Source organism: Crotalus tigris, unplaced genomic scaffold (assembly GCF_016545835.1).
Source record: "Crotalus tigris isolate CLP2741 ecotype Arizona unplaced genomic scaffold, ASM1654583v1 scf7180000017611.44802233496:7321179, whole genome shotgun sequence".
Taxonomy (NCBI): domain Eukaryota; kingdom Metazoa; phylum Chordata; class Lepidosauria; order Squamata; family Viperidae; genus Crotalus; species Crotalus tigris.
The window spans coordinates 3569897-3714075 of NW_024096511.1; the positions used below are offsets into that span (position 1 = coordinate 3569897).

General features: G+C 37.8%; 3 protein-coding genes and 1 long non-coding RNA gene across 12 annotated transcripts in view; 2 read left to right on the forward strand and 2 right to left on the reverse strand.

Annotated features, from left to right (window-relative positions):
- Positions 1-11428: 11428 nt before the first annotated feature.
- On the reverse strand, positions 11429-16563 carry LOC120298671. The gene is made up of 4 exons (XR_005554168.1): positions 16172-16563; positions 13605-13718; positions 12456-12463; positions 11429-12154 (listed from the first exon to the last, which is right to left on the reverse strand). It is a non-coding gene; the product is annotated as an uncharacterized LOC120298671 (long non-coding RNA).
- Positions 16564-32947: 16384 nt separating this feature from the next.
- AKAP7 (A-kinase anchoring protein 7) lies at positions 32948-103055 on the reverse strand. 8 transcript variants are annotated; one of them, XM_039324281.1, is made up of 9 exons: positions 101855-103055; positions 96797-96934; positions 93987-94132; positions 87144-87280; positions 80616-80776; positions 68524-68633; positions 58098-58245; positions 47122-47405; positions 32948-33237 (listed from the first exon to the last, which is right to left on the reverse strand). In XM_039324281.1, the coding sequence occupies exons 1-9, from the start codon at positions 102129-102131 to the stop codon at positions 33214-33216; spliced, it is 1425 nt and encodes a 474-aa protein (XP_039180215.1). In that variant the 5' UTR covers positions 102132-103055; the 3' UTR covers positions 32948-33213. The 8 variants fall into 8 exon arrangements, with proteins under 8 accessions (XP_039180215.1, XP_039180230.1, XP_039180239.1 ...); XM_039324305.1 differs by lacking the exon at positions 47122-47405 and adding an exon at positions 38492-38519 and having other exon boundaries at positions 33082-33237; positions 101855-103048; XM_039324312.1 differs by lacking the exons at positions 32948-33237; positions 47122-47405 and adding exons at positions 34009-34138; positions 38492-38519 and having other exon boundaries at positions 101855-103048.
- Positions 58255-68517, forward strand: MSH5 (mutS homolog 5). Its single transcript, XM_039324261.1, has 2 exons — positions 58255-62827; positions 63879-68517. The coding sequence occupies exon 2, from the start codon at positions 63908-63910 to the stop codon at positions 66350-66352; it is 2445 nt and encodes an 814-aa protein (XP_039180195.1). The 5' UTR covers positions 58255-62827; positions 63879-63907; the 3' UTR covers positions 66353-68517.
- Positions 103056-126386: 23331 nt separating the features above from the next.
- The window catches only part of EPB41L2 (erythrocyte membrane protein band 4.1 like 2), an 89467-nt gene continuing 71674 nt past the window's right edge, over positions 126387-144179 (forward strand). Inside the window, exon 1 of one of the 2 annotated variants that reach the window (XM_039324340.1) lies at positions 126387-126523. The gene's annotated coding sequence lies outside the window, so the exon portion shown is untranslated. Of the gene's footprint in view, positions 126524-126795; positions 126817-144179 lie in introns of those variants that run through there. The other variant, XM_039324348.1, reaches the window with a different exon arrangement.

The window sequence follows — 144179 nt, forward strand, 5'->3', positions numbered from 1 at the left end:
CAAGAAGAAACAGCCTCTTTTTAAAACAGCTAACAGGAGAGATTCAGATGCAATATATTTAAATCATACAGCATATTCCTTTCCCACATTATTATATGGAAACCCAAAAGAGAAAGGACCCTGGTCCTTGTTAGCTCCTCATTGTTCTCCATATTTCCTTGCTTCAGGGAAGCACATGGGCTGGGCTGAGAGAATGTGATGCTTTTCCCCATTCCACTACAAACATTTGGAGAGGAAAACTGAATTCCTTTTATAAGGCAGCACACATTTTAAAAACCATTCAATCAATGTACATCAGATTTCAGTGAAGCACAGCCCTCCTCTGCTATTCATTAAATCAGGCTTTTTGATTTCAAGCTCTTTGTACACATATGACAAAAAACAAGCCAGTTCATTAAACTTGGTGCAACTCTTAAAGCATTCATTTTGTTTTTAATCTAGACTCATGAGGAAGTCTGGAAAAAAAAGGTACTGTAATGAATAGCAGGTAGGCCCAAAGCATTCTTCCAAATGTTATTTTCATTTATTCTTTTATTCTCTTGAATAAATATATTCTAGAATATTCTCTGTGCTTAGGGACCATGCATAAACTGATTGTAGTGGCCATCAGATAACAAGAAAGTATTAAAGCACTGGATGTGAAAAAGAGGTGACAAACAGATCTGGGTGAAAAAACATAAAGTCCTCATTGGGGGATAGAAACAGTTAACGGATATCATGAAGAAGCAGCATGTACATTTTTCCTGTTCTTGGCAGCCATTGAAATCGAGCATCCTTGTTTACTTGTTTTTGCTTGTTGTTCAGGCTAGGCAAACTTTGCATGCAAATGTTAAGAGTTGTTCTGGGAGATTTTCACTGCTTTTTAATGAGCAATTAGCATTAAATAAGAGGAAATCATGAACTAAAGTCTTAGTCTGGATAGGCTAAAATCAAGGAGGTAGAATACATTAGTTCTTTAAGGCCACTTTGTATAGGAAAAAGCAATTGTTGCAGACAAACATTTCTACTTAAAACAAAAAACAAAACTACAGCTGGCTTTGAAAAAGGAACTTGTGAGGATTTAGAGACTAAATGCAAGAATTGATGTTTTTGTTTTCCTCAGTGTAGGGACTGATCAAAAGCCTCTCCATGTAGAATATATTCAGCTTCTGATGAAACTGTCAAATATATTGGAATTTTTAATGATGGATATCGGAAAAGTATTATTTATGTATGACTAAGATTTCTGTGCTGCTCCATTACAGACGGGCTCTGAATGCCTTAGAAGAACTGGAGATCCATTAAAATCAAGAGACAAAATCAATACTATATATATAAAAAAGGCACCATTCATTGGGAAGGCACAAATTAACATCTCTTCCTGGAGGCCTTATCAAATGGGCTGTTTTATACCCCCCCACACACCCAAAAGAAATAAGTGAAGAGGAAGGAATCTGGGTGTGGGAGAAGCTATTTCAGAAGGGTGAAGGTGGGGCACCTTTAGATATCTCAGTTTTGGGGCCAATACAGATGACACTCCCCTGATGACCTTCAACAAGACTTTTTCTCCCCAATCTCTCTGGAGAGGCAGATTCATTCTGGAACACATGAAGTGCAGTTTTGTTTAATCTAGGGGTTTCTCAAACTCTGAGACACTACAGTTCCTTAAAGTAATTAATTAATTTATATAACACCCAATAAAATTAATTCATTCATTGGGATTATGGCTGAACAAGAACTAAATGTATCACTTAATTACACTTTGTTTTTATATCTCAAATAAAACAGTTGTACACAGCCAACATATCTGGAGAGCAAAAATCCAGAGAACTGCAAAGACACCACAAAGAAACATTCTGTAACATACATGGCAAATTCAAGAATACAATCAGGATGGTGATTCAAAGAAACCTTGAGTCTCTTTGTTAAGAAAAGAAGATGGAAAACTTATTTGAGGAAAGAAGATGAAAAACCTAGGAGAAAATAGTAATGGCCCAACTCTAAGCTTGGCTAAGCTAAGACAAACATTTTATTGAGAGTCTTCTTCCTTCCCACAACTTTTAAATAGCTCTCAGGTCGCAGTTTAGAAACCTCTAGTTTCAACTATTTTCTTCTTAGATCAGCCAACGGGACAAGGTTAAGTTTTGGGCAAGAGTCAGTTCCATCCTCTTTAGCCGTTATATGAAGTGGCTGAATTGAAGGGACGTGGACTCCCATAACAGCAGGAAAACTCCAGGTCCCCCACCCACCCATTTGTGCTGTATTTGCAATTTGCAGCCAAAGGACTTTATTTAACAGCCATGGTGGCACAGTGGTTAAAGTGCAGTATTGCAGGCTAATTCTGCTGACTGCCAGCAGTTCAATTCTCACCGATTCCAGGTTAACTTAGTCTTCCATCCTTCCAGGATCGGTAAAATGAGGACCAGCGATATATAAGTCCAAGTACTAATGCTATCCACAAAACCTTAAATATAACTTATCAGAGCCCGTGGTAATTCTTAATGCAACGGAGAAAGAACACTATGAAATTGGCAGGAAATAATCACATTATACTTTTTATACTTTTTAATTTGATTCCATGAAATGAAATAAAATGCAATTTTACCATGGCTCCATCCCCTCTTTCATATCTAGCCTCAACTATTTCCAGAGTGCAACTTAGCAGGCTACCTACAGCCTCAGGCCAAAAAAGTTGCAAACTTCTACCATAATTTAAGAAATAAAAGACCCTCAAACCAAGTGCTAACAATAAGAACAAAACAAAATAAAGCACAGGCCTTGTGTCTGGTCCATGAAACACTTTTTCAAACATAGATACACCAGCTATAAAAACATACAAGCCATTATCCTATGTGCATTTGTTGAGCTTGTTAACTAAACTGAACCTAGCCCAATTTTTTTTCCTCCAATAAAAATTCCTAGGATGTAATTTTAGCAAACTGTTTTTGCTTGGCAAACCTGCTTGGAAGTACAAGAACAAAGGAACTGGAGTCCATGTAGGGTTTTTTATATAGCAAAGATCCCAGTATATTTTCAAGGTCTGCCAACATCATCTCAGTGTACCCTTCTAAAAAGGAAACCTGATTATGTGAACAATAATGTGTTTACCTTCTCTGAGTATCTAATTAAAAATAAGCTTTGCCAGTTTTAAGGATTTACTTCTTTGCTTGCCCTGTGCCAAGGCAAACAAACTTTACTATATCGAAGGATCTACAGACAGCAACCAAGCTTATTGTGCAATTCTGCTTGGGTTGCAAGTACCAGAGAAAGCTTATTCACACACATACACACTCAAAATTAAATCTCATTAATGGGTCTTCTTCTGGGTGAGTGACTATACAAGTGCAAAAGAGTCATTTCCCTTACTTAAGAAAGAAGGGAGCAAGAAATATGCAAAACTAAATTCGTTATATTAAGCAGGATCTTCCTTTTTGATCAAGAAACAGAAAGACTGAATTACGGGAATGCACACTATACAGCTATATATAAAGAAAGCAAGTTATATTATAAAAACAAATGCAGTTATATAAAGAAATCAAAATACGTTAAGAAAACAATACAAAGAAAGCAAATGCAATTGTTTTAAAAAGAAATGGAGTGGGACACATTCTGAATGTTTGTCCAAAAATGTAGCAAGTTGGAAGTTGGATAGGGTATAAATCTAACAACAATAACAACAAAAGATACATTTGTCAAGGAACAATTTGTTTTAGATCTGCATATAAAACTGGAAAAGAAGGACATTTCTCAACATAGGCTTTATCATGCCATTAACCTGCCTCCTTAAAATATTACAAGGCAAGCTAATATGGTAACCTTCTATTGCAATTCTCTTCTTATTGCTTCAAGAGGAAAAGATGGGGTAGCTATGAGATATTTTTGGATTTATAACCGTAAAAGCATGTTCAATTTCCCTTGCACATGACCCAAGCTTCATAGCAATTACACTTTTCAGAATTCCCAGTTAGTATGGCCAGATTTAGGAATTAAGGGAGCTGGAGTCCCAACAGATATGAAGAATATCGGATGGAGATGGCTTCTATAGAATGCAATATATGATACCGTAGCTTAGCATGGAGACAGAAGCTTTTCACGATCACATTTTCCTCTGAATGTCTTCCAAGCTTTTATAAATGTAGAACCTGAAGGAAATAAGCAATTACCATATAAATATTAATAGGTGATCTCCATGATAATATTAGTTAATATTCTAGCTTTAATATATCTGAACTAAATGGAAAACACTAAAACAGTATTTCAGAAACTTGGCAAGCTTAAGATGTGTGGACCAACTCTCACCATTCGCCAGTCAGCATTTTAAAGTTGCCAAGTTTGAGAAATTCTGCCCTAAAGGCAGCTATTGTCTCCCTGGAGTTTTCCTCAAACTCACTTCACAAAAGATCAAACAGTGTATTCCGATATTCTCTGTGACTTCAGAATACAGGTAGTCCTTGACTTACAACATTTCATTTAGCGACCGATCAAAGTTATGTCATTGAGAAAAGTGACTTATGACCATTTTTCACACGTATGACCGCTGCAGCATCCCCATGGTCATGTGATTTACATTTGCATGCTTGACAATTGACTCACTCTTATGACGATTGCAGTATCCAGAGTCATGTGATCCCCTTTTGCAACCTTTTGATAAGTAAAGTCAATGGGGAAACCAGATTCACTTAATAACCGTGTTACTAATTTAAGGACTGCAGTGAATCACTTAACACGTGTGTTGAGAAAAGTTGTAAAATGGGGCAAAACTCATTTCACAAATTTCTTACTTAGCAACCTACATTTAGGGCTCAGTTGTGGTTGTAAATTGAGGACTACCTGACCAGTAAAATCTGGTCTCAGTTTTTATATTCTCCTGATCTTCCCTTTCAGTAGGCTGAATTTCAACAGTCAAGGTATTTTGCAAACAAAAATGGGCCACATGAAGATTTTCTTGTGATGTTATCATGACCCTTCACAGAGACAGAGCAACACTTGTTTATCTATTTTATTTTGTTTGGCCTACTAGAATGTTTTATCCTATTCAAGTCTAGTGCAACTGCCTTTACAATTACATGTTAAAGAAGTCTAATACCAGACGAAGAAATCTAACCATTAACTCCAGACCTCTGCATTATATGGTTTCAGCACACTTTTAAAAACATACCGGAAATGTTACTGTACGATTAAAGCAATTTTTTCATTTCACTTTTACAAATAAGTGAAATCTTGTGACAGACCAAGATCCCTTAAAATGTATCCTCATGTTCCTCTGACCTTGGATGAATGTGCCCTGCTGACAATTTTGAAAGGCACATTTTAAAATCCTGTTTTTAAACAGCTTTTCCTTCTTCTCTTGCCATTAATTTTCTCATAGACACAGGGTTGATTTCTTTGTGCCCCATGTGATTGATGGGGCATGTCAGGACCTGGGATCAGCTAGTTACAGACTGATGCAGGCCCGCTTCCTCTGGCCACTCTTCGCCACCCTTCTGGAAACCTAGCAAGCAGATCAATATTTAATGACTAATTGCTCAATTAGCAGAGGATTAAACAAATTGTTCAAACCATTTGCCTAGATTCATCCGCAGTGTCTCACTCACCACACATTAAGGAGAGTGAGAGGCCTTTGTTTATCCCACTAGCACACTCTGACAGAAAAAACAAAGCTAGGAGATTCCATCAATTTTCCCCTTAATTTATCCTGTATTGAAGTAATAAGGGCAGCACTCAATCACTGTCTCATTACTGGGACAGAATTAGATTAGGGTATCAAAATTTATGCCAACATTTTTTTTTTTTTTTTTGTCAATTCAAGGTCTAGAGAGCCCACAGTCCATTGGCCTCATGTGGCCCTGGGTAGCTCCACAAGATCATACATTTTTAAGATTATTATGTGATTTTAGCAATATTAGCATACATTAGCTATATTATAAATTTTATATGCAACTCAAGACAATTCAGTTTGGCCCAGGCAAGCTAAAAGATTGGGCACCTCGGGTCTAGAGGACAGAAAGTTAGAATGGCTATGAGAAAGAGCCCCAGATCAATTATTGTTTACAAATGCTACTGGATTCAGCTATTTTTGTGTGTGTGGAAGATGTGTTAAAATAAAGTGAAATCTAATTGGTATAACTCATACAGCTCAACCCCATGCATTTTTAACTTGGAAATAAACCCATTAAAACATAATGGCTGGTTTAAATCAAACCAAGAAATCACATCTTAGTACTATATATGAGCTAACATTTTCTCATAAAACCTGTAGAAAAGGAAAAATTTCACTAGAAGTACAAAAAGAGCCCAATCTGCCATCTGTTTTCTTCTTTCTTGAATATTCTTGGTCAAACTCTAAATGTGGTCTAATAGCCAGAAATACAGATTCTGTCATTAATAATGAGAATGGAACAGAGAGAGAGAGAGAGAGAGAGAGAGAATAGGACTGAAATTAAACTATTTTTGAATAGCACCTTCTAATTCAATTCAATTCCAATTTCGCCCAACAGTGAGAATGAAATCAGACTTTGTGATATTGATGTTGTTGTTGTTTGCCATCTCATTCCACATCTTTAATTCTTAAATCATTTCTGAAAGTTATTATACTATTTGCTTTTCCTCCTATAAAACCCAGTTTAATTGATCCATCCAGCTTTCTGAATGTGAAGTGACACACATTTCTAACTCATTGACAACTAACTCCTTGGTTATCTAAGGACCCTGGATCTTTGTATCAGTTCAAAATGAGTTCTAGACCTTGTTCTTATATTAGTTAAATTAATCCCTGGCTAAATTGCTCCATTGTCCTCTATATTTTGAGGCCAATAGGAATAAAGACAATTGCAGGTTATTAATTTCAAGCTCATTTCAGAGACAGGAGTATGGAAACAATGGTGGAAGCTCTCATTGTGTCTGAAAAGTCTACCAAGTATTTCTTAAGCTAGCTATGAACATTTCTTTGCATTCCAAAACTTCCTGTTGCAAAGAATTTGGCATGTTTGAGTATTTTTTTTAACATTTTAGTGGGGATATTTACATTGCCAGGGAGCCAGAACTTAAAGAAAAGTGTTTTTCACTGTGCTACTGAAGTAAATACTGAATTCTAACCAATCATTAGTAAAATCTTTGTTATGGGATATTTGTATATCTCTATGTCCTTGATCACTTTATTTCAAGCAGAAATCATCCGGTGAAATCTTTTTCCATCTCCAGGCTGGAGAAAAGTTTCATGTATTGACCATTCCTCACTTATCTGATATTCACACTATGAGTACTACATTTTATGTAACCAAAACAACACCATAGACACATATACACATGAAGTATACCTTTGGGCAAATGCCAACATTTGTATTTATTTTTTTATTCTATTTTTAACTTTATATTATATTATTTTACTGAAAGGGCCAGTTTCTAGTGAGTTCTAGTCCTGCCTTAGGAATAAAAGCTGTCTGGGTGACTCTGAGTCAGTCACATTCTCTGCGCCCAATTCACTTCACAGGATTGTTGCTGTGGAGAAAAGAGAAGGAAGAAGGAATGCTAAATATTTTACTGCTTTGAGTTGTATATATAGAGTAAGGCATAATAAAATCTAAAAAAAAAAACCTGCCCCCTCAAACTGTCTAATGGGAATAATTCCAGAATGTTCAAAGACTTTAGGATCAGCAATAGAAAGGAAGGAATATCTGGAAACAGGGAACAGTTAGCTGGCATCTTAATTAGTAACACCCTTCACTAATGTGGACATTCTTGATACCACCATAGTGATGCCTGGGTGATGTTACAAAATATTCATGTTGGTATACTACTCATCATCTATGTCCACAAACCTGGGTCATGGAGGCTTGATAATAGTGTTCAAAGTCTTGCAAGAGATGGTTTTATAATTACTGTCATCTCCTCATTTGTCTTGCTTCACTGCAGAGTGTGTCTGATTTGCACTGCATTTGCTTAGTTTTTCAGTCAGCTTGTCACATAGCCTTTTGACGATTATAATTGACAGGAAGTGTCTGGCTCAAAGTGACCCCAATTGGGAACCATGTCTAAGGAAGATCTACTTCCTGGGTCTCTCTACTTCTTTTCAGATATTGTAACCACTACACCATTCTGGTTCACTAAATGATTTTATGATACTATCTAATCTTTTTAATAGTCATCCAAATGGTTCATTTGACAATTTTCTAGATAGTCTGTTCCTATGCTTGGTTTTTCCTGTGCTTAGGAGTTCTGCTATATTTTTACCACTTCTGTCTTTTTAATAACAGTTATAAATGAAAATGTGAAGCTTTTCCTGCTGGCAGAAGCTAATCAAAGTATTACTGTATTAGTTATCCTTCAAAGAACCGAGGGGGGAATGTGACAACTCAGCACTGAAAGGCAGAAATTGGAAATTCTTATCAAGCAAGCTTCAAGTTATACTGATAGAGAAAAGGCATAAAAATAAACTGAATGGCGGGAAGACCCAATAGCAGGGATAGCAAGGGTGTTAGTGTAGGATTGTTGGGTACGGCAGCATCTTGCAATGACCAGCAGGAGTCCACTATCAGTTATAGACAATCTGGATTTATCTGCAACTTTAGCTCAGTTTACTTCAAACTGGGTGAAATTGCTAAAAATAGTTATTGTAAGTTTGATATAGCAAGTGATTGATTGATTATGTGCATTACATTGGTGCTAACTATGGGTGACCACATGGATTTTTTCTAGGATTACTTGTCCCGGTCTTGACCTTCAGTCTTCCAATGTTGTCCCTATCACAACTATAATTGAGTCTCTCTACTTTGTTGCTGGTCATCCTTTTTGGTGATTGATACAGATTACAAATGAGGCCTTTGATGTTCAGCTCTCCAAAGGTAATTTGGACTATAGAGAGCATTTTATGAGGGGTCTTGGTGCTCTCTGAGCTTGCTTGTTTTCTTGCAGACATTTCATTACCCTAACTAGGTAACATCATCAGAGCATGTTATGGGTGCAATTACAAAATTGCTACAATGAGAAATTTGCCTATTGACAATATGGGTACCCTGGCAGACATGGCTCATTGCAGAAATGGCTTCCTTCTTAATTTTTTTCATTTGAACTATTAGTACGCAGTGAGGGGAAAAGAGGTTGGCTTGGACTCTTCCTCACATAGTTGTAACTCTGTGAGAGAAACACAATTCATTAGGATTTAATATTTATCTTCATGTAACAAGGGGGAGAAAGCATCATTTGTATTGGCCTAAAACAAGTTACAAGACAACAATAAATTCCTTACAAAGAAGATAGATTAGCGTGGCAGACTATTTGCTTCCTGCCATAAGTGTTTTAATACTTCAATTAACACACTGTTCTTTGAGATTGTCAGTGGTTGGTCTTTGATTTGGCAATGTCACTAAGCTCCATCATTTATGTGCACTGTGCTCTAAGGGTAGCTTATCCAAAGCATGAATGATTATCTCAGTCTCTTTTTTGAGTGCTGAAAGAGGGAGTGCTATGAGCACCCTGCCACATGTTATCTTTATCAAGCTATGAAATCTACTGCCTTTAGGACCGTTGTAATTCTTCTTGCTTGCCAACAGAACAGAGGGGGTGAGGTTTGAGAGAGTTCAGGGTCTACAGGTGTCTCTTATCACCGTGAGAGCTGAGAGCCATTGAGGAGTTGTTTTGGCAAACATGAGGTATGTTTGCCAGTGTTATGAGGTACTTCTTATAACAATTATCAGAAGTATTGGACAATGTGACTGAACTGTCAGAGAGGGGAGGGAGGTTTTACTCTTTTAATTATCTGCTTCCCACCATTTCCTCAGAGCTAGCTTTAATTCAATTATCCTGGTTCAATAAAAGTTTACATTAATGAAAGCAATGACTCTGGTATTTTGCTTGATTGGGCTATTTCAGCCGGGACTTGTCAATCTTCTGGATTACTAGATCTATTTCCATTCCACATTTCAAATAGCAAACTTTCAGGACTATAGGATGGGGTAGGATGAAGATGCACTTTCTGTAGTCCCAACCCCTATTGGCCGCCTTTCATTTTCTCCATTTGCAATGAACAACAATCAATAAACATCAGAAAATTCGCTTTGGAAATAATGACTTCCTGCAATTGTCATTGAATTTCACTTCCTAATCATGCTCTTATGGCTTTTGTTCCAACACATTGCTTGAATCATTCAGAGCTCTTACCATTATTCTATAATTAGAAAGTTCTGGGTGAGTTTGTAATGAAAACAACCCATTGTTTTGAATCCAGGTACATGGGATGGAATACATCCAAAGAAAAATCAAGTTCTTTGAGTGATCTACTACGGATTATATTTTCTCATGGCTTCTTTATTTTATTCCCAGTACTCCAGGATGAGTAGTTTTGGAACACCTGAAAGGAAAACTTAAAGGGACATATGAAATCGTCTCGAACTGAGCAAGTGGTGTATTTTCCTTTATTTACAGATTTCAGAAAAAAGAATACAGAAGGTTGATTTATATCAAATTAAAGATTCAATATGTTTAAGTAAGCATTATTTTCTCTGGATGAGAACAGGAACTTAATCTTTTAGGAAATGGACATTCCCTGCTCTATGTAGGAATTAAAGTTATTGAAATTGGAGCCATTTATATGCAGGCAGGCATGGACATTTTTTTCACAACACAACCGGAAAACAGTCCAACCTAGTGCTTTCTAGGTGATTGCAATACAACTATTAGTAACTTAATTGTGACTATCGGTAGCGGGAAAGGAAGGGAAATTTAGCCTCACATAACTGGAAGACCTTTGCCATTTTCTCTGAGTCTGCCAGAGGATAGGAAAAAGGACAGGGACTTTCCAAATATGCACACATAGTTCAGCTCTGTTTATTCTCTGTTCTTTTGTATGTTGTATATTTACAGCTAGAAGGCAGATCTCCCTTCTCCAGGGATTTTAATCAACCATTAAACATCCCTTTCGCAATATCTACATGAGCCTGACTTTTGGCCCATAAGAGAAAAAACTTTAATTTTGAAATGACTGCATTGTTCCAAATCTGTCAGGACAACTCCCCTACCAGATTGAGAAGGGGATGTTTGAACTTCACTCTGCTGTGCATTGATCTAGTATCATATTGACTTAAGCTAGGTGACAGTGTATGCTCACTTGGCATGCTATTAATCAAGCACTGAGGATCTTGCTCCCTCTGCATGGGTTTTTGGCATAGATAAAGCTCTTTTCTGCAGCAAACAGGAACTTCAGTATTGTACCTACTTGTGTTTTATTGTAAATAGAGCACATAATTTTATTGTAAATAGAGCCATTATGACAAAGACTAAAGATACCATACAGATATAAAAGGAACTGTGTGGATTGTTCGTAAAGGGTGTGGCGCACAGCAAAAGAATTACTTCTTAAAGTGGCTTTCTCCAGCCTAGTATATTGGACTGTTAGAAGAAAGTCCTGGGTTCAAAACCAGACCAAGTCATCCAAAGAACACACAGGGCAAGCCACTTGGAACAGAAGCAAAGTTTATTTGAGAAGTACAGCAATCCAAGTTTGCAACGAAATTACAGTTGTCAAGTGATTACCTTTATACATTTCCTCTGTCCTGGTCAGACTCTCTCTATTCAGAAACAAAGCCCACCCTGAAGAAATTATTGGAAACTGCAATTAACTGGATGGCCCAAAGAGGGCATCTGGTGGGGACTTTGTGGGGTTTTTCCACTCATTTACTATATCAACTGGCTTCCAGCTTAATTAACATTGAGGCTGGGGGTGGCAGTCACTCAGTGGAAGGGATCTTTTTATTAATAGACGTGATATCTGTTATGTACCCGAATGGGCTGCAATCTTTGGCCAACCTCAACCACTTTGTATGTGTAAAGGAGGGGATTTATAAAGGTTTTGACTGAGTTACTAGTGTCTGCCAACTTCCTAACAGTTTCATCCAAAGGGTCAGACTTGGCTGATAGCTCAGGAAGTTCTTTGTTTTGTGACCTGGAGTTTCCTGGGGTCAGATATGGCCAAGATTAGTGTGTGGTCTGGCTAGAAGGTATCATGGACACTTTTACTTTCTTACGGTACAATTCCATACATTCTAACATGACTATGATTTATGTTTATTTCTGCTAAGGAAGAAGAGGGTTTGTCTAATACAGCTTGAAGAAGTCACTGGAAAAAGATCCGGAGAGGCCTCTTAAAGAGATTCACATCAGTATGGGACTTGCTCTATTTTCTCTGTATATCAAATTGATAAAAGAAGGGGGGAAAAGCTAAATTAGGGAATTTTCAGAACAATCTACTTCATATAAATTTTAATTAAACATATACATACAACTCACATGGAAGATTCCATCCAGCGTGGATATCCCGGGAAAGAATGTTAAGACTCAAAACAAAAAACTTATGCAAGATCCTAAGTACAAGCCATTTCGGAGTCATAAATCCAAAACACAGATTCAAATTGTTGTTTAGGATTTCAACAGGTGTCCATTTCAACAAAGACAAACCGGTAAGATCAGAAGACAACAACACTTACCTAAACACCTAAAGGGTAAGAAAGATAGGAGCTAAATCTCTAAAATCAATTTATACATTTATTTTTTGTTGTACACTCTCCTTAAAAATACCTATTGATGTCTGCAACATTTTACTTCTATGTTTTATCCAAATATTTAGATCCCTTTTTTTCAAGGCAGATGTCTTCACAATAAAGCTTGCATATGGTTAAACTGGTATATACTGTAAGCTAATTAAAGAATACAGCACCCAATAATTTTATGAGAAACACAACAAAAATAATTTAGAGTCTGAGTACACAGAGAGGAGTTAATCTCCAGTGAGCTTTTAAACTGCCTATAATAACAGAGGGACAAAAAAGACACCAGGGAATACTGCCTTCAAAATTGAGAGTGTTGGTTATAATAGAGAGTTCCCCAACTTTTCTGGCTTTGTGGCCCTGTGGGGGAGGGAGAGGGCATGGTTCCACATGAGCAGTGGGGAAGCGCGTGCGCTTGCCTGCTGCTCATGCAAGTTGGGATGTGTGCATGCACTGATCCCCCCCCCCGCTTCCGCAGCCCGGTTCCAAATGGCTCAAGGCCCATTAGTGTGCCACGGTCTGGGGCTTGGGGACCCCTGCTTTAATATAACAATACAGGCAGTACTTGACTTATGACAAATGAGCTCAAAATTTCTGTTGCTAAGTGGACGGTTGTCAAGTGTGTTTGCCCCATTTTATGATCTTGCCACAGTTGTTAAACAAATCACTACAGCTGTTAAGTTAATATCACGGTTGTTAAGAATCTTGGTGTCTAGTATAAGTATATATACTCTCTCTCCCTCTCTCTCTCTCTCTCTCTCTCTCTCTCTCTCTGTGTGTGTGTGTGTGTGTGTGTGTGTGTGTGTGGGTGTGTGCGTATACGTATCAAAGCTAAGCATACTTTGGACAAGATTCATGAGCTCTGAAGTTCTTTTCATTCATTTTCAAAACCTACACAATATAGTATTTCTTCCTTTACCAACCATATCACCACCTACTTTGTATTCCGGTGATGTCTTATTTAGACAGTTCTAAATACCTTCATTAATGCTACACAGTATGGTAAAAACATTAAGCCTGCCCTCCTATTGCCAACCCTTTGATAAAAATTCCCAGGAGTCCTCTTTAGTAAGCGACAAAATGACTTACCTGCTGATTTCTGCAGAGCATCCTTCTGCTAATGGAACAAAAGCAGTCTTTCTTTCTTGCCCAGTTGCACCAGGTGATTCCAAACTCATTTTGAATTTCACATATGACTCATTCCTGATTGCAATATGTTGAACAGAAAATAATAGGCAGGTTCAGTATTTAATGAAAGTTGTAATATATCAGGAAATTATTCAAGGTCTACACAGTTAGCTGATATTGCTCTCTGATAGACTTGATGCTATATATAGAAAGTAAATGGCAACAGAAGGTGCTGTGAACCAGTGAGCCATGCCACGCTGTAAAATACTTGAGTGTCAGTTAAAAAAAAAATGCTGTGTGCTTCCAGGCTGAAAGCCCCTGGCCTACAATGATATTGAACAGAATGCAAGCCAGCAAAAGCCAGCATATGTTTGAGTTCATGAAGCATGATTTTGACAAATAATTGATTTAATACATTTTGCAAAGAGCACAGCTTAAAGACCTTTATTTATTAACATCCAAAAAAGTGTGTATTCATATTTAATGAAATTGCTTGAGAGATGTCACAAAGAGGACCTAAATAGTTAATACATTCAGCACATATATGGAAATGATCATTGAAGTATTAATAGATCAATAGCATTCTACTATGCCTCTGTTCCATCACTTCTTTTGCTCTCCTGTTAAAGGTTGTGGGGTTTTCTTTTTTCTTTTTTAATGTCTCTTTTCTCTGTTCCTCTTCTGATATTTTAATTGAAATTAAGGAATCTATAAATATTTTATTTTCCTTTATCCATTGTGTTTAGCAATCCCTGGGCTTCATGATCAATGTCTGCCTTCATGTTTTTGTAGTGATGTTGTGGGAAGTCAGCCCTCCCCCCAGAGAAGGAAATATTAAAAGTGCAGAATATATTTCCCTAAAGGATTTTAAAAGCAGAAACCAACCCTTCCCCCAGGTCTCTCTGTCCCAAGCAGAAACCAAGTCTGCAGAAAGACTTTGCTCAGGAAACTGGGATTAGGAAGAAAGAACTCTAGAATCCACAATTCCTCACATCAAAAATTCCAACAGTCATCAGCCCCAGCCTCAGGGAAGTAGGATATGACCTTTGGGACATACTAGGATTAACCCACCACCATCAGAATACCAGAAAGGCACACTCAGACTCAGGGCAAAGTTCATGCCACAGGAACAACTCCAAACAAAAGGCTCCAGAGGGTATAAAAACTCATTCCCTACATGTGCTCTCTCTCTTTCTGCCAGAGCCTTCTTCCTGCCTGGCTCTCCTCTTCAGTAAACTGCAACTTTCTTTCTAAAGCAGTCACCATGTTGTTTATCCCCGGCTTGGATGAATCATGATGAAGACTTTTCCTTCAACATGTTTTACATCTCAAGCTATCATTCCTTCAATTTGCTGTCTGTCTCCACTGATCACTTCTAGTCTTACAGGAGTCTTAACAAAAGTTTGCAAACTACATTTTATTTTATCTACTTAAATGTAGTCTTTAATCTTTTATTCAATACCCTTTTATTCAATCCTTTTGTACTAACTTTAATGGTTAAAGTATTACCCAGAAAGTATTATTCAATACCTATTTTATTCAGTCCTCTTATCCTTGTACTAACTTGAATTAAGCATTATCTGTGCTTCTTTATAGCCATCTATTAGAAAGAAAAATCATTTTTCTTTGTGTATGTTCTGTGCTAATCATGACAATTGTTATTTTCAAATTGATCAAAAGCATTGCCACAACCTGAACATAAGTGACAAAGGGGCATGTTATGGATATGAACATTTTGAAATGTTTGTATTTGGGTTTGGTTGAGCATATCAACATTCAGCAAACACATATTGCATTTTACACTAATTCCTAAGCCAGAGTTTCTAGCCAAGATGACAACTATGATGCAGAGTAGGAAAAGTTGTTTAATACATGTGTAACTATTTGAAAAGCCAGAAAAGGTTTCTGCTGTCTCTGCACAACTTAGGCAAGAAGCCCACTCAGCTACTAAAACCATCATTCAAGGCAGTTGCTCCACAAATGATGGACTAAATCAATCTTTTCTAACACCTTCCAGATGTGTGGGCTTCAATGTCCAGAATTTGCAGTCAACATGGCTGTTGCTGAAAAAGCAAAGAATCGAAGAACAGAATTGGAAGAGATCTTGGAGGTTTTCTAGTCCAACCCCAGCACAAGCAGGAGACCCTATACTATTTTGAATGAATCGCAAACCATTCCACTGATTAATTGTTATCACTGCCAGGAAATAACTCCTTAGTTCTAGGTTGGTTCTTTTCTTGATTAGTTTCCATCCATTGCTTCTTGACCTGCCTGGTACTTTGGAAAATAGGTTGACCTCCTCTTCTTTGTGGTAGCCCCTCAAATATTGGAACACTGCTATCATGTCACTCTTAGTCCTTCTTTTTGCTAGACTAGACATACCCAATTCCTGTAGCTGTTCTTCACATTTTAGCTTTCATCCCCCTAATTATCTTTGTTGCTCTTCTCTGCATTCTTTCCAAAATCTCAACATCTTTTTTATACTGTGGTGACCAAAACTGAATGCAGTAGTCCAAGTGTGATCTTACCAATTCCAAGTGGGATCAAGTGAGGTCTACGTATCTGAAGGGCTCTTGTTCATGGACACTCTTTCTGAACTTGGGACTGGCTGGCTGATTGGCAATTGGAGAAGTGGTCATTACATGCATCCTGAGGACACCTAGCTGGAGGAAGTTTGTATATACAAATGATCTCCAAGACAACTTCCCATAGTTCCAAGTTTCACTATCCAGAACAGCTCAGTTTGAAATAACATAAGGAATTTTATTACACCCCAGCTGATCAACTTACAAGCAGCAAAACATTGTAACTGGACAATTGGCTCTATATCAGTGATTCTCAACCTTTCTAATGCTGTGACCCCATAATACAGTTTCCCATGTTGTGGTGACCCCCAAGTGGGTGTGGCCACCAATAAGAGGGAGTAGGACAGCTAGGGAAAAGGGAAAAAATGGCGGACAGCATGGTTTGGTGACCCCCGTGAAATGGTCATTCGACCCCAAATGGGGTCCCGACCCACAGGTTGAGAACCACTGCTCTATATAATACACTTTTGCTTGTGTATTCAATAATTGAAGGCCAAATATGTGCCTGAAATTTTCTGAACAGCAATAATCTGAATTTTGAAATAGTGGTACCATGACAACCACAGTGTTGCCTTTCATGCTATCATGTGTTGCTGTATATGTTGTTAACAAAAGCATTTCAGAATAGTAATTCCAAAATTGTGCCTCAAAAAGCCATGCACACAATTTTAAATGAGGTAATTGTAGTTGGAGGCAGAAATAAATGACTAAAAACATCTGTGATTCCAAAATACTCATCTAGAGGAAGGATGCTTGACTGCAGCATCTGTTGTAGGATTCCAGTTTTGCTTTGGCTTCCTTCTGCTGGGCTGAGTCACTCTGCTGCCTGAATCCATACCAATTATTTGATTGGGTCTATCATTATCTGTGCAGAGATGTCATAGCAGGGTGCACTTTCAGATGAGGCCAACTTCTGCTTTGGGGTGGAGTGCCTCCTTTCAGCCTGAAGATTGTTCCAGATAAATGACCATCTATTTGGAGGGAGGATAAATATTCTGTACCTCAGTAGTAGGTCATTGCTTCCTGCAGAAAGTTCATGATTCAGTCAAGTTCAGAGAAATTTGAAACAGGATATTGAGAGATCTGCAGTCACTATAGAGAATACTGAGCTATTAACCCTGATTCAGTATATGATACTACACCTTCCTTTCTTCACACAATGCAGAATTCTTAACTTTTGCTATTAAAAACAAACAAAGGCATGGTTTACATGAGTGTTTAACTATGTTCCATTAAATAGTAAGTGTTGACTTGCACAATATATTAGGCCTTGCTTTAATATAAGTCTTAGTGAATAAATTATGAGCAGATCCTTGCTTTTTGATAGGCCCATTGTCTAGTATGGGTCATTTCCCCTTTTATGAATGTGGGAACAGACAACATTGTCTTTCTGTCCTTCCCAGAACATTGCAGATGCATCCCATTCCTGAAATTAGCTTAAGAAACAATTGGACAAACGATTTACTACATTTGACTGGGTTCACCCAATGTATCAAGCCAATAAATATGATTAATAACCACAAAGACTGCATTTGTGGTTCCATAGCAAATGAACACAAAGACAAACCATAAGAGCCATATTGTGTGAAGTGGGTCTAAAAGTGCCATGAATTTTGATCTTGCGTATTAAAACCAAACACAAAGCTGGCACTCTGCCAATCTGAGTGGCAAAAGAGTATACACAAATGTTCCCTAAAAAAAAAAAAAAGAAACATGAAATAGCCCTACTCACATTCCTTTTCATTATGGAGGGGGAAAGCTCCACATCCTGGTTCTTTCATCTGGAGGTGGAAATCAGCATTAGGAATGGGATGCAAATGCAGACTTTTTACTAAGAGGAGGTGGAGGAAGGAATACATAGATATCCAGGCCAAATTAGGTTTGCCCTAAAAGTAAATATTTTCTGTTCTTATCATGTGCTTCCACTTGCAATGCTGAAAAAGAACACAATTAATATTAATTTTGGTGAAACACTGTCATACAACTAGAGGAGATTCTCCAAAGACATGTGCAATAAAATGTCTTGTCCTTACAAGTTGTAAAATTCCTGGTCCTGATTTTATATTCCTTCTCTTGGATGAATCTGCTGAATGCATGAAATAACTAACTTTTAAATTCAACAACCTCCGTTAGGCAGCTTCAGGTCTCTTGAGGTATGACATTTACACCTCCTCTTATTCCTCATGAAGCTCAACTAGGATGCAGCCAAAATCACAACATTTTTCCCATTTTTAACATTAGAGCTCTATAATGCTTCCAGTTGGCTATTTTGTTACTTTGCTTTAGGAAATTCTTGCTTCATCTATCTCTCTTCTATAGTTTAAGCTCCACTATCTAGATCAGTGGTTCTCAACCTTTTTAATGCCGCGATCCCCAACCGGTCGTAAGTCGAGGACTACTCAACTGGTGCAGCACTGTTTGCAGAATGGGACTTTTGGCGGGCTCAGCAGGGCAGAGACAGCCTGGACAATTCCTATTGGCTTTTGAAAGCCAATAGAATTAGACTCTATTCAAGAGAGTCTATTCTATTGGCTTTCAAAAGCCAATAGAATAAAAGGGAGTAGCACAGCTAAGGAAAAGGGGAAAAAAATGGCGGACTGCGTTGTTTGGCGACCCCCGTGAAATGGTCGTTCGATCCCAAATGGGGTCCCTACCCACAGGTTGAGAACCACTGATCTAGATCCCTGAAGCAATCTTATCAATAAACTGATCTTAATCCTTTGAGTCAATCTCACGATCTGTTTTTTTTTTTTAAATGTTTGCTTTCCTTGCTTAGGTGAACAATCACATCTACACAAAATGGGTAGATAAATAAATAGCCTGCACTAAACTCATGCCTCACTTTGGGCTCTCCTTCATGGCCATGGAAACATGTGATCCTCTCAATCTTCCATCAGAAGGAAAGTACATTGTCTAAAAAGCTTGGTCCTTTACCACTGTTCAGGGACAAACTGGCTAGTATTGCTCCCCAGAATACACATTAGGGCAATTATTTAGGTGATTCAATCATTTAGGGCAATGATTGGTACATTCCTGGCTCTCCTTCCCCACCATCTCCTACATTTGGGGAAAACAACAGCTACTTGTTGTTCTGAACACGTAGGTGTCTGTGGCAAGGGATATGATTTGACATTCAAGCTGTCATTTTTATTTTCTAGGTATTTTGACTTTTTTCTTCCTCTGGAGAAGACTCTGATGCTGGGAAAGATGGAAAGAAAGAGAATGACCCAGCAGCAAGATGGATGGATTGAGTTACAGGGGTGATGAGTGCATTGATGCATGCCCTGGAAGACCAGGTTAGGGACAGTTCAGCATGGAGAAAAGATATGTATGTGGCCACTAAGAGTCATCAATAACTTGATAACATGTACTCAGTCAATGTTGTCTTTCTTATTCCCTGCCTACTTATGGGAGAAAGCACACCTAGCAGGGAGGGGACCACAGGTTTCTTTATGGAAGGGGCTGAAATTTATGGAATAATATTTAAAAAGTTCATGGCAGTCCCAATGTGATTTTGTTTCAAAAAAAAAAAATGATTTCAAGCAGTAATGGGATTCAAATATGTGAACAACCAGTTCTCTGTGTGGATGACACTTCCGGAAGTCCATTCTGGGCCTGGGCAACAAAAAATTAGCTACTGGTTCTGCCAAACTGGTGTGAACTGGATGAATCCCATCACTGATTTCAAGGCCTGCCACATGAATCCTCTGGAGCAGTGGTTCTCAACCTGTGGGTCGGGACCCCATTTGGGGTCAAAAGACCATTTCATGGGGGTCCTCCGCCATTTTTTCCCCCTTTTCCTTAGCTGTGCTACTCCCTTTTATTCTATTGGCTTTTGAAAGCCAATAGAATAGACTCTCTTGAATAGTGTCTAATTCTATTGGCTTTCCAAAGCCAATAGGAATTGTCCAAGCTGCCCTGCTGAGCCTGCCAAAAGTCCCATTCTGCAAACGGTGCTGCACCAGTTGAGTAGTCCTCGACTTACAACCGGTTGAGTAGTCCTCGACTTACGACCGGTTGGGGGTCGCGGCATTAAAAAGGTTGAGAACCACTGCTCTGGAGCCTTTCTATTCTCTTCTTAGGACTCAAATAAGTTATGGGCAAAGAGAAGAAGAGATTCTGAGGTACCCCAAGGAGAATCCCATCATCATAGTTCTCTATAGTGCCTCTCCTCTCCCAAATCCAGTCAAAGGTATTCCAGGAAGATGCATTTTTGACTCACTCTCAGGGGAATAATTCTGATTTCTCTGGTTTGCCAGTTTTGAATCCAAGCATAATAACTGAAGGCTATAGAACACAAGGACTCCTATAGCTGACGCTTCTCCTGAACTCTCACACTATCTGGTTTGGCTTTCTCCCAGTCCACAATATGGTAACCTTCATGCCTCAGCACTTACTGGATGTTTGGTAAAAACCTTCTCACTTGCTCTGCTCCCATTTGGCAAAACCTTGCTGTGCCCCAGATCTGTTGTCTTTGCTCACAATAGTGGTCAGATTGCTGCCCTAGCTGATGTTGGATTGCATGTCAGCTCCGCCCGGGGAGCTTCTATCTAGGTCAAGCTTAGGATTTTCAGTTGTTTCCCAGGTATTCACTGGGAATATACATTCATCATAAAATATATGATCTGTGCCCCAGAGTTGGTTCTCCCAGAATTTCCAGATTTCAGCACATCCCAGCTTTCTGATTGCTTCAAATAGTTTGGATAGTATGGTTTCAAATTCACACACGCATACAGCTGCTTAGTGAGAATACCATTTTACTTAAGGCTCAGCAGACAAGGAATGGAACATAAACCCAAGCAGTTTCTGAAAAAGGAAGCTAGCCTGGATAATTTCAACAGGAACATCAAGAAGAGAAATCAAAATCCAGTCCAAAGTTCAAAGAGCCAATCCATATCTAACAGCTAATCTGAAGGTCAGAGTTTCAGGGTTTACAAGCAGAATTCACAGGAACAACCAGGGCTTTTTTTCTCATAGAACGCCCAGAACGGAGTTCCGGCACCTTTTTTGGATGGAACCTTGTAGGGTAGGCAAGGCGGGGTTGTATGACGTGTGTGAGTTCTGGCACTTTTTTTTTTTTTTTTTTTAGAAAAAAAGCACTGGGAACAACACATAATAATAATAATCAGATTATTGTTTCCAGTAGAGAAGCACAGGACAGGGGATTGCCTGTTAAATCAGGCTGCAGCCAGCAATCTTCAATTGAGACAATTAACCTCTTGCTTGGCAAGGAGCTTCATGTTGCATCTGTTGTACTTGCTGCTCTACTGAGTCTGAGGGCTTAGAGGTCTATCTCTGATCTGATTGTTCTAGCTGTTCTGAGGGTGTCTGTGTTTGATCAGCTTTAGATGGTTTCTAGCTTGGGTTTTCTTGAAACTGACATTCTACTGGTTCAGACGGAGAAGCTTCTTCAGAGTCAGAATCAGAGTCTGAACCCTGGGCCATGACAGTTGGAACCATTTCAGTGATGAATTTCTTAGGATTATTTGCCAATGGGAAATTAATCTCCTGTAAGTCCTGTCTTTGGTCTTCCATGAGGTTGACATACCTCCCACCCACTACCGAAAAAGTGTTAGGTTTTCCAAGTGGGGTACCAAGTTCCTTTGGTAGCCATAGCAAAAATAGCTATAAAAGTACAGAGGACAATGACCAGATAGTAGTGGTTCCCCAAGCACACCACCCCAGCCAATTGTAACTAATTCACTGACTGCCAAAACATTTCTGAAGACTGTGTATATTAAAAAAAACCAGGCCTCATCATGGTTGCCATCTTGATTTCCCTGCCCCCCCCCAAGCCCCTGGCAGATATCCCTGATAGCGTCTGTCACTGCAGCAAACAGACCATGTGGAGGAGCCTTCTGATGCCATATCATCATTTACAGCTTTCAACTAGAAATATATGTGTCTTGATGCCCGGAAGCCCTCCCATCATTCCAATGTAACAGGTATTTTTCAAAATGGCAAATGCACATATTTTGGGAAGGGACTTATTGTTTTACTACTTTCCATGTCAAGCAGGAGTGAGTGGATTTTTGTTATTACATGAGTTGCACCAGCTCCGAGTGGGATTTTTACACTCTAAATGGAAGGTGTAAAAATCAGTACACTGCAGTTGGCTTAAGTGAAGACAATTTTTAAGATATTTTATTGGGAAACCTTACTCTGTTCAATGCTTCCAAGATACTGTAAATGTGTATAGGCTAAATGGTACAAACCGTCTTGAATAAAAACTTACCTGAAGTAAAAACATTTTGGTATCCAGACTAGGAATATAATCAATTTTCTTATTATCTGGTTCAGAAGTCATGTTTAATCTTCTGGTAATATTATTACAAATCCCATGATGTTCTCCTTAGAAGAAAATACTATGTGAGGAAGTACATAAGTATCTGTGTCTGTGTTTGAAACCAGCTGCTTTAAAGGTTTTGTCTAATCCTAAAGTCCACTGTGAAACTTTTGTCAGTTTGTACACGTATCTAAATATTTTTTAAAAAAACAAGTGGTAAGGAGGAAATCTGATCTTATGCTTGATTTTCATAGAGTTGGACAACTGTAAATAAAATTGCACCTATTTTATTTTTAAAACGGGACCTTGGACTTTTTACGCTTGCGGAATGGGCTTCCCAGATAAACACAGATGCTATGTGTGACCTTTCTAAGCTTGCAAGGATAACAATATATGATACTCAATCATGCTCTAAGAATAGCAGTAAAGTCAGGGATCTATTAATGAGTGACACTGAGCACTTTTGGTATGGGTATGGACAAAACTGTACTGAGCTAGTAGCTCAGAAAATAAAGGAATGTTGGTGAAGACTTATCTAAGTGACATATGGCTGGTGTGACTAGAAAATCTTCAGGAGTAAAGGTGATAAAGCACATGTAAGAGGTATCATTAGCAAGTACAGGAGACAAAAAAGGGTTGGGTAATAAACTTAAAATATTCTAGAAAAACTTCCATGCAACTGGCTCTTGATAAAGAGGGAATAGTTCAATTTTCTATCCCATGGAAGGGAATGCAAGTGCTTGTAATTAAACCTGAATAAGGCAAGGTATGAGGTAAGAACTGGGATGGTGGCGTTCTAATAGCAAAATTAACTGCAAGGAAGGTGAAGTGTTTTGCTCCTAAAATAGAAAACAGCAACATAAAAAACTGTTTCTAATAAAATAAAGCCCACAACCCCTCACCACCACACATCTTGAATTCAAAGTACTTCGCCACACAGAAAACAAACTATCAGGGCGAGCGTGCCACTTTCTTTTCTAATACTTTTATTCACTATAGGTATAAAATACTGTACAGAGATTACCTGATGACAAAAAGCCCACCTTACATCTTTAAATAAGTTGGACAACATAATTAACATTTGCTTCATCTAATAATCGTTTTTGGGATCACGATCATGACTCTATCAGATACACAAGCAACAGCTCTGTTTTTTTCTAACTCTGCAAGCAAGAGTGAAAGGTCATAAAGGTTTTATTCCTGTTGTTCACAAAACACACGTTTATTTTTCCATGATAACTACTGAGTACCCAGACAGAGGCATCATCCTACACGAATGTTTACCTAGAAATATTAAGGTGAAAATAATCTGTGGTCCTGAATTCCAGTAGGAAGCCCAGCTGTGAGGACTCTTAGATTTCTACTGTTCCTGTAGTTGGACAATACTCTTCTGTTCTTGGAGTAGTTTTGCAAAAATGGATTGTTTATAAGGTCAACAAAGATATATTCACCAACACAAAGTTCAAACTAAACCAAGAATCTCTTTAACTATAGGTCTCTAGTAGCTTAGTAAACTAAGAAGTCCACAGCTTGCTGGTATAGCACATGCTTTGATGGAGAAAGTTCATCCATGAAAGCTGCCATTTGATTTATTTGAGAAGTGTAATGAGATTGATGATGGAAAGGTCTCGTTGATATGAAGTATTGAAAAAAGGCAGTTGATGTCAGTATCAAGTTACAATACAGTAGTGATTGATATATGAGGTGGCACCTTGTTAAAAATTTGTATGAAGATGGAAAATGCTGTTATAATTCTCTTGTACAAAGGAAAGAGGAACAAATGACCATACTCAAGTTATCTTACTTTGGTCACATTATGAAAAGATTTAGCACTCTGGAGAAATCTCTTGATACTGAGAAAGGTGAAAGAGAATTGGATGACCAGCACCAGCTGGAGTAACTCAGTTATAGTAGCAATGGATGCACTGTTTGAAGACCTGAAAGACCAGGTTAAGCACAGCTTGTCATAGAGAAAATCTGCATGTTCACTAAAAGTTGACTCCAACTTAATGGCACATACTGTAATCAAATAAATATAAAGCGAAAGCTAATAATAAATACAAAAAGTACAGATTGATTAGTTTGTAAAGTACATTGGGAAAGTATATTCTATCCAATAGAGGATACGAAATAACAATTAGTACAGTTTGGGAAATTAAACATTTTTATACTGGGAAGGGATGTGCAATTCAAATTGTTACTGGTAGACAAATGCATTAATGTGAGAAAGTTGTAATTTAGAGAAAGTGGCAAAATATTTTGACTAACTCAAAATTGGTTGTGAAATTCATTAAGAATGGTATATAATGGGAGCAAAAGCATGTACAAGAATAAAATGGTTAGTGAATAATTCAATACTAACTGGAAATAAGGGTGCATCACATATTTTTCCTATGAAATATATTTAAGAATAAACACATAAAATACCTGCGATGTTCAAAGTGGGTTAGAGGCATAAATGTGTAGACATGCAGGTGGAGATGACACATCAAAGTATATATTTAATCGTATGGTGCAATAAAGAGCCTGAAAGATCAAGGTTTGATAAGGAAAATTGAGAGAATGCTTATAAACTACACATCAATGGTGAAAAATTAGATAACTTTGTGTATCTTTGTAAAATGTTTATTAAAGATGGAATAGATGGAAAGGACTTAATTGTAAATGCTGATAGAAAAATAATGACAGAATGTAGTACTAATATTTGTCAAAGGAAATTAAAATTGCAATAGCTTACTTACATGGAAGTAAAATTTGGGGTTGGCAGAAAAAAGCAAAAGTTGACATGCAGTGGGAACGGGTTACATAAGAAATGTGATGATAAAACAAGAAGAGATTGGGTCAAGAATGAGTGGACTGAATCTAAGAGTGAATAGCCAATTTGAAAGAAACTTACTAAGGCTGGATCATATATAGAGTATGAATAAAGACTGACTCACAAATAAATACAGTATATGAGGGGTCCTTGATGCTGAGCTTGTTTGTTTTCTTGCAGATGTTTCATTATTCAAACTAGGTAATGTCATCACTGCTAGTAAGGAGTGCTATTTGTGGCTAATTTATATTCTAGTGCAAGGGTCCCCAACCCCCAGTCCATGGACCAGTACCAGTCCATGGCATGCCAGCAACTGGGCCACACAAACAAGCGAAGCTCCATTTGCAGGATGCAGGCAGCACACAAAACCATACACTCTCCGGTCCATGGAAAAACCTTTCTCCACAAAACTGGTCCCTGGTGCCCAAAAGGTTGGGGACCTCTGTTCTAGTGGCTTGCCTGCCAGTGTTGATGAAGGTAATAATAATAATGATAAAGTTGGAAGGGACCTTCGAGGTCATCTAGTCCTGCTCAGGCAGGAAACCCTATACCATTTCGGACAAATGGCTGTCCAGTTTCTTCTTAAAAACTTCCAGTGTTGGCGCATTTACCGCTTCTGGAGGCAAGCTGTTCCACTGATTAATTGTTCTCACTGTCAGGAAGTTTCTCCTTAGTTCTAGGTTGCTTCTCTCTTTGGTTAGTTTCCACCTGTTGCTTCTTGTCCTGCCTTCAGGTGCTTTGGAAAATTGCTTGACTCCCTCTTCTTTGTAGCAGCCCCTGAGATATTGGAACACAGCTATCATGTCCCCCCTCGTCCTTCTCTTCATTAAACTAGACATACCCAATTCCAGCAACCGTTCCTTATGTTTTAGCCTCCAGTCCCCTAATCATCTTTGTTGCTCTTCTCTGTACTCTTTCTAGAGTCTCAACATCTTTTTTACATCGTGGTGACCAAAAATGGATGCAGTATTCCAAGTGTGGCCTTACCAAGGCATTGTAAAGTAGTATTAATACTTCACGTGATCTTGATTCTATCCCTCTGTTAATGCAGCCTAGCACTGTGTTGGCTTTTTTGGCAGCTGCAGCACACTGCTGGCTCATATTTAAATGATTGTCCACTAGGATTCCAAGATCACTCTCACAATTACTACTATTGAGCAAGGTACCTCCTATACTAAACCTGTACATTTGGTTATTCTTGCCTAAATGTAGAACCTTACTTTTTTCACCATTGAATTTCATTTTGTTAGATAGCGCCCAGTGTTCCAGTCTGTCCAGATCCTCCTGTATCCTAAGCCTGTCTTCTGGAGTGTTGGCTATTCCTGCCAGCTTGGTGTCATCTGCAAATTTGATGAGTTCCCCATCTATCCCCTCATCCAGATCATTGATGAAGATGTTGAAGAGCACTGGGCCCAGAACAGAGCCCTGGTTTTAGATATTCTTTGATTGCTGTTTACTGTTTCCTTCTTTGACAATTTCTTGATTGGGGTATTGTTTACTTGATTGTTGGTCTGATGTTAATCTTTGAGTTAATCTATGCTGATCTGGGTGCTGTTTGCTGGAGGAAAGGTGGCTTGGGTCTTTTTGTTCCTTTTTGGGCTGGCTGGTTGTCTCTTTTGCAAAGTCATATATATACAGTATGATTGTAGAGTCAATGGATTAAGAGGAAAACAAAAAAATGAAAATGTCATAGCTAGAAAGTTGATGACAACCTCAAAAAGAAATATAAACTTTTATGAATTAGCAGCATATACTGTACTTGTGAAACAAGTTTGGTTTGCTAGAACATATGGAGAAGTTAATGAATATTTTTGGTGTAAACTAGATTTAGTTACATTTCTTTTTTTCATCTTTTGCATTTAATATTGTTGATCATTGCTTCTCATTCTTTGGTTCCTCTACCATCCATAACGTTGTGTTAAAAGAAAAATCTTCATCAGGGTCCAGTTCAAGCCGGGAATAAACAAAATGGAGAATGCTTTAGAAAGAAAGTTGTAGTTTACTGAAGAAAAGAGCCAGACAGAAAGGTGGCCCTGGGAAAGCTGACAGCATGTTGCTGGGAGTGGTTGGTTTTTATACCTTCTTGGGCTTTTGTGTTTGGAGTTCCTGTTCCCGTGGCAGGAACCTGAGGTTTTGAGTGTGTCCTTTTTGGTATTGGTGGGCTAATCCTATTATGTCCCAAAGGTCATATCCTGCTTCTCTGTGGCTGTGGCTTACTTCCTGTATTGGATTTTTTGGGTGAGGGTTTGCTGGTTCTAATTCTATCACTCTGCTACTGTTAGCTGCCAGTTTTGCTGCAGGAGATTGCAAAATATTCTGTCTTGAATGGGCTTCTGCCTGGTGGTATTTGTTCATGAATGGGGCTGAATGGGATTATCAAATCTGCATTTCTAAAAGATAGTTTCCTGAGTTTCTACTTGGAGCTATTAAGAAAAACTGCCTTTAAGATCCTTTGGGGTAATATATTCTGCCTTTTTAATATTCCCCAAAATATTTCTTTTTCTGGGGGGAGGGTGCTGTCCTCCTATAGTTGGTTACCATACTTGCAAAGCAATAGCATGTTGTGTACACACAGGTTGAATATTAACCTGAGCAATTTTAACAATATCTCAAGAGACCAGAAACTATTGCAGGCAGAAATGCATTTAATTATGTTTTTCAAACATTCATATGTGAATTGAATTGGAAAGTAAAAATAGAAACCTTTAATATATAACTTTAGACTGAAAATAAACAAATTACATTAGAACACCCTTTTCACTAATGATTTGTGGGAAGGGGGGATGGGTAGGTAGATGTATTCAGAGATTTTTTTAAAGTCTTCTATATGCAGTTTGACAAGGAAAAAAAGCAATGGATCAACCATTTGAGCCAGTTAATAGAATCACATACATACTACATGGAATAAAATTATAGCTGAATGCCCTGAAATTAAAAGCTTTAAGTGTAATATTAGATCCATTTTCCAAGTATTTTAACTTTTTAAATTTTAGCTTAATTTTTACAGAGATGAACAATTTGTAATTATGATTTTCAAGTATTAACATTACATACATAATATGTATCAATATGCTCTCCAAATATTCAGAATGTTAGCAAAGACATGTAATAGTTGCTTTATTTAATCAAAGCACTAATGGAACATATAAAAAATGTATAAGAGGAACATTTGAGTTCATTATTCATGTAATAGTCTGCTTTCTTCATTGCAGTTACTTTTTAGTAATATTTTTTTTTCTTCTAAATCCTCAACAGACTTCTATTATTGTTTGGATATGAAAGTACATTTTAGCCTCTGCAGAATCAGTTTCCCTGTTGCACAAATGTTCTCATTAGGAAGACATTTAACATGGGAAGAATATAAATGAGATTTGTTTTTTATATTTTGATCAAAAGAATAGTGGAGCCAAACTACCACACTATTAGGTCTTCCACAGAAATTAGATGACCAAATTGCTTTTTTAACAAGCCCTGTTGTAAACACTGACACTTCATGAAACATTCATGTTTGAATGACACACTGCCTTTTAGAAATCAAAGGAAAATTTGATGGAAAGATTCATCTGTATATGACACTAAGTCTTTAGATTTTTCCCATGTTTTCTAATGCTACAAACCCAACTCTAATTCAACTGAAGCTCTTATTCTTAATCCAATATCTGTATGTATCTACTCAAGCATATCTGAACACAGGTAAAAATAAAATATTACAGTTTTAGGTTCTCTGATCAGTTTGGCCTATTATACTTGTTATGATAGCAATGTAATCAACATAGGTTATTATAGTTAAATTGGCCCAGAATCAGATTTATCAAACAGGATTTATATAAGAATAACACTGGCATGCATGGGGAAACCCCATGTGCCAATAAAAACAGAATACACAATAAAGTGTGTTTGTATTAATGTTGTAAGCACGCTCAACGTTGGATTGAACAATTTGTGGAAATGACTAGCAATTAAGAATGCTTCCAGACTAGGTTTTTTCTTTCTTTTAATAAAGCCTATTTGTCTCCTTCACAAAAACGGCAAGTGGAATCCAGTACTGCCAACATGAAAGAAGACAACATTCTTGATTAAGAAAGGGAACCTAGGATCACTGAACAATATATTCTGATTGACAGCATAGGACCCTCCCCGTCTAACAGCATCCCCACCTGCAAAGGAAGCTTCCAAGGAAAAAACTGCTTTTCTGGCTAAATACATGCTGCCTAGTTAGTACATTCCTAGTATTTCCCTTCAGTGTAAAGAGGTTGCCCACAGGTAGTCCTCAACTTACAATAGGTCATTTAGTGACCATTCAAAGTTACTGAAAAAAAGTGACTTATGACCATTTTTCACACTTAACATTTAAGCATCCTCATGGTCACGTAATCAAAATTCAGACGCTTGGCAACTGACTCATTTTTATGATGGTTACAATGTCCCGGGCTCGTGTGATCACCTTTTGTGACCTTTCAATAAGCAGTCAATTGGAAAGCCAGATTCACATTTACCCGTGTTTCCTCCAAAATAAGATAGGGTCTTATTTTTTGGAAGCCTCCAAGAGACACCAGGTCTTATTTTTAGTGAATATCTTACTCACCTCTGACACTGACAGCCCCGCCCAGCGGGCCCACTTCTTCTGGGGCCGAAGGAGCAACTTCATTCTGCAGCTGCATTCCGGCCTGCATTTTGCAGTCAGGTCTTTCCAAAAGGCCTGTGCAACCGAATACCAACCTATGGGTTGAATCCATAGCTTGGTCCTTGGCTGCAGAGGCCTTGCAGAACCGAGGTACAGATTGAATCCATAGTTTGGTTCTTAGCTGCACAGACCTTCTGGAAAGGCCTGTGACTGAGAAATGCAGGCCTAGCTGCAGAAGACACCTCAGAAGAAGTGGGCCAGTGAGGAGAGGCCTGGCTGCAAAGTAAGTGGGTGCGAGGCACATGGGGCAGATCCACACCCTTACCCCTGCCCTAGCTTGATTTTTAAGTTTGTGCCTTGCTCCAAAACTAGGGCTTATTTTTGGGTAGGGCTTATATTAGGCCCACCCCCAAAAATCCAGCTAGGGCTTATTTTCGGGGTAGGCCTTAGTTTTGGGGAAACATGGTAATTACAACTGCAGTGATTCACTTAATAACTGTGGCAAGAAAAGTCGTAAAATGGGGCAAAATTCACTTAACAAATGTCTCACTCAGCAACCTAAATTTTTGGTTCAGTTGTGGTTGCAAGTCAAGGACTACCTTTATTCAACTGGGTCAGACCATCACATATAGAATGTTGCAAACAAACATGCCAGGAAGGAGGCGTTTGTTATACGCCCTGTTTTTAGTGGCATGCAAATCAAGTCAAATCTTTATTACGGTCAAAGACAAGCATAATTACTGGCATGCAAGAAAAGCAGCATGCCAAGAATGTATACATTGATCTTCCTGCCTAGCAGGCTGTCCAGAGTACAGTTCAAATGGAGAAGATGGCTTTGCTTCTTTTCTTTGTACAAAGCAGTGATAGCAAACAAGGATTTGGAAGGGGAGAAGTATGTGCACTATAGACAGAAGGCATTATGAAAAGCCTCTCAATGGCACTCAACTGGCAGACTGATGGAGTGTTACTCGTATACATTGTCATGGATTCTGCTACGTTGTGATTAAGTGGAGTAACTCAAATTCTCTGGGAAGAAAGAGGACAGGGCTAACAATGAAATGAGGTAGTTGGCATTCGTTCTGGTGAGCTGTGTTCTCAAGCCTGTGAAATAAAGCATTTATTATTCATGTGTTTACATTTTGGCTTTAGTTGTTATTTATGGCATCTAGATAAAACACACAAAACTTTTATTCTAGCAACCAAGCTTATTTGTCCAGGCATTTTACCCCTGGGATCGTGTGAGCATAGCAAAGATCCTTTCTAATGACATGTCAAGCAGGTTTTTTTAAAAACCTATTTAAAACCTTGGCTTTGGAAATAGGGAAAACATCACACTTATAAAATGTATTTTACATTGTACAAAGTAATTAGATGAAAAAGTCACTGTTTTCAAAATGTATAAGCTTATCCTTTCTTACAAATGCTGTTTCTTATTGGTTCCTGCGTATCTCACAAGATTGGACAAGATTGCAGCTGAAAGAAATGCAGGGCAGCACATCTTCGTAAACATGCTAAAGAATTATCTATCATTATTTTTAATTTTCCCCTATTACTATGTACCCAGGTGAAGCTTACCTTCCTAAACTTCCCTGATAATGCTAAAATCCTATCTGCATCAGTGCCTGTATGCACAACACTCGTTTTTCCTTTTAGTGGTCAATCGGCATGATGGATTAGGATCTCTCTCTGGACTTACTGTCCCAGAATTTTATGTGAAGCCATAAAGACAGCATTCTCTTCAGACCATTCATTCAATGGTATATCTGTTCAGTTTCTGGATTATTGATTTCCTGGAGATGTAAATGCTGCACAGATTCCATATAAACTTTAGCAGCAGCAGCAGCAGCAGCCCTAAGTTCAATTAATTTAAGTATGAAATGTTTCTCTATAAATGGATTTGGAAGAAGCAACAACCAGCATCCAGCAAACTGAATTTAAAGACAGAGTAAGAGCAAGAATATTAAAAGAATCATTAAGGCATTTGAAGAGATCAACTTCCTTCTTTCATCCTTTGCCTGCAAGAGGTAGAAGACAGAGACAAGCCTACCACACACTTTTTATGTATCTATTGGAAGCACAAACCCGCATTCAGAAAATGCACTTTGTATACACATTAATACGATGTGCCTTACCCACCCTGGCCCACACTTTTAGCCCTTTTCAAATTTCAGAAATGATATTTACAAAAGCTATTTAATTTTTCCCCGGTTTTTTAAAATTACTATACTCGTAACAAGTGATTAAATAAATGACTCGCTGCAACTTTACAATAAATATTAAAACATTTTAAACCATCTTGTTTTGCATGTAAACAATAGCAAAAATTGTATGTCAGAATCTGTACACAAGATTTAAAATCCTGATATGTTAAAAAAATAAGCAGTCCAAAACCAAAATATCACCATAAATAGATAAAAGACAGGATAATACAAAACAATCTCTTAAGTGGTACCATTTAAACCCACTTAACAGAACCTTGTTATAAAGTTTACAGCCATAGAAATAATCCACTGTATTATCTATTATAGAATAAACATGGGCTAAGACAGAGGATATGATCTCGTCAATATGATAAATATTGAGTAAGAAAAAGGGAAAAAAAGGTAATGAGATGACAGTGCATGCAATTCCACTCCAAACAATACCTGTCCTTAAATCAGTTTTTGGTTTATACTAAATGATACACTCTAAGCAATGAAAGTCTGCATCTAAGTTTTGTCCACTGACATCCCCATGCCACAGTAATAAAATGCACAGGGTGAGATTAATCGTATCACAAATCATGATTTCTCTCAGTCAATTCTACAGCATTATACTGTATTTTCAGGTACTGATAAATATTGGTAGCATTAAAGTCCATTATGTATTGTATCTATTTACAGTACATAATTTCCTCACCCCTCACCAAATAGGATGGATCTTAGAAAATAATCCTATGTCTTATGCAATCCATTTTCCCTATCACTTTCAATTATTTGGACACAGGTATGTCTCTTCCCCTAAAAAAAAAAAAAAAAGAAGTACAAACCAGGTAGGTAAGTGATCTTCGCTAAAAATTAATCTGTATAATTTGCAGTTAAAAATTAAGACACTAAAGAAGTAAGATCAGTGACATTTTCAGAGATGCTGTCAACTAAGCTGTCCTTGTTCAAGCAGTTCCTTGTATATTTTCATCCGAATTGATGGTGTGGATAAAAGTTCTCTTATCTGGTTCACTTTGGTCAACAGGGGCAACAATTCTCTATGCAAAGCTTCCTTTACTAGAGCTGTTTCAGGGCTCTTCCCTAAAGGAAAAAAGAATAACAACACGTTTGTATACAATTAATATGATTCAAATATTATGGAACAAATTACCAAACATATGCCATTGTGTGGAACATACATAATTTTGCTTCAATGCATTTTTTTTTACTGTGAAGAGTAATGTTAATCAGAGAAAAATACAATTTTTGTGTGAAAATTATACTTTAAAATGAAGCATGATATGAGATTTAATATCCAGTTACATTCTGTTTGGCAATAGTAATTGTGGTTTATATTAAGATTTTAGTACTGATTGCTCTTCTTCTCCAACAAAACACTTTATTTAGTTGTGCTGAACAAAATCCATGGTACTGTTTCTTTGGCCATTCCTTTTGCTTCCAGGCGGTACACAAAGGAAAGCAACGGAGAAATAACTCTGTAGTCAAGAACACAAGAAAGATGACACTTGTTTTTTTGGGGGGGGAGTCACATCTCTCTGTCCATCTTGTCCTTTCCTCTCTTTGTCTTATCTTCTTTCCCAGAGTTCAGTAGTTTTTTTTATAATTATTTTCAGTAGCATTGGCATTTGTCTCTTGTAAAGCTCTGTGTTCTCAGTTCAGAAAGGATATCTGATAGCAAACCATAACCATCATTCCAGTGAGGACAATTCTGAAGAGTAGGGAGCAGAGACATGGATGTTGGTGGTACAGCCCTCCCTTTTTGGCCTCCGAAACAGTCATTTTCTAATGTCATTCTCGCTTTCTTTGCTATTTCCAATGGCCACCTCCTCAGTTTTCACTGGGGTCCCACAATCATTTTGTATGTTTTTGTTCTGAGTTTCTTCTAAATACTGCTGTACCGCCTTGAGGACTGCAGTCTCCACCAGCTTTTTGCTGAGGCTCAGCAATTCTGCATCATCTGGCTCTGCCCCCTTTTTGTCACCTGTACACCACAATAGACAAAAATCAGTAAACCTAAGCAGGGAAATCTGCATGCAAATATACACTTCTAGGGAAAAGCTCCTCAGACACGCAGGATATACATTCATCAGGGTGTTCTTGCTTTCTTTGGTTCCAAAGCCAAATCTCAGTGATCATATAAAGCAGAAATTGGAGCAAGGCAAGTATTTTCCTTGGAATCACTGCAATTCCGCAAATATTGTGAGATGTCAGTTTTCGTTCTGGTGAGGAATCTTTCCTCACCCACCTACTGCCCCTGGGTTCAAGCTACCCACTGCTCTCTACCCACAGATATTCAAGTTCCTGAAGCCGAACTCTTCCTTTTCTTCTCCCTTCTCCCTTTGTCCAACCAACATGCAATCATGGTCTTAGTACTGGGAAAAACATCTGAACAAGTAATGACTTGCTATTCTGTCACCTTCATAACACAGAGAGCGTTTAAATGCAAATAACATGCTAGATATCATCATCATCAACATGCTAGAAAGCCACTGAAAGATTGCAGTGCCTGTTTTGAATATAGCTTCCCATTGTTGCTATCACTCAAATTCTTTTGAAAAGTGCACATGAATCTATTTAAAGGGATGTATGGAAAACATGGTGCTGGCAATTTATTTTGTGGAGTAGCGGGGAGGGGTATTTGTTAAATGGTGGTAGCTCTGGGGACAGAACACAGACTGAGTGACATACTCTTATTGGTTAGCTGAAAGAGAAGTGCTAAGTCCTGATTAACTCATAGTATTCTTGGTTTTCTAAGGTTAGTAAAAATATATAGTACGTCAGTCTGAAACTGCTTTGCAAGGAACTAGGAAATGGAAATGCTGCCAGTGTGGAAGTGCTTTTTTTCTTTTTTAATGAAAATGTAATATGCCCTAGCTGCTTAATCATACACTTTTCTACCAAAGTGTAATTTATAAATATACAACTCTATTGAATGCAGTTGATTTATATTTTTCTATGAAACTAGTACTATTGCTAAGCTTTCAGTTTTTAAAAAGTAAAACTGCTTTTTTGCTCCTAATCAACTTACCGTAAATGCCGGCGTATAAGACGACTTCCGCGAGTGCTGAAATCGGCGCCAAAGACGGGGGTCGTCTTATACGCCGAGTCGTCTTATACGCCGGAAATACTGGTAGTTTCCAGCATATAAGATGACTTTCTAGGAATGCGGCCCGGCTATAAAGACGGGGGTCGTCTTATACGCCGGGTCGCCTTGCACGCTGGCATTTACGGTACTAATAATGGACTGAAAATGTCACTTGCATCTAGAAATAGTGAGCAGGGACAGGAACATTGATTCTTTTATTTTATTTGTTTGGTTTCTATAGTTGCCCATTTTAATAATGACATCTATGCCCCCCTTCTCTGTTCACCTAGCATTAACTTAGTTCAGGAGTTTTAAGAAGTAAATGGATGTCTTAACCACTCTGCCTGGTTAATGCACATTCAAGGAGGAAAATAAGGCTCCATATATTTGTTCCATTGTTCTGGCAAACTTTAAGAATAATTAAAGAATACTGGCAGGCCAAACACAGTGAGCCATGGTTTTCCTATCCCTACTTTAGCCATAGTTTTTGTCTTGGACCATAGTTTTCATATCCCTACTTTAGGTTATCCTTGAGCCATAGTTTTCATACCCTTACTTTAGGTTACTCAAATTTAGAACCTTTTAAATCCTTCATGAAAATGAGTAAACTCTGAAATATTCACCTGCTTTTAATCGTTTAAAAATAGAGAAATAGGGCACATTCTATTCTTCTTGCCCTGCATTAGAAAGATCTTTTAATCAAATGATACGAGAAACAGTGGAAAGTCTTGGAAGTTGTAATAATAGCTAGGAAACTTTCACTGAGTTGTTTTTATGACATTGCTTTTATGAATGGCCTTGAATGCTGTATAAATCATAAACAGACCAAACAATTCAAAGACTTCAGTCGAAGCAAGTTATTTTCCACCTTGAAGGAACTCTGTTCCTCTTCTGTTTTATCAAGTCATATTTAGCATTTCCAATACAGCTACAAGCTTTTATCTATTGTCTGTAAAAAAAAAAACCCCTTTCTAGCATTCATGGACACACTTATATAAAACACATGCCAAGGGGCTTCTTCCCCTCCTGGAGTCTGTGTAACAAATGTTCCATCTAATTGGGCAGTTTGTTTTCTAAGGTGACCAAACAGATGCCTACGGGAATCCCATAATCATAGCCTAATAAAGAAAGCTACCTCACTTTTTTTTCTTTTTCCTCACCCTAGATTCTGAAATAAAGCATAGAGTTATTGTTATTCTGTCAGCTCTCACATATATTAAGATATATTATCTGTGATTTGTTTGATCCTTTCTTTAAGCAATCAGGAACCATTGCAACATATTTTGACAAAACATACAGTATATTCACCACCGTTGCGTTCCATATATAATCACACAATATATTTTATTTCCAAACTCTTCAACCCAATGGGATTTAAATTATTCATGGTAACTTAAAGTGTACTAACTTCAGCGGGTCCTACTCTGATTAAGTTTTGATAATTGTTCATCGTTCTGCCTCTTGTCCTTTGGGATAAAAATCATGACCTTTCATGGGGCATCAATTCAGATACATAGAGTATTAATATTCCCTTAAGCATTGTGAAAGTTTTTTTAGTCTGTCATAGGACTTAGATCCTAATTATTCTTTTCTGAATCTATACCAACATGTCTAATATTCTCAAAAGTGTCTGAGTTAGGTTAGCCTTTCTTCTCTATTTTCCAATATTTATATGCAGAGGATTAAGTAACTTCCATAGGATAACACTTCATTCTGCAACTGAAGAAAGGAAAGAAGGTAGATAAGCTTTCAAGAGTGATAAACTTTATTAATTTATCTGCTCTTCTGATTAAAGTCAAGAAACAAAGAAAGCGCTGATGCCGGTGGGCCGTTCAGGGGCTGGGCGGCGCTACCACCGGCGGGATGCTCAGGGCGGTGCTAGAGCCAGTGGGACGCTCAGTGCACAATTCAGAACATGTGGAATAGCTTCCAAAATATCCCACTTAAAAGAGGAATCAACATAACAATGTGTCGTGCAAATGCTACACAATAGTTACATAATTAATTTAAATATCATGTATTTTTCATGCTACTATACTTTAAGTAGCTTGTGGAGTCTGTCGGCATTGAGCCCCTGGTTATCAGAGCCCAGATGAAATAGGTGGGATGTATCATCAGAATGGATGACCAATGATGAACCAGTTGCTCTACGGTGAACCAGAGTCTGGGAAGAGACCTTGAGGTTGGCTATGCAACTGCTACAAAGATGTTGTGAAAGAAACCCTGCATCATTGTGATATCCAACCAAGGGGACTAGAAGCTGCAAATGCTGCTGGAACCTGTTGGTCAGCCCTATGCTATGAAGTCTCCAAGACAGGCATTACCAAAAACTTATAGAAAACCATGAGCAGCATCACAAAATAATACCCATGATTAGTATAACTGTGCTTCCAGATTGGTATTGTAGAGCCACCTCCATGTCTACCAATGAAATGCCCAGTATGTCTTCCTCAAACCTGAAGACCTATCAGAACTATAAATGTATTTTTCATGCTACTGTACTTTAAGTAGCATATATTATAATATTAAATGGTTCTGTTGTCTTTTCCCCCTCATCTTCCTTTAACTTGTATTATACAAATTCTAGGCTTTATTTTAAAGCACATGTAATAAGCTTAGGATACTAATTTCTTTTGTGATGTAAGAAAACTAGTATCATAATAAGCTCCAGATTCCAGCTGATTTAAAGAAGACAGGATCACCCAATTCCAAATTGTGCTATGCTATTTCTGCCACTGAAAATCAACTTCCATTAGAAGTGGCAAATTGCATAGTTGCTATAATGTGGTATTCATGTTCAAATCAGCCAGGATTGTAAAGATGCAGAACTCTTCTTTCACATGCATCTTCTCTCGCACACATGCCTGGTGATAGGCCTGAACTGAGGATAAACATAATGGAGAATCAGCTCTTATAAAAAGTAAAGCTAGCCTCATGTCAAATTCAATCTGCTGATGGCATCATTCAATTTTCTTGGCAAAATTACAGAAGTTCTTTATTGTTATTTTCCTCTAGGATGTCTTTTAATTTCTCAAATTAGCCTTCAGCCCTGGAATTCCCATCCAAGTACTACCGGTAGTCAGAGCCAGTCCTGTTTAATCATCCAGAATCCACAAGCATTCCTTTGTCTCTTTATACTGTCTTTCTATTCATATTTCATCTTCCTATTAGCCTGTTAATGCTGGGGATATTTGTTCCTGCAAACTTGTCTTAAACCAGACACAATGGAAATATATTTGATTTTCTAACCTCTTGGCTTCTGCCTCCAGGAGGGTATCTGTGAAAATAAAGCAATTTGGCATTTTGACTTAAATAGCTCATCTATGCCATCAATAGTTTCACCTGCACACTCTTTATTTTGCTTCTTCTATGTTATCAACTGCAATTTTCAGTCTTGGGTTCCTGACTGAGATATGTCCACACTAATTTCCCAATACTGTATTGATCCAGTCCACAGGTCGGCAACCTGCGGCTCCGGAGCTGCATGCGGCTCTTTGAGCCTTCCCCTATGGCTCCCAGCCTCCTCTGCCTTTGCAGAGAGAGACAGAGACAGAGAGAGGCAATTGCGCTTCCCTGCTTCTCTCTCTCTCTCTCTCTCTCTCTCTCTCTCTCTCTGTGTGTTTTTGTGTGTGTGTATGTGTAAAAGAGAGTGCACTCACAGTGTTCTCCGAGGAGCTGAAAAGCTTATTGGGCGGGGCTCCTCCCTTTGCTGCGTCTCTGCAGGAAGCAGGAAGGGCAGGAGAGAGCTAGCTAGCCCAGCTAGGCTGACTCAGGAATTCTGGGAGTTGAAGTCCATGAGTCATAAAAGAGACGAGGTTGCCTACCCCTGAGCTTGTTGGACAACAGCTTGAAGCTTGCCAGGTGAGCAGCAGATAGGAGGGGGGGAGAAAGAGAGGGAGGGAGGGAGAGAGAGGGGGGGAAAGAGAAAAAGAAAGAGAGTGGGGGAAGAGGAATGGCAGACCAAGAGCAGATAGAGAGGGAGGGAGGGAGAGAGACTCACAGAGAGAGACCCTTTTGACATCTAAAATGAAGATAACACTGCATATATCCTTTTTTTACCTATGTGTGTATGTAATTTTATTCTCTTAAAGCATTCTCTTGGTGATCATTGTTTTAATAGTATGGATATTCCCAAGAGTCATATTTTTACTTTTATTTTTAATGTGTGTGTGTGTGTGTATACACACACACACACACACACACACACACACACCCCTATAATAAAGGTAAAAAAGGATATATGCAGTGTTATCTTCATTTTAGATATCAAAAGGGTTTTGCGACTCCCGGTGTTTTGTTTTTGGTGGGAAACGAGTCCAAGTGGCTCTTTGAGTGTTTTGGGTTGCCTACCCCTGATCTAGTCTACAAACTAATGTTATTGGGATGTGTAATTTCAAACTCTGGATTAAAGCTTATGCAACTAAGCATGCTTTTTCTTTCTGGCTGAGTACTTTCCTATATTTAAGATTTATTCTTCTGAATTGGGGGGGGGGAGCATCCATGTTGCCCTGCATTCTTAACCCAAAAAATATCTCAATATAACCAAACTCGTTGCCCTATTAGGTAAAAATTCAAAAATTTAGAAATAGATCTGCAAGCATATTTTGAAGAATAAATATTGTATTATAATTATGCCATATGGTCTACATGATAGCTTCCCTTTCCTATGTGGCAGATCAAACTTTATAAGAAACTTCATATTATATTATGATGTCAGAAACATGTAGTCACACTGATTCAGTTAAATTCAGAATTCATGAAAACCACTAACATTTCTCTTAAAATATTTCTGCCCCACCCCCTCCCAAAAAAACCCCAACCAAGACATTTGGAGAAAGAGTATACCAAAAAAATGTTTAGCAGTCAAAGAGATTAACAAAGTGCAGGTACTTTGAAAATTGGCACGTCAATAATTGTAGATTTTAAAAAATAACAATTTCCATAAAATAAGGAAGAAAGACTAATATTTGAAAATGGACCATAATGAAATGGACCAGATATTTGCATTTACCTAGTTATCATCTACATTTCTATATATCTTTCTCTGGCCAAACTTCACCAGAATCCTGATTTATTAGCCTTTCATTTCATTTGTTCCATGACTTTCTAGCATAATAACAATATTTCTTTGGGACACAATGTTTCATCCTACCTCTCTTACCTGATGTCAAGATTTTGCCAGTTATAATTAAAAGTTACTTAGAATCAGGAATTAAGCACTGAAGTAATTAAATCATAGGTCACAGCTAAAGTACAATAGTAATATTACTGGTCAGCTAATATGATATTCTTATAACAGTTTATTTGGAAATTCCACTGAATGGAAAGAGTATGTGTATATAGTAGCTACAGAGTTTATCATTAAGACTAACTATAGAAAAAACAGAAATGGAATGTAAAATAAAGCAAAAATGCAACATTAAAAGCGGTTTCCCTAAATATTCCCTATTAAAATTAAAATAAAGACATGACAGGTATCTCAATTAGTTTTCTGACAGGAAGTCTGACAACACACAATGTTTGAATGTTGCTATATAAACTATTCTAAAACATGCAATTAAAATGAACATTCCATTGAAACGATTATTATAAAATAAGTTAATAAAATTTATCTGTGGCAGTGCCTTTTCTGTAATCTGAATAAAACTAAAATCATGCCTTGCACCTACTCAGAGAAGACTCTCTTTGAAGAGGTGCAGTGCATTACAACAAAAATACTAGAGAATCTTTTCCCTATTTTTAAGTACAACAGTAACAAATCATCTGTCTTTTTGGTCCTCCATGTCTGTTACATTTTGCTAGTAAGTACTGCCTTCAATTGAAATCAGATTTAGCATGTCAACACTGCCCTATCGGATAGGGTACATCTGATAAGTTAAACAAATACACACCCTAATGTTAAGTCATATTTCACTGTATGTACTAACAGAATAATCATCCATAATTCAGAGTTACAGATATAAAATTTGTTTCCCTGCCTAAGAAATTTAATACAGTTTTATATATATAAACATACAGATACATATTCAGTTTCTACTTATCTGCATTCCTTTGAACCATAATCTATAATTTAAAGTGTAGGTGAAAACGACTCACGCCCCCAATGCATATAGGAGGATCTTTTTTTTTCTTAGCAGTAAACTACATTCTGAAATAGCTGCACCCAGTATTGGCATTGCACAAAACAATCAGACTTACTGATTTTTTTCTCCTCTCTTCCAAAAGGATAACAGCACAGCTGGCCCATGATATTTACTGTTTTCTTTTCTTCCTTGTTCTCTCAGTGTGCACCACCCCAAACTGTAAACTGGATGTTGCTCTTGATTCTGAAGGCAAACTGTTCATTCTACTCAGAGGAACACAAAAAGGCACACACACATACTGAGGGGAGGGAAAGAGAAAGCAGCGAGTTCTCTGCTGTAAAGAATGAGAAAGGCTCCACCTCTTTGTCTTCGGCACTGATAGGTGTAGAGAAGAGAAAGTATTCCTACCATCTGGAGGGGTTTACAGTGACACTATTTTACACATACACACACACACACACACACACACACACACACACACACACACACGGATGCTTCACACATTTCACCATTTCTTTGCACAGGGATTTAGAATGTCAAAATAAAGTACTTTGTCACCATCAAGGATTGGCTATATATTAATAGCTAGTTTGCAAATATTTTTTAAATCTTAAGAGTTGGGACAATGTTACAGGCAGAGTTTTCTTCTCAGATTTTTTTTTCTCTTGTCCTTCCTATGCCTCAAAAGCTGTACTACTTGCAGAAATATAAGAGATGCAATATTTTCCATCACTTTATCTCAATTTTAAAACAACAACAATCCTACATCACCTAAAACTTATGAAGATGCAGGATTGCAACCAAAGACGGATGACATCTTTATTTAAAGTATATACCTTTCCCCCCAATTATTAAGGTTGGGGACAATACAGTGGCACCTCAGTACTTGTTCTTTATTGGTTCCGGGAGGTGGGATGAGTATTAAAAAGGATGAGTACCAAACAAACCATGTGACCTTTTGTTTCGACCGGGAAGGACCTCCTATCTATCCTTTTTCCTATCTCAGTGACCTTCCCAGCACGGCCAACTTCCTGTCCGCCCCTCTGCGGCTTCCTTTTGCAGCCATCTTCCCAGCAAGGCCATCTTCCTGTCCACCCCTGTGGCTGTCCCCCACTTCCTTTTGCAGCATGTCAAATACCAAACAAACAATGAGTACTGGGACAACATTTTCACATCCAAATGCACTAAGTACCAAATTCCACGAGTTTTGAAGCAATTGAGTACCAAAGTACCACTGTATTAAATCTTCCTCTAAACTTCAACTAATACTGCATTGTTGATAATGCTTGGTTCTGCTTATGTGATTAATTATAGACAAAAAAAACATTAAAAGTGAGAAAATGTCTAACAGGAGATGGGATGTGCCCTGAAGTAGTGCTTTATAGGCAGAAGCAGCCACCAACACTGAAATAATGAGGGCAAAAGTTGAAAAGCCACTATTGTCTGATCTTGTCCTAGCAGAACTTCAGTCATTCTGAAAATTGTTTTGATGATTTTATTTGGGGGAGGGACTGGCTGATCTCAACATATGGGACTCTCGAGTCTGTACCACAACCATTGCTTAGTTTTCACCACATGCCGTGCTGACTGAGTCTAATTTAACTTTGCAGCCCCAAATTCCAACAAAAGCAATAACTTCCCATCACTATCAGAACAATAATTAATATTTCACTGCAATCTTACAAAGAGCCGGCATATTCATACTCCACTCAGTATCAAGGATGCAACAGTATTAAGTGTCTGGGGGTACAGATAACTAACAATCTGAATTGGTCTCTCCACACATCATCCTTAGTGAAGCGTGCAAACCAGCATCTGCATTTCCTGCGTCGGATGAGGAGAGCACATCTCTCTCCTTCTGTCCTGGCCACTTTTTACAAAGGCACAATTGAGAGCATTTTAACAAACTGCATCACTGTCTGGTTTGGTGGCAGCAGTGCCTCAGATAGAAAGTCCATACAGAGAACGATAAGGACAGCCAAGAAGATCATAGGAAGCTCGCTCCCTGGTATTCAGGCTGCTTCTTCTAAGCGCTCTGTGCTTAGAACTCAAAGCATTGTTAGAGACCCCACACACCCACTGTAAGGTCTGTTTCTGTTGCTCCCCTCTGGGAGGAGGTTTCGAAGTATTTCTAGCAGGACTACCCGATTCTGTAATAGCTATGCCATCCCTCTGGTAAACTTGCAAGATTCGTTTCTCTCACCATACACATGTATACGTTAACCCAAACTAAACTGTTGTTTCTCTGTGTCATATAAAATATGTGGGTATATGCATAATTCTGTATTTATTTATTTATTTTTGTCATATTTATGTAGTGTATATTGGAGGTGGTGACCCTTTGAGAGCTGTATGCAACGAAATTTCATTTTAATGTATGGCAATTAGAATACATTCAAAAGTTATTATTCTATTCTAAAAAAACCCTCTAGCATTCCCCTTATGAATTACATTAAAACAATTGTAAGGTAATTGCTAAAGTCATAATCCAATGGGCATAATGTGATGGTACAACTGATACTTGGTTCTCTTAATCTTTAACAGTGAAGGAAATTCGAAGAAAAAAAATAACTGCTTACAAGATAACAGGTATGTAATAAACCTCTAACCTATTCTTTCTGTGTCTTTACCAACCACTATCCACTTACTAGAAGAATTTCTTCTTTGCAGTATCATCCACAAACAAAAACAGAGGAGTATTATTTTTAAATGTTGAATCACAACTGTTCTTTAAAACAATGTGAACAGAACACCCTGTCCTGAGAACACTGAGAACTGTTCCAAGATCATTTGGTATCTTATCAGGGACAGAAGTCAGAAGGTTCTTTCATAAAAAATACTAGTGTGATACTTTTCAGGCAAATATTATATGGTACTTATAAATTATTCTGATATTGCAAGATGGACTATAAAACTCTATCATGCATATGAACAGCTTCATCTACATTTTGTAATAAAGCCTGCTTAAGCAAAAACTGTCAGCCTGTCAAATCACATGTGGAAAAAAAAAGCACATGACCCATATTCTAAAGAACAAATGAATTAAACATGACTACTTAACACACATCTACAGGGCATAAGTAAAAGCCTGTCATTAAAGCAAAAGAAAATACGTCTGGTGGGAACTACTTACATTTTACTCTTTTTCAGGGGACTAAGGCCCTATTTATTTAAAAAGGAAACTAACTCGGAAAAACGCTAGAAGTGTATTTTTTTGTTTCATTTTAAAACTGTGTAGTGAAGATAAGTATTAACAAATAGCTGATTTCTAAGGATATCAAATGAGATATGTCCAAATAATTTCAGCATGAAGAAAAATATGGGTTTAAAATTCTCACACTGAATTTAATAAAACTTTACTATGAACTTTGTCAGTGCTGCAAAATGATGGAATATACAATCAGGTTTCGATAAATCTGCTCATTTTAATTTCACTTTAATACAACATTGTATTCTATAGTTACCCTTCTATATCTATATTTATTTACAATTTAAAAAAAAATCTGCATAAAAATTCATAAGCATACCTTTTCTCAAATGCATACTTCCTGAATAAAATGATAGTTTGTCCATCATCTTTCAAAATATACCATTTTGTATATTTTTTTGTAAAGTACACAGATTTATACTCAGTTTTGATTGAAGAACAGCATCACAGAACTCAGAAAGATGCAAAAACATATAAATGCATTTCTGCATACAAATTTATTGAAGAAATACTATTTAGAAATGTTATGCTTTATTTTATTTTTTAATTATTATTTTATTATTGATTTTTTTACAATAACAATCCCTAGTGCTTAGCAAACAGCGTGTTGTCTGGGTTCATATATTTAAAAACAATAATAATTAATTTCTATAATTAATCAATATGTTAGTCAATGATATATTTCCTTGATCTTCTCCCAGTAATATTCTCATTTTGTCTGCATTAAACAAATATAATTCTTAATATTTTCAATACATACAAGGTTGACTATAAACATTTTTCTAGTAATTGTACAACTAACAGTAACATCAACATCAATATAACATCTTTTTTTAATCAGCTTATATTTCAATTGTATTTATGAAAATCATCTTATTAAATCATTATGTGTCCTGTTTTCAAGATTCTTTTAAGCTTAATTTCCCTACTGTATTCAAGCCACTCTTATCAGTCACAATTTTCTCAAAATTAATTATTTTTAAATATCCAAACTTTTCATTCACATACACCATCCCAATATTTTTACATTTCATGTATTATAAAAAGTATTATACTATTTATATATCTTATCCCTCTTACTATAGGGCCCCTTTATATCTAAGCTTTATCTATTCTTTTAACTGTATTCAAACAAGTGTTTAATCATATAGTACTCCATCTGATAAGTTGGATCAAGTCACTTAAATCTGACTCTAGCCTTCTTCTTTTGCCAGGTTGCTTTCCAATTCAGTATGTTCAGTTTGCCAGGGGATTTTTCCTGTATTTTTGTAGATGTTGTTGTCTCCCAAACTTTAATGATTTTCCTGACAGGTCTTTAATCCATTTTGTTAGATCTTTTTTCTTGTCCTCAAGTTTGTTTTGAAGTCCTGGAAGATAAACATCTTTTTTATTTCCTTTGTTGTAGTAAAATCTTGCAGTTTTCTTTTGTTTGAATTAAGTTGTAGTTCTCTTCATTTGTAGCTTCCATATTTAAATCACTTTCCTCTGGTTTGCGTTCTATTATCTGATTTGTTTGTTCGTTCTTTATCACCATTTTCTGAGGTTTTTTAATTGCAAGTTTAAGTTATAGATATGTTCCTTTATGTCATCAAAGTTGTTTTTAATCTCCTCATGATTTGAAACAATTATCATTTGAATCTGTCGCAGCATTGCATATATTTTCTCCTGAAATGTGTTTGCTTTGTCTTGAGTCATTACTCCTGCAGATCTCTGATGTTCCAAGCTGAGGTCTTCAGGAGGGAATATTAGGTGTGGTTTCCTGTCACTTTTAGATAGATGTACAACATCCATTTTGTCTCCCCCCTCCAGATAGTTTTTCACCGGTACCATAGTCTCTTTGATTAGCTTTGTCAAACCAGCCACTTAAAATCCAAACAACCGAAACTTATGTAGTTCTTATCTTTATATATGGTTTTTTTTAGTCCAATACATTTGCAATTATCAAAGCACCACTGAAAGCAGTATTTTATAACAATTCTTCTATTCAGGTGTCTTACAATTATTAGCCAGCCAAGATTTCAGTCCAGAATGTTTAGCCACCTAAAAGCTTTCCAGTAACTTCTCCCCTAGAAGATTAGACAAAAGTCAGGTTTTTCTTTTTCTGCAGATAGTTTTTAAACAAATATAGTTTTCACTCTGTAGTATATTTTCTTTCCTTTGTTCTCAGCTGTTTTCTGTTTATTTAGAAGTCACTGAAGTTCAACGGAACAAATTATTCTCTATTTCTGGGCGTTTTGCCAATTTCAAATCAATGCAGCTATAGTTTTATGCTCTAATTCTCCACTAGATGCAGGAGCTATTCATTTTCCAACTTTTAAAGTGAAAATTATTTTCTTATAATTTCATCAATATTGTTTCAGATGTGAAATTTTAACAGTTTTCATGGTTTTCAGATTTATCCAGACTGTAATATTATTCACCTCATTTCACTATATTTCTGTTCCCCATAAAAATTTAATCCACCGCTTCCGTCTATGGGAGGGTGGGAGTGTAGTCCCCTCCTCATTTTCAGAGGACTTTTTTGCTTCTTGGGGATGTTTTCCAGAGAATCAAATACAAAATAGGAGAGAGAAGATTGAATTTCTCACCCAGTTCCAAGCACACTGTTCACCGTTGTTCTGGTTAGTGTCCTTGGACTTCAGCTGCTGGTAGCTTGGGCTGATCACCAAGGTATGGCCAACTGTCAGGTTTTGGAAAGCTTCCCCTGGATCGAGTGGATCGGCCGCCATCATTCCGCAATCATCAGGTGCCCCTCCTTCTTCATCGCTTCTCCGGGGTGACTTTAGACCCATTTTAGGGTCCCAGGCAGGGTAAAACCAGCCAAGGTGTGCAGAGCTCTGCGATCCCACGGCCGCATCGCTACGATGCAAGACTGGAAGTCGTAGGAATGTTATGCTTTAAAAGACCAGCCAAACAAATTTCTCCCCATCCCCATTAACACATCACATAGGTTTCCTAAACTCACTGAGCAAGTTTAAGCAAGACATTCTGTCTCCAATTCAGTCCCCAATTTGCATTATGAAGATAAGCTGTGGCTCCCACAATGCTCTAAAAGCCCTTCTGAACAGCATCCTTGAAATCATTTTAATGTAGTAGTTTCTTTTTGTTTTAAGTTTATTTGTTCTTGTTCTTAAATAGATATCAATCATAAAATAAAATTAAAATTTATGGCTATCTTTTCTGTTATCATCTTCCTTACTTTTGTACTGCAGATTTAGCAAAGGAAGGGCCAAGTGAAAAAAAAACTCATTCTATATGTAAATAGTTGAATGCTAATTCACTCTCAGAAAACAAACAAACAAATAAAGAAGAAGATGAAAGTTTAGAGCCAGAAAGATGAGGGAACCAAGATACTTTGTTGTTGTTGTTCAGATTCATATGGAATGTGAAGACCATTGTGGTTACACTATTCTGGACCTAAACTAGCTGCTATGAACATTAACATTTTTTTACAGTTCTGTGATTTTCTACATTAACCAAGATTTCGTTGCTTTATAGATACCACTGATTCTCACAAAGTGCACAAAACCTATTAAGAGTTCAAATTTCCTGTTAGGAATGTTCATTTCCTTATGTATTTAGTTCATGAAAACTATAGAGACATTTTAAAAAAGAAATCATCCATTTGTATAGTATTTTTACATGAACACAAATGTACATCACCAATTCTTTAACAAAAAAAAGATAGATCTGAAATTTCAAAAAATGCTTTAATCTTCATACATGAATATGTTTGTATATCCCCACATAGAGGAAAAGAATGACCTCCTTTTTTTCACCCCATTAAATTATTAGTTGCTAAACAATAATTTTCTTAATAAACCAAGATGGGTGACTTCATGCTATAACCTGAGCCATATTCCATAGCTTATATATCACAGTGATTTTGTTCAGATACTTTATTAAGATAAACCCAAACAACATATGATGCTAACAGTATAAGATATCAATCCAATGGAGAACTCTCTTTTATAGTCTTCTGTTAATTATGGTAATTAGGATCAGAATTTCCACTGATAGGTGATGTGGACCTAACATAGAAATGTGGACCTAGCAGTAGCAGTCTTGGAAGTCCTTATTACTATCATTAAATGAGGTATGTGGGTTATTAACAGAACCTCTTCACAACTTTCTGTTGACTTCCAATAACCAAAGTCAATGTGGTAGCCAGCAGGAAGTTGCAAGTCTCTGGTGATTTGCAAACAGGCTGGTAGACAGGTAACTGGCTGCTACATGGGTGCACAGGGATGTGTGAGGGGCAGGGGGGCACAAGCACAGCAGGGCTTGGGATGGCTGCTGCAGGTTGCAAGAGGTATGCAAGGGTGCACAAGGGATGGGGAATGCCATAAGTATCACAGGGCTTGAAGTTGCTGTTGCAGGGTGCAAATGGGATGAGTACAGCAGGAGCACAGTGGCGCCTGGGTGGCTGCTGCTAGATGTGGGGAACTTACCAGAACAATTTTCGACTTTCCTTACTGGCCTCCCCATTGACTTTGCTTGTGGGAAGCTGGTAGGGAAGGCTGCAAATAGGAGTCATGTGACTGTGGAATGCTGTAAACATTGTTAAATGCAAATGGTTGCCAAGTGCTCAGATTATGATCATGTGACTGGCCAGTTGCTGGGACAATTGGAACTTCAAAGACCAGTCATAGGTACTACTCATTTAGCACCATTGTAACTTTGAATGGTTGCTAAAGGACTGGTAATGAATTGAGGACTAGCTATATATTTCAACATGGAAGGCATATCTATAAGACAAAGATTTAAAAATTCCATTAAAAAGATTACAATATATTTATTTCAGATTCAGAACTGGAGTTCCTTGACTTCCTTAAGAGTAGATTTAGTCTTGGGAACTCTTCAGACAGCAGAAGGCCATCGTGAAGATTTCTTTGTAAAAAGTTCAGTTTTTATGAAATTACTTGGTATTCCTGAAAAACTCCTTTGCCTCCTTTGCACAATGCACAAAGAACTATATGATAGTAAAAGTCACAATGCCTGAATTGTACCAAATGCCAAATCGTCAATATAGGGCTCTATCCAGGAGTGTTTACAGGGTTAACAGCATTAAAGCAGCAGGCAAAACTGACACCTGAAGCCTTGCCTCTATTACCATGGGGTGGGGGGGAGCAATTAGATTACTCCAACAGTGTCCACCATTTTGAACCAGCTAACACTGCCAGTGGATATCCCAAATGGTACTATGTTCTATAACAAAGAATTTGATTCCTTGAACTATAAAGCAGATTTATTTATTTATTTGTATCCCATCTTTATTATTATTTTTAGAATTAACTCAAGACAGTGAACACATCCAACACACCATTCTTCTCCTATTTTCCCAGTAACAACCCTGTAAGGTGGGCTAAGAGTGACTTGCTCAAGGTCATGGCTAAAGCGAGACTAAAACTCACAGTCTCTTGCTTTCTAGCCTGGTTGCTCTAACCACTAGATAAAACTGGCTCTGAGATCTTAAAACAATACTTTAATGTCCATTTAAAAAATCAGGCTAAAGAAATCCGTCTTATTTGAAAACTCCTTCTGCCCTTTCTGATAGAAGTAAATTAAACCTCCTTATTATGGTTTCTCAACAATGTAAACTGTCTTTCTCAAAGAGTTTAACTGTATCGAATAATATATTTTGGAGATTAATCCTCTAAAAAGCAGAAAGAGGCCCCAAATCTTCTCATTTTTCACTGTAGGATGGCATTTTCTAATATTAACGTTTGTTCCAAATAAAAGCAATTCAACCCAGCAAACTATGACCAATAAATCTATTTATAACTCTTTATAGGTTCCTCAACAATAACACAGCAATCCTAAAATATTTTCAGAATTGGGCCAGAGTGCTTGAACAAATCAAAACAGATATTTTTAGAGCATTAGCTCACAGCTTGAATGATATACCAATGCTGCTAAAACAAAATCTTTTATGGAGACATTAGCTAAAGCAGGCAAACTTCAAAGAAAGCTTTATCTTAATACTTTGAGATAAGATCATTCCACGGTGGCACATCATCATTAATCTTTTGTAAGTTTTAACCAAATACCCTAACATGTTTTAATAGATTAGCCTTGTTGCCATTTATTTATTCTGAAAATTAAGCTTTTAATTCCTCCATCATTCAGTTCTTCCCATTTTCAAACTACAGTATTGAATATACAAACCCATGATTTACAAGACATTATTATTTTAAATAAAAGATACGATATTTGAATGAATAATCTGTTCCCTGTAAATGGAGTTTTAAATTAAGTATTTACTTTATATTAAAAATCAAAGGGGAAAACATCTAATCAAATGAAAATTAAATTATTTGCTGACTCTGAAGTATACTGCTAAAATTATGGTTTTTTCAAGTTGTATTACTACATCAATATAAAACTGATACAAAACACTGAATAATAAATTATTTCACTGTTTAGTAACATCTTAGGGTTTGAATTATTATAGAGCCAATAAATTTGCAAGATGTAGTTAATATTACCAATTATCTCAAAGCACAGCTAAAACTAATTAATTAGTTATTGCCTACAGTCCTTTCTATCACTAAATTCATGATATGCATCATATTATTTGATAAGTATGCCTGCTGTGCATATAGATAAAATTGGACTTCTTAACATCTAATTTCTTAACATAAATATTTTTATTTTTAATTTCAGATAATTATGAGACCACTGCATAAAACATTTGGTTTTGTGTTCTTTTGCATTTTTTTCAAAACCTTACTGCAATCTTCTGGTTTACAAATCAATATAAAAGACCTTTGATCTAAAATGTATTAGCAGTTGCTAGTTACACAATTACAGTATACATATTGGACCTAAAGAGATCCCAAGATTCAGTATTGTAATTTAAACATTCTAGTAAAAAGAAGACCCTTATACTGCAAATTCCGCTTTTGGTTATTCTCAACCTCAGGTTTTTTCAACCATATTAAAATGTTGATTACTTGAGGAACCACCACATGTCTCCCATAACATCTGCCCAGTCAATTCAATTCTGCATTCTTTTATATGTTTTAGTTTGCACAGATGGCTTATCATAGGAGGTACATTTGTTTTTTGGTTAAAAATCTGAGATTGACCTTTATGTGGATGGGCTTATATGTGAGTATACTGTATACATGATATATGGTTACTTTAGAGAAGTTTTGTCATATGTCTTCACAGATAAGCCCATCCATGAATAAAATGAACCCAATTTCAGGGGTGTATTTTGCCACCTAAAATTCTTGGCTTTTCTGCAAGTTTACATAGTGCACAAGACCTGAAATGTAGAGAAATGCAAGTTGTTGTTTTTTTAAGAAATAGTTGTATGATTAGTCACAGGTACAGAGTGGTTTATATTAGTAGGAAGAAATAGCTTTGAAAACAAAAGCTATGGCTATTTTCCTGTAAACCTTTTTTCCTATCATGGATGAAATAAAATTGTAGTCTTACAGGAGTACTGAGTAACCACAAAGAATTAACAGCCAAATACTTGTAAATGGAATTTCATCTCCCAAATATTCCATGAAGCAGCAAACAAGACAAGATTGTCCCCTAAACATAAAGCCTCTAATAAAAGAAGGTACCACAAAATAATAGAAAGTCAAGAATCACATTAACAAAAATCAGTCCAAAAATTCTAGAAAATAGGGAACACAAAGGAAATGTAAACATGGACTTTCCTTTTAGTCTGCTTTTTTTAAAAAAATTAAATATTATTAAACCCTAAATACCCATAAAATATACTGAATTGGCATTTTTAAATGATAACAGCTGCTAGGATTCTCTGTGTCTCTCATTAGAAATTGTGAACAATTTCTTTTGTTGAAGAATGGCAAGTTATGGAAGTTTTTCTCAATGTCAAACTTGATACATGAGAAACATATCTGATATAGCAGTAATGGCAAACCTTTTAGAGACCGAGTGCTCAAACCGCAACCCAAAATCCACTTATTTATCGCAAAGTGCCAGGACCGCATCAGCATTGTGGTGCCCTCTGGGGGGTAGGAGGCGCCTCTGAGTGCCACCTCTGGCATGCAAAAACTGGGGGTGCAAAAATGGACCACCATGCTACAAGGCGCAAAAACGGCTGCTGCGGTACCGCAGGGTACAGATACAAGGCGCTGCACCACCCAAGAATGGGGAAGGGCTAGTGAGTAGGCACTAGCCCCACCCCATTTGCATTGCGTGCATGCTTGTGGCCCCATGTGCGCATGCACACATGTAAAATACTTCCCTCTCCCTTTTCTTCCAGTCCACCAATCGACAATGGTTGGTGACCTCTCCTTTACCACCTCTACTCGAGCTTGCTAGTCGGCCGCTTCACCTCCTTTGTGCTGGGCGGGACACCTGCTCCGGGCGGCAGTGATGGCCTGATAGGCCTGCTGCTGGTGGCGGTGGCATGCGTGCCAACAGAGAGGGCTCTGAGTGCCATCTTTGGCACTCATGCCATAGGTTCGCCGCCACTGTGATATAGAGTCCAAACAGAAAACTATTTAATAATAATAATAACAACTTTATTGTCACTTTGAAAGTACACCAATCGGCATACATCAAAATGAAATTTCGTTGCATACAGCTCTCAAAGGATCACCACATTCATACCACATTCAAAATTTTGGTTATCCTTAACATAAGGCTAGTAAGACTTAATTACATTATGGTTTGCTAAATTTGCCAAATTTCCTATACATAAATTACAGCAATTTCTTAAGACTATTGTTGTTGTTGTTAATTACGAAGTCGTGTCCGACCCATCCCGACCCCATGGACAACATTCCTCCAGGTCTTCCTGTCCTCTACCATCTTCTGGAGTCCATTTAAATTCACACCTACTGCTTCAGTGACTCCATCCAGCCATACTATCAATGCTGCTAACATCAGATGTTTTTGCTTTGACAACAGTTGGAGATGCAACCATTTTCTTCTTATGTTTTACTTTTAGAGTTAGAGTTAGATGATGCTGGAGGGAAGAATGTGCATGAGAGTTCAGCTAGACATAACAATACTCGACCTAGTGTGTGACCCTCTTATTGAAATAAGAGATGATAAGAATTGGCGGGCTGGAGATCTGGAGGGAAAGCCTGCATTTCAAACTAATTGGAGAATGTGATTTATGACTGTTAATTGAGGAGGGAATTATGTTTTGATACTATATGCTCAGGGGAGGGGAATCCAGTTTTTGGCTTCAACTATGTTAGTGCCGATGCTATGCTTTTCAAATAAAGATTGTTTAAGGTAAATAATGCCTTGAAGTTCTTTGAAGAGTTTCATCTGTCGGAACCATGACAGTTACAGTTAACAGTTATTAATTACTGCATAATCCAATGTTAATATTGACTTTAGTATTAACTAAACTTTCAATGGGGCATGATAGCTCAACAGTTAAAGACTCTGAGCTTGACAGCTGGAGAACTGACAGCCCAAGTTCAAGATCTAAGCTCTGCGCAACAGGATGAGCTCCCATTACTTGTCTCAGCTCCTGCACAACTAGCAGTTGCAAATGCAAGTAGATTAATTGGTACAATTTCAGTGGGAAGGTAACAATGTTCCATGTGCCTTTGGTTATAGTCATGCTAGTTACATGACCAAGGAAATTGTCTTCAGACAATGCTGGCTCCCTCGGCCAAGAAACGGAGATAAGCACCGAGCTCTAGAGTTGGACACAACTGACAGGGAAACCTTTACTTTTAAACTTTCAATTACTATAGTATTGCAGTATGCATATTTATTTAAATATATTTTGGAACCCTCTTAGCTAATTTTCTGATGTTTATAAGCCTTCCATTTTATCTACTTCGATATTTTTTTACTGTGCCTTTAAAATTAATACATTAATAAATCAGAGAAAGCAGGGGAGAATATTTCCAAAAGGGGCTTAACATCATTTCATCTGTAAAACACTATATTTGTGCTAGAGTGGAACACGAAGTGCTTAAGGTAGCTGGAATAGGTGCTTCAGGTATACAATGAAATCTTGATTTAAGGCAGGGGTAGGCAACCTTGGCTTTTATGACTCGTAGACTTCAACTCCCAGAATTCCTGAGGCAGCATGGCTGGCTCAGGAATTTTGGGAGTTGAAGTCCACGAGTCATAAAAGGTTGCCTACCCTGGGGATCACATTTCACAGACGATGGGTCCGCATTAGCTTACTATACTTGGTAATCTGCCTGCATAACATGGTCAAACCCTTTCAAGATTCCCCACTTTTGGGTGCTGCTGAAGAGTTTCCAAGCACTTTGTCAAGACTTTTGATTGAGAATAAATGCATTTCATACTTTCTGAAGCTGGATCCAGCAAATTAAGTTTGTCCATCAAACTAGAGTCTATAGATTTCCTCTGCAAAAAGGTTTTAAATTTTGTACCTAACTAGTTCCTCTTTGACATTCCCATTTGCTCAGTACAAGGCTGAAGTTACAAGGAACCGGCTCTATTTCTGTACAAATCTTAGCTCTGAAGTTTAAAGGAAGAGGGTGAAATAAAAGGCCAACTCAATGTTGCTTCTCTATATTGTGATATAAGAACATCTGCCCTTGCAGGCTGGGTAAACCATCTTTTGACAGTGAAAGAATCAGCTATGCTCCCCTATGAGAATGCCCCCCCCCCAAAAATCTTTAGAAACAAAGATTTAGTGCTCTGGAAAAATGCTGACCTATTTTTTAAAGCATGGATTTAGGTGTTTTTTTTTTAAAAAAAAGCTGTTATATATAGAGAAACTGGAAAAGAAAGACAAATTCTGCCATATGTATATTGTGAACTGATATGACCGGGTGTATGACCGGTTTCTGGAATTGAGTATGTCTAGTCTAGTCTAAAGAAGAGATGGATGAGGGGGACATGATAGCAGTGTTCCAATATCTCAGGGGCTACCACAAAGAAGAGGGAGTCTAGCTATTCTCCAAAGCACCTGAAGGCAGGACAAGAAGCAACGGATGGAAACTAATCAAGGAGAGAAGCAACCTAGAACTAAGGAGAAACTTCCTGACAGTTAGAACAATTAACCAGTGGAACAACCTGCCTCCAGAAGCTGTGAATGCTCCAACACTGGAAGTTTTTAAGAAGAGACTGGACAGCCATTTGTCTGAAATGGTATAGGGTTTCCTGCCTGAGCAGGGGGTTGGACTAGATGACCTCCAAGATCCCTTCCAACTTTATTATTATTATTATTATTATTATTATTATTATTATTATTATTATTATTATATTATTACTACTACTACTACTACTACAGCTTTTCTGCTGCTTCTGCTGAAAAGTTTTACATGGATTTGATTTTTTACTATTTTATTTCTTTTATGTTTCTCAGGACTCTTGCAAGAATGCTATTGCCTTGACAAAACAATGCTCTTGGCCATAGTTGTTTGTGTAATGCACCATGGTTACTTCTTATCCTCACTGTACAGTAGAACGTCACCTTTTAGTCCATTCTGTTTGTTCCAGCTTTGGAAGTGTTCCATATTAGAGTGATGACAGTTCTTATAGGCAGGCCACTCACAATTGCATGATTTCAGAAATCTCCTCTGGTACACGTGTTTTCCATAGCTCTTCCCTGGATTCTTCCAGTCATGAAATCAACTGGATCCCTTGCTCACTCATTGCCAGTACAGCCACTTTCCTGCAGTGCTCTTTGGAGATGGTATTTGTTTATAATAAATAATTTCCATCTATTTTACTTGATGTCCCTTTTAGGAGCCTGCCATTTGTTAATTGAGCAATTTGACAGATAGCTAAACTTTTTATTGTAAGCCCTCACACAAACTTTCCCACTCTATATTAGGGACAGTGATTGGTAGATGTTTTTCTACCAGCAAGAGTCACTTTCTGGAAGGGGGAAGCAAAGCAAAGGGAATCTATCAGTCCCTTTCTTTATGTGGCCTGCAGTAAATAAATAATAGCACCATTTGCTGACATTGTTACTGTAGCAGAATAGGATTCTACAGAATAGAAGAGGCCATTCTTTTGCTGGCTCAAGGACAGGTGTGAGAAGCTGTGAGAAACAGCCCTATTTCTATTTCATTTCCATCAACTTGATTGCGTTAGAAGCAGATAAGCGATTCCAAATATATCTTTTAGCTTTCCCTCTCTAATCGTGACAGAGAAAGCAATTTTAATGTGCAAGTAAAGATCTAATTTATCAGTCTGTGAAGTAGGCAGCTTTTCAAAATGAAAACACTACCTTGATAACTGGGTACTGGAACTGTCAATCAAAGAATGATTAACATATGGCTCCACATTTCTCTTTAAATTCTAGAGGGAAGTGAGGGGAAGAAAGAGGGATTTGGTGGACACATAGGTAGGACAGGTCTGAGAAGTCTGTAGCCTGAACCCAAGGAAAGTCTCCTATTATTATTGTGAACAGATAAAAGTGAAATACCTGACATATTCTTAAGAAGGGCATTTTCTTAGAGCAGGGGCGTCAAACTGCCAACCTGCGGGCTGGTTGCATCATACGGAGACCGCGCCCACCCAGCTCCGGCAATGCAAAAAAAGTCACGATACGTCACGACATGTCACGTGATGCGGCGAGCAAGATTTGAATTGTTAGATTCCATGGCTAAATATCGGTGCTTCTATCACCTGCCATATCATGAGAAATGCCTCAGTTATTGAAGATATTCTCATGGGTTTTTTTTTTTTTTTTACTGTCAACAGTATGTATCTCTTAGATTTACATATTTAACATCCCTCCTTGGAAAGACGGCCCACTGGGATCTGAATTGCAGACTGTCCTATATTTGCCTGGGCTTTAAGTTACACATTGCAGGCAGAACTGTTAAGTTTATAGTTAAGGCAGCTAAGTTAAAAACCCATTATATTGAACAGATCATGGTATCTTGTAAAGGTAATATATTTATCTGAATGCTGATTCTTTGTATTTACCACGTATATATTTTATTACTGTATTTTCTTTGGTACATTTTACCCTAGAATTAGATCTTGTATTTTATTTTATGATATAATCATAAAACTAATCAATTAATAAACTACCACTACCACTTTGAACAGATATTTATTGTTATATATTTTGTAGAACAATTAGGAGTCAACTTGCTATGAAAGTAAAGAGAGGTAAAACTAAATTATAAACTTAAAGGGAAAGCTTTTACAATTCTTTTTATAGAAGAATTGTTTTATTGTTTTACTTCAAAGCATGTTACCTTTTATACACATATAAGTATATACAAATGCAAATATGGATACATAAGAATGCACACATTATAAGCCTTAAAAAAATTCTAAATCAGGAAAGTATTTGGTGGTGATAGCAAAACCAATAGATGCTATAATGATCTCCCCAGATTATTGAAATTATGCTTTAATGCTAAAGCGCCAAAACAAAAAACACAAAAAATGAGGGCATCTACTACAATCAAAGTTTGCCACACAGCCACTTTTCTAAGAGCATTGCTTGAAGACAGGGCAATGCTATGTAAAAAAGCTTCAAAGTCTTATGACAGGCCTAGTGCTTGCATTCTTAAAGTTATATTCATTTGCAAAATTCTATAAAGAAATCAGCACATATATTCTCCATTATTAGATACCATAGAAAATATTAAATATATTTTCTTACCCACTACAATTGAGGATTCGCAATGATAGTAGCCATTAGGTTGCTTTTTTTTCAACATTGAGCAAAGATCCAGACGGTTCATAGGTTCATCTCCAAAATAATGACTTTTGAAATCAGCAAACATGCTTGGATCAATTCTTTTCACTCCCTTGTAATATCAAAGAAAAAGCAGTCAGAAGAAGAGAAAGTGAACATCATACAATGTGTATATATAAAACATTTCATAGAATAATCTAAAAATTTGAATCATTGTGTAGTACTAGTTTAGATCTAATTCAGTTTTAAAATAAAGTTGATTATTTCCTAACTAAAGACCTAATTTAGAAAACTAGTTACTAGAGCTGTATGAATATATTAAGCATTACATTTCACTACTATAGCTTAACCAATAAGATTAGCATCTTCTTATAGTAGCCTTCTGCCTGTCAAAGAAAAAGATCAACATTGCAGACTGAAACCCGCTATTGATTGCAAACACAATCTCTCATTATGTATATATACTCTGTTCATTAGTACAATTCTTTTAATTGTTAAACAATATAATTAGCAACTGTGGTTAACACGAGACTCAGAGCTGATCTCTGGAAGCTCCAGGCTTTGCTGTTATATTCTCAGCTGTTCCTGGCAGTTCAGCTCTATCATTCAGACAATGGCAAAAGTGACAGGATGCAGTATGGCTTCGTATTGTTTGAACTCTTCCTCTGGGTAGTTGTGCAGATCGAGCTATGCAGGCAGTAAATCCTTAGCTCTCTACCTATAGTCTACTGCTCTCTTGTAATGAACAATCAGTGCCAAAAGATTTGCAAATAAGGATTCCAATCAACTCTCCACCCCTCCAATAAAATAAACAAGAATTGGTGCCCAAGTTTGGGTTACTTTTTTCCTAATTCTTTACCTTTGTGTCATTTTTATGCATTTCTATGATGGAAATTAGCTCAATATTTTTGTTATTTCTTCTGCAATCTGATTTGAGGATATTTTCCGTAGAACTTACATATTTTTTTAATACATACATGCCAACACACACACACACACACACACACTTCAGGATGATGAGACGTGCACCTGCTTGCCCTGCCCACAAAGCACAGAATTTTGAAGCTGGCAAATCTGCCACTTTACTCTTTTCTCTTCTTTTCCTCAGGACTGTTAATAAAAAATATGGATAACAAAATACTTTTTTATTCTTCTCTTTTATCTCAATTTTCCCCTTTTCTCAGTTGTTTCCCTGTGTTTATTTCTGAATAGAAGCCCTTTGAGGTTTTCCAATATGGCATTTTGGATAGGATTCCAAAAATGTGTTAAGGATTGCAGAGAATTGTAAACTCAGCTCTTGGCCCCAGCTATTTAAAATAGTTGTCTTTCCAAGATCAAGCAGATGGCTTTCGTAACAGCTATACAATCTTGAGAAAAGGTGTGACCACTTTTACAAATTGCAGGCAGGTGCTGTACTCATGTTCTCATATACTTTATGTAACTGAATCTGAACACAACTTTTACAATCTACTGTAATTTTTTAAAAAAAAATAATTATGAAAATTACTGTCATTTGTGATAGGGAGGGACTTCTGCTATTCTATGTGAAAGTATCATATAAGTGAACAGAATAACAACCAACTGCATAACAGTAAATGTTACAATATCAATCTGTCATCTAGTACCTAAAGAAAGTATTGATTTAATAATTTGAAATGATTTCCTACTAAGCGATATAACATGTAGTCTCCTTCAAAATACAGGCATATCATATATGTAAATTGTATATAATATTTAAAATAAAATAGGCAGAAAAAAGAGTTATGATCAGCTTTAAATTTAGTTCACTCAAGGCACAAATGACCAGACTCAAAGTATCATATTTGGGGACATTACCTGGTTCTTTAGAAAAGTTTATTAGGTTGTGAAATATGATAGGAAAGAGAAGAGGAGGACAAGGTGCATGAACTCAATTATAACAGCAATGGGTGCAAGAAGAAGAACCAAAAAATCAGGTTAGGGGTATCTATCTATATATGGATGCTAAGAATCAAAACTGACTGAATAGCACAAAATCATCAATCATCATCTTTTTTTGCTTAAAGTTATCTATAAATAACTGTTGTTATAGCTTTTTTTTCTCCTAGCAATTATTTATTTTGAATAAAATTTCTTGCACAAGAAACAAGCAACACTCTCAAAAAACAATAAGAAGACATTAGAGATCTAATAGTAACTACTGTATGATAGATAGTTCTGTTTTAATTAATGCCTGAAATGTGGCTGACATCTAGTGGTGCATCATGTATGCTGCATATGAGCTGCTTCTTGATATCCCTAGCTCCTTTTAGTTCCATAGCAAGTATTTTTTAATCAATAATTATGGACAGAGGCTACTTTATCACCCGCACTATCACTACAATACATTGTAATAGCATACTACAATATTTGCATTCCATCAACTGACCAAGGGATTCAAATGAATGAAAAACAGGAGACAAACTAATCTTTCTAATGAGGTGATCCTTTGTGCTCTCCGAGTTTGGTTGTTTTCTTGCAGACGTTTCATTACCCAAACTAGGTAATATCATCAGTGCACTGAAATGTCTGCAAGAAAACAACCAAGCTCAGAGAGTACCAAAGGCCCCTCATTTCAACCCTGAATTACAAATATTCTCCTTTATTGGGAACTCCTCTAAATATGAAAAGCTGGTCCCTTTTCCTAATTTTAACAAGAGAACTTCCAAAACTGGAAAAAGCAGTCTCATCGTCCTTTGTGGATTGAACCTTCGCCGTTTTATGTCTAAGACATCTATATGAGCGACTGGTTTCCCACCCCACCTTTCTTTAACTCAGATGTTTCTGTGGAAAAGGAAGACCTTGTGTAAATGCCTTACTCCAAATAAGTTCCCAAGTTATTTCAAAAACTAAATTTCATTCATTTGGGGGAGCAGAAACATGTAAATTAGTCCTCTCCTGTCTGCCCTCAAGATGCAGGCAATGAAGCCATCTGAACTGAATTTTATTTTGATGTCATACCATGCTAAATGCTCCCTTTAGTCATGTTAGTCTCTTCATCCCTTGAGTCCTGTTAGTCTCTTCACCCATCTCAAAGCACTCCCCCCCCCCGCTAGGTGACAACCCTTCCCCCACTTTTGTTTTGACAATAGCAGAAGAGAGTCTGGAGAACACTGAGGAGCTGCAGTCTTGGGGGAGGGGACCCTCTCTGGAATGCTGAAAGTGAGAAAATACAGCAAGTATGAGAGAATTTATTTAGGAAAGAGAAATTATTTAGGGAGGATCTGAGGATTATCTGCATGTGTGTGCGTATGTGTGCATAATTGTGCTGTTCGCTATTGCTCATGCGCCTTGGGAATGGCGAGTTGGCCTTTTTTGATTGGAAGCAAGGGGGCTAGGGCTGAAGTCAAGGCCTAGGCCTCCATTTCAGGCCCATTCTGAGAGTTTCTGCCAAAGGCCGCTATTCAGAGTGGCCAACATTGGGGGAGGGGAGTAAAGAATTTCTCTTTTGGTCAGGATGGTGGTAGTGTGATACGCCAACAGAGTCAAGTTAGGCAATCTTACATTTTTCATATGCCAAGCCCAAAAGGTTTGCCATCACTGCCCTAGAGGCACTGTCAAAGGCAAGAAGTTCACTTTTTTTAAGACCAATACCCCTATCGTGGAATATTTATAAGCAAAGGATCATAAGACTTCAATGGATGATTAGAGGTGATGGGAAAATGTTTTACTTCTATGAGAAAGAATACAAAATAGACAAATTCAGAAAATAAATGTTATATCAAATGGGCTTTGATCGGAAAATATTAGCAAGGTATTTTTGCAACTGTATTGCAACAGCATACAGCGGAAACATGCTAGTGTATGTATCTTTGTGGATACTTGTATGTAAAATAAGGCTATGCATCAATCAGAAATTATTGAAAAAAGATACACTATACTGAGCACATAAGAATGCAAGCATGGCATCTCAGCAAAGGGGTTTTCATCTTTTCCAAATAATTTTCAAAGCACGCATAAGACTAAAATATAGTACATGCATATAAATGTAAGAAGAAAAAATAGTATGGATTTAGGAAATATTGATCAAGCCAGGTAACACCATTGGAATAATTAGAAAATACTATAAGTGGAAGTCCACTTTAGAAAGAGGACAGGTGGCAACACTGGCACAAAACCTCTTAATTCTTACGAGGGATAAAGATAAAGTGAAGGGGAGAATTAGAAGTGTTCTGCATGGAAAATATCTACTTACAATACTGAAAATGGTTTGTAGAGAGATGGGAAATAGATTAATACTGTCATGGTATCTTCATTAGCAGGATACTTGTGAGGGAACTGGTTAATGCAGAATCTGAGTACTTTAGGCTTGGAACCAGGAATGCATTGGGGATTTTGTTATGTACTATTCATTGATTTTATTTTAGATGTCATTTTCAAGTTTTAGAAACATCTGGGCTTATTGTACTGGGTGACTTCAATATCCACTTTGGAGCTGGTTTGTCTGGGGTAGTTCAGGAGTATAGAGTATCCTGTCACAACAGGGCAGTGGATCAATATAATGCAGCTTCCATGGTTAATTTGATGTTTTGTTCTAATCAGGAGGCTGTTCTGACAGTGGAATTATGGAGTTATGAATAGACTGCTATCTGGTTAAAGTTGGATTAATGGCTACACATCATCTTTGTGGGGACCCTGGATCTCCCAAAAAACTACTGGACAGATGACTTGGCAAGGTATTTTTTTATTATATGTCCTTCTGATCTTTGTTATTTCAACCTAGGAAGTTATTCAAGAAGATTTATTCAGTTCTGTAAATTTCTGAATAAATAAATATAATATAAATAAACATACTACATTGTTTAAAGGAGTCAATTATTAGATATCTTAAGCACAATGGATCCCTTAGAGATATTTCTCAGGCAGATATTCATTGCTCCAATCTATCTCCAACCTTTTTCAATATTTACATGGAATGTCTGGTGTGGCATCATCAGGAGATACAGAATTGGGTGTTCTCAGTCTGAGAACAACTTCAGGTTCCCCTATATGTCTGCCTGTAGTCAATAATAAATTGTATGAAATCAAATGAAGACAAAATGGAAATGCTTACTGCGACTGGTATAATGGAGAGGCATCTATTATTTAATTTTGTATATTTAATTCTGTATACAAAAGCCATAATATAATCCCAATCATGCAGAAGAATGACTGTTCCTTAGCTCAAATTTAATTTGATTCATCTGTTGCTCTCCAGAATTAATATTTCTATAAAAGGAAAATATCTGTATATTTACATAAACATTTGGTCCTACATATGTATTGTGCACAGTATTTCTATTTTGACTTTCTACTTCAAAGATTCCAAATATCAGCATTCTCACCTTAAAAAAGAATACTTCCGGGAAGAATATGTACTTTCAGCATTGACTCCAAAAGTGCAAAAATTGGGCTCTATTGCATTCGTTTCTTATCTAACAATATTACTATAACTTCCTTTAAAATATATATAGAAAGATTGTTGACCTGGTGTATGCTGCATTTAACTTAAACCCGGATTCAGGGAATAAATTAATCTTAAGGGTCGATGGGGCCCTCAGAATGTCCACGTGTATCAGTTAATCATATTGTATTAATTAGACTTTGTCCTGGTCCATTCACTCTTTTACCCTGGGCCCTTTTACTCTTTGATATATGGCTTATAGCTTAAAAAGATTATATAATCCTCATTTTGCATACATGTTCCATAAAGGCCATTAATACAATATTGTATATCCAATTACATAGATGCGTGAACTTCTTTGAAGCCAAGGAAAATGAGTACTACTGCTACTTTTTCCAACCAGTGCCCATTCCAACCTCAGCATATCACTGAAGAAGATGAAGAAGGGCCATCTGAAATCTACTTGTGTGTTTTGTGGTATGGAGGTGAGCTGGGAATTGTTTACTATGACACTGGAGACTGCTCTGTATATTTCATGCCTGACACACCTGACAACGAAGACCTCAAACTGCTTCAGAGGGTGGTAGATGAGATCTCTCCCAAATATATATTGAGTAGTGCCAAACAAGATTCTAATATTGCCAAATTTCTGACCAATATAGGTACCACTGAGGGAGAAAAGCCAGAAGGAGGAAAAGTAGAGGTTGTCCTCTATCCAAATATGGATTTTGGTTTGGAAGTAAGCAAACAAAGGATTCTATCTAGGCAATTCCCTTTTGTCCCATCTCACGTGACAGCAACAGACAAAATTCTTTATTTGTCCTCTATTTTACCTTTTGAGAGCCCTCTTGTACTAAGAGCATTAGGAGGTCTGCTAAAATTCCTTGACAGGAGAAGACCTGGAGTTGAACTAGAAGACAGTCATGTTGTTGTTCCCATCTTGGCCTTTAAAAAGTTTGTATTGACAGATACTGTAAATGTGGATCAAGACACTTACTGCGTACTGCAGATTTTTAAAAGCGAAGTACATCCTTCTGTGTATAAGCAGGCCACTGGGAAGAAAGAAGGACTGAGCTTATATGGGATTCTGAACCACTGTAGGTGTAAGTGGGGAGAGAAACTGATGAGACTGTGGCTCATGAGGCCCACCAGCAACTTTATAGAGCTTAATAAGCGACTGGATGTTATCCAATTCTTTCTGTTAGCTCAGAACCATGAAACAATTCTGACCCTACAGGAATGCCTCAAAAATATAAAAAATGTACCTCTGATTCTTAAGAGGATGGCTCTTTCCAACACAAAGGTAAGCGACTGGCAGGCACTTTACAAAACTGTTTACAGTGCTGTGTGCCTAAGAGATAAATGTCGCTCTCTGCCAAGCACCATTGAGCTTTTCCAGACAATTTCTCATATTTTCACTGATGATCTGCACTATATAGCCAGCCTAATTAGCAAAGTGGTAGATTTTGAAAGCAGCATCTCGGAAAACCACTTCATTGTCAGACCAAATGTGGACCCCATAATTGATGAGAAGAAACGAAAGCTAGTGGGGCTTTCAGACTTCCTTACAGAGGTAGCTCGCAAAGAATTAGAGGACCTGGATAACAGAATTCCATCCTGCAGTGTTATTTATATTCCTTTAATAGGGTTCTTACTCTCTATTCCACGGCTGCCCACAATGGTGGGCAAGACTGACTTTGAGATTGAAGGTCTAGATTTTATGTTCTTATCAGAAGAAAAGCTGCATTACCGCAGTGCCAGGACCAAGGAACTAGATAGTTTGCTTGGTGACCTTCACTGTGAAATACGAGATCAGGAAACATTAATCATGTACCAGCTACAGTCTAAAATCCTGGAAAAATCTGCAGTACTTAGTGATGTGATTGAATATACAGCGCATTTAGATGTGCTATTATCTATGGCAGTAATGGCTCGAGAGAACGGATATACCAGACCCAGCTTCTCTCATTCTCATATTATTCACATAAAAGATGGAAGGCACCCTCTGATGGAGTTATGTGCAAAAACTTTTGTGCCTAATTCAGTGCACAGCAGCGAAACATATGGACGGATTAAGCTCCTTACTGGGCCTAATTCATCTGGTAAAAGTGTTTATCTAAAACAAGTAGGTCTTATTACATTTATGGCTCTAATTGGCAGTTACGTCCCTGCTACTAAAGCTGAAATAGGACCTATAGATGGAATTTATACAAGGATCCACAGCAGAGAATCAGTATCTCTTGGACTGTCCACTTTCATGATTGATCTTAACCAGATAGCCAAAGCAGTGAATAATGCCACTGAAAACTCTTTGGTATTAATTGATGAGTTTGGCAAAGGCACAAATACTATCGATGGCCTCTCTCTTTTGGCTGCTCTTCTAAGGCATTGGATTGCACAGGTGAACCACTGCCCGCACCTTTTTGTTGCCACTAATTTCCATAGCCTGATGCAACTGAAGCTCTTGCCCCACACTCCTCTTGTGCAATATCTGACCATGGATACCCATCAAGATGGAGATGAGCTTGTATTTTTCTATCAGATTAAAGAAGGCATGTCCACTGTCAGCCATGCCGCCAATATTGCAGCTCTGGCTGGCCTGCCCTCCAAAATTATTGACAGAGGAGTTGAAGTATCAGAACTGTTTCGCAATGGGAAACCTATCCCACGTACTGACCATCCCTCAAAAGATAAACAGATGCAAAATTGCAAATCTCTGGTGGATAAATTCCTCTCCCTAGATCTTGATAATTCCCAAGTGGATTTAAAGGAGTTTTTGATTCAAGAGGTGCTACCTTCTTCAGCTTCCATACTGTAACCTATTAACGTAGAGTGATTTGAATAGAGAGCATATAAATAACTGCAATACAAATAATATATGACTGAACTATGTAGTTTAGGGTATACTGAATTGTTACAAAGTAGGAAATACATCAGAAAGAAATGCCACATTGCTTCAGACAAAAAGCCTGAAAAATTAATAATCTAGCAAAGTGAGCTTCACCCATCAGGTGTTAAATATGTTTTACCTGTTGCTTGTCACATCCAACTAGCATATCCCATTCTGTCATATATGGGAGATGACAAAACTATGATCCTGATCCTGCAAACCACCATGCAGCTATTGTTATATTTGATGAACTATTAATGTATATTTGTGAATAAAGTATAACTGAAATTAAATTTAGAAGGTTATTTATAGATTTCCGTGTTTTTTTGTAAACATAATTGTCAACAACATGATATTTAAACACACAAGTGGACTATGTTCAGGTTATTTACTAACTTTTTTCCCACTGATAATTTCTAAATTGGTGTTATGTGCATTAGATATGTCGATAACATAAAAATAGTCCAGAAAATTTACAGTGCAAAAACATTTAAAAACAAAGAAATTTGTATTAATATTCCTTTTTTAACAGTAGATTTTTCTTTGCTTTGTTGTCTATCTTAAATGTTTTTGTATGCTGATATTCTAAAAAATAAAATCTACAAAGCTTCATCTTGATATTATTTTTAAATGTCCCGGTTTCTTTAGCTTTACAATAGAACTCTTTAATTCAGAACATTCAGGTATTTTGCATACTGAAAAAAATGCCTTTATTACTGGTTACTAAAATACAGTTATAATACATGAAAAATTGAATTAGTTCAGGCACAACCATAGATGGCAGTATATGATCAAGACTAGAAGATTATATTTCTCTCTTTCTCTCTCTTCTTAGTTTGCTTTTGCACTCACAGTAGGAACCTATGGCTTCCATATACATTTAAACCCATACTATTCTTAAATCTTTCATTATGGCTGACATTCGATCAAGAGTGAGATACCCATCCTGTTTAGATGAGAATACAAAATCATACATGAACTTGTTATAATTACTAAACTGGTTTCATTATTCATTTTGAACACTTGCTAGTAATGAGATAACTATCATCCTGTAAAATGGAGCCGTATCTCTTTATTAAATTTCTTGATACATAGTGAAAAAAGAAAATGTGATAAGAATACAGTAAAACTAGAAGTATTCAGAAGAAAGAGGAAGCTCAAATCATTTATATGATAACAAACACATTTGCTAATAATCTTATTGTTCTTACTGTATCTTTTTCTGAATTCAAATTTTCAACTATCTTATTCATAATCTGGGAAAAATAATAAATATATTTCTAAAAATACAAATGTCTTAATTCTGCTTTCATGCTTTTTTAAAATATATTTTTCTTAATCTTATCTGCAAGCATCTTTACAATGGCTAGACTTAAAAGTTGTATTATTTTCATTATTACTCAAGGGCTTCAGGACTATGTACATTTACTTTGGGAATAAATGTGAGGTTCACTTCTAAGTGGACAGGCAAAAGGTTATACTACCAATAGTGTCTGCTTTTAACTCAAATTAAAATTAATACAAACAAAAACTACATTTATGTCAGTATGTGTATATATCATTCTAATGTCTTATAAATCAGGACAATTTACACTTTCTGTTTCCCAGATTCTCCATTATAAAATGAATGCAATTAATAATGGCATCAAGGCTTACTTTCATTTAATAAAAAGTACTATATTTATTACAGCCCAGATAAGTGCTTGGACCCAATATTTCCTTACAGTCTTTAAAAAAAACCTATGAGTTGGGAATTATTACTAAAAAGCATGAAAATTGCAAAGGAAAATATAATTTGTAAAAATGCCCTGTCCCTTAAATTAATCTTTCTTTTCTTTATTTAAGAGAACTGTACAAGCTGAAGTTAATAGTTTTTGTATATAATTGTTTTTAAATAATCTCAGATATATAATTATGCTGTCTGTAGGATTAGATTTCAACTGTGAAATAATATCTATAGGATTTCCTGATAACAGACTTAATACTAGTTTACCTGTCACTCAGCTACAGCTACTCGGTTAAAATGTAAAATCATACAACAATAATTTGTGGAGAATCTAATCTTTGCAATGCAAACTGCCCAATTGTGATAACTTCACCTGCTTTTGTAGTTTTGGGGATTTTGACAACTTCATGAAGGTCAAGTGAGGCTTTAAAACTTTGTCATCTATGATGATACCTTTTTCTTGAAATATCTTCTTCACAATTTCTAGGATTAAAAAAATAGAAGTACTTAGAGGTAAATCAGAGAATGAGAAATATCTGTTTCATGAAAAAAAAGAATCCACTGAAAAGAGGGAAGAACACTTTAATTTATTTCTAAATTTGCTACAACTGAACCATATAATTTTACACATGTAACATTAATTGCATAAAATTATGGTGCAGAATATTTCTTGGAGAAAGCAGGAATCCTACCTCCAACATGGCTGTATAGTGATACACAAGGGTTGCCTTATTCTGAGATCACTCTCACACTTAATTTTGCTATTACTGCGATGTGTGAAAGCAAACTGTCAGCTCAAATTTGCTTCAGGCGTGTTAATGCTAAATCACTTTGTGTCTGAAACTTAAATATATTTGGCAAGTCAGTAGTACAGCAAACATTATTGTGACTTTTACAAAAGTATGATCAGGCAGCAGAACTATTTTTAATCTACTGCAATGATTTTTTTTATGTCTTAGACAGATGTCAAGAGTTTGAATTTTTTTTCATAATAACATATTTAAAATAAGGAAAGGGAATTGTAGAACCACAGAGCTGGAAGGTCCACTGAGTCCACATCCTGCTCGGTGCAGGAATGTAAATCAAAGCATTCTGAACACACTGCTGCTCTTGCTTCCACTTGAGGGACCAACTACCTTCAAGGGGCTCTTGGTGATTTTTTTTTTCCCCTATTGAATTGGATTCTGCCTTCCTGTTACTTAAATCTATTATTCTGAATCTTGCACTCTAAAGAGAACAAGGATTGCTCAAGTATTCAAGTATTTGAAGAACACTATCAGTTATCTTTTCTCAGAGTCCTGTTTCTCCAATGTCTCTTCTTAGGAATTCATTTCTAGCTCCACGATCATTATTTGAGCCGAGGTGGCGCAGCAGTTAGAGTGCAGTACTGCAGGCCACTTTAGCTGACTGTGTTCAGCAGGTCAGCGGTTCAAATCTCACCGGCTCAAGGTTGACTCAGCCTTCCATCCTTCCGGGGTAGGTAAAATGAGGACCCAGATTGTTGGGGGCAATGTAAATATATATATACATTGCTTACTGGTGTACATCGCTTAGAGAGTGCTTGCACTTAAAGCGGTATATAAGTCTCATAAATAAATAAATAAATTTTCTGAATCTTTTCAGTTTTCCTCAACCTGCCCTCAACCATGTGTCCAGAACTGAACACAACACTCAAGATGGGGTTTTGACCAAGCAGAATGGTTACTACTTATCATGTAGAAATTATACTTCTATTGATGTGATATAAAAAGTGTGTTTGTCATCTTTCAATACATCAGTTGGTTTATATTTAGTTTGCAATCGCTCACTGCTGTAATATCTTTTTCCAATGTACTGTTACCAAATCAAGTATTCTATAGCTGTACCTTTGATTTTTATTATCGAAGAACTTTGCATCTGTCACTTTCAATTTTCACTCTGTATGTTTGATTTGAATTTCATTTCTGTCTTCTGGTATATTAGCTGTCACATTCAATTTTCTATCGTCTGCAAAGCGATAAGCATTCCTCCACTGCACCCAAATCATTAATTAAAACACTGAAAAATAGAAGACTGAACCAAGCAACACTGTCTCCAATCTGATGAGGAACCACTGACAAGAACCTGATGAGTATGATTTTCAAGCCAATTATAAATCCACCTAATAATCATGCCATCCAGCCCACATACCTAATAGCTTTTTAATCAATATGTTATGGAGTTCTTTGTCAAATGCCTTTCTGCAGTTAAGGTACAGCTTGTCTACAGTAATCCCATAATCTATGAAGGAAGTTACTGCAGCAGAACTATTTTTATGACATAATGACATAAAATTAGTCTGGCCAGATTTGTTCTTGACAAATGCATGCCAATATCCAGCAACTGTAAATTGTTTTCAAGATATGTACAGATCAATCTTTTTAAAACTGCTATAGAATTTTCATAGGTGTTGCTATGATGCCGATTGCTAGTTTCTTGGATTTTTTTCTCAATTTTTGAAAATAGGAATATTTGCCCCCCCTCCCCTTCATTCATGAGGCAGTTCAGATTTCCAGAGTGCCTCAAAATCTAATACACAAAGTTTCATCAAGACTATTAGCTAATTCCTTCAATACTCTAAGATGCAATTAATCTGGCCCTGGATACTGAAATAGGTTTTCCTTAATATGGTTCTTTCAATTCATTCATCCTGCCCTTCACATTTTGCTATGAAACGCATTGATTTTTGTTGGAGAAAATTGGACCAAAATAGGAGCTAAGTAACTCTGCATTTTTTTTTTGTTTACCTTCTTCATTGAGCAGCTGGTATACTAGTTTTTAATTTTCCTTTGTTAATAATATAATATGGTCATAGATCAGAAAAATGTTCTCTTTGAATTTTTAAAACAAGCTAGTTATTTGATCAAAGGTTTATATTAAACTTTAAATGTTAATATCAAAGACTTATTGGAATTTTTCAGTATCTCCTTCTGACATTCATTTCCCATTTTAATTTCCTGTGCTTTATTTTCATGCAAAGAAACCTTTGATATTTACAGTTGTTAACACAGCTGGATTCAGATTTCATACCTCAGTAACCTCTCACAGACATGCCTTCTTATTTTTCTCTTTGAACTAGAAACTTCAGTAGGCCTGTTGAGAGATTCTAGGTAAGTTGGGAATTCCCAGAACTGAGTTCTATCTGTTCTATCTCATGTCTTCACGAGCCCATTTCTTCATTCAGCTAAATATTTACTTATGGACCTATTTAATAGCAATAGCACTTAGGCTTATATACCACCTCAAAGTGCTTTACAGCCCTCTCTAAGCAGTTTATAGAATCAGCACATTACCCCCAACAATTTGGGTCCTCATTTTACTGATCTCAGAAAGATGGAAGGCTGAGTCAACTTTGAGCTGATCAGGATCAAACTACTGGCAGTTGGCAGAATTAGTCTGCAAATAATGCATTCTAACCACTGCACCACCATGGATAAGAGAGAAAACTATTTTTGTCACGGTTGTTCCAGTTTTTAAACATTTCTAGAATTAGAAATATAAATCTGCAACAAACCTTCAAATAATCTACAGGTAGTCCTGGTTTAGTTCCACAACTGAGACCAGCAACCTGATCCTAAAGGAAATGACCACTAAGTGAAACCACAATTCTATTTATAATCTTACTTCAGCTTTCCTTTGCTTTACAGACCTGTGAAGCTTATAAATGTAACAATTCATTGCAAAGTTATATTTTCATCTTTGTTGTAAACAGTTGCTAGATGAGGCAATTGCTAAATGAAGACTACCTGTATTTTCTGTCAAAAAAACCCTAAGATTTATGTTGAAAGGCAGAATGACACCAGAACTATAGTTAGCAATTATAGCCTCACAAATGTGGCAGAAATGAAGGTGTAGCACTAAACAAAATTTGCTCAAGATTGAAAAAGGAAAATTACTTACCTACTGAACCTGAAATACTTTATGGTGGAAATTACATTTTTTAAAAAAACTTTAATAAATCTAGAAAGATTATAGAAATGATCAGAAAAACAACTACCTAGAAGTAATAGCACAATAATAAAAAATCTTTCTGCAATCAGTACCATCAAAGCATATCAATGTTGAAAAAAGAATTGCTCATTTTTGGTTTTCACACTCAAAAAAACCTTTGAAGGTCATATGAAAGTCAGTACTTTTCAAATGATATTTTAACTGCTTGTTTACGAAAGTAGAACATTAATCTAAAACAACTTGTTCAATGCTGATTTCAGTCTTCTGCAATGTGCAGTATTGGGGGTTCACTGACCATCTTTTAGGACAGGGCTTTTCAACCTGTGGTACATTGGCACCTGGCAGGTGGTACGCGACCATCCTAGAAAAGTGGTAGTGGGGGAGGGGAATGAGCTGAACCGATGGCAGCACCGCACAAGCCTGAGCGAGAGATGGCTGGAGCTGCAGGGCTGTCAGGGCTCAGCGGAAGTGCCAGGTTTAGCACCAGGCTCCAGCTGGAGCTTGGCGCTGATCCCGGTGCTTCTGCTGAGCCCAGAAGAAGCACCGATCAGCTGGAATGTTGCAGCATCTCCAGGGTCTTGTGATTTACATTCAGATGCTTGGCAACTGATTCATATTTATGATGGTCACAGTGTCCCAGGGTCATGTGAAGTGACCAAAACCTGCTGCAACCACCCAGTAGATGTGGGGAATAAAAACCAAACATCCCCCACCCCACCACCACTGCCAATCCTCCACAGAAATGCTCACAACAATGAAAACCTCAGACCAGAAGAAAAAGCACCATCGGGTGGGCAGGCAGGTGTCTTGCTCGGCTGTGGCTTGGGGGGCACTGTAACTTCAAACAATACTAAGCGAACTGTTGTAAGTCAAGGACTACCTGTACTTTATCACTTTTTTCCTTTTTTTTTTTTTTGGTCATCAAGTTTTTGACACCTTGCTAGGCGACTGGTGGTACTCAGATATTGCCATATCCTAACAGTGGTACAATGGGTGAAAAGGTTGAAAAGCCCTGTTCTAGGATACTTCTGAGTTCATTCAGGTCCAGCAGATTTGAACTGTACCTTGTGTAAAGTGATAATATCTGTTGTGCCCCAGAACCTCCTACAACAGGCAGGATTGGGTTGTAAACGCATATAAATGCATTGTTAATGAAAATGATAACCGGCCGTGACGTTTTATGCAAAATTTTCAAACAAGGAAGCAATGAAATAGGGAAAATAAAATATGACAGAGAGAAAGGAAGATTATTTGCACTCTATTTTACTTCTAGCTCTACCTCTTGCTAGTTTCAATCTTACTCATGCTAGAAAAGTGTGGGTTGTGGAAGAAAAAAAAAGATTCCTTACCCACTTAATATAATGATTAATTTGTTTGACTTATCTGGAAATCAGACAAATTCTAGAATGATTATCTCACGTTAGAAAAAGGGGCAAAAAGCTGAGGAACAATGATTTGCTTGGCAGAAATTTGGGGTTTAATTTGGGATTCAAGAGGAACTTGGATTACTTAATTCATTCTGAAATTGCTATTGACCATCTACTATCCAAATGGAACTTTTGTGTTACTTGAATTTTGAATGGCACAAATATTTTGGAACTACAAACATTGTGTCTAATAGCTATATCTGAATAAAGATTTATTGTACTCACTAATGCATTCCCCTCCTCCTTTCCTGATTGCTGGGTAATGTTTGTAGTAAATGTAGGCTTTTATGAAACAGGAGTCCCATTTCTTGCTACAAAGAGCCAGGGTAAGTGCTGCTAACATTGTCAATAAAGACCCACACAGTTTCAAGACATAAGCTTTTCAGTTATTAGTTTGTGTGCCGTCAGCACAAAATAGGTAACGAAAGAAAAGTCATTGTTTCAGGTAAATGCTTTCTCACAGCCTAGCGGTATGAAAATGTATTTCCAATTACTCTCCTTTTACCGTCCCTTTTTTGTAAGACGCACAAGAGGTGTTTTTTTTTAAAAAAAGCTTCACTTATAGATGTTGAGCTGCTGATGCACCAAATGTCACAGCTCTGTAACAGCAGGTGGCAGCATTTTATTGACCATGGCTGATCTTGAGAAAGTTTATTAAAATGTGTGTTGTGTGTGGGTGTGAGAGAGCCTAATTAACAGCAGAAAAGGCAGCCCTATTAACAAGGATGTGTGTCTGTGTATGTGCATGCACACACATGTATACGTGCTTTTGAAATCTGAAAAGAAAGCCCTATGAGGAACTGATAAAGGATGGGGGATTGTTTAGCCTACTTCTCTCACAGGGCTTTCTTTCTAGACCAGGGATGTCAAACTTGCAACGTCACGGGACATATCGCACCATATCACAACTTTTTTTCCATTGCCGGCAATGGGGTGGGTGCAGTTTTGGCATGACGCATCCAACCCGCAGGCCAGTAGTTTGACACCCCTGTTCTAGACTCATCAATTTAGAAGCTGCCCTTTGAACTTGCTCCCATTTGACACTGTTGAAATTTGAGAAATGCACTGTTTAAGGGACCACAGTATCTGTCAATTATTTATTGTAATTAATAGCAATCCAGGATAAAATTACTTTTTCTATATTAACAGCACAAAACCTAGGTGATTTCTGTTATCATATTTCACCATCTGAGGAAGTTTTAAAATGTACATTTCTTTTTGTAAAATACACACTCTGCACTGTGACCATAAAGCCATTTCTTTGTGAAGCAGCATTTAGTATCCCAAAGGATTCACTGCATTCCATTGTATTCCATTTTTTCTAAGCACTTAGGTTGCTCATTTATTTACTGATTATTTTTTTCAGAAAAACCCCTGGTTCAATTAACAGCTACTGAGATGTTTGTTCTTAGACAAACAGCATCTAACCCACAAAAAATATGATAGGCAGAGCAGGAAAAAGAAAGCCCATTAAATAAGTTTATTTAGAAACATATTAGGAACAAATAAAAATATTAGACTTATTTTGTGTAGAGTATGGTACTCAAACTGATACTCAATAGTTAGTGTATACAATTTGTATATATACTGAAGGTTGCTTTGTGTCTGAACGTTTACTTCAAAATGACTTGATTAGAGATTCACTGCCAAAAAGCTAGATGTTATTAGCAACCTGAACAATGCCAGCACAAGATTAGTATCTAATTAAATTCATATAATCTGCTTGTTGGCTGACCTTAAATGCTCTCATTTCCTGTCGTTTCTTTATGTTATTCTTTCTCTAAACCACTTTGGTGCAGTAATAAACAATAGGCAATATAATATTTTTTTTACAAAAATGAAACAATAGTCTTAACAGTTAAAATAATATAATTACCATAATGGTACATTGGAATTAAACAAATATAATACACACTACTAAGAGAAACAATAAAATGTATTTTTGTTGTCTGTGAAAATATCTAGTAAAGGAAACACATGACGTCACTGTGATGAGAATGTTTCTTTTGCTTACAAATGACAACTAATGGGCGAAAACAGATTACATATAATAATATGTATTTGTTTTTATGAGATGTATCCAAAAGCCATATGTAGAATAGATGCATCTATTGGAAGAAGTGACTTGTCATCCTAAAGTGTGTGGCCCACCCTATGCAACGTCTGTTGAAGCAGGTTTGGTAGCTTTAACAGAAATAAATTTTAGTTACAGAAAAAAAATATATCAGGTTGGCAGAAAAGCAGCATCTATCTAACTACATCCTACTAAAGACAAAGTTGGGAATAGAATGTTCATGTGCAAAAAAACAGGAAGGAGGAATTTGAGATTAACAATCTCATCATCAAAGAACAGAAATAGTTAAGTGATAAAATCACAGAGAGAATTCCTAACAGATTTTCTGTTATTTGGTTATGAAAAACTGAAGTCACATCTTCAATAACATCCAAGAACAACTCTCTTTCCCCCCCAAAAAAAATTCTTACAAGTTTTAGGAAAGTAATGAAGAATTTAAGAGAATAAGCCTGGTTTTTAAATTAATTAAATTGGGGGAGGGGAGGGAAGGGAAGGAATGAATAAACAGTGTTTCTCAACCTTGACCATTTTAAGGCATGTGGACTTCAACTCCCAGAATTCCACAGCCAGCAATGCTGGCTGTGGAATTCTGGGATTTGAAGTCCACATGCCTTAAAATGGTCAAGGTTGAGAAACACTGAATAGAAGAAAGAGCAAGTAAAAAAAAATACATTCAAATTGAAAAAGAAAGAAAACAAAGAGCTGTATGCACGTTTCAGATGAATTCTGGATTCAGAAGCAAAGTGTGTGGAAGCAGAATGATTTCTTTGGCCCCTTCCACATTTGAAACAGCTGGCTTCCCATTGGCAAAGTACCTGCTACTCCTTTAGGATTCCCATGTACTATCTCAGTGGTTCTCAACCTGTGGGTCGGGACCCCATTTGGGGTCGAACGACCATTTCACGGGGGTCGCCAAACAAGGCTGTCCGCCATTTTTTCTCCTTTTCTTTGGCCAGGCCCCTGGCACCTGATGATGTATAAGTGGTTGGGGGTCACCACAACATGGAGAACTGTATTATGGGGTCGCGGCATTAGAAAGGTTGAGAACCACTGTACTATCTGAACTTCTCTCCTCCCATATGTAATCACGAATGACATTCCTTCCTCACAGGACAAAGGAAAACAGTGCTAGAGGTAGGAAGATGGGAAGAAGGACAATGGCTGAGACATTAATTTTCTTGCTATCTCCTTGCAGATGGAGTAAGTACACTACATGTATAGTTTTTTTTTTTCATTTTTAACATTTGCAGACATATCAATATCTTATTTTCATTCAAGCAGTAGGTAAAAATAAAGGTGATGTAATTAAACCATCACCTTTACTGAACTATGAAAAATTGACTTTGCAATCATTTATTTATAAAATTAACACATATGAATTTCCTTCCATGGAAAAAGCTCCTTGCCCCCTTTGGCAGAAACAAACTCAAGTAAGCATTTGTCATCAGTGTCAACCAGTTTCTGATACTGACTGGAAGGACTTTTTTTCCCACTTCTCCATGAAGAATTTTTTCAGCTGTGTGATCCATAATGGGTTTCAGATCATTTCAGATCACCTGGCAATGCCATATAAATTAATCATTTGACTAAGCCATCCCAAGTAACAGAGATCTTTGGGATAATAAATAAATATATAAATACATAAATAAATAATAGAGATACTTGACCCTATTTTTAACTGTGAATTTCTAGAAACACAGTTGTCAGGAAAACTGTTGCATGGTAAGAGATACTTCATGGCGTCATATGTAACTGGGTAGAACAAAGGACCACTAGAGTGATTGATATTTATTTTTGTGTTTTTTTCATAATTGGTTATTACTTATTGCTTCTAGAAATATCTTGTTTAGAGGTTTAAAATTAAAATACAAGGTTGCTGTTGTTGTTGTTTGTGCTTTCAAGTCACTGACATCTGAAAACTGCCTGGAACATTTTCTTGGCAAAATTTCAGAAATGGTTTGCCAATTTCTTCTTCCTAGGGTTGAGGGAATGTGACTAGCCCAAAGTTACCCCACCAGCTTGTATGCCTAAGGTAGGAACAGAACTTACGATTCCTAGTTTTATCTTATCCACTATATTAAATTGGCTGTCATATCAAAAAGATATAATGCTACAAAAAATAATAATGCTTCACTATTGCAGTATAAAGTACTAGAAGCTTTTGGGTTAAAACTAGAATTGGTTTTTTTAGCGACCAAGGTCCAACTTGGGAAAAATGCTCCTTTTCTAAGAAGTCCTGATTTATTTCAAAAGATGTGTATTTTATTTTCCATGAGTGGAACAACATGCTCATCTCATTCTCTCTGAGAATGTTTTCAATGCTGCTAAAACTGCCCCCATCTCCATCCTCCAGTTTCATACTAATCATTTGGAAATTAGAGAAATACATAGAACGCCTGTGAATCTTATATTGAGCTATGCAAAACATTATCAAGATGGCCGTGGCCTTTGCAACTTTGAAAAATTCTCCTAATGTGAGTCACTCAATATTCAGGCTGGTACGACTTCACATTCCTTAGAGCACAAAAGGACATTCATTATATCTAATAATGTCTTAAAGGAAAACTTTTCAAGAAATGATTGGAATTTGGGGAACAGTCTAAAAGGACAATGCCAAACTCTAGGCTTTTCTCCAAGACTGAGATCTTTTTGTTAATTTATTTTTCCAATGCTTTGCTTGATCAGATGGTTTCTGTTTTTTAATACCACATTTTGCACTGCTCCATTTTAAGTTCCATTCAATCGGATCTAACGGCTATAATCTCTCATTTCTCATATACCTGGCAAAAATCATGGGGCAATTCCTAAGAAAAGGCTTTACTTTTTTCCTGCTTTTCTTAACAAGTGATACATGACAACAGGGTTACATCTCATTCTGAAAATTGTAGCCATCCTGACTACTTGCCAGAGATAATTTCTTCCTCCATAAATCTGTGTCATTTGGTTAAAGTGCTGTATCCAGTGGCCAAGCAAAATTGCAATTGCAATCAAAATTTCTAAGATATTGGCCTAAAAGCAATATTGCCAAACAAAATCATATCCTTGACACTACTTTCTCCATTGAACCTTCCATTTCCATTCCTATCATCATGAAACTTACACCCTCTGACAAATATCAGTATGTATGTAGAACATGAAATAAATCCTACAGATAGAAATTTTACACATACCCCAGCTTTACAAGACACCAACTGCAAACCTCCACTGATGTATAAGCTAAAAACTCTACTACCTTGATACACTTGAAGTAATAACTGTTTTCTTTATACTTAAGCAACCAATGAAACTTGTAGCAGTCCATCTTACTTTTTTTTTGTTGTGCTTTTTTCACTAAATATACTCCTGTGATTGCCCCTTACTTCCCAGTTCATATTCCACACAATCCAACAGGAAAAAAGCTTTTAGCCATGCAATGCTCTCAGGAGTTGCTCTCAGGGAATACACATTTCCTCTTGAAGGATTCTGTAAAACTGTAGAGCTATGGAGTAAGATTTTTTTTAGGCTTCTCTGTATATTTTTAATACTTTCCAAATGAATTAGATCTTAAATGTATCAGGAAGAATGTTTTACAATCCAACAGATAAATGTGGACATACATAGTATGTAACTGCAGTGTATGTATGTATGTATGTATATATATATGTGTGTATGTATATGTATATGTATATTTATGCAAGGATGCCCAGGAACTTAATTACTTCTCTTTTGGTGAAGGAAAGGGAAAAGGTTTTTTTTAAAAAAAAAAAAAAAAAATCTCAGTAGCACTAGAAGCTCTGGGAACACATAGCAATTTGCAGATTTGAAGCATACAGAGTGAGTCCTCTTGGCTATACCTTCTGTGGCCTCGGCCATAGGCCAGCTCAGCATCAGAAGTTGCTTTTTGCAAATCCGAAACCCACAAGCATACAGACATTAAACTAAAAGTGTTTTTGATCTGGAAATGGCAAGGACAAAGTATACAAATCATAGGGTGGTTTTAAAATGAGTTGAGAATTACGTCCAATGGGAAAGCTAGTGATTATGGCAGAGTTCTGTGTTTGAAGCATTATCTACATAGGATGCCTTATTGCGCAGCGCAGTCCAACCAATCTCATGTAGAACCCTTGGCTTTGTAACCTTCAAACATGATTTCACAAATGAGACAGCAATAGCAGACTTTATTCTTCTGTTTGGTTGTGGCTTTTTCCATAATATGGAGATTGGTTTCCAGATGCTTAGATTATCAATGAATCTGAGTCTCTGCCTATGAAAGCCTCCAGCTCTGTGACTGCAGATAACAATTGTTGCTCTCTTCATAATTGGACGAGGGATACAGCTGTGTATTGCATGCACAGCTATCACAACAATATATTAACAATAATCTTTCTTTTATTGTTATCTCGGTTTCTGATATAATAAAAATAATAGTTTCCAGTTTAAAAAAGAATTGTAGTAAATCACATGTTCACGTCTGCAACTTAGTCCATACCTGTGAAAACTAATTATTTCCACAATACGGAAAAGTGGGGATCTATAGCTGCTTAAGCAATGTTACTAAAAAAAATCAAGATCAAACTGTGTTTTTAGACTATATTTGGCCTCAACGCTATGAGTTCCTCAATTACAAACATCACAGAGAACTGTAATTAGCCTTTAATATGAAACTCATTTTTGTAGGCATGAAATAAAAATAATAAGAAAGGATAGCAGGTGCCCAAAGTGTAACTCTGCTTGTTCTCATAGCTTGTAATCTCAGGCTTCAGATTATATCTGAATCAAGACTGGGTATCTAATCCTTCTTGAACTGGTGAATGATCATGTAGTTGCCAATCGTTCTATAGCAGTGGTAGTATAGTGATATTATCTTCATTTCTAGAGCTATTATTCTATGCTCTCTTTAACTCGAGATTCACAAATGGATCAAACTTACTCAAGGACTAATGTAGCAGCTACATCTAAAGAACATTTTTTTAAAAAAAATTAGACTACTTTTTAATAATATTTGAAAAGATTTACCTGCTGTCTTTAAAAGCGTGCTTGTGTTATCATTCTCAGTCAACTTTACAAATCCAATTTGATTTCTGAAGTGATCAGTGCCTTGAAAAGATAAATTCAAAGGCTTTCCTTGCAGTAATTCTTCAATTAAACCTCCACTCTCCAAGAAAGCACCAATTGCACTATTGGAAAGAAAATAATTATATATACATATATATTAATCTATCAGTCCATCTATCTGATTTAATACATACAATCACTACATTAGCTTGCTAGAGGGTAGTTCTCGCTTAATGATCATTGGCTCTGTGTCCAAAGTCATAGCAGCACTGAATGAATGATATTTATAGCCGGTCCCCAAAATTATTACCATTGCAGTGCCCCCATGGTCACACGATCAGAATTTGAGTGTTTTGCAGCTCACAAAAAAATTAGGACTGCAGGAAGCTTCAACTCCTCCTACCTACCCTGCTCCACTTTCTGCCTTTTGGGCCACTTTGGACAGAGACACTCCTCGTAGGTGGCGGCAGCAATGCTAGAGCTGAAATAAGAGGCTTGGGCCTTAGCAGTCTCACCAACTGCCACCACCCTCAAGCCTGCTGTGCCTAGTTGATCTGTGCTGTCTTCCTCCCTCTGCAGAGAAGACATGCAAAGCCTGGCCCTACTCAAGGCAGCTGCTGGCCACGCCAGGTCTTCCTTCTTCACGCCAGGTCTTCTGCATTGTTTTTAAAAAAGGGATGTCATTGTCCAAACAGTGTTCATCATTTTCTACATGGGCTCCCTCATTATTAAATTTCATAGATTTCCTGCTTAAAAAATACTAAAAATAATTTAAATTATCGATTTGCCATATGCAGCTGTATACAACGTTAGTTTTACTGAGCTACTAAACAACTCATGACCCCTTGGCTCATGATTTCAGAGACATTTCCTTACCACAGTGTTTCCCAAACTTGACAATTTTAAGGCATGAGGACTTCAACTCCCAGAATTCCACAGCCAGCAACGCTGGCTGTGGAATTCTGGGAGTTGAAGTCCACATGCCTTAAAATTGTCAAGTTTGGGAAACACTGCCTTACCAGATTCCTCAGTGCCTTTCAACAATGGCAGAAGTTCTAATAGGCCTGAAAAGTATTTCAAAAATTTTAAAAGATGTATCTGCCTTGAAAGAAGCCCACGTTAAACTGTGTAGCACAGTCCAATATCAGGACCTGAACACTGGAAATGTTTTATGACATTTTGTATTCTGACATGAAATGCTTTCTGATCATTTTTGTGTCATAAAATGTTTTGGGAAATCTGCCAAATTTCAGTTCCACAGGAGTCCTGGGTCCTGGATTTTAGACTAATTCTTATAGTTAGCTCATTTGAGGAATCCTAGCTGAAAAACCTTTGCCCTACGATACACTGTTTTGCAGAGTTTACAGACACGAGAGTTTTAGCACTACATAAATAAATCCAGGGCAAGCTACAATGCTTTCTTGTAGGCTTGCAGTTTGAATGAAAGCAAGAAAGTCATCAATGATATTCCAGCTTTTCCTTGTTGCCAATCCTGGCAACTTTTGCACACCGCTTTATCTAACGCACACAGTGGAGGCAATGCCTTTTCCCTAGCATGGTTTCAGATCAAGTTGCATAGTGCAATATTCCTACGACATATTTTGCCATAGGGAAAAAAAATTAACTTGATCTGTCTTCCATTTTTTTTAAAAAAAAAATATTGTTATTTCAGAGTTAAGGATGAAGTAAAGTATCAAACTAGGAGTTGGGAAAGTTGGATACAGAGCACTGCTACATTACAAAACGATATGGTTAACCTTGGGTCAGGACCCTGGTTTTTGAAATCTTATAATTCAGTGTTATTCTGGTGAGAAAAGGATAAGATTAAAACACAATACAGCTTTGAAATAATTAATGGGATTTCCTGCCAATAGGCATCATTAAGATTTCAGCCTTATTAAACCAATTAAGGTCTTTAAAAACTTTGTTGTTATTGTTGCCATTGTATTCACATAATTATCACTAGGTGGCAGTAACTACCTTTTAAGCAAGCATCCTTCCTTTCATACATTGTACTGTGAAAATGCATTTTGACTCAAAGTATCTTAAGCAAAGAAATGGTAAGATATGCAATTAGTTCCTTTAATAATTACCTAGACAGCCTACTAAAGCCCTGACTGTGGCTCAGGATAGTAACACGGAACACAACACAAATAAGACATATGTTCTGACAATCATTTCCTTTAAATTAATCATTTTCTAGCTTTCCCTTTCCACTCCTTTTCGTCTACTGTGGAACTCTGCAGGGCTTTTCTACAATATTGATGAGAATTGTAGAGGCTCCCATGACATGTCCTAGAAATCACACGTGTCACACTTTTCAAGCCATATTATTTCAACGTATAACTGTGCCTATAAATAAATTCAATAATCTCCCATGGCAACACATTACAGTACAGGGAAGAATCAACAGCTAGGAACTGATTTTCAAAGAAACATGCTTACTACAATTCATTGAGAAGAGAAGCAAAATAATCTTTATTTCCTAGAGCACAGCTTTAAAATCACTGTTGTAAAATCGTGGATCTCATAGGAAAAAGTATAAGAAAACAAAACAGCAAGCAATAAACCTGGATAATGGATAAGCTCCTGGATAATGGATAAGCTCTTGGATTTGAATTACAAAGACCCAATTTTAATCCCTCCTTGACCAGGGAGTCTGGATGGGTCTCATAACCCAACTTTAAAAGGTTGCTATTATGAGAGATAGAAAAGGGGTGTGTGTGATTTTATAAATTTCCATGAAATCTTGAGGTTTTAGAAAAAGTTGGACTATAAATGTACTAAGATAGACTCTTTTGAGGCTCAGTTCAAATATAGCAATTCTTTCTCTAGATGATGGTTTCTAATATTAGATTCTGCAAAGAAACTCAAGACCTTTCACTGCCCACATATCAAGGAAAGAGGCAGGGATTGGTTAGTTTCTGTAGTAAAGGTAGCCCTTTATTTCAATCCATCACAAGTATAGGAAGCAGCCACATCAGAATGGTTTTCCATTCTCTGATAAGCAGAGTCTGCGTTAAGAGTAACTGGTTGGATTGCATGTGTGAACAAGTATTACATGGCGAAGAAACCAATAAAGAAAGGCTTATTTACAGCACTCCCAACCATGAATGTAGGAAGCTCCAAAAATCACTCACCAGATTTATAATTTCTAAATAAGTAAAAAATAATAATTATCAATCACATGAACACTAATTAACTGCCTGGTCTTGATATCTCCAAAAAGAGTTATATATTGACAGAGGAACATACTTTTCTTTATATTTTAACATTTAAACATTATCTATGCCTTCAGCCACCCAATTTTCTTCCTAATCACTTTCTACCCTATAAATGCAAATAGTTCTTAGCTGTCCTACAAACTTAAATCGTTTCAAAGCTCTTCTGTTGACGGTATCTAAAGTAAGCAATAGCTGATTCATTTGCTGACAGTAACCACAAAAGTAAAGCATGAATGATTCTCACTTTTTTTTTGCTTTAATTCTGCTATATGAAAAAAAAAATCAATCCTCTTTCTCACCGAGAACTGTGATGCTTGGAGTTAACTAGATCTCACATTACAATAGAAACTTATCATGCTGGTGACCCAAGACTGGGCTAGCATCTATTATCTTTTGTCCATGTTATGTGAACTTGGAATGCACTTTTAAGATTCTGAAAGATAACATGGATTCTTGAAGTATTTTATTTTCTTTCATTCTATTTTTTTCAGCAGTGACCATATATCTTTTATTATAAAGGGCAGTCCTTTATTTCAGAAAGTTATCCCTTAAATTTATTTAATTACTTACCTTTTTGGTTTTGCTATCGAACTTTCCTTTGTAAAACCAAGTTACAAACATAAACAATTTTTTTTAAAAATCATATGAATTCTTTTCAGATTTTTCCTTTTTCTTTTTTGTCTTTCATTTTTTCCCCAAGAAAATATGACCACCATATCTATAAACCACTTGGTAAAAGACAAAAGTCAAATCCAGGTAAATGCACTCAAGTCAATATTTCAAGTGACATTATGTTAGGCTTAACAAACAAGCAAGCTGTCATTCTGAACTCCTATTATAGTTGTAGTACCAGTATATATAATGTACTTATTGGAGAAGCTACTGTTAAGATAACACAAGGTCGAGGCCACAAGAAATAACCATTTGCAGCAGACAGGTTCCTCTCAGATAAGGATAATGGAAGACAGAAAATGAGCTGATTGGACATCTAAACTTTTCCTGGAATGAATCAATTACAAAAAACATACCTAGCCAGATGATACTGTAACATTCCCTCTGGATGAAATGATAGCAAGATATTTAGATAACCTTTTAGTGACTGCTGGGAAAAAATATGGTAATTATATTAGTAACAGCTATACAAACATCTGAGATGGTAAGTCTCAAAGAAGACTAGGGCCATCATCCAAACTTTTATAAAATGGTGATCATTTTATAAAATCATATGGCTATCAAAATAAAAATATGGGGCATAGAGAAGAGGTGCTATCAGATTGAGAAATGGAAGAACTTTTTATTTTGATGACAGAGGGGGAAAAAGGCTAGAAGAATATTCGACCAAGATAAGCCAAAAGGTGTTGGAAAATGTACCACTTTTAGGTGGTATATTTAGTACAGCATGTACAAAGGAATTCTACTGCCAATTTTACACAGTAAGGGCAGAGAGCTATTTTAACAATAAACTCGTAAACCCAGGTTTGAAGACATACCACAGACTGATTCATATCTCCAGAAGCAATGCTGTATTTCAGATGCTGAACTGGTTTTCAGTAATTGATGGTATGCTGAGACACAGACTGAAGGAGTAGACCTGTTTCCATATGACCCCCCTTTTAATTAGTGAGGGATGAAACTCCATATTCAATATTTTTAAGTGGTCATTTGCATATTTCACTATTCCTGCTAGAGAACTTCCAGTTGGCACTGAAAGAACATTCAGAAATAATGAGTGCACAGGCATAAATTGAATTATGAGAAGACAAAGAAATTGCAGGAAAATGGAGAAAGGGAAAAGGAAAAAAAAGGCAGTGGATGCAGCAAAACAAGTCTTTATAAGCAGTGCTTGATTTTTTATATACATAAATCATTAAATAAAAAATGATGTTTAATAGACTGCTTATGTCAAAAATGAAACTTCTTCACTTTTTTCATTATTAACGTAAAGCTGTGTTAAAAATAAATTTTGCTGCAACATCTGCTAACTGTAGGATTTAAGATCACAGCTAAAATTACTGGAAGCAAGTAAATGGAAATGTTTTGGCTTTTAGCACAGTTATGTTGAGAAGTTCAGCCACAGACTCATTATATCCTCCAATTTACCACATGATTTATTTTTACTAAACTCAAGCCATTAGCTGCTTTGTGAACAAGTCAGAGCTGAACACAAAGTTCCCAAAAACAGTTTAACTACTTTTTTCTGGTCAAAATTCATAGGCCCTCAGCCAAGTACAACAGTGTATGAAAAGTATGTAAGTGGACTTTAGTGGTGCCATCAACATTAAGTACAGTATAAAGTTAAGATCTAGCTTGAAATAGCAAATATAATCAACCAGAGCAAACTATGCCATTTCTGTCCTATAATTAGGCCTAAATTCTGACTGAGAAGAATCTGGATAATCTGTTTCATTTAGGCCAAAGCTAATTTGGCACCATCTTCTCAACCAAGGTTAGAAAGTGGATGAACGTTATTAAAAAGGGTTGACTCTCTTCAGGCAAAAGCACACTACTGAATTCTTAAAAGCAAGGAGTATTGCATCCTTTCCCAGAATGGTGCTTATAACTTGCTCACATCTCACTTAACCATCCAAAAGCACTGGGAAGGACATGGACTGAATCCACAACTGGCATAATTCAGATTACTTGGACCATTAACCAATCCTTCTGGTTCCAAACTCAAAAGAAATCCAGATTAAAATTTAAAAAGATGACGTGCTCACCAGAATAGATTCTGTACAACTAGCATCCAACCTGGAGTAGTGCCTGCCCCACTCATCTTTCTTCAAAAGAATCCAGGTTCCTCTAAATGGAATAGCTAGGCAGCAATTTATGAATGTAGTAAATGTGGAGAAAAAGTGACATTTTAGTGCTCTTACTGGCACCATGGAATCTCAAACACAAGCTCATTTCAGTATTTAAATGTATCCACTTCTGGGTTTTTACCAGGTAAATTTAAGTGTCACTATTTATATGTACAGTACCTATGTACGGTGCTAACATATCAATGGAGCCCATCCTTCACATAATGTAGTTACTAAGTATGCGTTAGTTCTAGTTATCTAGAAGTAACTAATCATTCTCCTCCTGGAATACAGACATTCATATTAATAATGTATCAATGGTTACTGGGTACATAATTGATGTCATAATTAATATTAAAATAATTAATAATTGTTTCTACTCTCATTCGATTGTCATACTTTTCCCAGTTCTATCCTAAACAAAACAGATTTTAAAACAACATTTGATTTCAGAATGAAACACGTACTTGCTAATTGCTTCTTCATTGGACAGATGCATCACTAAAAGGGTGACATGGAAAGAGCCATAATGAATCATTGCTTTGGAGAGCCTATTATCTTTTTGTATGATTGTGTTCTGAAGAGTCTGAATGCCATCTATAATCTAAGATAAAACAGAAGCATATAGAAAACCAAATTACTATAAATATTACTACAATTAACAGCAAAAGAGGGAGAAAAAAAAATGAGCATTTTAGTTTTAGGTAAGTAAATATGATAGTCAGTAGGGTCATAGAAGAACACAACCAGAAAGGCAAGTTATCCATTATGTCTTAGTGGGATTTATGCTGGAAAGCAGTCCAGTGTATGGCAATTCTTTTCAAAATTGTTCCAATGGGCAAGTATATAATCATCTCCCTGACTGGAGTCTTAAATCTGCTTCAGTAAATTTGAAACTGGTGGGGAATAAATAATTAGTGGATAAAATGGCACCCTACTGTCACATCTTGTTATGGTTTCTCCTTGCAAAAGCACGTCACTATACTCCATTTGTGCCTGATTATATGGTTTCACAAACATTTCATTTCATTCATATTAATCTTAAGCAAAGAACATGGCAGCAAATAAGATTTCCCATTAAAACATGCAAATCCAATTGTAGCATTGATTAATGAATACAATTATTGAAAAAAGGACAGACTGTATTAGCTTTTTTTCTGAAGAGAATTGTGATAGCATGTCCAGTCTATTTGATTGGAAACACCAAAACAAAGCAGTAAAAGAAACTATTACCACAAAACATCTATGTTACATCAACCTCATTTTAACAGCAGGTATTGCTAGCTTGAAGGTTAGAGGAGTGAGAATATGTAGCCCATCCTCAAATATTAATATACAGGAATTAAAGTCCATTTTATACCACATAAAAATAAATAGTTTGATTGTTCTTGAGTCATCACTGCCTGGGACATTAAATTCGTACAGAGGTTGACAAACAATTACAGGATTATAAAGTAACTCCACTAAGTTAAATCAACTGTAGCAATGGAATGGGAGATATTAGTATTGGTTAGACATTCACAAAATATATGAATAAGGTGCTTCCCTGTTCAGTGAGCAGGATCGTACATTTTTGTTGTTGTTGTTGTTGGCCTGGGACAAATTTAACATAATGGGAGAGAATGAGGGCTATAATATGTAGGGAGGGGATGCCTTGATATTCATTGACTGAGGATTTTAAAAACCTATTTAGGACTTACATAAACTGTACCCACAATAGTTGTTGTTGGTAGCACTGTCAAAAAATATTGTAAATATGCTTTAATTTGGATCTTTATGCTGCATAAGGGGGTTGGACTTGATGGCCTAAATCAGGGGTGTCAAACTCAATTTCATTGAGGGCCGCATCAGCACTGTGGTTGCCCTCGGGGGCCGGGTGGATGTGTCCTGGGTAGGTGCGGCCTACTGGGTGGGTGTGGATGGAGTGGGTGTGGCCTACTGGATGGATATGGCCAGCTCTACATCATTCGCATCAAGGGTGCTTGTGGGGGCCTGGGCAGGAGTGGGACAGATCTGAAGGTCTCTGGCAGAAAGGGGTGGGACTAGGGCAGAGCCCATCAAGCCGGATATGTGAAGTAGGCGAGGGCCATTTGCTGGCCACTCCAGGTGATGATGCATTTCTTCATTCCTCACAAAAGGTGACACCTCCCCAGCATGCACACAGAGAGCGGAGCCGATGTGGCATGGGCTGGTTCCTTGCTGTTTCCAGACGGCCTTGTGGAGCTAAGACTGAATGCATTTCAGCATAAATGGCCACCACAAAATTGTACATTGTCTCCTGGACGGCCTGGGCCAGGGCCAAGGCAGCGGGGGCCGTTCCCTGTTTCCAGGATGGCTTTGTGGGCCACATGAAACCACTTCGCGGGGGGCATCCGGCCCCCGGGCCTTGTGTTTGACATGTCTGGCCTAAATAGTCTCTTCTACCTCAATTTCCAAGAGTCATACAAAATGGCTATAATTTTTGCATCTCTAATAAAAGTACTGCAGCCTAAATAATATTTAGAGAAAGTCAAATAATTATTCATTATATTACTCATATTTGTTAAATTGGAAGAATTTTTTAATATGAATACCAAGCTTACTTATTCATAATTAATGTTCATAGCTTTTTTTCAAAATTATATTCCAAGAAATTTCAAGGAATTTCTGGATTAACTCAACAAATTTATCAGAACTATATCAAACATATATGTTTTCTGGGTTTAGTAAAACAAAGTCAAAAAACAGCAAGTAGGAAACTTTTTTTTAAAAAAAAGTAATGTAATGTAAGAGAGGCCATTTACTGAGAAACGTCGTTTGATATCCCAAGTTTATTTCTATAGTTGAAAGCCATTTTTTCCCAAACATTTCAATGACTGAATATGGAGACATACAAGATAGAAGTATATTATTTATATTTCACCCATTACTTCTTTTTATGGCCCAGTTAGAATTTTTCATAGTTCTAGATGCTGTCGATTACATTTTTTTTATCTTGCCAAGTGACAAGAAAATTATTTATTTATATCTAAAATGACTATATCATCCAATTCCAGTGACTTTGGGAAGTTCAGCAAAAGAAACCCACCCCCATCACCCTAATCAATGGCCTGGGGGAAAAGCCATATTTTTAAAGCTATTTTAAGGGCTGGTATGATTGGGGGGATCTGACTCTCAGGGGTCCTCCTAGGTCAGTGGTGGCAAGCCTATGGCACAGGTGCCAGAGCCGGCACTCAGAGCCCTCTCTGTGGCACATGTGCCATTGCCCCAGTCCTAGGCCTTCAGCTGGGTTTTATAAAACCTTTTCGCTTTAAGCCTCTGCTGCCGTGTGCAAAAAAAAAAAAAAGTTTCAATCAATTAGTCAATTTCAACTTCTCAAAGATCTTGCAAAGTTGGAATTGATTGAACTTTTTAGTCCCACCCAGTCTGCCGTTACCAATGCAGCCATGCCCACCCAATGGGCCACACCCCCCAAACTGGCCACACCCAGCCAATGGACCACCCCCACCCGGCACCCGACGATGCATAAGTGGGTTTTGGGTTGCAGTTTGGGCACTCGGTCTCTAAAAGGTTTGCCATCACTGTCCTAGGTCCTGCTAGATGACATTGTTTAATTGACAGGACCAGGAGAAAGACAATTCTGCCAGATTTTTACTGACTAGCAAAAACAATGCGAGTAGGCAGACCTCAAATAACTAGGCTATGTGCCAATAAGAGTTTTTAAAGTATCAATTAGCATCTTGCATTGCACCTTAAATATAAACATGAATTCGAATTTTAAACCATTATTTGGATCATTTTGCATTATCTGAATATGAGTTTTCAGTAATGATATTGACAATGAGAAACCTTGCTATAGGAAATTAATCTAATTACTTTATTAAAAGAGATTTGAAAACTGAGGCTTATTTTGCTAAATCTATTACATTATTTTACTTTGTGGTTCTATCCAATAATTACATATAAGGCAATAGGTTTTTTTCCAATATTACTTTGCTATGCAGAGAAACAAAGAAAAAAACTGGTAAGATTATTTTCTTTGTATTTTTTTATTAATATATAAAATACAAAGAAAAATAGAAATAAGAAATTAAAAAAGAGGGGGACAAAAAAGTGAGAAAAGGGAAAAAAGAAGAAAAGGTATTGACTTCCCATTCTTTTAGCACAGTTCAAGATAAAAACACTCAAGCCTCAAGTTTTTACTTTTACACATTAATGTATAACTAGCCATTTCTATAAATCTATCTAATCGACAAAACCAAAGTCAAAATTTCATTTTTTTCATCACAAGCACAAAATCCAGAAGTGATATTCAAGTAGAAAAAGTACTTAACTATATTCTCTCCTTTGAATAAAATGGTCAATATACAGTAACCATTCCTGCTTTATCTTCCTTGCTGTGGAAATAGTGTGTACTTCCTTGCTGTGGAAATAGTGTGTATCTTTGTGAATTATCACCATTTTTATTAACAAGGTTCACTGTATTCTTTCAGATTCTTTGACCTTACAGGGAAAAATACTCCTTTTTTTTTCTTTTTTTCACCCTTTTTAAAATGCTAAGGTTTTCTTTAAACACAATTCTAAAATAAAAACTTTCTAATGCATCTTTTTCTTTAATTTCTTAACATACAGGCTTTGAACTTCAGTATTAAATTTAGATCCCTCCCTCCAAACTATCCTTATAGAATATTTTTTTCTTTTATAAATATCCTTTTTAAAATTCAAAATGTTTCTTTAAACTATTGCATTTTCTTTAATGTTTTTCTTTAAAGATTATGTTCAACTTTGTCTGAACTATTCATTTTCATATGCTGCATGTAAGCTTCTAAGTAAAACTTAAGAAACACTATACAAGATGTTTACATTTTAATCTGAAAGCAACAGGAAAATATAACATTTAGTCGGCTATGTTTTGTTTGAAGTAAGCTGAGGTCAAAGAAATCAGTTAAGATTAATCACAATTTAGTGTATGAACGTAACTGCCTTTAATAAAAAAAAGAGCTTCCAATTTCATATCTGGAGCAGCAACAAGACTCACTTCAATTTCAATTTAACATGACTCCTAATTCCCAGCATAAGATTCTCTTTTCTGCAAGCTAAAACAAGAGTATGAATGACTTGTAGAGTTAAGCCTAACTACAGGTTGTCCTTAACTTACAAGCACAATTGAGCCCAAAATTTCCATTGCTAAGTGAGGCAGTTATTAAGTGAATTGCACCTCATTTTACTGTCAAGCCAATCACTGAAGTTGTTAAGTGAATCATGTGGTTCTTAAGTGAATATGGCTTCTCCCATTGACTTTGCTTGTCAGAAGCCAACTGGGAAGGTTACCAATGGTGATCACATGACCCCAGGACAGTGCAATGCCAGTTGCCAAACAGCCAAATTTTGATCATATGAACATGGGGATGCTGCAACAGTTGTAATTGTGAAAAACAGCCCTAAATCACTTTTTTCAGCACTACTGTGATTTCAAGCTGTCAGTAAACAAATGATTGTTAAGTCGAGGACTCCCTATATAACTGTGCTTACCAAGAACTATTAGTTCAGGGCTATTGCCTCCAAATGACAACAAATGAGTGCAATATTTAAGGGGAACAAAATTCAAAGAACGATATATAATATGATAAAGAACTGGCTCAAATAAAAATACTCATTTTACTGGACAATCAATTCCTCTGAACTGAGCTTGACTCTGGTAAATTTCATTGCCATGCTTTCCTGACCACAATGTAGGTGTGACCTGCCAGTATATTTTTCTGAAAGTCATTTCAAATTTACAACTGAAGTTGTGACCCTGAATGCATCCAGGGAACTCATGTCCAAGATCTGACCCCAATTAGCTTTTCAAGATTATCCAGGGTAAGACAGGCACTGTCATTTTGGTGAACACTTAAGAAAAGCAGCGGTCAAATTATTTCAAGGTGGGGATAAAGTAGGGGAACCTAAAAAAACACATCCATACATCTATCACTGATTTTCCAGCTTTCTTCAAATCATGTCTTCCTGGTAAAAGTAACAAGAAATGCTTTACAATAGTGGTTCTCAACCTTTTTAATGCCGTGACCCCCAACCGGTCGTAAGTCGAGGACTACTCAACTGGTCATAAGTCGAGGACTACTCAACCGGTCGTAAGTCAAGGACTACCCAACCGGTCGTAAGTTGAGGACTTTCCCTGCCCGGGAGCACCGCACATGCGTGGTGCTGCCCTCTGTGCTGGCCGAGGCGTAGCTGGCAAGGGGCAGACCACCAGCTGGCCCAGCCCAAGGGAGGTAAGGCACCCACCGGGCCCCACGCGCGCCAGCAACCATCCCTGTGCCTGCCGGCCTCCCACCTCCCACCCCTGGCCCTCTTTTACTTACATTTTTAGCAGTTGCTCAGCAGGGAGGGGTGGAAACTTCCAGACAGCTCGCCTTCGCTGCAAACAACTTGTAGCACCGTTTGCAGAATGGGACTTTTGGCGGGCTCAGCAGGGCAGAGACAGCCTGGACAATTCCTATTGGCTTTTGAAAGCCAATAGAATTAGACTCTATTCAAGAGAGTCTATTCTATTGGCTTTCAAAAGCCAATAGAATAAAAGGGAGTAGCACAGCTAAGAAAAAGGGGGGGAAATGGCGGACTGAGTTGTTTGGCGACCCCCGTGAAATGATCGTTCGACCCCAAATGTGGTCGCGACCCACAGGTTGAGAACCGCTGCTTTACAATAAGGTTATAGACACAGTATATACAAACATGACCTTAGTTATTAAAATACACAACCATGAGAGTTGAAAGAAAAAGTCCAGCTAACAGAGGAAATATCCGAGATATTGTCTGATTGGAGTCTTCTTACACCAGGATCCTATTTTCTACAAGATGAAATAACTCGATAGATCCTTTTTGCTAGCTGTATTCTTATTTGTAACTGTACTCTGCTAGTTGTATTCTATAATGATTGTGAGAATCATCCTAACTGCTAGGTTTATACAACACAACAAACTATAAAATAAAATACTGAGAACAGACCAGCCATATTTTAACCTAGCTTATTATGCAAACCCAGATAATATGTTGGAGGGGAAAAAATGCTATTTCTCAAAAATCTTCCTGTTTTCGAACTACCCTGTTACTTTCCTCACTTCTTCCACCCTCTTATTAAATTTATCTTTGCTGTCACTGTTGCAATCAGAATAGGTGAGCCTTTTCTAGATAACATGATTTTAAATCAATGGAGTTCCTGGGCCAACAATATGAAACAGACTGTTGTGATTAGAACTAAAGTGTGATTTATTAACTTTATTCCATTTTGGCTCCTAAAAGAGTAGATTTTAAGGAGGGGGGGGGGAGATCACCTTTGGATTTGTGATTGGAACAGAAATGAAATAATTGGGTCTGTCTTGGTTCTTCTTTTTCTTCTTTATTGTATTGTCTTCTTCATTCCCCTTTCCAGCTGTTCTCTTTCTCTTCTTTTTAACAGATGGTTTAGATTTGCTCGAGGCTGGGTAGAAAGCAAAATAGTTATTATACTGTAAGCACATGTAAGTAGAACAATGCATAACATTTGATAAATACTACATCAAAATGCCATTCAGACATTATTTTACCCTCATTTCCAAATCTGAATGCTAACATTTCATCCTTTCTTAGTCAGAAACAACACCACCTCTATATGGTTCAAGATGTTTCTCTGTCCTTGGAAGTCCCAAAGCTGCTTTTTCAAAAGGCAACTGGCCTTTCTTTGTTTTGCTTGAAGATGTTTTGCTTCTCATCCAAGCAGCTTCTTCGGTTCTGAACTGAAGCTCAGAACTGAAGCAGCTTCTTGGATGAGAAGCGAAATGTCTTCAAGCAAAACAAAGAAAGGTCAATTGCCTTTTGAAAAAGTACCTTTGGGACACCCACGACCTGGATGACTGAGAATTTCCATAGACATCCACCCTTGGAAGTAATGCTAAGAAGCGCAAAAGGAAGAACTAAAAACAACGCCCACATTTCCCTCTTTTTTCAATGTTAAAAAAACCCCAACAACACACTGCTTAGTACAAATCTGGCTCCAGTGCAAATATTTTATTAAGAAATAAGACCTGGAGCTTCCACATATTTTGAACTGCAATTCCTTGCCACTGGCTGGACTGACAGTAACCAATGATAATTAAAACCCAGAATCCAGCAGAAGAGAATATATGTAGCTCAGAGTTGAATTGTGGAGTCTTTGGTGCTCTCCAAACTTGCTGTTTGCTTGCAGATATTTCATTACCCGATAAGGTAATTGTCAGGGTTAGAATAGATGAGATCAATTAAAGCAGAACTCCAAAGATTGAGTTTTCCTCTAAGAACATGTTTATTGGCTACAAAGTATCAGCACGGTCAAAAGTGAAACCAAGATTAAAGTTCCCTCCAAAAAGTCACAGTATTACAAAGTTAACTACCCTCCCCAGAAACTATGCAATCAGCTATGTTTCCCAATAGAATAGTTTGGCAGGCTTTCTAACATAAGGCTCAGCCCCCCAATCTAATGAACAGGAATGACCTTGGTTCCTATGGGACAGAGAATTGTTTAGACCAGCGGTTCTCAACCTTTTTATACGGCGACCCACGGCCACACGGATGCGCTGCCCATGCGCGGCGCACTTGCACAGTGCCGCCCCCATGCGCGGCGCCCATGCGTGGCGGCGCGTCCATGCGTGGCGGCACGCCCATGCGCGGCGCATGCGTGGCGGCGCCCCCTGAGGGGGAAAAATGGCGGATCGCATTGTTTGGCGACCCCCGTAAAATGGTCGTTCGACCCCAAATGGGGTCGCGACCCATAGGTTGAGAACCGCTGGTTTAGACTAGCATAAAATTCCCCACCCCTCCCCTTATTCTTGTGGCAACTGAAAACGAGCAAGATGGCTTCAGCCAGGTTCGTTGCAAAGTTGATAGTAACATTATCAGTGCTAGGGAACATGGAATTTGCTACCTGTTTGTATACAATAGCTTGTCCTGCCAGCATATGTGGGGATATTATTTTCTCTTTGCTAGTTCTTTGATTAGGCTATTGCCTTCTACTAGATTGCTCATCTGGTCTTAAACTGGGTGTTGATTGCTGCAGAGGATGTGTTTAAGTACACATCCGTGTTCAAGACAAGCAATCTAGCCAAAACCAATACTCTAAATGAACAAACTGTCAAGGAGAAAACCACACCCCCACCAACACTTGCAGGCAAGCTATGGTAGGAAGCAAACTCCATATCCCTAGCACTGATGATATGATCTAGTCAGGTAATGAAATGTCTGCAAATGAACAACCAAACTAAGAGAGCACTAAGCCCAAAATATCTGGTACCAGTTTGCTTAATCCTGCTAATTTTTTTTTCCAATTCAACCTTTAATACATTAATGGGAAAATCTCTTGCCTGCCCCAAACAAACATTTGTCATGGCTAAAAATTCAAGCTTTGAAAAGTTTCAAAAGTTTTTATGTTATAAATATAAAACATAGTGAGGTTGAGATGATTACAAAATATTGTTTTTTTACAGAAGGTGCACTTGTTTGTTCATTTTTTCTTTTATAAGACACTCATACAATCTTGCTTCAAAATTCTGGTATTCCGGTATCTTCTATGGCACCTTAAATCCATGTCATTTTTTCGGAGTGCTTGTGTGAGTGTACCATTTGTGCATGTTTTGAAACGTAAAACTCAAATTATATCATCATTCGGTTCCAGGTGGCCTTTGCAGAGTACTTATTAAGGCTTCCTCCTGCTCTGCTCCTAAAGCTTTAATTAGTTCTGTGTTCATACACCCTGGTCACACTTAATCTTTTAGTTAGTTGCTTCAGATGTATAATCAAGCAATCCCACCTTTCTTTATTAAATGTTTTAACTGCATTTTTCATTATTGAAATTGCCCTTTTGTGGCATTTCCCTACAAGGTTAGCACCAGCAAGCATTAGAAAGCAGGAAGCTTTTACTTCATAGAAAGAATTCTTATACTGAATAATTGTGAATTCAAATATATTTCAGAAAAAGGAAATTTCTAGCTATTTCGAAAGGGAAACCTGACAAGACCTGGAATTTGAAATGGCAAAGGTTAGCGGGGAAAAACTGGCCTAAATGGTGTTTGCTTAACTACAATGTGACTATCCAATCTAACGAAGTTTCATAGTTCTATTCTACTAAACTTACTGCTAAATTCAAGTTCAATATCTGCGTCACCAAATGGCATTTCCGCCATCAAATTATCAATCGAATTGGTAGAGCTGTATGATTTCTTCCTTTGCTTTTTTTGTTCTTTTTTCTTGCACTCCACAGTTTGTTTTCCATCTGGAATACATTTAAAACAATGAATTTGGTTTTAGATTTCACGGTCGATTAAACCATCACAATAAAATTCTGTTCTAGACTTATAAGCTCATTATAAGGCAGTTTTTCAAGCATAACATCAGAGGTTCTCAAGCATTTGTTTCTCCAGCAAGATTAACTGATTTTTAAAGCATTAAATACATTACGAGATTTGCACACACAGTGTGTCCCCATTTGAAAAACAGGGATAATGTTGATTCAAGACTTTCATACTAATCTGCAGTTTGCTCTGATTTTTAAGTTTTGAAATCGGAATAAATTTCTCTGGGTATGGCTAAATAAGTTATTAGCAGTGTTTCATTAATGTGAAGAAAGGTTGGCGACTCAGTTCTGCACTGATAAAATGATTCAACAAAGGCTCCTGATAGCTGGAACTGTTAAATGGAAACAATGTTATCACTTGTTTGGATTTAGATTTTATTTAGTTACCACTCATTTATTGTTTACTTATTAACTTATGTAAAAGGTGGGGACCCATACTTTTAAATAAACATCAAACTTTTTTTTCTATTCCTGCAGCTCTACTACTGTGTTATAGTTATGTATGTGAGAATTGTTTTTCATTTTGATTTAGGCTGCAGATCCAAGCAGATTTAGAGAGACTTGTTTGGGAGTCTCGGAAAGCTTGCTGGGTTCCCCAAAGCTTGCTTCAGAAAAAATGAACACAGGATTCCATCCTGAAAAGCAATTAATTCAGAATTAACATATTTAGGTTTTGCTCTGTATCACTACATTAAATTTATTAGCCATGTATTTTTCAGAATACCATACCACTATGATTATAGCACGTACTGTACAAATGTTATGTTTGTGCCTTTAAAAAAAGAGAGGTTAAAATTCTTTGGTGTGTTTGGGTTTTTTTTTTCTTTCTTGAGGCTGTACACTGATGCGGTAACTGCAAACCACAGGTGATACGACATCAGGCCTCCAGACCCTCTAGAGCAGGGGTGTCAAACTGCCAGCCGACGGACCATACGCGTCACGTGGAAACCACGCCTACCCCATTGCCAGCAATGGCAAAACTGTCCTGTTATGTTACGCCACATCACGTGATGTCGCGAGTTTGACATCTCTGCTCTAGAGGTCATTCAAGAGAGACCTGCTCTCATACGGCCTCTGGGGCCTCATGCAAGAGGTTAGAGTGAATTAAAAAATCTCCTGTCGCTGCAGAAAAGCACATCTCATTGTCAAGGCTAGGTATTCCACCTCCACCCCAGGGGCAATTTGGCAGCAGAGGAGCACGTTCTATTCTTAAGACATAAAAAGAAACCAGTGGCTTGATAGATAGAGTGTGAAAAAAACCAAACATTTCATCCAGATTATTAGTGTTCTATATAGTGTTTCCTGGATACCTCATCCCCAGTGCTAGGGGAAATAAGCCACCTGATTACAAGCTAATTGGCTTCAGTGTTCAAAAAACAAGGAAAGGATAACAAGGATAACTGATCCTGGAGACTGTACAGAAACTGCAACAGCTGTTAGATGGTGACCGATTTCGGGGGGGGGGAAGACTTCTCTTGTATGAAATGCTAAGATGGACATCCTAGTTGAGCAACCCCGTCTTCCACCGGTTAATGGTTTTAAAACCACTATGTGCTTTTTATCTGGGGAGGGAAGGGGAGAGGGGAAATTGCCTGGGCCAAAATAAGAGGCATGAATTTAATTTGCTCTGTTTTAGACAGACAGCTAAAAGCTTACAAATGTATGCACCATGTGGGCAATTTATTGGGAAACAGATCAAAAGTTCCTTTTAGGTGCTGATCAAATCTTGTTTTTGCCATCTTAAATTTCCAAAATTATTACAAGTAAAAGGGCTATTATGGCAACTATCTTTTATTAGTTTGATTTTTGGGTCCTCTATGAAGAATGAAACAAAGAAAAGGCTTGATGAATTTCCCTGATGGCTTTGTTTCAGAGCTTAATTGCCCCATTCGCAACACAAAGAAATGTGTGGTTTGGCCATTATATAAAGTAAGTGCTATGAACAATCAATACACAAGGAAGCAGGAACTGCTGAACAAAATGGTTTGCCGTATTATCAAGTGAAGCAGATATTCTTTCTCTCATGGGAAATTATCAAAAAAGGATGAGACAAACAAGTGAGTCATAGTCACGAGTGGATAGTCTGCTGGTTAACAACAATAGATAGTAAGTTACTTCAACATGTAACTGTTGGTTATTGTCATTTATTGGCCTATAACTTTCATTAAAGAACTAATTCACAAAAATGACCAATTGTAGTTTGCAATCCAATCTGTACCTCTAATATTGAAAGCTCTTGCTTTCATTTTCTGATACTGTCAGAGATTGAAAAGCTTTACATTTGAGTCCTGCTGTAAGTATCAGGTTGAACTGAATGGCCTCAATGATTCCTTTCAACTCTATGACTGTTTTAAAATAATGATAATCTCTAATTGAGTACTGTAAGCCTAGGATTAGGTACTTTCTCAGAATATACTGTTCTTTCCTTGTTTTCAAACTGAAGATGAATTTTTAATTATGGAGAAGCAGAGGTGTGGTTACTATTTGAATGGAAGGCATCTAGGGAATACAAGAGATGTAGACTAGATTGAGAAATCAAAACAACATATTAGAAAATGGCTATGGCAAACCACATTTGGGATTGCTACCAATAAAATTATATAAATTTATTCATTATATCATCAGGAATCGAGCCTGACCTGGAGTATCTACTGCAGCAAGATTCATAGGCTGCTCTGTTCCTTATTACTAAGAAACAGCAATTTGAACTAGATTCTGTTGTAAATATTCAATTTCTAAAATATGAACACACTTTCAGGAATAGACAACATGTGGTTTTATAACACATACAGAAGCATGTGTTCCTTAATTATTATACATTTTGCAATTCTGGAATGCCTCAGATAAGCTTTGCTGAAGCTATACAATCTGGATCTATGAGTACATTTAACTACTATTCACAAATATTAGGAGGATCATGAAATATACCTGCATTGAACCCTTGCATCTCCCAAGATAGGTATTTCCTCATTATTTGTGCTACCATATCTGCCCTTGAGAGTACCGGTTGTTAACTAGGAACTAGGGCAGCGGTTCTCAACCTATGGGTCGCGACCCCAGTTGGGGTCGATCGACCATTTTACGGGGGTCGCCAAACAATGCGATCCGCCATTTTCCCCCCTCAGGGGGGGGCGCCGCACATGCGCGCCGCGCCACGCATGCGTGGCACATTCGTGTGACGGGGGTCGCTGAACTAGGGTTTATTGCAACGTATCTTGCATTGTAAAGGGTTTTTTTTTTTTTGAACAGTTGTCAGTATCACTTAGTGAAAGAAAAGTAATCCATTTTGGTTGTCTGTAACTAACAACAGGCAACATTTTAATACAGATAGTCTTTGACTTACAATCACAATTTCTGTTGTTAATCCAAGTGGTTATTAACTGAGTCATGTCTGATTTTACCTTTTTTGCCATAGTTGTTAAGCAATTATTAAGTGAATCATATGGTCATTAAGTGAATCTGGCTTTTCCCATTGACTTTGGTTGTCAGAAGCCATCTGGGAAGATTACAAATGGTGATCACATGACCCCAGGATACTACAACCATCGTAAACATTTGCCAGTTGCTAAGCACCTGAATTTTGATGTGACTGTGAGGATGCTGTGAGAGATGTATTTTATTTTCAATACTGTTGTAACGTCAAACCAGTGCTAAACCGGTTATAAGTTGAGGACTACTTGTACCTGAATAACTGCTGTCTTAGGTAGTAAAAATAGGTGGATTTAAAAGATAGAAACTTTTATTTTCCCTCAGTAATTCTGTTTCTATGAGAAAATGGAAGGGAAGGGACAGAAAAAAGCACCTGTAGTTTAATGCAAACTAAAACAGTTTGAATTAATGGAATAAGATGGATAGAAAATGCAAGTTCATATTGTACCATGAAATCTACCATATACCACCAAGTTTTAGTCAAATGTCTCTAACAGGATAAACATATGGTGAAAGAAAATCAATTAATGGATTATGCCCACTGAAAAAAAGAACAAAATAACCACATGTGTAATACATGTAAAACCAAAAGGTGACTTAACAAAACAAAATACAATGAATGACTTCTAAGGCAGCTGTTTACTTTCTGAGCCAATCTGGAGCACAGAAAAATTGTGCAAATTGAGGTTTTATTACCCTTACCAACTGTTTGCTTAAAAAGCATGATGTAATAAATATTGACCTGTTTATGTACTTAAAAGCTCACTTACTACACTTGAATAAGCCCATCATAATTCCCAGTCCTAGTGGTAACCTCCAGCTGCCAGTTACATGATAAACCAGCAGCAGAATTAGACTTCATCCCTAATTAGAAAGGAGGCCATCAAAAAATATCAAAATGGCAAGCTAGACTGCAAAAAATTAAAAAGGTGACAATGGCAAGCCACTTTGTACTCTTGCCAAGAAAACAATAGGGACATACATGTCTGTATAATATCCAGAAGTTGACTGAACTGGACTCAGCCCAATCGGTTGTTTCCTTTTAAAAGGATTATCAGCCCCCCTTTTTGCGGAATAATTATTCATAATACATGAATATATGGAACACTCATGATTATTCATTCACGCACCGGGTAGTCTCTCTGGGGATTCTGATGCCCTTACGATGACCGAGCTTCCTTTTGGGGCTTGAGAACTTGCGGGCCAGCGAAACTAAGCGCCGGAACAAGCATTGCACAAGCTTTAGAGGAAGGGAGGTTTCATATCTGCTACTGCCAAACTGAAAGGCAAAATGGAAATGCCCCTCCCCCACTCCCACGTTAAGGAAGGAAAAGTTGAAGAGAAGGGTGGGTCTGCTGGACGCTCCTCTCTTGGCTTTGGAACCGCTCCTAGCATTCATTATCTCCTCACCGATCTGTTGTGACAACTGCTTGCTTGCAGGGGGAGGCTGAACTTTTTCTCCTATTCCTCGCCCAGCTTCCTCCTCCTCCTCCGCTTCCAGCCTTTGGGACTCCGCCCGGAGAGGGGAGGACCCCTGTACAGCCATAACGGCGCCGGAGCACAGAGATCTCCGTCCCACCTCTGGGGGCGCCCAGCGGATCTGGGGACTAGAGGACCCAGCTGCCCCTGCGGCGAAGCGAACGGAGCGCAGAGTCCGGGAAAAAAGTCCCAGCAATGTCGATATCATGGCCCGGCTCTCGCTTTCTCCAGGCACCTACGGAAAAACGGAGGAGTCAAAGGAAAGCTCCACCGGTCATTGTCGTTCAATCGGCGGAACAGACACGATTCTTCTCCCCGCACGTTTACCTTACGGAAAACTACGACTCCCATCATGCAACGCAACTATAGAGTGGGCTCGAACTCAGGGGAAAGGCTGGGCCGTGCATTGTGACGCCGCTTCGAATGTTTATTGAGAATCAAGGGCGCTAGGCCTTTCTGATCGGTGTGCATCGTGTGAAAATAATTTCCAGCTCTTATTCTTTCTCCCTCTCGGGGTTCTCTGTTGCATTCTCTGAACCAAAGTTCTTGGTGTGGAATGACTGCATCTGCATCTGCATAGTAACCCTAATCCCGCCATAGCTGCTCTTTATTGGAGGTGGCAACACAAAACTGTTAACCAGATCAAGGAGCCCGCTTTGAAAAATACAGTGTTTCTCAATGCTTTGTTCTTTCTGGTATCCCACCAGCCTTTGTGCAAGGAGAGCACTGGTAACTTCATTATAGCAATATGACCGATTCAAAGAGGAAAATGGTGGACATGGCACCAAGCAACTTTGGAAGGTGTTTTCTGTCATTGCATGGCCCTTAGCAGCCAACTTCATAACGAGTGCCTTGTATTTTCAGCTGCTCTACACCTGTCCACATATCTGGCTTTGAAATATAAACAGGAATTGAAGAGGTTTCTAGAACAAGGCTTCACTAGGAGATGTTTTAATTGATGATTTATCTAAGATGCTGTGGGGCTAGAATGGTTCTCATCTGGGTAAACAATGAGTTTGTGGACAATGCATTGCACCTAAAAATTGCCAGTTAAATGTATTTTGCAAATTTATCCAACGTAGGCAAATAATTGAATGCAGAGACAGAACATCACAGAACATTTTAAACTCAGTTGCATTTATTGATTTGTAGCTCAATGTACTGTACTGTGGAAGTTCTAAATAAAGTTAATTTATGCTCCATTAAACCATGTAAACCAGACATGTCGAACACAAGGCCCAGGGGCCGGATGCGGCCCGCGAAAGGGTTTCATGTGGCCACGAAACCATCCTGGAAACAGTGAGGGAACAGTCCCCACTGCCTTGGCCCTGGCAAGGTCGGCCGGGAGCCAATGTACAATTTTGTGGTGGCCATCTATGCATTCAGTCTTAGCTCCACAAGGCCATCTGGAAACAGCGAGGAAACAGCCCCTGCCGTGTCGCCCCCGCCCCCTGGGTACATGCTGGGGAGGTGTCACTCTTTGTGAGGAATGAAGAAATGCACCATCGCCTGGAAGTGGCCAGTAAATGGCCCCCACCTACTTCACATATCCGGCTTAATGGGCTCCGGGCGGAGAAGTTTCAGCAGGCAGTGAGACTCCTCCAGTGGACCATGCCTTGGCACTTGCCCTGGTCCCACCCCGTTCTGCCAGAGACCCTCAGATCTGCCCCACTCCTGCCCAGGCCCCCGCAGGCACCCTTGAATCGAACAATGTAGAGCTGGCCATGCCCACCCAATAGGCCACACCCACTCCAAACCCACCCAGTAGGTCACACCCACCCTGGCCACACCCACCTGCCCCCCCAGGGCAACCACAATGCTGATACGGCCCTCAATGAAATTGAGTTTGACACCCCTGGTGTAATCAATGTTAGCTCAGGAAACTAAGGTTGTTAACATGAACTAGTAAGTTGTGTGAACTCTCCAGAGCAAAAGTGTTCACCATAAGAGATGGTGGAATTCTAGTCACAGTGCAAGCCCTGCACTTTTTATACAAGTGTGTATGTGATATCAATGCATATACAAAAAAGAGTGAGCGTTGTATACCTATGTTGCTTCCACCTTCTTACCTTTTGAATCTCCCTCCTAGCAGATTATCTTTGATTCTTACTACTTGACTGTTTCATCCTTTTGATCAAGCCCCCATCATTTGGACCCCATTAAATTCTATTTTTATTTTTGTTTTAGGTGGTCTTGGACAAACATATTTGAGTATACACAAATCTGAAACTTAGTTGGTCTTGCTTTAAGGAAACTAAATAATCTCTTGGGCAAACACCTGTAAAGGAAGAGCCCTTCCCTTCCCATTTGTAAACATAACGTTTGTTATAAGGATAAGGGGTTGGATTACAAATGGAGGAAATCAAGTTCCAGTTCTCCCTCACTGGTCTAGTCATTCTCTTTTAGCACAATCTATGTACTGGACTGTTGTGGGGAGAAAGTAATGAAAGAACTATGCATATATCATTGAACTACTAAATAAAAGCAAGATATAAATATAATAAAATAATCCTTTGTTAAAATATTCTGGTTCTGGTATTCTGGAACATGTTTCCATCAATATGCTGTAATCTTAACAGTTTTGAGTTTTCAAATAGCATTTAGTCTGTCTGCCTAGTCCAGGGGTAGACAACTTTGGCTCTTTTATGACTCGTGGACTTCAACTCCCAGAATTCCTGAGTCAGCATGGCTCAGCTTGGAAACTCTCCCTTTCCCCTCAGCGTTGCTGGCTCAGGAATTCTGGGAGTTGAAGTCCATGAGTCATAAAAAGCCAAGGTTGCCTACCCCTGGCCTTGTCAAAACCAAATCAATTCTTCTGAGATCTGGTCCTTTCAGATGTGTTGGGACTACAATACCCCACATTCCCAAATTGGGAAACACTTCAATTAATCTGTGGATAATTAACAAAATAAAAAAAAGCTAGGTTATCTCCCTTGCAAATTCACCTTTGGAGCATGAATAGAACTGAAACTGCGGCAGGCGTCTAAGGAGGAAGGAAGGAGTTAATAAGGCACTGGAAAGAAAAGGGAAAGTGTTCATATGGAACCAATTACAGTGGTATTATAAAGGATGTTCCCTCCAGAGGAAGAAAGCTAGCTAATAGAAGAGTTATCATTCTGGAAATTCAACAGCACACATCTTGAACAACTGGCAATGAACTGAAATATTTTTAAACCCTTTTGTTAGAGATTAAAGGGAAAGACTGACCAATAAGATGGAGTTAGTAAATTCTTCTGGAAAAATAGTTCTGGATGCAGCCCATTTTCTACTAGTTTCCAGATTTTGAATTGATTGGGAGGAAAGGAAAGATTACATAGGCATTTGTATTAGAACCAACTAATCAATTAAAGACAATTTTAACTATATTTAAACCTTGTCAACCCACTTCAATAGAAGGTTTTTCCTAGACTGTTATGTCTCAATATTTATTGAAAGAAATAAGGGAAAAACCATAGAAATCTCAACAATAGGACTGCTTTCAAGTGACAGTGTGCTTTAATTTATACGTTGCAACATTGGAGACTTTTTCAGTCTTTTATTCACTGACTCTATGCAAACTGGTGAAGAAGCTTGCAACATCGGAGACTTTTTCAGTCTTTTATTCACTGACTCTATGCAAACTGGTGAAGAAGCTATTATCTTACGGCACAAGTGATTTAAAACAAAGGGAAACCCCAAGTTTTCTGAATTCAAGAAGATCAGAAAACCCAATCCCTACCTTTATATCTTACATGGTCTTGCCTACTTTGCTGTGTCCCCAGTGTGGTCTTCAGTATCCCCCAGTATTGTAACTTAACCAAAAATTTAATCCTGATCTAGAACCCTCAAGTTTTTAATTAATCCTGATCTAGAACCCTCAAGTTTTTTATCCCCACAGGAACAAGTGGCAGGACTTGGATAGCATCTAAAAAATTTGGACATGTATTGGTGTTGGATTCAACTTCATAAATTACTAACATGCAAAATTAACCATACTTTATGGACTCCATTATTTACAGATTCTTATATTGAACAGATACGACTAGGGAATCTTTGATTTCCTATTGAATATGAAAGGCTGCAGTTCTAAATACTTTTAGAATCCTAAATACCAATTCCTAGATAATAATAGGAGATTAGATGCATTTGGTTAGTCAGCATAGACTGCAGGATTAAATGGGGCTTTAGATTGATTCAACCAGGCTTTTCTTATGTCCTTTTCCTGAAATTTTCTTCTCAGAAATACAGTACATAGTACTCACTTTAATGGGGTAATTCCTATGATATAAGTGTCAATCTTATTAGGAAGTCAAAAGACTTGACTTTGAATATAATGGGATTTACTTCCACATGGATCCGAATAGAATAGCATCATAAATGGTTAATAAATTTCATGAATGTTAATATAACATTACTCTGTTGAAATTCACTAGTCATTTATGTAGCAATGAATATTTACTCAGTTTCTCTATTTGTAGTAAAGGATGCTTCTAGATATTAGTACATGACACCTCGGTCTTGGGCTAAACTCCTATCCGTTGACATACTGAAATATATAGGATCCCATTCTTAATGTGTTAAGATAGCAAATTTTCCATGTTTTTATTATTATTATTAGTAGTAGTAGTAGTAGAGGGTAGGCTCCCAGTCACAGATGGTAATAAAAGTTGAAGCTTGAAATCCTAGCATATTCACTACTTTCTTTTGAACTACAAACTGTCCATTTCACCAAGGTTCCATTATGTCTGTTTTAGCTATATTTCATCATTTCTTCATAACATTTCCCAACATTAATGCCAACATATACCATAACCATTGATTTCTGCCTTGTCCATTTTGCAGCCAAGTTAGATGAAGTGACATCTGCTAGCTTTATAAAAGACGCACAAATCACTATGAAGTCTAGACTCCAATTACAAATCCATCTCTCAGATGATCCTACATCCACAATCACAAATCTGTAAGCAAATAAATCCTCAATGGCATTTCCTGTTGCAGGGTATGCTATATAAAGGTTAGGTGGTGATTGGTAATATTTTACTTTTTCAATGCTGCATTTAGATTTCCATTTTTCTGTTCCATGAACAATGCAAGTTTGCTGCCTTTACAAAATCTTTGTGATAATTAGTAAGAAGTGGAATATGCAGATCTAGTTAGGACATAAGTCACTCACAATTAGGTTTGCCCTTTGAAAAGAACCATTAAATAAGGAACTCAGGATACCAGGCCAGGTTCAACTGGTCTTTTAACATTCTGTAACAGAATATTAATTTTGATGAAAAAGATATCTCAAGCCTGCTCTTTAATTTGAAAGTTATAACATACCTTGAAAATCATTAAATTGAATAGTAAAGAACCAAAGCAATTAAAACTGCAGCACTGTCTGATTACTATTCCATAGGCCGCATATGAACCTCCCCAGCAATCTCAGTCATGCTCTCAAAGTTCAGTGGCAAGATTATTCATTTCTGCTGGTAGAAATTGGATACACCACACTCAAAGCTAAGGATGTTGACAGTAGCATCACTTGGCCTCCCAGTATTTCTCTAGCCCCTTCATTTCCCAACATTCCGTTTGCTACCGCCAATAATTTTGGGGTTTTCCTTTTCTCCTCCTGAAGCATTTTTAGCCAGATATAGACCACCTGGAACTAGCTATCTGCACACAGAATAATATGCATAGAACAGTGAACCTTTTAGAGACCGAGTGCCCAAAAACTGCCCCATCCCTGCTCCGCCCCTGCCCCTGCCTCACCCGCAGGGCCACCCATCGCCTCCGTGGCCCACCACAGCAGATCGCCCAGGCGATCGCCCAGAAGGTTGCATAGCCCTATATTTTTGTAATTTGACAGCTGATGTATTGGAGGTTGGATATGGGTTGGCAGCAATTCCATGTTCTGCTCCATTAAGTGCATTTTTTTCTTATTAGTCCCATATTAGATTGGGAATTCTACAAGTAATTGGAAGAAGAAGACAAGGGCAAAACCTTTTCATACTGATTTCTAGAAAACTTCATAGATATGCCCATGATGTCTAAAAGAGGCAAGTTTGAAGATTGTTTTTTTAAAAAAAACCCAAATAATTAAGATACAGCTCTTTATTATGACATTTGATTCCTCCTGACAAATTTGCTTCCAACTAATTTATGCCATTTTTATTTTTTATTTTGCATAGGTTGAGCTGCAATGTTATGAATTTGGGATGTTTACTTTTTTAACTATTACAATCACGTTTCTAAAATCGTATTCTTGTGGGTCTTCCAAATTCCCTAACATGCTATGGAAAACTGGCGTTTACAACTATTTATAGCTGGGTTTGTTTTAATTCTCTAAAATATGAAGACAATGGTTTCAGTTGTCTTATTTCGAAAACAACTAATCTTATCTTGGCATGCAAACAAGATAATGGTGATGTCTTTCATTGTGCTGCTGTGGCGCATGGCTTTTTGAGGGAGTACTTCTGTTTACTTACAATTGATCTGATCCTATCGGAGAGCTTTCTGTATACTTAGGATCCAAGATACTTCCAGGCCTGATTGATCTCCAAGTGGTGTTTCTCAACATTACATGATGAGGTTTATTACTCTTCTAAGCAAAATGCATATAGCTTACAGTTTCTGAATACAGAGTTTTGACACCATTCCAGGATGCCACATTGCATTACTGTATGAAGTCAGCACAAAGCAGGAAACTGTTTCAATGGGATGTCTGTTGCCTTTTTGTTTCCTGCCATTCGAGAAGAAAACGTATCTCTAAGTAAAAGGATATGCGCTTCAGAGGCCATTATCAGAAGTTATTCACCAAAACGAAATGCCATGAAAGAGCTCACTAAAATCCAAAAATCTCATACTTTTAAAACAGGTTGATGGGGGGAAAATGTGCCTCTCTCTCATACAACAACACTGGAAAATATTTGCACTCTGAAGAGAGAAGGGGTAAGGGGGGTGAGGATGGAAATCTTACAACACACTAAGTATTTTGAATTAATCTTCAGTCTGAAATGGAGTACAGAGAAAATGTGTCAAACAGATCATTAAAAAGCAACATCCACAATAAAAGACATAATTTCAGCTTGATGCACAAGCTGTGTAGTGGATTCCTTTCTGAGGAAAAGACTAGATTTTGCATTTTTGCTCATGTGTACACATAACTATCCTTTTCAACAAAACAGAACACTCTTAATTGATTTCACTGGGATTTTCAGTGAGGAATGCAGAACTGGATCCAAACATTTTCTTGTTCCAGCTGGAAGAGATGCACATTTGCAACCTAGTAAAACCATTGTTTTAAGACCAAATTCATTGTTGGATAAAAATCCAGATGTAAAACCTGTTTCCACCACATTCATTTATTTTTTTTGTATGAAACATTATGGTTTCTATTTTTCTATGTATACTTTTTAAAAATTTATCCTTCATTACAGTTATATCTTTAAAAAAACCCTTTTGAGATTTTTACTTCTTTTTTTCTGTCTAAAGGCCTATGTCAGTGATGGTGAACCTTTTAGAGACCGAGTGCCCAAAACCGCCCTGCCAGCACCCCGCCCCCCACTCTGCCCTGCCACTACTCTGCCCCGCCCTTGCCCCCACCCACTCGCTCCACCCGCCTGGGCATCCACTACCCCCATGGCCCGCCACAGATTGCCCAGGCAGCCCAGCAGCACCCTGGCAGCCACGCCCTCTGCCCGCGCCCTGCAACATCTGCGTGCGACGGAGAGCAAGGCGGAGTCTTGTCCCCGCTGTACAGCTGCCATGTCCAAGGCTGTGTTGCTCCGCATAGGCCGCACCTGGGGGTGACTCTGCTGGTGAGGAGGGGGCCATAGGGGGAGGCAGGGCTGGGGCGACAGCAGGTGTGCCCACAGAGAGGGCTCTGAGTGCCATCTCTGGCACGCGTGCCATAGGTTCGCCACCACTGGCCTATGTTGTGAAATAAAGGATTTTATTATCTGTTTATTTTTCTTAGGTGCAGAGGATATTGATAGTAACATTAGGTAGGGTGCCATGAAACAGCTTGCACAACAGGGAAGCTCAAGTTTTATAGAAGGCTAAAGAAAACAGTAAATGAGGGATACAAAGAAAAGACAGCTTAATAATATCCAGTAGCTACAGAATGCTAGTTGACCAAAATGGAAAGAAGTTTATAAAAATTCAGCAACATGTTGAATACGCATGCAGCCTCTTTTAAACTCAGTTTGCTCATTTTTGTCTCATTTTGCAAGAGCTCCTCTTGCCCCCTGAAGCTCCAAATTCATTTGTGTGTGTGTGTGTGTGCGCGCGCGCGTAGGCACACACACAGACACAGGTAGACACTCTCATGTAGGGTAGGGTCAGTTGCCTAAATTATCCAAGGCAGAAAATGGATTTAGGTACTGTTATTTTTGTTTCACACATATTTTGAATCACAAATTAAGTTCAAATTTTCATTCAAAACTCCAATAATATTGAATAAAAGTAATGCAAAAATACACTTTACTTAATAAGCAATGAGGAAATTAGGTTAATACATGTAATTTAGGAACACATTTATATGGGAACATAGAAGAAACAACAAGCGTGGTAATCTTTTGTTTTTACAGAGGAAAAACTGGATCATTTTACACGTCCTCATAGCATGCGAGCTGGAAGACTAATTCTCATCCTATCGGCAAAGCATAAAACAAATATGGGCATCCATTCTATGTTTCTCTTTCCAGGACTGTTCCACATTTGAGACTGAAAGTAGAATTACACATTCCTATTAAAGATCATCTTATTAGATCATGCAAGGCTTTTTTAAGGGGGGGGGGACTTGCAGCAAGTAGTTTTTAGATAGCAATATCTTGCAAACTTATCTTTCAATCTGTGCATGAGGATACAAGTTGCCATCCACTTTGTTCTCAGTATAGATCTCTCCATCCAGCTCCAGAAACTGGTTTCTCTATTTCTTCTTGCTCTTTGCTAGAATCCACTGTTTGCCTTTGCCTGCTGCTTTCGTTCTTTTATTTCCTCTGCCACCCTACCCCCCCACCCCGTTCTTGACTCTGTAAGATTTTCATTACCCCTGTAAAATATTACTCACGAGGTGTAAGAGTTGACTTCCAAAAGCTGCAACACCAGTCTTGCTTCTTATTGCAGTCTATTGTGCCCTGCGCATCGGAGCATTGGTGTTTGGTCAGAGGCAACTTGAATGTGGAAGGACATTGAATGAATTATTGATATGTGTCAATAGTAAACCAATAAATATATTTGGACTAGTAAGTTAGTAGAGATTCATCTAGGCTCAGGGTTCCTCAAAGTAATGAATATTGACCCCCCCCCCCCCAGATTGAAGAGACTATCAAGGGGTCACTAAATGCTTGGAGATCAGCAGATGAACAATAAATGATGGAAGGTTGATTGCGATCAGTTAATCTTTTGGGATCTCTGTAGAGTTCCTCATCAGTCTCTAATCCTGAAGATGAGGTGGCTATTAACAGTTTCAGTAAAAAAAAGGTATGCAAAATCTTATATTGTTCATATTTTAAATATTACCTATTTCATGAAATCATCATTATCTATGAGCTACGATCATTATTATTGTTATTATTTATGATACTACTAAGTTAGTATTTATTAAATTATTTTCATATAATGAATGTTTGGGGGGAGTTGATGAACAATCTGAAGCTTCATGAAAGGACTGATGAGCTAAAGAGTTTGGAGACCTCTAATCAAGCACAATCTTGCTAGGTAATAATAATAACTCAAAATTATTGAATGTACATTACTAATTTAAAGTGATTCAGTATGGGTTTTCATAATCTGAATCTCAACTGTAGCAGCCAAAATGCAGGTCTCTATCCTGTTTCTGATTTATAGCAAGTTCTTAGTTAGGAAAGCCCAATTTATAGTTTTGTACTGCTATACTTAGAGTGAAGTAAGTAAAAGAATAAATATCAGAAGTCTTCTTCTTCTTCTTCTTCTTCTTCTTCTTCTTCTTCTTCTTCTTCTTCTTCTTCTTCTTCTTCTTCTTCTTCTTCTTCTTCTTCTTCTTCTTCTTCGTCTTCTTCTTCTTCTTCTTCTTCTTCTTCTTCTTCTTCTTCTTCTTCTTCTTCTTCTTCTTCTTCTTCTTCTTCTTCTTCTTCTTCTTCTTCTTCTTCTTCTTCCTCTTCCTCGTCCTCTTCTTTTTCCTAGCAAGATCACTTTTTGGATCAAAGAACACTCTTGCTCAATGAAACACAGTATCCAGGTCATGTCTGCATTTTGACAGAGATGGCTGTAGACAAAAAAATTGACCACCTGGCTTTATCTTAGTTTAGTCTGTGTTCAACTTAGCACCGCCCTGGCGGGCATGCAGAATCCAGCAGCACCACTAGGAGGTGCAGACCTGACTGCCAAATATCAAAAATAGTGATAGCCGCGATTTTTAAATAATCAAAATATTTACAGATTCCCACATACCACTTAGCAGGGGGTGTCCTTCTATCTTGCACCTCATGGATTTGTTCTCTGAACATTACCTACCAACTGGCCAAAGTCACTTTGACCAAGGGAATCCGTCACCATAAGACTCTTAAGAGGCAATTTTTCCTTTCTTGCACAAATATTTTAATGTAACTTTTGATTGTCTTTTCTGACAGAGCCAGCAGCTAACCATTATGGGAAAAGCAGATAGACTTTCACTCTTCTTTGTCAACACAAGCTGGTTATATTCTGTGTCTTGGCACTTTTCTGAGTCTCTTTATTCTGGGTAACATTACTAGAGCAGAGAAGCCTATCTTTTGTCCTTGTTTATAAAAGGATATTTTATTCACCAGGATATACTGTATACAGTACTGATTTGCAAGAGAACAGCTGGACTGAAATTCAAACCTATAATATTGTACTTTGGCAATGGTCCCTGAATGGGTAGTTCCATGTTTTGGGTTCCATAGAAACAAGAATTTTGTTGAGATAAAAACACGAAGCTAACCTCTTAAAAAGGAAAATTAATGCTTTATTCTCCACATGTTTAATATGGAGAATATGTTTGAATTATGAGCCTTGTTAGTGGTGTATATGTGTACACAGGGATAAGTAATGTAAACCATTGGACTGGAAATGGAGAAAAAGAACATTTGCTTATAGTGATGTTTTGAAATATGTCATACTGTGGGTTAACTTGTATTTGTAATTTCACAACAGGGTGCTCTGTCCACCAGCAGAGATACTTTACGTATAGCTGATTTGATTTCTTTAAAGTTATTTCCACCTTGTAAACCAGATGGTGAACAGAATAAGATGCTGCTCTAATCACTTGGAAACTCTATGGAATAATAGCAGTAGCACTTAGACTTACAGACAGCTTCACAGTGCTTTACAGCCTTCTCTAAGGATTTACACAGAGTCAGCATATTGCCCCCCCAACAATCTGGGTCCTTGTTTGAATTTGAAAATACACACATTTATTGGAAATTTCTGTTGGCCTTGGCATTGTAATGCAAAAATGTCCCTGAAATCAAGACTTAAAACACGTAGTATTTGATGGCTATGGTGTAACTGTTACAATGCACTGACAACTGGGACTGGCAACATTTTGTCTCCTTCACTAACCACTTCTAAAACCCTTTGACTTTCTGTCTGCTTCAGTGTCACCTGGAACTTGAAGAATACCTGCAAGGTCCAGGAGAACAGCCTTCTCTGCCATCCCTCTTTCCCTTTAGAACATTTTGCCCCCTGGGGGCAAAATCCCATCCACCTGACATTTTTCAAGAGCTTGAAGACCTGGATCTGCTACTTGGCCTGGGAGTCCAATGGAGGAACTTCATGCTGGAGGTGGTTGATAGATTAATAACAGATCCCACCTGCACCTTCCTGCTCATCCTACTCCCTCCCCCCATATTTTAGTTATAGCTGTTAATTTGTACTTTTATAGTATTTTATTATATACATTCTGTGTATGTATGCATATATGTTTCTGTATTGTTTTATGTTTTTTAACACGGTAAGCTGCCAGAGTCACCTTGTAGTGAAATGGGTGTCAAATTCAATAAATAAATAAAAGCAAACAACTCCCTGTCTTTTCTCTTAGAGAAATCACCAGGTTCCTTAAAGCCAATGGGCACTTTCTTCCTGAACATATATAATGTTGCAGAAGTAACTGCTCATAGATGAACACTGAGAATAGATAATATAATGATGCTGCAATAGATAATGATGTGGCAATGTAATAGGCAGGATTGCAGAAGCTATGCACAGATACACAGAGATTTATTTGCACACTGAAGTAAAAATATATAAAAAGAAGGGTTTCAAAAAAGAATTACAATGAGTAACACTGTATATATATATATATATATATATATATATTTATTCTTATGTCTGCACATCCCCCAGTTAATCAGATTAGTTAATGTATGCTAATGGATACTTCTGCCTATGAGGAGATATCTACATCCTGATTGACATGAGGGCTGCTGAACTGGGACAAAGCTGGATGGATTTCATCTGTTCTCTTCAATCTACTGCTCTTTCTGGGTTCTCATACTACCACACGCCTTCTATTTGCAGACTTTCTGCAATTCACTGGACAAAGGGATCGCACCTTGCTGCTATACACAATGGAAGGCTTCAGCATTTAAGCATGTTTCCTGCAATACACATGTGCTTAATGCTTATTCCATGTTCATAGTATTTAAGAACTGGAATGGAACTTCTGCATATCCTGGAGTATTATGTTAAATCTAGATAAAGTTTCTAGGAAGATTATCTCTTTTTAACCATTTTATGGCATGTATTTGTGGGTATTCCAACTTTAAGTAAAGATTTTCGTAGGTTTTGCAGTATCTATCTGGCCTTGCTTTAAAAAAAAAGGTGATATGAAGGGAGACAGGGTGGTGTAATAGTTCAGTTATGGAACTAGGACTTGGAAGTTCTAAGTTTCATGCCCACCCTCAGCTATGGAAATTCTGAGCTATGGAAATTCACTGGATGACTTTGAGCCAGTTGTTCAGTCTCAGCCTAACCTTGAGGGGCACCCTGTCTCCAATTGTTTCTGCCTGACCACTAAATTCAAGCACAACCGGTGTGCTCCAGATTCCTTAAATGTTGCCATTTTGCAGGACTGAGGACACGTGTCTTTTCTATCATTGCCTCTGTCCTCAGGAACAGCATCCTTCCAGAGAAATGTGTGGAATATTTTTTTTTATTTATTTAACTCTCACCTCGAAGCAACTGCTCTCTTGTGACTCTGAAAAACCCTAAGGACCTTGTTGTGTACCAAGGCCTAGGGTTAATGTGTTTCTGATATATTTATAGTATCCCTGTTAAAAATGTACCATCTATTATTATAGTTGTTTTAGTCTGGGCTATCTGTTTATGTCTGTTTTAACTGTTTTAATTTTTTTACTGTTTGGAGGATTTGGTAAGCCACCAAAAAACTTCTGGAATGAGTGGCTGCAACACATCTAATAAAGGTAAAGGTTTGCCTTGTCGAGTGGTGTCTGATTCTAGAGGCTGGCGCTCAACTCTGTTTCTTGGCTGAGGGAGTCAGCATTGTCTGAAGACATTTCCGTGATCATGTAGCCAGCATGACTATACGCTGAGGCACATAGAATGCTGTTACCTTCCTACCGAAGTGGTACGTATTAATCTACTCACAGTTGCATGCTTTCAAACTGCTAGGTGGGCAGGAGCTGGAGCAAGTAACAGGAGCTCGCCCTGTCGCATGGCACTTGGGTCTTGAACTCCTGGTGTCAGCTTTCCAGCTGACAAGCTCAGCGTCTTTAATTGCTGAGCCATTGTGCCCCCCTCTTAACACATCTAATAAATTAAATTAATTAAATTAACAGCGTTGAATGACTGATATTTATGACTGAAGAGCTGGCCATTGTAACCATCCCATGGTCACATGATCACGATTCAGGTAACTGGCTTATACTTATGATAGTTACAGCATCCTGCAGTCATGCGATTGCCATTTGCAACTTTCCTTGCCAATCTCCCACAAGCAAAGTCAATGGGGAAGGTGGCAGGGAAAGTCGCCAATTGCTATTGTAAGTCCCCCCAGCCTCACGTGATCAGTCCCTGCCTGCACTATCCCCTCCCCATCCTTCCTGTGCTTGCGCCCTGCTGCACCATTCACCCCAGATCTTTCTGCACTCACACGGAGCCTGTCTCCCCCATCCCTCCTGCACCACCACCGCCACCATCCCCGCACCATTCCTGCATTCATTACCTGGAGCTTCCAATGCTTCTTGCTTAACAACTTATTGTGTGTAAAATCTTGCCCATCTTGGGGTTATGACAGCAAGTGGGACTGCCAAGATTATCATCATTAAGTGATGCATTTTCATGATACCATCCTTTACCATTGCATCACTTAGCGACAGCAGTGCCAGTCCCAATTGCCGTTGTAATGAGGATTACCTGTAATGTAAAATAAAAGATTGCTTTATTTCATGCCAGCCCTGTCTGGAACTGAAATGATAAACGTAGCACTAGTGACATTCAGATACAGTATATTAAGCCAACAAAAGTTGCTATTGAATGCTATGAGTATAGTCCTTGATTCAGCAATAACCTGTAATTAAACTGTATGTGAGCACCTGGCCAAATGTTGCATTTGGACAATGTTTCTTAATCACAGGGAGCTCAGTAAATTATTAATATATCATGTCAAATATAAGCTATAATTAAGATTGGTCATCCTTGCACATTAAAACTGAACTACTTTGTCTTACCTATCATTATTTATAAATGGTAATAAATTGGAGGAGAAGTTATTTTCTGCAGTCCTGTAATTATAGAAATAGTTGCTATAGATGTTGGAATTGCCAATGAGTGAATCTATTTATTTATTGTCCTAATTTGCTCAGCAATACCAATACAATTTCAGCATGACACTAATATTGACATGGGTTCTTATAGTAGACCTTAATAAGTAGCAGTGCAGCTTTTTTTTAGGCCAACAGAAAGACAATGAACATTTGTATGGTTGGCACTTTTTCCAATCAGTACTACCGTAGTTATGATTCAGAAAATGGATAGACGCACACTTCTTGTCTACCTTATTTATGCACAAATTAATGAACAATGTTAACTGAAATTAATTATACAAGACATTTCTATAGCCTCTCTAATGGCAGAAAACTATACCATTTTAAGACCACTCACTGTAATAATGCTTTTATGAAGAATAACAGCACCTGCATTATAATAGTGAAGGCAATGTATGGAATATGGTCTTTAGCCCGATTTAAACTGCTTATGAAACCATTGAATATGGAAGAATTCTGTATATTTCTTGGATAAAATCACATTGTAAGGGTAAGTGAGAATGACCGTGGGAAACAGGTGGAATCCGATAAGAAGCAGTTTTGCCTACAGAAGGAACAGGGACATGGCAAACATTCTAGAAACTCTAGAAATTTCTTGGATTGTAAAATTGAGGAGGATGGGAAGATGTATTTTCAGACTTGCAAGATTCTGTTAATGCAGGGATGGGCAATTAATTTTCCCAAATGGCCACATCAGAAACTGGGACTATTGTGGAGGGCCGAATCAATACGGCTATGAAGGTACATAGGCATTCAGGCATGCACATACTTAAGTTGGAAAAAAAATATCAGTCACCTTCAAAATAAAAGCAATGTAGTTGTATTGCAGGCATGGCATACACTTACTTGCATTTGATTTTTAATTTCCAACAGAGACAGCCAAATGCCAGATGTGGCCCTGGAGCCATAAAATGCCCAGGTCTGTTTTAATGTAACCTTACAAGAAAGTTAGAGCAGTGCTTCTTGTCTGGATTACCTACCACTTTGGAATGGGTGCTGGCTGGGCAGAATCCACAGTGGGAAACAAGGCAAGATCTTAATGAAGTTAACTGGGCTTCTTTTCAGCTTATAGAAGCTGAGAAAGGGGATCTGTGACATGAATCACTTGCGAACTGTCCCCCTCCCACCTACATTCTTTTTTTGAGGGAGGAAGGGAGAGAAGAATGCTGCCTATCTTGAAGGAGGTGGTAGTGTACTATCATCCAAAGATGATCACTTGATCTGACCATTTTTGATAATTATTGCTCAATTTCCCACTGTTCCTTTTTAAGGGAAGGTTATTGAGAAGATAATGCAATTCAGACACAAAGGATCCTATAAGAAACAGTTTATCTGAATCCTCTTCACTTCAATCCTGATCATTTTACATCGTTCAGAAATGGCACTGGATGCTCCAGTTGATGACTGTCACTAAGATCTTGATGGAGGGAAATCACCACTCTGGGCTCTATTGGCTTTTAATACTGTCAACCATGGTATCCTAATAAACCATCTGCAAGGAGTTGGGGGCAGCATATTTTGATGGTTTTTCTTCTGAATGGGCAATTATAGCATGTAATCAGGAGGGACCAGAGCTGTAACCCTTGGCTGTTCCAGTATGAAGTGTCAAAGGCACATGTGCTGTCTTCTTTGTTATTTAATTTATTTATGAAACCATTAGAGGAGATTTATTTGTCACTTTAGGTTGACATGTCATCGGTATGTTGTTGACACATTTAGAATAAATGTTTAGGATAAAGAAGAAGCAAATCTATAACACGTAATAAATCTAAGTTTCTGGTTTTAAAGAGAGATGCAAAGTGTGATGTGTTAATAACAATATATTATGTGAAGAATCTAGCACTCAGTTTCCATTGACGGAACTCTTTGTTCCATTAAGGAAGTCTACAACATCAGTGGAATCAAAGATTCCCAGTCTTTTGCTTTCTTTAGCATCATCTCAGATTCTATTTCCAGAGGACTTGAGGACCTCTGGAGCAATTTCTTTTCAAGTATGAGCACAAAATCCTGTTACTGATGTGAACATCTGCTTTTACAACATTGGATCTTGCTCCCAGAAAACATTTTGTTTATTTGACTTTCTGCATAATCCACTTTGTGCAAACTAATATGTATGATCTCTGATCTCCATGGTACTGACTCTCAAATAAGATTGCAACTGATATGTGAGAGACCCTAACCTGTAAAGAATGTAATTTCAAACTGTTTTGTATTCTAATAAAATAAAATAAAAACACTTGCTTTTCAAAATAAGTGTCGTCTCGTTTTAACTCTCTAATTTATGGTTTCTTTTTCATTCTGAGGTTGAAATATATCTACATCTATTAGAATATGAATAACTAGAGAATAACTATTGAAAGAATCGCGAGGTTTGAGGATTATTTGATATAGATAACTAGGAATACTTTATGCCATTTACATGCTGTTCATTTCAAAGTGTGTGATTAGTGGCACAGTAAAATAACATGACTAGTGATAGTTATGTATTAAATATTTTAAGAGGTTGCATTAGAAGCATCAAATAGGACAAGCTTTACCGACAGCATAATTATGCATAAACAAATACTTGACAAAGACTGCTGGGCTTTCTTCAATGGAATAATAAAAGACCAAAATCTAAGGTGGAATTCTATTTAATAACATAAATAAAAAAATAAAGGAGTCAGTTCTGAGTTATATGATATATTTTCATCTTTCTTCCCTATAATTTCAAGTAAGTGGTGTCTACAAGGTTGATGAAATACAGCATGATTAAATTTAAGAAGTTTGTACAATGGCCAAAAACACTTCATACAATGATTATAGCATGATCAGTACAATGGTTTTATGTATATTTGTATTGTTAAAAATTTTATGCATATTTTTTGCAAAAAGGAAATTACATTAGAAATAAATGCTAAAATTATAAGTTTTGTATATATGCAGCAGTTAAAGTAGAGGCAGTTTTGAACCTGTACTTTAACTGTCTCTATTTTAACTGCTACATATATACTCTATTTAGTACAAAACCTGTACAGGATCTAGCTGAAATATGCTTTTAATCCAGACCAGGTATTTGACAGATGTCTGCTCAAAAGAGTCAACTTCTGACTACTACTTGCCTTTCAAAATGTTGCTTGCAATAAGCTACTTCAAGAGTAATGGAATATTTAACTGAAAGTTGAGATAAGACTTTATCTGAATGAAAGCCAAATGGAGGTGCTATTCTGTATGTAAACTTTTTAGCTGGGGGGGGGGAATGTAGGGCAATCTGCAGGCAATTAACAAATATCCCCAAAAGTCTACATAGAGTAAACTGAGTACAAAACAGAAAACATGTTTTCCCCATTTTTTTGTTGCTATATACAAAAATGAGGACAAAACATCTGTGTGAAAACTTGAACATCTCAGTTACACTGAATGACTTTCCTAGATGTTTTGGTGATGACTGTTCTTCATGGTCACAGATAACAACAACTTACCAGATAGACATAAAAGGGATAAGATGGATACTTATCCATCTTAAGATAGATGGAATTGCTCTTATAAGTAGTGGAACTACTCATACATCTGCATTGTGCCAGTTCATGGCTTCATTTTATACTTTCATCCAAAGGTCACATCTGTGAAGAGTCTTCTTTATCACATTCTCAGTTATCTAGTCACAGTGTGCCTCATACTAGAGCAGGGATGTCAAAATGCTGGACCGTGGGCCGGTTGCATTATATGAAGGCTGCGCCCACCCCAGCTCTGGCAATGCAAAAAAAGTCTCGATACATCATGACATATCATGTGACATGGTGAGTTTCACACCGTGTACTAAAGGTATTAGAGCTATTTATCCTCAATGTGACATCACTTGCCATAGCTCATGAATTTGACTTGGTCTCAGGACTTTTTGCCCACTTTCCTATTGGAAACCTTTCCATACTGATGGAGCAGTAGAGTCTGGAGGATGGGGTGAGTGTATCATAAACTGCAAGAATTTCAGGCTTGGTATTGCAGTTAAAGCCCTGCTCCTTTTGTACATGCTCACAAGTGAAAGGGGTGGGATTCAGTCATGAAATTGAGAATGCCAGATTACAGATTCCCTCCTCCCGCCCCCCACCCCTTGTGATGCCCATGGATGGAAATGTTTTTACCAAAATGCAAATTGACTAAACTAGGTTAGATCAGACCATTATTCTGACAAAGAAGGACAAAGAAAGCAAGCAGTAGCAGTGGAAAAGCAAGAAAACAGACAGAAGTTGAACTTTCTCACTTCTTTCTCTCTGTAGATCTCTCTGGCAGTGTGACTGGATCAGACTATAGTACAGTATTAGCCCTTCAAGGTAGTCCAGGCAAGAAGCATAACCATGAGTACTAACTCTGTGTTTATTATACTATTACATTAACAGAATTTTGCAAGACTGAAAATATTTTCCCCCTCCTTTCCTTTTACTCTCCAGAAAACTAGGGAGTCCCTTCTGAAATGCTCTCCCCACCCCTTCTCCTTCTGTGGGCTTTTATATGCTAATTGTCCAGTCTGCAACTCCTCCTCCTCCTGTCTCCCAAGGTCATTCCCACATGCCAATACATCTAGCTTGGGAGGGGGCAAGAGCAGGAGTTATAGGCATCTGAGTCTCAGGTGGTGTTTTTCTTTGTTGGTCACTGTTTCTCTACTTACAGGAGCTGATGACAGTGGTTGGCTTAGTGGGGGCTGGACCTATCACCTCCTCCAGTTTACACTTGCAAGTGCCATTGTTGCTTGTTCTTCAAAGTAAAACAATTTCAAACAATACTTTAAGACTGTGGGCTTTCTCATTTCTCTTGATTGCTTAGGATACGATAAGACTTTTATCTTCTTTCTATTAAGAAGACTTGCTGTACATATAATCAGCCACCTTTCATCTGAGCCAATAACTGTTAAAACGCTCACAGATGATTTAGTGAAGCTATTTAAATATGCAGCTTCCAAACCAAGCTAATGTGCAGACATTGATTAGAAAGTAGATAATGGCATTAATGCAGGCATTAATGACCTGGAGGTGGGAAGCATTACCCTATGGGGCTTCTATCTCAAAAATACACTCCTGGTTAGTTAGATTTGATGCATCTGGAGATATAATGCTGTTGGATTACAAAAAGCCTCAACCTGTTAGTTAGAAGAAGCAAGAGGCGAGCCATTATGATCAAAAGGAAAATGAATGGCAGTAGAACTGAGAGTGAATACATCCTTGAATGTTGTTAGTTTCTTCCTGCTAATGACTTTCACATATCCACTGAGGTTGTCGTGGTTCTGATAGATGAAACTCTTCAAAAGAACTTCAAAGCATTGTTTACCTTAAAGAATCTTTTATTCGAGAAACAAAATATTGGCACTACATAGTTGAAACCAGAAACTAAATTCCACTCCCCTGGATACGAAGTAACAAAGTGCAATTCCCTCCTCCAATTAAGCAGTCATAAATCACATTCCCCAATTAGCTTGAAGCGTGGGCTTTTCCCCCAGCTCTCCAGCCTGCCAAACCACTATCAGCTCTGGGCCCAATGTCCTTAGGTTCCCCCGACTAAGTTATTATTGTTATGACTAGCTGGACTCTCATCCCTATTCCCACTCCCAGCAGCAACTAATTCTAAAAGCAATAGAGAAAATGGCTGCATTTCCATCTGTTGTCAAAGCAGGAACATCCGATGTTACTAACTAACTAACCCAGTATTACTAACCCAGTAAGCCTGGACAGGTGCCCATTAATATGGAACTTGAATCCTACTTTGTGGGAACACAGAAGAAATTTTACCCAAGCCCCAACCAGTTAATCATTTAGGGAAAAGACATTGGGATGATTGACAGACCTGAGGGAAAATGTTGATGTTCTCTTATGTATTCCTGATAAAATAGTGCTCACTTGGTCCTTCTAAATACCTCTAATGTTAATTTATGTAATATACAGTATATAATTCTTTTGATCCTGGGACCTATGACAGAAATCAAAATAATGGACATCATAAATACTTCTTAAAGTCATCTTTTAACTACCAGTCCACCAAACTGCAGCAGAGTGTGTTGGGAACCAAAGTTTGTCTCCAGAAAAATGTTCTCAGAGCTGTAGTTAAGTTCCTCTTTTCTCTCAATAGATCATTTAGAGAGCTTTTTGAATTTGTGTCACAGTTAGTTTTTCCTCATTCCCTCCCATGCCCTTTTTTATTCTGTGGAAATACAAAAATGCAGTTATTAAAATCCAAACTGATGCTGTGTCATTACCAAAATAAAAAATGGAGAGAAAAAAATAGGAAACAGCAGCAAACAATAGTTAAAATTTCTAGTTCAAGACTCTGACCATTAACCCCATTTGGAAATAGACATCTCGGGAATGAATGAACTTTTTATGGAATTACAGTTTAATTTTTGGCAGTGAGGGCTGTAAGGAAACTGTGTCCCTCAAAAGCTTGCTTAAAACTCATAAATTCCTCTTTGTCAAAGCATAAGTGAAAAGCATGATTGAGCGAGGAGACAGCATTGTTGTTTAAACCAATATTGCTGACAGCTAGACTGTTTACTTTCTGCAGAGGTTTTTCTTTTCTCTTTATACAAGTCTGTGTCATTGGGTCACATTTTTGGCCAAGACAAATGGCTTTAAAAACATGAGAAGTATCAGAATGGAATCAAAATCAAAATCTGTATATGCAATGGAAGGAATGTTAGATACCAAGCTTCTCTGACTAGTAAGAGAACTGGTTAAGGAAAAATAGGAAGAAGAGACCTGCAAAATGCTTCCTTCCCTGTTTGCCTTTATCTTGTCCAGGAAAACATCTTGCTAGTGACAATATCCTTGGGAGGCTTAATTGAGAGGAGGGGCTCATAGCTCTAGTTGTTTATAACACTGTGTTAATTAAACCTGCTGAGGCTATTGTCATTAAAATCATTAAAAGCCATTGTAGCATCAGAGTGAAAGAGGAACTGGTTTGCATGTCTCCTATGTAACTTCAGAGGCTCACAATTTTTAAAAGTAAAAGTTGCTGCTGCTTCTGGAGAAAAGCAGGGTCAGTGTTGGAGAACATTCTTACCATTCTTTCTGAGATTTTCTAAACCCTAGGGAAAACAGAAATGTGGAGAAAACACATAAGCTGTGTTGACTCAACTGCAAGTGAAAATTTTGCCAAGATGTATGCTGTTGAGAAGTAATTGCTTTGCTCTTCTATGGTTCAAACAACAGCAATGGTTTGGTTAAGTAAGAATGACTGTGCTAAGCACCATGGGCAGTATCATGCTATTCAGTTTGAAAATTGATATGAGAAATGACATTTTGGAAGGCCCATCAGATAAAATGAAACTGAATTAATTCTTAACTGATGTGTAACAACCCCCCCCCCTTTTAATATAAAAAGAGTTTGTTGATTTCTTTAAGGCCACAGTGGGCAATCTTAACCTGCCAGATGTTGGACTGCATCAGTCATTATCCAACATCCATGACCATGGTGTTAGGACTTAGGTGTTTTGTAACATCAAATACTAAATACATTTTTGCAGAGGAGTTCATAATTTTAAGAGGTAAAGTGATTCATTTTGTGTTTAAAAATCTATGCAATTTAATTTGCTCTTACTTCACATCAATTTATCTCATCGTTTTAGCTGATATGATACATGATTATTTTAATCCTTTAGGTATATGAAAAACAAATTGCTATCCATGTGTATCTATGTACATATATATTTATACTAAACAGAAAATGTTGAAAATTGGGCCAGTATATACTTCAAATTTTGCAAAAGAGCATAGATGTAAATGCTATGGGAGCTAAGTGACCTTGAACAGTGAAACATTTTTTAAAATATGTATGATATAATAATTTTAAAGTATAAATGGAATATAGAAATAAATAAGATTAATCCAGGTGGGTTCCAAAAGAAATTTGGGGACTTTCCCACATTTGGTAGGTTTCTGAAATACGAAGGGAACAGGGCACTGGATGAAATTGTTGTAGAAGTTGGGAAGTTGAGCTTCAGCCATTCCAAAATGGGGTAATACAGAGCCTGGCTCTATGTCCTTTGTTACTTAACATCTATTTCAAACTTACTTGTCCATCAGAGTAAGGTGTATCAGTATGCTAAAGATAGTCAACTGTTTATGGCCATCCTAGCCAATCTGTGGATGCTATAGAACAGAGGTTCCCAACCTTTTGGGCATCAGGGACTGGTTCTGTGGAGAAAAGTTTTTCTGTGGACTGGAGAGTGTGTGGGTTTGTGTGCTGCCTGCACACAGATGGAGCTTTGCTTGTTTGTGCGGTTGCTGGCATGCCACAGCCCTGTACCGGTCCACGGACTGGGGGTTGGGGACCTCTGCTATAGAAGTCCTGAATTGGTGTCCAGAAGTGAAAGGAACATGTGTGAGGCAAAATGAGTTCAAATAATTCCTACCAAAAAAGAGTTGTAAGAATCCAGCTGTATGATAGGGTTGCATACCACCAATACTTGTTTGTGACTTGAGCATCCTCCTGGATTCATCAGTGGAAGCCATGGTGCCTTTGCTCAGCTACAGCTGGGGTATCACTTTGGACCAAGATGTTCAAGGGACATGCCCTGATCCTCACAGAACTAAACTATTTCATCATATTCTACACAGGAGTATCTCTGAATACAAAATGGAAACTACAATTGATCCAAAATTTGGTGGCTAGATTGATAGCTAGGGAAATTTGCTATTGTAGAATTATATTTATTCTTAGATCTACAAGTTACCAATACTCTACATACAATTCAAAATGCTGGTTGGCTATTTCTAAACCCTGGCACCAGGATATACTCAGAATTGTCTTACCGAAGGCATTCTGCCCATCAGAAATGTCCTATGGAGAATCCTGCTCCCTCTTGCACCCACCACAGATTGGTGGAGTTCAGACAAAATGTCAAACCCTTTTAATAAGACTCACTGCCCCTGCCTTAGAAATATAGCTGGTCCCAATTTTCCTTTTATTCAGAAAAACATTTTATGATTATTTTTTAATGTGTGCCAGTGTGTTCACAGAAAAAAGTGTCAATAAAGGTTATCTTATTTATTGACTGGATTTCAAGATACCAGAGTCCAGATTTCAAGATACCAGAGTCCAGAAAGGGCAGCTTATAACACGTAGGTCATTATTGTATTAAAATTAATTTTATATAATTTTCCCCTTTTGAATTTTGTGAATCATTCAAAATCCTAGTGATTGAGATGACCTCCTGGAACCAACGAAACTAAAAATATTAAGTGAGCTAACAAAGATTGCTGATTCATCCCCATTTGGTGAAAGTATCTCATGTGGCTGCGTTTCTAGTCATCCCGAGGGCAATGCATATGGGATACGACAGATGACATAAGGCAAGCGACATTAAAAGCTCCCGACCCAAGAAAACTCAGTCTCCGCGTTGTATCCCGAATTTGCCTCCTGCCTAAAATTTGCAATAAACGATTTGGCAGGAAAAAGGAACCAATGAGCATTTTAAATCGCCAATTCACTTAGAGCAGCTTGTTTATCCCCCCCCCCCCGTGCATTTCTCGTCCCCAGAACAGAAACAATAACCCGAAGACAGCAGCACGCGCCCCACGGGCCTGAAGGCGCGGTTCTTCAAACTTCAGTCTGCGATTGCTGGGCGTGGCTAGAAAAAAAGTAGGAGGGAGGCAAGCAATTGGCCATGCTTGTGATTGATGGGCCACGGGGAAAAAAACCCCAAGAGGCATAGGTGGGGTCGAGAGCTGTCCTAAGATCTTGATTGGCTTAGAGACGCAAAGGGGGCGTGTTCCAGGAGGAGGCAGTTTAGGGCTGGGGTGGGGCTGACGGCCTCGGCCAGGGAATTTCAATTTTGAGTCAGACTGAAAGAGACGGTGCGCGGGGACGAGCAGGCGGAAGGCAGGTAGGGAGCGATCAGCGCGGGCAGTTAGAGCGAGTCTGCCTGTCCGCTCTGCTTTGGCGGGCTCGGGCGCGAGCAAAAGGTGGCGGGCTGAGCGCGGGGCTCGGCGTCAGACGCCTTCTCTTCCCTGCAGGGGCTCGGAGTGGGGAAGCGTGAGGCGGGCAGCGGGGCACCGAGTGAGCGGGAGAGGCGGAGCGCGGAAGGCTCTGGGTTTCCCCTTCCTTCTTCGAGCGCCGGAGGTGAATGGAGGTCTGTTGGTTCTGCTCCCCGGGCAGCTGTTAACTGCCCTGACGGAGGTGCGGCTCCCGTTCATTTTCAGCCCTAGGCTTGGACAGCGGCTTGTGGCGAGCGCTGCTTCTGCTCCGCTTTCTGCCCCTCTTTCCCGCCGGGTCGCCTCCTTGTCCTCTGGGCCAGACCGGTGATGTAGTTCGGCGCCGCCTCCGCCTCCGCGAAAGTCATCCCGGGCTGAGAGGAAGATTGGGGGCGGCAGCAACTCCGCCAGGAAGACGCTTGTCAGCTCGGCCTCGGGAAATTCCTTTCCCTCTTGCCGTGGTCCAGCGGGAGGGGGAGACGGACGACTGGCCCGCACCCTTGGCCGAGCCGGGCTCGCGCTCTTGGCGAGTTGCACCGCAGTCGGTGGGGTGAGATGCAGAGATGCGCGTCGGTCTGGAGACTCTTTTTTTCCCGCTGAGATTGGGAGCGGCAGCTTCACTGCCACTTGCGAAAAAAGCTCCTGCGCCGTCGGAAATTTCCTTTAGTTAAGTTTGTATCCTGGAGCCGGCGCTCGTGTTGTTGCAATCTCCCTCCTTTTACACCTTGCCGTGTGTGTTCAACAAACACCCAAAGTGCGCCCTGGGGCGAGTGAGAGAATGAGCAGCGGCGACACTTTTTTGGAAGTTCGCCCAAAGAATCTCAGGGTCGTAACTTATTAGGGAAGCCGCTGCAAGTAGGAAGTGGGCAGATCTGTCAATTCTGTTTTTACACATTGGAGACAGCTGTTGTGGTTCGTTTTGAGGAGAAAACCACAGGGCAAGATCACCATAAAAATGTTTTTTAAGAGGGAATGCAGGAGTATTCTGTGAACGCAGCTAACATATGAATCATATCGAAGTTATTTTAAAAAATGATATTTCTAACAGTTTTGAAAAATATTACAGTATTTGTGAGGCTTATATCCTCTTTTCTGCAGGAGACCAAGACAGTGTACAGTAGGTAGTGCTCTCTCCCAATTTTCCTCACATTTATCTATGAGATAAATTGGACTGAGAAAATCTATCCACAAAGCTTTGGGTGAAAGTGTGCTTGAATTTAGGCCTCTCCAATTCTACATCTACCATCTTCACAATTATGCATAAATGATTCTCATTAAAAATCTAAAACCCACAGTAACACTCTTATAATGATATTTGTAAGTTTTTCTTTTTGTCCTGATAATCTAAATACTGAGATAGTGGCATTATACCACAGGTTTTATTCAGGATGAATCCAGACATTTTTCTACTGCATGTTTGATAGGACAAATGAAAAACAACAACTTGTCCTTCTCCCTAAAGTAGTGGCACTTGTAAAATCCAAAGTTTAATTTCTGAAATTTAAAAATGAATACTAGGAGGACACATTTGGTATTAGATTATGCTAACGTAAGTCTGAATCAGTATCAGGACATGTACATAGAGAAATGATCACCTAGGATTGTATGCACAATCTCTGCATTGCTTCGGTTAGAAAGTGATAATTCTGGTTTAGGGTAGGTGATATAGGGTAAGTGAGATGGAGAAGACTGAAGTCACTAAGATTTGGGCTCAACCTGATGAAATGTTAGCTTCATACTTTGAAGAGTGAAGACTAATGAATGTTATGTCCCATTTTTTAATCTTACCTAGCTACCGTAATTGTTTTTCATTCATGCAGGCTATTCCAGGCTAGGATGTTGTATGGTATGAGAAAATGTAATGGATGGAATATGAAAGTTGTGATTTGTTTATTTTATAATGTTAATGGGGAAACATTGTTTTGGGATAGTTGATAAAAATGAAAGTTTTAGGCTAGGGTACTATTAAGGATTGTGGAAATACAGATATTTTTTTTTATTCAACAGAGCTCTGTCTAGATTAGCTTCAGTTCTGAATCTCAAAGGATAAACTGAATTCATATCTTTCTGCTGTGACATACTGTAATAGGTACAAATGTAAAATACAAAGGATTTTGTCTTTATTAGCTTGTCTTATATTTTCCTTGTTCGCTTTTTTCAGATAATTTTTCTGTAATTTAAACAATCTTCTGTCCTGGAAAAGGCCCAATGTACATATCTAGGAATATTTTATGTAAGAATGTACTGCACTTTGGTATAGATGTGGCTTGAACACTATATTTCTTTGCCACACCCTTTTTTGTGAATATTTGTCTATCTTGTCTAATGAAACGTTTTTTGAACTTTGATCATAGAATTGCTTTGTAAACTTATAATTATTTTAATGAATATATTATCTCAGTATAGTTTGATTTAGTGGTTTGAAATTTAGTCCAACTTGTTGATCAGTAGTTTTTGGATTAAGCTTAGAACATACTGGAAATAAAACTACAGTCTTAAGTACAATGATTTCAAAATTGTTTTTTTGGGGAAAAGGATTTGATTATTATACAATCATGGTAATAGTTTTTGAACATAAGCAATTTGTGCAGCCATAATTATGAACAATTTTGTCCTCTCTCCTGGGAATTGGTTGAAATTTAGCAAACATACAGCATAGAGACGTAGTGTAACCAGGTAATAGAACAGATAAAAATTGACAAGTGTATTTCAGTTAATGCAAGTTTTATATGTCCAAATTTCTGAAAAGTTAATAATGTCCTGATGTAGTATGAGCTGATCTACATGTAAACAGAAAACTATTGCTGATTTATAGAGATTTTCTAAATCTGTCATAAAATAATATATTTCTAGGAATTATTTCAAAATTTTATAGTACTGAGGTTCCTTCAAGATCTGCAACATATTGATTATGTGTCATCAAGTCAATGTCAACTCTTCCTGACCACATAGATTTTCTCCATGATGATTGTCCCTAACTTTGTTCTTCAGGTCCTCTACCAGTATCTTCAACAGAAGCATTAAAACATTCTTCCAAGTCTACAAATGGGATTTTTTTGTTATGATTGGACTATTATAAGTATTTGGGGTAATTACCTGATTTGGGATGTATGATTGCTTTCCGGGTTAGGGAAAAGTAAACATATTACCTTCCATTGTTTGAACAGGAGGAATAAAATGCCACTCCTTTTGAGACTGTTTACTTTAATTGTCTTACTTTCCCTGTTTATACACAAAGACAATGGAAAGTGTAATGAGGACAGCGAAGCAAAAAAGGATGCCCCCCTTGTGTAGGTGTAATTCTGAAATAAACATATGTAAAGCCATATTGTTCTTTTATTCAACTTTACTGAAACAGAATGTTTCTTTTAAAACCCTAGGGAAGTTTGATTCTTTTATGTTTTAGGAGACATGTCTTTGATTCTTCTAGTTTGAGAAGAAAACAGCTAACCTGCATGTGCTGAGAACCCCAGAGTGCCATTTTGCCCAATCTCAGATGGTCTTTTTACTTTTACCATATGGAATGCTGTCATTTCTGATATTAGTGAGGCATTTATAATGGCGTCTTTAAGTTCCTTAATAAAGTCTGCCTTTTCATAAGAACTTATCTATATGAATGTTGCATGAATAGTTTCCATGTTTTTCTTGTTTCCTCTCCCATCTTTTTAAAATGAATACTATTTTTATTCTGCTTTAAAATACTATATTAAAAAAGTAAAGATTCAAGTTGAGCTTGATTGTGGGTGACTGCATGGACAAATGTGTGTCATTTTCTTGACAGTCATATGAAAATGTTTTGTTATTGTCTTTTCCAAGGTTGCTGATTAGCCTTAACTAATTTGGTGGTCTTTCACTGTCATCCAGAATTACCTAGGTCCTATCTGGGCATATTGTATTGTTACATTTCAAGTTTTCTATTGTAAAACATTCTGACATTTGCAAAAAACGATGCATAAAAATATTAACTGGAATGAAGGTATCCATTCTATTTTTTATAGTATACTTGGTGTTGTCAGAAATCAGAGCAATATTAGATCTCCAGGAGGTGTGTTTTTGATATTTAATTAGAAAATGTAATTTTACATTCTTTGTGATTCTAGCCTTTTTGTGTGTGTGTGGGGTGTGTGTGTGTGTTGCCATCATGATATGCTGTTGAGATTTTATTATAAATGCTATATATTTGTAATCTGTATTTTCCGTCTCATTTTTTACCCTTTTCATTTATTACAAAAATCAATTCAGGATGAGAACAGAATAGCTGTATAATGTATTTCGTAGCATTAGGGACATCTTTCTAGAAATCTATCTTTGCTATCTAATTCTGTTATATAGTATAATAAAAACATATATGCATTTTTAACATAACCTATGTTATTTAGCAAGCAGAGGTTAATTTAATCTGGCCCTTTCAAGGTTTAACTGTTCCCAATGTATTCCCTTTGAGGTGTCTTAGAATTTTTACCTATTTTTTAAACTTATTTCTCACAAGCATGTTATGAGATTTGTTTATTAGATTTATTTCGTCCAAGAATTCAAGGCAGCATACATGACACTTGGCCTGTAATTCTTGACTTTCAAGAAGTTAAAATTAGAATACAGGTAGTCCTTAGAGACATCACCTGGCGTTGATTTAGACCAGCGGTTCTCAACCTGTGGGTCGCAACCCTTTTGGGGGTTGCACGAGCCTTTCACAGAGGTCGCCTAAGACCATCGGAAAACACATATTTCCGATGGTCTTAGGCAGGGCTTGTCAACCGCCTTCTCTCCCCCACCGTGGCGGTACCTCCCTCCCCCCCTCTGCTCCACCTCACTTGCTTGTGGAAAATATGCTGCTTGGCAGCAGTCTGCACGAACTCTACCAAATGTGTCCTGCAGGGGGCGCATGAAGAGCGCAGGCGCAGAGCAAGACCCTGCCCTCCCCAGAGACTCATTGTGCAGCAACCGGATTGACTTCTTCTCGTGCACGCAGGTCAACGAAGGGGAGGCCGCCGCAGCACCCAACTCCTGTGCCCGTCAGCTGGCGACCCCTGAACTTGCACTTGTCAGCTGGGAGGTCTGGTGATGGCCACCAGTCTCCTTTGCCACCCCACCTGTCCTCGACTCCTCCTCCAGCCGTTCATGTTGAGCCTGCCGGGGCTGGACAGGGAGGGAAGGAGGAAGGGACTCCTCTCCTAAGCTTCAAAGCACGATCGGCTTCCCAAGGGCTCCACAATCCTCACAAAAGTGTGGGGGGAGAAGCAAAGGGGGTGAGAAAGCTTGTGGCGGGCTTGAAGGAGCATCTGTCAGCATTGGTGATGAGAAATTCCCCACAAACCCAGGGAAGGGGTGGAGAAAAGGAGCCCTCTTTGGGAGGAAACCGCCAACTTCTTCTCCTTGGCTTTGCGCTCTTCTGTTCCTCAGCAGCCAGGCTGCCAAGCCTCTGCTGGCTGGAAGGACTATCTATATTTTCCCATTTTTTCCTTTTTTTGGGGGGTCTAGTTTTTGATACCCTCCGGCCAGCTGGATGAGGGGTTGGGGGTCACCACAACATGAGGAACTGTATTAAACGGTCACGGCATTAGGAAGGTTGAGAACCACTGATTTAGATTATAGATGGGTGAAAGTGGAAATCCACATGTTGCATTGCTTGAACTATCTTCTAAGGAAAGATGACTGAGAAATGTGTTATCATTATCTTTATATATGCACAAAGTAATGTTGGGTTTTTAAAATATTTTTTGAAGTAGATTGAATCTGATTTTCAGGAAACCTAGTAGTAGGCCTGCAATCTAACCTTTGCCTTTTTCATATGTATTCCAAATGGCAGCATCATACTTGTCAGCATAGTGCTGTATGATCAGAAAGCTGTTCTTTTGTTTCCTGTTGATGGTTTGTTTCCTTTGTCTTGCATAAGTAGTTTTTTTAAACATTTGAGATACGCTACTCACATTATGATTATTTTTCTTTATTCAGCAAGTGTTGAAACTGATGACAGTGCACATTTGTGGAACGCACAGATATAAGTTGCTGTGTATTTAAATAAACTGCTTATGGATTACATCTTGCGTTTGCATTAGAAAAATCAAAAGTAGGGAAGTTGAGAAACAGTTTCTGAGATACTTCTACTGGAACAAGATATATTCTTCTTTGCTTTTGCACTTTCCTGTGCTGTCTGGAAAAACTACTTGGGTGCATTGTGGCAGTTGTTAATGAGTAACATAGTTGTTAAAGGAATCTGGCTTTCCCATTGAATTTACTTGCCAGAAGATTGCAAAAGGTGATCACATGATCCTGGGACACTGCAACCATCATAAATATGAACCAGTTGTCAAACATCCAAATTTTGATCATATTACCATGGAGATGGTACAGCAGTTGATAAGTGTGAAAATGGTCATAAATCACTTTTTTCAGTGCCATTGTAACTTTGAATTGTCACTAAATGAATGGTTGTAAGTCAAGGACTACATGTGGTTTTATACTGTATACGTAGATTTGTATCTAATAACCAGTCATTCTTTTTATATAGTTAAATTCAAAATTTGTATATTCATCACTGTTGCATGCACTTTTTTTTCAATAAATTACTTCCTATAATTGCATGTAATTCAAAAGGAACCCAAGTCAGGCTATTCCTGAGGTGATGCTAGTTAATTCTGGAGACATGAAAAAAACTAATGGTCCCTTTTGGGGTGACAGCTATTGTTGTTTACCAAAGAATTTTGCTGGATGATTGGAGGGGTAATCCAAACTGCCAGATAATGATGTACTCTGTATACAGTAAGTACTAAATGCTGGTGGTGAGTGTGTACATATACTAAGAGTTGCATGCTTACCAGTTCTATAGCAATATGAATAACAATCTGCTTGTCCCATTTATTTATTTTGCAATTTTATTCAAATTTTAATGGGAAATAATCCATAAGTGGAAAAATTTATAATGCAAAAAGAAAAATTCAAGTACAGATTTGCAAGTGTTCTTTTATATATTTATCAGTTCCTTTATATATAAAGTGTTTATATATTTATGAATGGATTGCAATACATTCATTTTTAATGGAAATGTGTATGTTGAATAAGCAATCTGAATGACAATAATATTGAGTAAGGAATGTAAACAATGTTAGCATTATTGTAAACAGCTCAGAGGGTGCTGTAAAACACTATGGAGTGGTATATAAGTCTAAGTGCTATTGCTGTTATGTCTTTTTGAATAGCTGCATTGCTATTGGTTGTGAGTGACGAATCTTTAAAAAGATCCATGAAATTGTATTTCAATAAAAGAAAAAATAAGCACATGACTGAACAGGCTTTACTGAAAGTAATTTATCAGGGCATTTACATCTTATCTAAATTTTAGAGATTTGTTTTTTTTAGATTCAGCAGAAATATGGATGAAGTGACCATGTTGACACAGCATGCTTAGATTTTCAAACATTTTCACCAGAGCTTAAGAAAATGTAATGTTCATGGAATTGCAAAAATTTCTTGGAGAAATTTGATTTGATTTATACTGTTTCTTTACATTTGGAGTCCTAGTAGACAATCACTTAAATATAAGCCAGCAGTGTGCCACAGGTGCCAAAAAGCCAATGCAGTCCTAGGCTGTATTAACAGAGGGATAGAATCAACATCACGTGAAGTGTTAATACCATTTTATAATGCCCTTAGAAGACCGCAGTTGGAAAATTGCATCCAATTTTGGTTGCCATGATGTAAAAAAGATGTTGAGACTCTAGAAGGAACGCAGAGAACAACAAAAATGATTAGGGAACTGGAAGATAAAACATTTGAAGATTGGTTGCAAGAATTGGGTGTGTTTAGTTTAATGAAAAGAAGGGACTAGGAGTAACATGATAGCAGTGTTCCATTATCTCAGGGGCTGCCGCAAAGAAAGGGGGTCAATGTATTCTCCAAAGCACCTGAAGGCGGAACAAGAAATAATGGATGGAAACTAATAAAAAATCAGAACCAACCAAGAACTAAGGAGAAATTTCCTGATAGTTGGAACAATTAATCAATGGAATGATTTGCCTCCAGAAGTTGTGGGTTCTCCAACTGGAGGTTTCTATGAAGAGATTGGACAACTATTTGTCTAAAATGTTATAGAGTTTCCTGCTTGAGCAGGAGGTTGGACTAGAAGACCTCCAAGGTCTCTTCTAATTGTTATTCTGTTGTTTTGTATCTTTAAGTATTCTAATCAACTGGAGATAATAACCCTCAGAGCAAATTTGTGGTATGAGGATAAAGGAAAATCAAGAGTGTCAAATTGTATTAATGGTTATTTACTTACGTAATATTAAATGTAGCTACCATATACCAATTATAAACATACTCATGAATAAGCCATAACTGAGGAATCTGAAAGCTATTTAGTTTAAATTTTAGGTGTCGCCATTTTCAAGCAAAGATGTTCTTTTACTATATATAAAATAAGATAAGTGTGTTAAAAATTTTCAAAAGTTCTGATTATTGTTGTCTATTTCATAGATTTTACTCCAGGATTTAGTTGGTTTTTCAATCTAATACTTTAATTTTTTGGAAGAACTTTTGATTTAACTCCTGAAGTACTCTTGAGAGATACAACCCGACTAAAATCTTTAGCATACTGCCACAGGATATAGATTACAGGCTTGAAATTCTTAATGTGAAAAGTGTTTGACAAGGTTGGGAAAACCTGAAAATTTAGATATTTTGCATTGAGATATTGCACAACTGCAAACATTTTTTTCTAGAAGGAAAATGTAATCATCTAAGGACATCATGTTGATGTTCATTAGAGTTTCTGAAATGCTGAAAAGGAAAAGAGCCATCTGTAGGAAATGGAAGAAAGAACCTATAACAAAAGGAAGATACAAGGCAGTCTCTGGAAATGATAAGGATCGGAACAATTAAAATGCAGAACTGAACTGAAGCTTTTATGAAATGTCCCAAACAACAAAAAAGTATTTTCCTTTTTTTTTTAGTTATGAAAGAAACCCAAAAGAAGGCAAATAGACTGACAGAAGAAAGGGATGAATTGGTAACAGATGACAAGACAGAACATCTTGTTTTATATTTTATAGCTTAGATGCAAAATGAACTCCTAGGTTTCCATCATTATGTCTGTAGTGAAAGGGTGGTTCAACGTAGGGTGGACAAAGAAAGATTAAAAAAATATTTAGCTAATTCTAATGAATTCAAGTATCCCGAGCCAGATGAAATGTATCCTAAGATTCAGAAAGAATTAGCAGAGGTTAGCACAGAACCAGCATCTGTGATGCTGTGATGGTGCAGTGGTTAGAATGCAGCAGGCTAATTCTGCTGACAGCCAGCAGTTCGATTCTCACCAGCTCAAGATTGACTAAGCCTTCCGTCCTTTTGAGGTCAGTAAAATGAGGACCCAGATTCTGGGGGCCATATGCTGACTCTGTAAATTGCTTAGAGAGGGTTGTAAAGCATTATGAAGTGGTATATAAGTGCTATTGCTAGTGCTGTCTGTACTGGTTAAGAACTCATTGAGAACTGGCAAAATTCCCAGACTGGAGGAGAACAAATTTTCTCCACATGTGCAAAAACACAGAAGGGACAGAAAATTGCAAACCTGTCAGCTTGATTTCTGTACAGTGCAAGGTTTTTGAGCAGATTAAGGAGTGTGTTAATAAACACTTGGATAGTAATGCAGCAATGAACAATAGCCAATATGGTCTGGTCACAATAAATAATGCTGGACTACTGTAGGTTATCTCCCTTTTGACAGAATTGCTAATTTAATTAATTGGGGGACTGCTATAGACGTATGTATTTCCTAGGATTATATGCTGCTTCAATTCTGAAGGCATCTGTATGGCTAGCACTCCTATAATAAGAATGTTAAAATCAAAATGAGAATAATCCAGCACCAGGGCAAAATCCATAATGAAGGCCCATTACTCAAAGTTCCACTTCCAGTACTCTCTTGATAACTGTCCTAAAACCTAATAGCATGGGATTTGATCTTGAGAAATACATTGCTTCAAATGAATGAGAGCAGCAGGGAGAATACATGGCTTCTTATTAGTCTTTAAAAGAGTGGTTCTCAACCTTCCTAATGCCGCGACCCTTTAATACAGTTCCTCATGTTGTGGTGACCCCCAACCTCCCATCCAGCTGGCCGGGGGGTATCAAAAACTTGACCAAAAAAAGAGAGGAAAAAATGGGAAAGTATAGGTAGTCCTTGACTTACAATTCGCTTAGTGACTGTTTGAAGTTACAACAGCACTGAAAAAGTGAATTATGATCATTTTTCACACTTATGATTATTGCAGCATCCCCAGGGTCATGTGATTTACATTCGGATGCTTGACAACTGATTCATACTTATGACGTTCACAGTGTCCCAGGCTCATGTGATCAATGGCCAGGGGGCGTGGCCAGCTGATCACTCAGGTTGCAGAGTGCCTGTGGGGGGGAATCTGTGGGTCTCTGGGATGGGACTGGGGTGGGTGCCTGCCTTCCCTCCCTTCTCTCCCCTTGTCCCTTCCTTCCTTCTTTTCTTCCTTTCCTTCACCTTCCTCTTAGTCTCTTCCTCCTTCCCTCCCTCTCCCATTGTCCCTTCCTTCTTTTCTTCCTTTCCTTCACCTCCCTTAGTCTATTCCTCCTTCCCTCCCTCTTTCCCATTGTCCCTTCCCTCTTTCCTTCCTTTCCTTCACCTCCTTCTAAGTCTCTTTCTCCTTCCCTCCCTCTCTCCCATTGTCCCTTCCTTCCTTTCCTTCACCTCCCTTAGTCTCTTCCTCTTTCCCTTCCTCTTTCCCATTGTTCCTTCCTTCTTTCCTTCTTTTCCTTCACCTCCTTCTTAGTCTCTTCCTCCTTCCCTCCCTTCCCTCCCTCCTTCCCCATTGTCCCTTCTTTCTGTCCCCTCCCTCTTAGTCTCTTCCTCCTTCCCTCCCTCTCTCTCTCCCCTTGTCCCTCCCTTCCTTCCTTCCTTCCCTCCCTCCCTTCTATTGTTCCTTCCTTCCTTCCCTCTCTCATTGTCCCTTACTTCCCTCAATCTTCCCTCAATCTTTGTCCCTTCTTTCCTCCCCTCCTCCGTGCCCAGGAAGGGACAAGGGGAGGGAAGGAGGGACAAAGAGGGAGGTGAAGGAAAAGAAGGAAGGAAGGAAGGAGGGGACAATGGGAGAGGGAGGGAAGGAGGAAGAGACCAAAAGGGAGGGAAGGAAAGGAAGTTCCAGCCAGCAGAGGCTTGGCAGCCGAGGAACAGAAGAGCGCAAAGCCAAGGAGAAAAAGTTGGCGGTTTCATCCCAAAGAGGGCTCCTTTTCTCCACCCCTTCCCTGGGTTTGTGGGGAATTTCTCATCACCAATGCTGACAGGTGCTCCTTCGAGCCCGTCACAAGTTTTTTCGCCCCCTTTGCTTCTCGCCCCCCCACTTTTGTGAGGATTGTGGCGCCCTTGGGAAGCCGATCGTGCTTTGAAGCTTAGGAGAGGAGTCCCTTCCTCCTTCCCTCCCTCTCTCCCTGTCAAGCCCCGGCAGCTCAACATGAACGGCTGGAGGAGGAGTTGAGGACAGGCGGGGTGGCAAAGGAGACTGGTGGCCGTCACCAGACTTCCCGGCTGACAAGCGCAAGTTCAGGGGTTGCCAGCTCTCGGGCACAGGAGTTGGGTTCTGCAGCGGCCTCCCCTTCGCTGACCTGCGTGCACGAGAAAAAGTCAATCCGGTTGCTACACAATGAGTCTCTGGGGAGGGCGGGGTCTTGCTCTGCGCCTGCGCTCTTCATGCGCCCCCTGCAGGGCAAAATGGGAGGGAGGCACCGCCGCGGGGGGGGGAAGAGAAGGCAGTTGACAAGCCCTGCCTAAGACCATTGGAAATATGTGTTTTCCGGTGGTCTTAGGCGACCCCTGTGAAAGGCTCGTGCGGCCCCCAAAAGGGTCGCGACCCACAGGTTGAGAACAGCTGCTTTTAAGAGTAGCAACCTGGAGGGAACCTATCCTTTTTAATTTTATTGGGCCTGTAGAGGGTGACAACCATCACTTTCAGTTGTATCCAGAAACAGTTTATGATGTAAAGATGTAGATGCTCCTATCATAACACAGGTAGCTGAATTCTTGACCATTTGAAGTTTCTGGATAGTCTTAAAATAACTTACTAAATGAAGGCATAACTGGAAACAAGGCTTTGCAATCCAAGAATGGTCATTATTGATGCACCAGAGAATCTTCATAAATTTCTCATAATCTATAGAAAATATGGGCAACAGACAGATAATTATTTCCTTTTCCTCAGGCAAGGACAAGGGGAAAATTCTTATTTCTAAATAGCATCTGATCAGAGATGGAACTTTCTGCCTGTCTTGCAAGGCTTTAGAAAGGCCCTAAACGTTATTGGAAGAAAAATTCAGAAGAGTTCCTATTTTTCAGCAACACTGAGACGTCCTCTGAGAAATTTCATCCCTGTGCTATAGTCAAGATTTAAAACAGCCTTCATGTAAACTGCTTGGTGCAGTGTGATCTTGGGAGGTCTTTTGGTTAAAAAAAAAAAATGAGTTTCTGTACTCACAATATTTACTTTGTACAATACTGCACTTTCAGTTAAAGCACATTCCCAAGAATTGTGTTTGTTGCTTTGGAAGATTAATATGAAAACCTGACCAGCATTCCTCAGCTAGTATAGTATTGGAACAGCAAGTACTATATTTAGTTTAAAAATCACTTTTATATATTTCTTTTAAAAATACCATCGATCCATTGAAAACATCAGAATAAAATATCAGATACCTTACTCACTGGCGACAGATGATGTCCGCCTGTGTTTTCTTGTAGGTATTAAACAGGAATGGAAACAGCACTGATCTCTGTGTCACCCCACAAACTAAGGACTAAGGTTGATCAACACCAATTGGTATTGGCCCTGAAGAGAATTAGCACAACACAGTGACACCCCTTCTCAATCTCTGGTACCAATCCAGAAGGTTTCCCTGGTCAGTGGTATTAAAATCCACCAAGAGATCAAGAGCTAGGATGGATGCATTATCTCCATTCTTCTCCTGCCAGAAATCATCGAAAATTGCAATCAATGCGATGTCTGGACCTGAAACCTGACTGGAAAGAGTCCATATAATCCAGGATTCATCAACCACTACATTCACAATCTTCCTTAAAAAAGAAGGTTGGACATCAGTTGGTGTAGTGGGGCCCAGCAATAGCTTCTTGTGGAGAGAGAGAACCCTCCTTGACATGGATCTAATGAGCAGATGGCTGAGCTTGCTGTCATAAGGGCACTGAATGACCTCGGATAGGCCCATAGCTGCCGTAATGGACATGAACTCGTAAGCCACTTAGGGCTCTACTCTCAGAGAAGGCAGGATGAAATCTTCCAGGAGTATAAGCCTATTGAATCGCCCTGCCAACCCTGATATGTAGTTGAGAAACTCAAATGAAGAGACTGCCACACAGCAGAGAGGACGGTACAGTAGCAGTACTATATAATTATAAATATTACCTATCAACCAGAACCTCTTAGAAATAATAGATATATTTCCATATCTGAGTATAACAAACAGTAAATTTTTCTCATAGTTTGAAATATCTTTCCATATTTCAAAAAGTATCCTTTAGATTATTTGAAAATGTAACAGATGGGTTGATTTTTTTCTGTCATTGCAATATAGTAAAGCATCTTATACCATTAATCTAAGAATAAAATTCCCTGCTTCCTATTCTGTGTTATATAAATGTTCTTGTTGTAATTAGTATATAAACCACAACTCTTCATATTTTTTTATTGTCTTCTAGATTTTCAACAAAGTAATTATGGGTTTATTTTGATTTCCTAACTTATGATTTTATCTATTTCTGCAAATACTAAATTGCAATAGTTTTTAATCTTTAGGTATATCCACCACCATTTTAGATATCAAACAAGTAGATCAAAATATATTATGTATGAAATGTATCAGCCTGCATTCATGCAGATAGTCATTGACTTACAAGCTGTCACTTAGTGATTATTCAAAGTTATGACATCCCTTCCAAAACCTGGTTCTAATCTTCCAACAGCCAGAGCCCCTCCCTATGCTCATGTAATCACATTTTGGACAATCATCAATTGGCCCTGATGTGGTCACATGACCACAATTTACAACATTTTTTTTCCTGAAAACTGATATTTACTTTCGGTTTTGGCCAAAATTCCCCATAGCAAACAATGGATTTGCTTTATAACCCCAGATTTGTTTAATGACCACCACAAAAATAATAAAATTGGATTGGTTATGTGAGTAACCCACTTTATGCTTAATGGGCAGTCTACATTATGATTGTAAGTCAAGAATTGTAGTGAATTTTTCATATTCATGAGATGCAATTGAGTGTTTGCACTTTGAAAATGGCTGGATATGCTGATATCAAATTAAATGAAAAATTCATTTTTGATGGTAGAGATTAAAAATTAATGATAAAATTGTTTTAATAATTACAAAAGAAAATATATTTATTTTCTTATGCCTGTTATATATGCTATTTAAGTCAGGGTATAAATGTAATAGTCTCTAAGGCTTCTTAAGACATTTTCATATATTGTTGTTAGTTTTGGATCTTAGATTGCCCTATTTCTCTTTTCTTTCACAGTCTTCAGGATGTGATTAGAAACATTCTATTTTACTTTCAACTAATTTGTAATTTTGTCTGAAACAGAAATTGCCATTTTAATTATGAATCTCCAAATGGTCTGGATTAGAATTAGAAACCATGTGTTGATCTTTGCTGTTTTGGACAAAACATAATTTAACTACATTATTTCATAGTTTGTTGTTTAATTCAATTGAAAATAGAGGACAATACTTTTGATTTAAAAGCTGAGTTTAATTGCCTATTTCAAAATATATAAAAACAATTCATTTGGAATTCATTATTGTTGCGTTACCAATACATCTCAATATATATGGAAACTATGTAGAAAGAAAATATATTGAGGAGAGTTGGAGAAAATTTTAGATTAAAAGTAAAGATTAAATTGGGTGCCTTTAATTTTGGAAGAATATATTTCAAAGAATAAATACCAGTTTCAAACAAATAGTTTAATCTAAATCCAGCAATTCAGCATTTTATTGAACAGCTCTGGATTTTATTTTTTCTTAAAGGCAATGGTGTAATCTTTTCAAAGCAGGCTGACCTTATGTGGACATGTTCTTAATTTTATAAGATCTATGTTTTAATATAAATTTTCATGTCCAATATAATGTTGATGTTATTATGCCTATATTGTAATCATCCCATGTTTAATAGAAAAGGCTACAGGTTCATAAGCCAGCCAATATTATCAACCATACTGGCATGAATGAGAGATGTAACCCAGCACATTTAAGAAAATGAAATGCATCCTGAATAATTAGATAAAAATCAACATTTTATCCAACAACTTTGTGTTTTTAAGGCTTTGTCTCTAGCATAGAAATCAATTTTCAATAAAATAGCATTTGTCATGGCAGTTTATAAGACATAGTAAAACATCCCCCATGTTTTACTTTCACAGAGTAAAAATATAAAATAAAAAACAACTAATTCAGAGTAATTGTTTTTATTTTTTATTTTATATTTTTACTGTGGAAGTATTAAAATGTATTCCATACATGGGGATGTTTTAAAATGTACATAATTACAATCCTCCAAGATAAAAATGGATGCAACAAGCTACCCACTACATCCTCTTCAGAAAAACTCCATCTTGAGTAGCTTGTAGAATGTTAAAAGAAATGGGGCAAACCTTTATTCATTTATCATACTATTGCCATCCATCTCACTAATAGCTACTCTATTAGGGTAACTGTAATAGTGACTATATAAAGGTATACAACAATCAAATAAAATCAAAAATTCATAAAACAATCATTATAAAATATTTTTAAAGTATCTTTACTAAAAGAATATATTATTAAAAATTAATATAAACCACCAACCTTGTTCTAAGAGAAGACTACCCCACAGAGAATTGACTCCAAATGAAAACCATTCTCTTTTCAGAGGTAGAGTTAATACACTTGGACCAAAATTGTCTGAAATTTTGGCATGGTAAAATAAGAGCTTTTTAGCAAAGCATATGACTTTTGGCATGTGACTAGCAGTTAACTGTGAACTAGTTAAAATATGAAACAGCAGCAATAACAAATATGAGTTAGCTAGAGGCAAATACAAGGAGGCAAGATTCATATAGCTTTGTTGAAATGAAAAGAAGAAAATGAGTATTTCTAGATCAGCGGTTCTCAACCTGTGGATTGGGACCCCATTTAGGGTCGAATGACCATTTCATGGGGGTTGCCAAACAACACAGTCCGCCATTTTTCCCCCTTTTCCTTAGCTGTGCTACTCCCTTTTATTCTATTGGCTTTTGAAAGCCAATAAAATAGACTTTCTTGAATAGAGTCTAATTCTATTGGCTTTCAAAAGCCAATAGGAATTGTTCAGGCTGCCTCTGCCCTGCTGAGCCTGCCAAAAGTCCCATTCTGCAAACAGTGCTGCAAGTTGTCTGCAGTGAAGGCGAGCTGTCTGGAAGTTTCCACCCCTCCCTGCTGAGCAACTACTAAAAATGTAAGTAAAAGAGGGCCAGGGGTGGGAGGTGGGAGGCCGGCGGGCACAGGGATAGTTGCTGGCGCGTGTGGGGCCCAGCAGGTGCCTTACCTCCCTTGGGCTGGGCCAGCTGGTGGCCCAGCCGGTGGTCGGCCTGCGCCGTCTCTGCCGCTTGCCAGCTACGCCTCGGCCGGCGCAGAGGGCGGCACCACGCATGTGTGGCGCTCCCAGGCAGGGAAAGTCCTCGACTTATGACCGGTTGGGGGTCACGGCATTAAAAAGGTTGAGAACCACTGTTCTAGATATTTATGTGGTTTAAGAGAGATATATTTTTGCAGGTTGTGATTGTTGCTGCTTATCTTGGGAAAAAAAACCTGTGACTGCGGTTCATGGTTCAAATTAAACAGTAATTGGATTTGCTTGGTTTAGGCTTAATGTATACTATAACTCCAGTTATTGTGATTTGTAAACCATTGTATGTGTCTTTGCTCAATGCATAACCCAGCCACTGGGGTCCATTTAACAGTAGTTAAGGAAAGAAAAAAATGGTGATCTTAATGAGGGCTCTTGTGTGAGAACTGGTATTATTACACATACGAGTTCAGTTTTAACACAGCAGTGTTATTTTGCATTTTTCACTTTAAAAAAACATAGTGACCTTTCTTTACTCTCCTTGTTTGTACCTGAATATAAAGTGAAGTGTAAGTTGTACAGAATATGTAAAAGTCACTATAAATCAAACTATGAAGTACCTTTCTAGTCCTCTCTCATGTTAAACATAACAGATTGTTTTTGACCCTTTTGGTCAGAATTTTAATTTACCACCACAGCCTCCTCTGAGCATGAATATGACCTTACATTCTTTCAGCCTTTTGCTTTGCAGCTGTGCTGGCCAACAGCCATGCTGGCCAGCTATCATGGGAGCTGTAGTAGAGCAAGAGAAGGAAACAGATTGCAAATTTGAACTAAATTTGAGGAATGTTAAGATCTTCAAAAGTTATGCTTTAAAAGATAAAGGAGCTTTGGCTTATGTATTAAACACATGCAGAGAGATAGAACAACACCATAGAACT

Bases quoted from the DNA above. Each gene is read 5' to 3' on its own strand.
- MSH5 (XM_039324261.1), top strand. From the start codon at position 63,908: ATGAGTACTACTGCTACTTTTTCCAACCAGTGCCCATTCCAACCTCAG.
- AKAP7 (XM_039324272.1), bottom strand. From the start codon at position 102,131: ATGATATCGACATTGCTGGGACTTTTTTCCCGGACTCTGCGCTCCGTT. The intron at 68,634-80,615 runs GTAAATCTTTTC...TTTTAATCCTAG, and splicing joins CACGCTTTTAAAGACAGCAG to AAATTGTGAAGAAGATATTT. The intron at 58,246-68,523 runs GTGAAGTTATCA...TGATATTACAAG, and splicing joins CCCCAAAACTACAAAAGCAG to GGAGTGAAAAGAATTGATCC.